Consider the following 129,753-nt stretch of genomic DNA (forward strand, 5'->3'; position numbering starts at 1 on the left):
TAATTACATCGTCGTAACCGATTTTAGCATATAATGCATCCGGCCAGCAAGAACATCGACGCACTTGATTAAAGGGTTCATTAGAGGACTTTTTTGACACGGGTCACAAAAGTTTATGGCAATGCAATGAATCACTATAACATAAGGAGTCAAATACGTTATTTGGCAGGACGAAACGGGAAAATTTGTTTTACATTTTTGTAATCACCTCCGCTGATCACCATAAATTGGCGAACCTAGTTATTTTTCAAACACACAACAGAAAGTATTCAATGGTCAACAATGACAGTGAATATATTCGACAGAGGAGAGACAGTAATGTGCGAAATCCAAAACAGCCTGGTTTATATCTAGAAGACATTAACAATATATATTTCTTCGCAGTAAGAGGTTACGTATATCTGAATACCGATTAACATTTTCATTTCATATAGTTGCTTTCACTACTGCGGTTCAGAACAAACTGCCGTGTTTATATTTCATCCAAAAAGCATTGTGGCGTAAGTCAGTTTGGAAGCGACAAACGTCCTCTTGCAAGAAACCTCTACCCCCAGGGTAAAATGTGTTCGGATGAACATTGCGGGGAAACAACTTTTTGAAATGAGGAATTGTAAGAAATGCTTCGGCATTTCGTTTAAATGTTTATTGTAGCTTGTAATATAGTCAGAAAAAAGATGAACCAATAAATTAGTTTTCTGAACTTGTTATGTGCAGATGATTGCTGACTGCAATAGCACAACAACTAATATGTGTGGTTTGATTTTATTTCGTGGCATAATAAGATATTTATATACAGTTACGCACTCATTGCATTATGCACGGTTATGATTGTTTTCGCGATCCCAATATCGCCACGCGCATTGATTGACGCAACTATTCCGACGCATTAGCGATTGAACATTTTTTTTTTTGAAATATTTGTGTTGTGGTCTTCGAAAGTATCTTGCTCGATCTTGCGTTGCTGGGGCGAGCTATAATTAGATATAAGGATAATTAACGTTTTTTTTATATTTAATTTTACTATTTTGTAGCTAATCTTAATATTGTCCCACCCAACGTTAAGAAAGCGGTAATAATTTTATCGGCCTTACAGTGTCATACTTGAATACATAGAATCCATCGAAATCAGGTGTGTATTATATGCTGCATATAAAGTTATAGACAGTTACAGACAAATAAATCTGTATTATTTTAGTTGTGACTAAACTTAAAAATATTCTACATGCAAATCAGATGACAAGTCTTAAGATTTCGGAGAATTCAACTCCCACTCATTACTATTTTTGCCTGGTACGGCAATAAACACACCAAGTCACAATGGTCAAATTATTTTAAATTGTTCATTTCAATAGCACAGCAGTAATGTTCCCGGAACTTAAGTATTGCTGACTCGCACAAGTAATCTTAGAAGCTCCCGCCATACAAGAACCTATCACTTAAAACAGTGAGCGTGCTTGATCTCGTGAACATGAATCACCATCTCTTATGACTCGGTCATTCAAAGCAGTATTAGTGTCTGGTATAGAAAAGTGAACGAAATTGCTTTATTTACTCCAATGAATGAGCCGCAAAAAGAACAGATGTCCTAGGGATATTTTTCAATGAAAGAATATTTTTACATAATGACTAAAATAGAAAATGTTGTCGCAAAAGAAAGGAATAGAAGTTTTATATTCATGTATTTATATTTACAAACATTGTTCTTGCTTATATGATGTCATTGGTAATTTTGTATAATAATAGCATTCCAATGTACAGATTTTACAGCTTCGACAATGTGTTTATGGAAAATACAAAAGTTGGATTTCCCCTACTGGGTAGATGGTCTTTATATCATGCCTTTTTATCCGGTCAATGTTAGCGATTTAAAATAGAAATGAATATAAGTTACAGACAGAAAAAAACAAACGAGAACTGTTTGATGCTTTTCTCCGATTCTATTATCGACTGTATCGCTTCAGTAATTTTGTCAAAACGTATGTAAAAACAAGTTTCGTCTTTTGAAATATTCATGAACAATCACGATGTTAAAAATAGGTTCTTTTTGAAGGAATTGTGATATCGTCATGACATATTATACATAATTTGTTGACGAGAGGTTTCACTGATACCCCTACTTTGGTGTTGAGTTACGGGCGGATTATATATAGAACAAGCAATGACATCGGCACTAAAATTTATATTGGGTAACATTGTGGCCTTACATATGGCAAAATGTAATCTCACGGCACGACCGAAAATACTTGAATATTTATTTTATTTATCAGATAATGCTACGGAACTGCTGAAGATTTTTTAAGACTTAGCGCACAGAATTTATACTTTTCAAGAACAACAATCAGAACAAACTAATATTTATTAAAAGTTAGAATAATACAGATCTAGAAAAAATCAGGTATCATAATTTCTTTTAGCAGATATGTACGCGGTACGTATTTGATGACTATTTTTTTTTTGGAATTAGTTGCACAGTTAAGTATTAGTAAGCAGACTATTGTCTATAACGGGAATGAACAATCACACGATAAATACTTTTGATGCCTGTACAAAGTCATCACCAAGTTATAGTTCAATAAAGTTCACGAGATATGGTGAGGAAGTGGCTGTAAATACGAAAAGACAATTCACGGATGATATTATGAAGTTGACTGAAATAGGATTTGTGAAATGCCTTTCAGAGTCATTCTACTCTTGACTCCATATAACAACGGAGGCAGCAGTGGATAAATAGACTTTTGATTTTGTACCAAAACTGCGGCGATATCTTCATATTTTATTATTTTTAGATTATTTTTAGATAGAGTTGTGGATCACATCCTATCATACTAACCTAAATGATCTGACCATAGTTTACTGTAAAACTCATTTACATATTTACAAATTGTTTAGGTTTAATATCTGCCAAATCCTTTTTAAATTTCCGCATTTTATCATAGTGCAAATTTTGAATTTCCAATTTCATAAGCATAACAAAGTATACGGGACTGCGCATATTATTTATAGATCATATATGATTTCCTTGGCTAGTTTCTAGTCGGGTTATTTTGCATGGCTGACGTGAATCATAGTCGATAAAACTCCAAACAATGGCAATAGTGAAAATTGTAATTTCCTCATGTCGTCTTAGATTGAAGATGAGTAATCGCAGCAGTTTATAATATATTGTTGATGCATTATATTTAGTAAATGATGAATATTACTTTCCCTGTTCTGTTGCTAAAAAGGAGCATTTAATGTCAGAATGGTATATTGCCCAGGTTATTGCGTCATAAACAAGGTTGTTAGTTGTAGTAATGCTTCAGATAAAAATAACTCCGAGAGAACAGTTCCTTCGACAGTTGCGTGAATTTTCGAGCAAGGTTGTAATGTATACTATCTAACTGCTCACAAATACGAGTAAATCAGTTGCCATTCAAGCCTAAATGAAACGAAAAATATAACAAAGCGACTAAATACAAAGTGAATTGCGTAGTAAAAGGAGATTAAGAACTAGATTGTGTAATTTAGTAAGATGATGAAGACCCAACATATGAAATATATTTTGCCACTTGGTAGACTACTTGCTCACAAAAGTATTACTGCACGTTTATGCCTAAACATGTGAGGCACTCGAGATTTTGAATTGTGTACAGTCAGCCTCTCAGTGTTGTGAGTTTCACGGTCATCATTCCCGTGGTCAAATTAACCACCTTATACTTTTTTTATAAGAATTACAGTTTGTATTAACCAGAGTAACATTTCAAAATGGATACAACTCCATTAAGCACCGGTCTTTTTACTGCAAATGAAACTACGACTCAAGCACCGCTGCCAGATTATTCCACTTTTCTTGTGGTATGCGAAGTTGTAAATGCTTTTGTATTTGTTTCAATGCTTTGGATCATGATATCCATGATCATGCATGGATCAAGGACAAATAAGTGGAAAAAAAGTGGACCTTCAAGCATGAATAGTGGTATGATTTATACTGCATGTATCTGTGTTGCTGCTCTATCACTGCCGAGGTTAATTTTGAACGGAGTGATTTTTCACATCCAAAATATTGAAGGAGGATTAGAATGGTGCGAGTTTGTGTTTGACGCATCAGATGTAACTGGGTACGCAACTCTTTACCCGATATATTTATTTTTATGGTTACGTCACAGAGTCATATACAACCACCCAACCGTGCATGCTTTAACTGGAAGGTTCGTCAAGGCTCTCAGTTGGGTTACGATTGTTGGCCTGACCTTGATGTCAATTGGAGTTCTACTTTTTCTTGTTATACCCAAGTCGTATCTCGCTACCCCGCAAGGATGCATTCTCGACCCCAAAAGTGATGCTTCAATGGGCTATTATGTACTTGCTGGTCTTATGATCCTAGCGCAAGGCTTGCTTCTCGGGCTATTTATTTATCCAATGGTTCGCACCAATGAAGCCCAAAAGCAAAATTCCAAATTGGAGTCGAACGATCGTAAAGCTAGTTCTACATCTGGAGATTTGAGGAATTCGGAAGATAGCTCGAAGTTTGACCGACTAATCTGTTGGAAACGAAACAACAAGAAACCTAAAAAGAAGGCTAATTCAGTAACAAGAACCATCCGTCGTTCCACTATTAGCGCGATTATTACTGTCATAACCGATCTTATAATTGTTGCAATTGCAACATGGATAATGCCTTCCACAACTCCCCTGGCAGCAACAAATGCATTTTACAGCGTGGGAATTTTAATAAACGTATTCTGTGCTTTGGCAACGTTTGGAAGTAACGAGAAAATCCTGACAGAGTGTTGCAGAACATGCAGAAAAGATGCAAGTCCGGACTCAGAGACAATCGATTCGTCGAGTCAGCAGAGATCGCAACCATCTAACAACCAAAATGGAACAAGATTAACTGCTTTGAATAGCTCTAGTGTACCATGAAAACAAACTTTTAGACTTTGTTACTATATAGAGTAGACTGTTCGTTATGATGAATTAAATTGTTCTCCTTTGTGACAACGTGAATTCACCATATATATGCAATATTGCATATTTGATCGGGGTGCAGTCCCTTTGCAGGATGATTTGAAGCACAGTGCTTGCATGTAAATTGGATTCGATAATATGTTTGTTGACAAATGGTTCAAGAAAACTTTAAAAGTCAGATACATGGTAGACTATAAGGTTCGCGCGATGTGTTTCCCACCAGAATACATTACCCCATTCGGTCGACGATACAGCCTTGCACTCTGCCATTCCAAGTCAAAATTCAAAGTGGATATTCATAATGAACCGTGATGTTTCAAAATTTGTTGATATGTTATATTATTTTCTATTTCTAATAACCTACTTTGTTTGTTCTGCTTTATTATGCTATATATACAAGCATCATACTTCGTGGTTTTGAACTCTATTTTATTTTTCCCAAATATATTCATCGTTCTGTATATATATATACGTATATACAAGTTATTTACCAAATCCCAACATATTATTGTTCAAATATCGTTCACTTCTGCGAATGTTTCTCTGTATTTGCATCATTGATACTACTGTAGCTGGGAAATATTAGTAGGCTACGATATGCAAGTGATAAATTGCAATATTTATAGTAATGTCTGTCCTCTGGATGACGTATGAGAGCAGTGTTTTTTATGAATTGGTAGAAAAACCAGTATTAACATATTTTTCGCTTACCAACAACTACAGATTGTGTTACTTTTCATTCAACGATATTTCAAATAAATACTACTTTTTCTGATCGTTTATCTCAAATTCATCGAGGTGTTTATAAACGTGTGGACTTGTTAATAACCCTGGAGATGAGCGCAATCTAATTGGAATATTTTCTATCTCCGATAAAAATTGAAATACAGAAGAAAAAACAGAAATGTCATCAATAGTTGGGTGTATGAGAACGAACCACTTAAAAATCCATAAGAATGCATCAAAGAAAACTAAACATTTCGAGACTTGGTAGAGTTTAAAGAAATTATTACAATATAACAAACGCAAAACCACATGATTCTAAAATGTTGCTTTATATTATTTTGTCACCGACACAACTTGCCGACATATTAAGCAAACATTGTGGTATTTTCCCTCCCATATCCAGTTAAAAATCTGTTCGAATTCGTCAGCGTTCTTTTCAAACTCATGTTTAGAATACAACTTACAAATGAATGCAGATAGATTGATTACGAAATGTGAGGCACATGGAGTTAATTACTATATTTTCTGACATATAGGCTGCAATTTAGGAAATACTGTTCAGGCTGGTTGCAAAAATACTCGACAGAAATTACATTGTTAGGTCATAACAATAATATTGAGTTATCAGGTATAGCCAACCTATGCTAATAGAATCCGCATTCGATATTTAGTCTCCTATGATGCCAAATTTGTTAGCATATTATATTCCCGACAAATAACAATTTATACTGCCAAGCGCATCATTCAACTTCGCTAGTTGCCACAGGCAGCCATAGCACTTGTCAATTCAGTGACATTAGTGATGGAACAATATGTCAAAAGACTTTTCTAGTTAATTTTATGACGAAACAACAGTGAATGCGATTTTTCGATTACTCTCCAAATGCGACGCGGGCCACAGATAACAAAGCTGCGAGCCACATGTGGCCCGCGGGCCTGGGTTTGGACCACCCTGCTCTAGGCATTCTCTAATCTAGAATATATCTATAGACAGCAATATATAATTACGATTGAAAGGATGTATGCCACGCTTGGAGATTTGCTCACTCAAGAAGATTAACACTAATTCTTACACGACTCGATATCAGTAAAATGGATTTTATTAAAGCTTATACTTACAAAACGGAGTTTAATATTTACTCAAACAATCAATATTTAAGTATTAGGTTAAGGCTATTCTTAGGAGGATTAATTCTGAATATATATATATATACTTGGTTCTAACACACATATATGTTTTAAGTTTAGGGAGTTTACACATACAAGCATTGTGCATTTGAGTCTAAATTTATGGATTGAGTCAAACTGTAACATTCGTGTCCGAACATTCGTAGTTGTGACAACAGGCTGGGAAGAATGCCTGACAATAAAAAATGCCGGGCGAAAGATTCGAAGCCACGCCTAGACATTTATCCAGCAAGTCAAGATTTCAAGAAATTCTATTAAATAATTAAATTGTATCGCTAATACACATTACAGTAGTTGGAATATGGTAGAATACATGGAGGTTTTATTTAAATCTACGTTGTTTCGTGCTGACTTTTGACTGAAATTACTTCGTGAAACAATTTCAGTAGACTTGATGAATAATAGCCACCAGTGCGTCAGCATGCAGGTAAATCTTTACTGTATCATTAGACCTTTTAATTGATGCTTTGTTAAACTTGAAAATACTTTGACATTATATTGAACGAGTAGTAGATCTACTGATGTATCATGATATCATACTTTCATTCTCACTTGGTGTCGCTCTTCAGTCGTTTTGATGGGAACTTGTCGCATTTGATATGCGCTTCATATGTTAGTTAGTGTACCTGGAAACTGTAACCACATCTGTTTATCGAAAACTTTTTTGCTTCACTAAGCGCTTCATTATTATGACGAATTGATTTGGAAACTTTTCGTCTGTCATCTTGACCTGTATCGATCGAGTTCGGTTTCGGGTGGCGTCATCTCACTCGACCGCGAGCTCCGCTCGGTTCGGGTGTTCGAGATCCGAATTTCCATTTGAATTCAGCAGCCTTTTTAACTCTAATGTTTTGATCGACTGAAGTATCACCGTACAATCAATTTATATTGTACTATTAAATTGTAGTCTTTGATATTTTATTGCAGATCTAAGGATTTCCTAACGTTGATATCTTGAAAATAATCTAGGGTGGCAGCATTGTGATTAAAGCGGAGTCAGTGTCGAAAGAACTAATCAAATTGTATAATTAGTAACATCGCGAAAATACGAATTAAAAATAAATATAATTGGGCAGTTTAAAACACTTTTTATGACCGTGGATTGCCGTGATATTTCTTAGTAATGTTCACTTGTCGACCCAACCGCAGGTCAATTTAAATTAATAAAGCAAGACATTATAAATAGACTCGGATTAGTAGTCAGTTTAATACATTGCGCAACTTCAAATACATTACGCGACAACATAACACAACAGGAAAAACATAAACCGTCGAAAAAGTGGGCTTTTCTCACAAGTGGCCTGTCTAATTGCGGCGACAGTTTCCAGATTTCTTCCGATTTACCTTTTGGTAATTCTGACGGAGCCCTTGAACGTATTTCAAGTCCTATCGAACCTTCCTTTACGACATTTTGTGTCGGATTTATATGCAAAATTCTAGGTAATTCTTCAGATGAGATAGCGATTATAGACCGTCGACTCATCGATCTAGCGGCGTGTATCCTTCGCTGTGACTCAATAGCGACACCGCGTGTCCCATCACTAATTATTTGATGACTCGCCAATTAAACGACATAATTCATCTAAAATCAATAGTTTCTGGTCCGAGATATGATGAATGCACATGCATGATTTGGAGCAGATTCAACCTCGCTTGCGTGAGATATCGCGTAACATACGAAAGTGTCTAACAGACAGACAGGCAAACAAACAGACAAATACCTATCAACATACTTACCGATCGAGATCGATAAGTATTTCGAGATCTTTGTACAAAGCCCCGGCCCTATAAAACACCACCTCCTTACAAATAATCCAGTTAAGGTTTTATGGTGAGGGCTATGAGTGCAGATTGTGCCGCAAATTCACATTCAAGGCTAAGACAATGATTAATTTGTTAAAGGTATCGATGATCCAACAAAACAAGATGTACTGTAAATAGCGTTGCCTGTAAGAGGATGTATTGGAAATAGTGTTGCCATTTGCCAGTAATAAGATGTATTGAAAATAACGTTGCTAGTAATATGGTCACTTCCGTTTTCTCGGTACAGTCTAAAAGTTTATGACTGCAAGCCAAACAGACACTCAATCGCCTGAATGCTTCGCGGGCCGCACGGAATTTCTTGGCGGGTCACAGGTTCGTCACCTCTGTGTTATAGCTTACGTTGAATACAAATGATGTAGCACCCTTCTTAATATTTGCGCCGGATATGTATATAACGAAACGCGTTCAACCTCAAGAGATGAGCCAATATATCATTATCGAAAATCGTCAAATTGGAAAATCACCCCTAAACCCTATTATATATAAGCTAATGATATGGTATAATACAGGGGGTAATTTCACAGTATCTTACGTTTAGGAATTTTTGGACAAAGCGACGGAATTATTGCAATGGATGCTGAAAGCCGAAAACACATTAGTAAGCGACTCTTCCAGTAGTATTTTAGAAAAGAACTCAGATTTGTTCTGTTAACAAGATCACGTGCATGGTTTGATAGAAAAGGAATATCTTTACTTTAAAATCTATTTGATTGAATTGATTGATTTTGGTAATTTTCGGTTTTATTCAGTAGCTAAGTTTTTGTGTAAATTACAAAAAAAATTGCATTAGAACATATAATTGAATATTCGACCATAATTTTCAGAGCATCGTTGAATTCGGAATGAAACGAGGAGTTAGAAAACAGTTGATAGTAGAAGGTACAAACCTACTGGAAAATGGAGAAAGCGAGGACGATGTTATTCGGAGTGTCCTTCGAAACATATCAGAAAAATGGGATCGCGTCAAACAATTGCACTATCGTACGGAACATCAGCTTGATGTACAAGAGACAGACAAACAAAAATGTTCAGAGAGTAGTGAAACTGAAAATAGAAGTTTTTTATGTTTACCTACGTTGGACAAATTCGGTAAAACGAATTCCAACAATAAATCCGAGTATTTGGTAAGTATTTTAAAAGTATCGGTAAGTTTCTTTGAAAATTAAAAAAAAAATGTATCGAATCAGGTTTCTCGAAAATTTTTAATAGACCCAACTACACGTCCAATATTGTTCATTAATTCCAAACTATAGTAATATCCAAGAGATCGGGAATAATTACATTCTTGGACAGAGAAATAAGAGTATACTTCGTCTGTATTCTACTTTTTAGCAGTTGGTTTCAATACGTATTCGTGTAACCTAATTACATTCTAAACGAGTTAATTTTAATGAAGATTTCCCTATATGAGCGAAAATAATTCACTTATCATTCTCTCATCATTTACTTGTGTAATATAGCAATGTAATACAACGAGATCAATTTTGTGATATTATGTAATGTTTTTCATTTGGGAGCAAGGTCACGACAATTTACGTAAATTAAAAAAAATATGAGAGGCAATCGGACTGAATTTATGTAACATCAATTTTCTGTTTAAGGGTTGCATCGTATTTTGAATTGTAAAAAAAATATAATTAATTAATATGACCGCAGTTTGTAATGAATTCATAAGTATTTAAAACTATTATTATTACGAAATAAATTTACAGTGTGCGTTGTCAAAAAATCAATTGACCTGTAACGAACAAAATATTTCGAATACTGAAAGAATCACTGGACCAAGAGGGACATCTTTGCCACGTTTAATAATATCCGGTAATATTAATATTGTATAAAGTCAAAGATGACAACAATGCATAAGCTTGTGATATTGCACCAAACAACTAGTAACTCATTTATTAAGATGAAGTGCTCTTATATGATATTATATAGTATAAAATTAAATCAAAATATGCTAAAAATAACATAAAGTTTTCAAATATTTTCGATATCTAAGGATATTGCCCTTGTGGGTATCGAATAATGAACAAAAGCTTGAAGGCATTAATAACTTGTTTTGTCACATTTCGCATAAATTAGTTGACAACAGCTTAGGCAATGGAACTTTAACTGTCAAAACAGTTATAATTAACACATTTTTTGAACATCTTTTGAATTTAAAAATTCAGTCAACATTTATGTTCCAATATAAATGCAGATGCGGAAGAAGTTCAAAGCAGTACTTCTAATTTCTCGGAGAGTCCTCCTCCCACATCTCAATTATCACTGTATTTGAATGAAGACAGTCCGTCTCCAAGCTCTACGGTTTCGATAGATTCTTTGGAATGGGATCCAATGTCCGAAACAAGTAAGTGGATGATGCATACATGATTAACAAAATGTCTGCTGCGCAAATGGCTATAACTTGGGATGGAATATAAGAATGAACTAGTTGAACGGGTTTAATTACGCCAACGCTTTCAGACCTGTCCATTGTGATAAAAATTGACGTTTTCTACGAAAATTATAAAAATAAAAGCAAAAAGCCATTGCTATAGGCAATAAAATTTTATGTTTTCAAATTACTGTAATATGAGTTTACAAAATTTAAAATCAAATATTATATTATATATAATAATATTTAATTGCTCAGATACATAATGAAAAAACGTAATTATTTTCTCAAAACAGAAAAGTGAAAATATTTGGATATTTTTATCAGTAAAGATATAATTACATCGTTGTTCATGGTCTAAAAAGAATGATATCGTGACTCAAGATTAAAATAACTTTTTTTGGGCGAGAAATATCAGTCATCACATCGACCGTGAAAAATGTGAAAACATATCCAGACAAAAAAATTTCTATTCTATTTTTATTCAAGCACGGTATATCTGAGTGATTAACGAAAAACCAATTATATCTAACTCGCTATGATTTTCAAAGCTGAGTATTGCTCATACTACGGAATCAATGGGTTAATGTAAATGATTTATAGTTGGCTGAGAAAAATTTTGCTCGAATCATGTTCCTGCGTCATTAATTTTGTGAAAAGCTCGCACATTGAAAAGATGATAAATATTCGTACGGTATGAAGAAATATATTGGGGGAATTTTTTTAAAGAAGGTTACGCGCATTCAACTCAAAAGTGAGATCCATCTTTAAACAAAGTTATGGACGATCAACAAAATACTAAAAGCTACTGAAACTGTATGGATTTGTGATTGTGCAATATCAGCCATCAAATACCAATTCACACGAGACTTACGGCAATTCAATAAGATAAGGAAAATCGTTGAAGTAGTGAATTCCACATAACTTGATAATATCTTGAAATTATTACCTTATTGGGCCAAATTAGAGGTAAAATATAAATAGAGTTTCATGTTTGTCTTCAATCCTCTAGTTTACGCACAGTTATTTAAGTTCCCTGAAAGCTGATACATTCACAGCCATGCTTGTGATGTTTTATTCTTGTTTATACTAATTGTTAATTTTGCAGCAAATGTTTCTGATGAGGACATGAACAGAATTCAGTATTTTGAAGATGGTATGACTGCAAAACAATTGTCAGATAAAATATTCTGCTTTCACTTGTGGCTCAAATGTGAGGAACTTCGGACTTATAAAGAAATAGATGAGAAATTTGGATGGGATGATAAATATTTAGCGAAAATGTTGCATCAGTGTGTGGTAAGCTTTGCTATTTATGTTGGTATACTCAAATAAATATGAGTGCAAGGAAACAATGGTTCTGGCGGGTATACGTTAACTAAACGATTGAAAACTTGCACTTTATGACGAATAGTGTTATTTTTCATTCCTTTCTGTAATATATATACATATAAGGTATCAAATCTGGAATCTATATTGAACAGTCGTAAAAAGTGTACAATCACCAATGCAAGCAGAAATGGCTGTTTATAACCGAATATCGACTTAAAAATAAGTAAATATTATGGCATGATTCTTATATGACCTATCGCACTACGGGCATACTTTCAATCACCTTGGAATGTTTTTATTCTTCCTATTCAATTAAATTTCTCAATAAACGAGGTATTAAACACCTGGAATTAATTCCATCCTACGAACTATCATTTAAACGAGAAAAGTTATTTTTTGAAAGAAATATTCAAGTTAATCGACTTCAATAAACAAAGTAAGGGCGAATATACGAACCACCAAAAAGCTAACTTACATTAAAAAAATTACAAATGATTCGCATCTGCATGGAAATCCTATTTCAGATCGTCGCATTAATTGATAACTTTCAGTGTGATTTACAATTACTACTTTCTTATGAATACTGACTCGACGTTTTCGTTCAGTCTCGAAATGAAGACATTTCTAAAAAATCAGAGGCATTTGACATCATATCATTAACGGCAGAAAGTTTTCTTGACAATTCCAACCAAACATCAAACCTAAACTGGAGCTCCATCAATGAAATCAAACTCAGATGGGCGATAGTCATGTTGAAGCAACGCTTACTCAATCTTCAAATTTTTATCTGTGATCTGCAATGCATTTTAGAAAGAAGATTAGAACTGATTGACAAGGTAAAATGATATTATCTTGGGTTACTAGTAGAAAATAGCTTCGGGGTCATAGTTAATTTCCGGCCAAATTACCAATACCTGTTTGACCACATGCCTTAACCTCGATTGCATTATCTATTGATACAGGGTAATTTTTATCGTAACCTTCAGTGCTGAATGATTGAAAAAACTTGTTAACTTACTGACATTCCAAAGTGAATAAATCAGAACAAAGTCAAAACATACTCTATGTTGTTGGTCGCTCAATATATTCGTCTCTTGTTTGACAGTTTTATTATATATCACAGACGGTAACAGATTAATATTCATGCCCAAATGCGGAGCTATTATTTAGGGCTACTCGCAAATTTCTGATTTCATTTTATAGTATATATCTTTCGCAGCAATACTTCTAATTTTCGTAGACGATGACGATACTTACCATGAAATAACACTGTAAATTATTTTTAGAAATTTCAAACGAAAAATGTGATCAGACATCCCATAAATGATGTTTGGAGTGACTGCGGCACAATAACGAAGATAGAATGTGAATTTTCCGACGAGGATTACATCATAACAATATTAGAAATATAAAAATATATACGCTGTTTCAACTGATCCCAAAAGGTGCGGCGCTGCAGAGACGAGAAAGAAGAGTTGACCTTTTACCTTTATTTTTTAGGCATACATGTTTACGAACTTTAAATAGCATAATATACATATTACCTATCACAAAATTGAGTTTATTTGAAAGCAGCTTTTTTCGTGTAGGAGCGCCGTGAGATTTTTTCCCTAATATGGCGCCGCACGAACAAAAAGTTTAGGAACCGCTGAGGTATGGAGATGAAGATGAAAAAAATTGAATAGCATTGTATATTATCAAAATGAAATTTAATGTTTGCTTTTAAGTATTAAGTATTAAGTATTATTACTAATTAAGTAATTACGCTATGCGAAAAAAGATTGATGGATTTAATAGCTTTTTAATATCAGCACTAAATTGGACCTAATGCCAGTTCAAGCAGAAAATTTGTGTCGTGTGCATAGAGGCGGAGTCAGAAAATTATTCACAAACGCTAGCCTCTTTTATGCCCTTTATTTCAATTATTACAAGGCTTATTTTAGAAGACTTAGAAACTGGATATTGCTTATCTGACGCGCACAACAAAAAGCGATTCATATTACCGTTCCTATCTGATCAATTAACCAAAACGAATAAGATTTAAACAGGGGATTCTTGCTTTACAAGTTTGATCTTGGAACGTTGGAACTCCTGTTACTCACACTGAATTGAAAGAATGTGAATGCTAATAATGTAACAGTAATGTCGTAAAAATAAACACTGTTTTGCCGTATTTTATAAATAAAATATACCAAATCTGCAACGAATTCTTCATACCACGAGTTGTGAACGTAATCTTAAAAGCTGCTTGTTTGTTACAAAGTTAACATTTTTTTAAATATGTTTAAAACTTAATCGATGGCTATCTTTTGGTGTGCGTTATTATCATTATATATTATTATTTGGTATGCTGCCGGAGGCAGCTAATTGCAAAACTTAAATCACGAAAATACTTTTCTGATTTGTGAAAAACAAGTTAGGTCATCGAATTTAATTAGTGTGGTCCACTTCTCCGTAAAATATTAGTAAAATATTGACGACTTCCAGGGATTAATTAACGAGAACGGCTCAAAACACAGGAAAAAATTCCTTTGGTTCATGGAAAAATTAGGTAGATTTGATGGTACTTTCCTTAAAATTGCTTCGAAGTATATCATCGTAAATATGATGGAATGGCGATTGGCACGACGAATGTTTACATGCGGTAAATATAGACTAACAACGTGCAGAGCAACATCACTATATATATCTACCAAAACATACTTTTCACTTTCGCTCGATTTTATTATGCTATACGAATCAATGATCGTAGCGCACGTTTCAGTGCATATATCCAAAACAACTTTGTTTCGGTATTAGGAATTTACGACAGGAATCTATGTTAAAAGTAACACATCGTCGCGCTGATAACCAAATTGCGTAAGTCATATTTAGCAGGACATAAATACCTATTTTATGAAAAACTCAAAACCGCCAAAAATGACTTAGGCTGTTCGGTTATTAGTCTGACGACATGTGTGTTAGTAATAAGGAAAACGAAAATAACACGACAAAGGACTACGTCCCGACATGTTTAGTCCAACCGGCCCGCTGATTCATAATCGAGTTCTCGAATAATCACACCATCAACGCACGCAATTACAATCCACCTGTAAGACAACGATGATTTCTGACTCCATCAAGACCTTGGGAGTGAGTAGGCGCTAATTTTGCAAAATTCGATGACATACGACGGGTCGAAAATCATTGCGATTGAGAAAATGAATCAATGCGATTGTAGCGTAGTAATGACTAACTAGTTTCACGGGTTAGTTTTTTATCTCCAATTCTATAGAAATAAATTTTTGAAGAAGTTCAATAGCTCGACTTGAAGTTAGTCGAAAACATCTCCGTTTCGATACACAGAAAAAATGTCTATTTCTCTAATTTTGAAATTATATCTGAGAAACAACAGTTTTTCTTCCGGGAAGTCACAAAATTAGATTGTAATTAGAAACACGCACGTCATAGGTAAGTAACCGAAAATCAAAGAAACTGAGAGTCAACTTTCGATGTAAAATATTTTCAACTTCAGCGCATCATTGAATCGTCTAATTCTTAATCAGTGAAATAGTACCCTTGGCGACACTCATGTGATTTTAATATGAAATAATGTGCAGTAGATTGATTATCGTGAATGAAAAACAATACCACATTTAAGGAAACAAGAAATGCTCAAGTATATGGTCTACAATTTCAGCCAAATATAAAAAGGATTGTGCCAAATGTTGAATTATAACTCGTTGCCAGATTATTCGTATTTTTGTACATATTTTGTGTTAGAATTAAAAATTATTTCGATTTTTTAAAATGATAGCAATACTTTTTAATGAGGATCCCAGTCGATTCCATCAATTCCGGCGCCTTACGTAACTATAGGATGCGTCTGGGGCCCCCCATGTCATTTATTCGAGGATAAGATGGTTTTTATTTTTCTGTAAATATGAAAATATGAATAAAAAATTTATTATAATCGAGCAGTTTATCACACATTTCATGTCCGTGGTATTTTAGCTAAAATGAGTTACGTTGAACAAAATTAATATACGGTTTAAAAAGCTGGTATCGGTCATGAATTTGAATATTTTACGCAATAGAAAATCGTCCCCATAGAAGTTGATACGTTTAGCTATCATTATCGAAATTATATGCCAAAAACCGGAAAACAGAATAAACTATTTCTGGTATAGTAATAACTACGGCTTTACATAATTTTCACTTTTTCGGCGTACTGGAAATCAATGCGTAAACAGGAAGCCTTGCAAGGAAATGGGGACAATGCGCACACGCAATCATGCAAGATTGTCGCAACAATATGCGCGCACGCTCGCACAGAAGATAACAAACAATCAAAGTGGCGATTCTGTTTTATCGTCATTACAATATACGTGAAAACGCAGAAAATAGTTTGAAGATTTCCAGGCTTGTCAATGGGACATAATTTTCTGTCCCACTCTATCGAAATAGCAATTTATGCTTTTCCCGTTCCATCCCATGATATTCCCAAGGTACTAATGTATGTATATATATTAGTACCGAGATGCAAAAACTCGAAAATACTTCGACGAGGTTATTTTGCCTTTGTGACGTCACAATAGTCCTGCGGTAACAGTGATTCATTCATTATGACGAAAAAATTGCACAAATGTGCATGTCATACTAAATGACTTATGCTATTCGGTTATTAGTGTGACGATTATAGTCGTGTTTAACTCAATTCTTTTAAATTTCGCGCCGCACTTGACAACTCGTTAGGGCGCACTTTTTGGGAACAGCTGGTCCATTAAATAGAACTACATGTAAGAGAAGGCATGCAAAACAACAAGATTTACTGACTTTGTTAACTTTAAATTCAGATTTAATATACATGTGTCTATTAGCTCTTCACAAAGTATATTGTTAATGCTGAATATATTTTGCTCTTAACAGGAGAGCTATTAATACGGTATTTCGTGTCCCACGGGTCTTATGTGTGCTGTCCAATACCACCCAATAAGACGTCTCCCATGGACAAGCTTGGAGATTTCCCTCGAATACGAAACACCTAACTGACGGCGAGAAGTGACTGTTATTTGAAAAGTTGCCGATAATATATTCGAACTTGCTTTGATATTCGAATATATTCAAATATTCGATTCGTTTTAGACAACCCTGTCTCGAATTATTTTAGCCTCTGAAAAAAATCCTTAATAAAGGTGGACCGCGAAGTAAAACTCTCCGTGAAAGTGGGCCGCGATATGAAAAAGGTTGAGAAGCCCTGACCTATATCATCTACCTTGGGTTGGTACCAAGAAAATAGCAACTACATTTCTATAAGTAAACACGTTTAGTTCAAATGGTAAAATCAACATTCCTAACCATTTGTAAAACCGAGTCCAATCGACTGACTCGAGATATAAATCAAATTCATTTAATGGAATCAATTACCGAAAACAATAATGTACACGCTTGGTTTATCGGATCGCTCCGGGTAAACACGAATTTCTCATTTTCTAATCCAATGTTTACGGTATAACAGTCACCGATATGAGGGTTACCTCTAATTCTTGGTTATGGTTATGGTTTTATAGTTTATGCTTCATTCTCTGATCAGATTAGATACTAGAAATAAATTGAACAATAACATTTTTAGAATCAGTTACCTAGTATTCTGACACATTTCGTATAATTGATGATTGATACATACGAATACAATTAGTTCGTTGTTCTCTTATTGGGGCGACTATCGGGTCTTGAATCGTTTATCAACGCTTATCAACAAGAAGATCATCTTGTAGTGAATAATAAACTCATATTTAATATTAATATGGCATAATGATTGTGATGGACAGTAATTAGAAAGAAATATTACAAATAAAACGTTTGGTTGGATAAGATCCTAATAGTTCTTTTTTATATTAGAAACCTTTGTTTTATCCTGATTTAAATTGAAGATAAGTTCCACTAATACATATCAAACGTTCTGTTGCGAAATTACATCTCAATAATACATTTTTATTCAGGGCAAAAACATTGACTCGTATAAAACAATTAGATCGTAATTTGAAACTGGTTGTTAGACTAAATTATTTTGCTTATGTTTTCAAAAACCATAATTGGTTTAAAATCGTGTTCTGTGGTTTATATTACAGATAAAAATCGGTACACATTTGCGTGTATATTTATTGTAAAATTGTTTTTAATGCCTATTAATTCATTCCAATTGCTCACGAGCGAAAGTCCCTTGAAGCACCGTTTCACAATTACATGGAATACACACGTTCGTCAACTTGAACCGCTCATAATTCATCCTATCTAAAAGGATAATTAGGTATTAGGTCAAACATTCCGTGAAGAATATTAATATTATATAGACATATCCATTTGATTAATCGCAAAATTTGATTTTTGAGAACATAAGAAAATGGTCAAGTAACCTGATCAATTAATTCACTTGCATGTCACGGCACTATTATTAAAAAACCTGAAGTATTGTGCTCACTGTTCTATGTGCAGTGTGAGTCAAAACGTCTATAAATTTAATCAATATATAAATTGATACCTGTTCCTGGTTATATAATAGGTATTGTGTGAATATTAATTGTATGTATTATCTTGGCATTGCATTCCTCGTTATGAAAGTAAAACTCTGACGCATTTGTGATAGGACTGCAGCCTGATTGATTAGTGACATTATTCATTCAATTATTTTTTGCTCTCTGTTACATCACATTAATTGTCACGGAGCGGACCGGACTGGTTTTTCCTACAATTTCTCATACTGCTAAATGTCAAAGTCATTTTTTTTGATAAAGATGACGTTTGCAAAACGTATTCTTGCGGTCAATCATTGCACGATAAGCCATTTGAGGTTCTCAAATGCCACACGTATCGTATATCAAAAGTTCATTAAATTTAATTTGTTTTAAGATTTGATGTCCGAGACCGGAAATTAATTGAATCTAATGTGTGAAAATTTGTTAAAACTTCTATTTATTTAACAAGAAATCTTAAAGGGACATTGATAGGAATCTTATGGTAGATATATAAAATCCCGGAGTACAATAACACAAATCAAATTTTTATAATATTAACATTTCTAGGCTATATCAATCCTTTACATGAAACTTCATTCTTGAAAATAAATGAGATCCGATGGCATAGTGTGTTAGGTCATGAGTTTACGAAAGATTTTCTTACATGTAAAATAAAATCATAACCAAAAAATTACGTGTATTTCATCTACTGAAAAATAACTCTATGCTGCACTTTTACATAAATTATAATTAACTGTGCAGATTTGTTAATTATATGCTATGATAAAATCTTACAATTCATACCACGCATTATTCATACCACATAATTATTGAAGTAACAATTATTCCATCGTTTCAAGACGCATTTTCGGATTAGTCGGTGCAAAAAATCTATTTTATATTCAAATCCGGACTATCTCACCAAAATCTATGGTTTAGTGTTTTATATTTTGTATAGTATCAACGACCTATTTTGGCTGTTCAAGTATGTAGATATTGGAATATTTTTATCAGGAACCAGAATCGACTAAAAAACTCAAAATTCCTGCGAATTGTTGTAATGGATAACGACATTTTAATTTAGCGCACGTTTGGCAAAGTGGGTTTTTTTCAACTTGGCATGGACGAAAATATATATCATGCAATGAATTCAGTCTAAATTCACATCGACTCCAACCTATTTTAAACTCTGCCAAAGACGCATATATAATGTGTTTAAAAAGATGATAGTACCTCCTGGTGCCTTGCCCTACGTGCCGAAATAACTCGAAAATAGATAAGGTGTGACGCAAAACATATACGCGATTGGCCATTTGTTATTTTCTAGTTGTCAATTTTATTATATAAAATGTATGGTATAGGTATTTGGCAGTATGTTTTGCCGTGTTTAGTTGCTTCAGGCGTGTACAGTTATGAAAGCAATGAAGCTATTTACCGCAAAAGAACAATTTTTAAACTCAAATCCGAGTTTATTTTACGATTTTGTCACATGCGAACACAAACTCACACTCCAGACCTCATGAAGGATATTAAGAATATCTACATTCTAAAAAATTCTATGACTGTTTATGTCTTCTTGAACGTTATAAAATAAAAAGGCGAATAATCACCCGCGATTGCACACAATCTTCCATGCAGCAGTACATTGCTCAATGTTTCAGATTTTTAAGTGATCAGAAATTTTTGAATCAACGAATAATCGGATTTGGTTTGGTGTATGTGCAAACGATATTATATAAGTGAATTAATTGTTCTTTGATGAGTTCCTTAATGATGTTTTCGTAGTTGCGGCTTAAAAAATTATCTTCACCCGTTTTAACTCCCGACCATATAAATCCTTTTAGGCTAAAATTTGACAATATAATGTGACATAAAAGCTTTATGATCGCAGGATTAATATAATGTTACGCAAGTAAATAGCAAAAGGATCTATTATCGAGCCTTACGTGTCAAATACAAACAATCTACCTCAGAACAATATTCAAAATTAAAGTTACATGCGATATCACGAGAAGGTTATCAGATACTTAGCGGTTTATCTTGCTGAACTTTATAGAGTAGCAATAACTCGCCATGTGGGTGAATATATCAAAACCGTAACGTCACGTTTCTATCATTATTTATTTCGGTGGTAGGCTGAAAAGTCGAAACATTTTCATAATTACCAGATTATTTATATTTATCATAATTCGACCAGAAAAATGGTAGAAGTGAATCAGTCGAAGGAACCTAATTTAAAAAATTGCTTTTATTATTGTCTGGGAAAATTTGCATCACAATTAAAGTATTTTGGAAAATTTTGGTTCAATTTTCAAAGAAGATCTTGAAAATTCGAATATTTAGGTCTATTATTTGTCCTTAGAGGACAATTTTCAAAATCTTGACGTAAAAGAAAACCACCAAAACTTGTGGTCGGAAACCTATATTTAAATCCGATTTAGCTTTTAAATACAGGTGAATAGTTGGTACATGTTTATTTTTCTTGCTTTGGATTTGTTTTCAGTCTAGATAAATTTGGTTAGACTGTTGGAATTACAAACGAAATAGAATGAATGATTGTTGAAAAAGTTTTTAATACTATTTTCAAATCTTATAGTCGTGAGTCATTTTCAAAAATGACCTATATGTTTACCTCGATATCAACAAAGTACCAATAAATGCATGTTTTATAATTAGATACTAACCAGCACATAATGGCAAACTTACATAAAGTTTGGGAACAATAAAGTATGATATAAAATCTGTATAGAAATCAAAAAGACGAGCTCAAGCATTTTATATCGTTTTACCGCGAAAATCAGTGATATTTTAGGAAGTGAATTTTCAAAATTATATTTCTGAAATGTGTCGTGTTTACAAGAAAAAACAAATTCTTGTAAGCACACAGAACAATGATCCAAAAAAAATTAGAAAATCCGAAACATTTTATATTAGACTTTGAAGTATAATTCTGGAAGCTGAAAAAAAATCATTTCGCTGTTACACGTGACTACTTCAATTTCGGGCCAAATCTTGACAAAAGATTCACCTCAGTGACGAGAACCTAATATTATATTTCTGAATTCATCGAGTATGGCCCACAGTTAAAACACCCTAGTTATATACCCCTATATGCTTGATCTGTACTAGATAATGTTTAATTTCATAAAACGCTACTATGAATTCATGCCCTATTATTAGCTGAGAGTTTTTCAATCAAATCCCCCTTTGGTCGATATATGTGAAAAGAAAAGTCCTATTTTTCATAATTTTTTAATTTTGTGATTTGAATTAGTATATGAAAGCTAACCCCTCATCTCTCAGAAGCATAATATCACATAAATATGCAAATGAAATATCATTTATTTAATGATAATTTTTGAAATAAAAGCGTAATATAGCATATTATAAATAAGCCATCTATAAAACAAACACCGGAAATTTTTGCCAAAAAACGTAAACAATAACTCAGATAGATATTGATATATAATTATAAAAATTTAGTTCAAAAATGATCTACAATAAAGGAACCGGAAATAAATATAATCTCAATAAAATTCAAGTTCCATTTGTCGGTCGAAGAGACCCGTGATCGTATCAATCTTATTTGTTGTAATATGAGAACGTGGGAGTGTAAATACAATGTATCAATTTATTTCATATTTTTAGTTCATTTTTCAAGTTACAAAAGTCATAGATTTGAAAAAAAATCAAAATTATACTTGTTTGGGCGGACTTAGGTGGAAAAAAGAAATGATCTGTTTAAGATAGTTTGTGTTTACTTTGCTTTGAATTTGCTACCAAATGGCAATAGTTTCAAATTGCATTCACAATCACTCGAAAATGCATATTAAATATTTTGAATAATTAATCTGCATAAGGAAATTAAGAATCACAGCATATATTATAAGTTGCGCACAAATGGTTGGAATACGATGACACAGCTGATGGAACTTTTCTAAATGTATATACATTCATAGCTTGAGGACAACAAATGTTGTAATAATTACAATAAGTCTCAGCCGTTTCTCTGACATCATCTGGTATGTGAGACAATGGAGGATTGTATATTTCTTCTTGGGGATTGTATATTTCTTCTAGAGGATCGTATATTTCTTCTTGGGGTTTGAAATAATGAGGGTATGGAGGTGTCGATTTAGTAACGGGCTTATAGGGCTGAGTGGGATAAGGTTGGTATGAATCTTTTTCCTGTTTCCCAGAACAGAGGGCCCGAATTTTATATCTTTGACATCGTCCTCTTAGCTGATCTTCATCCCGACAGGTGAACCCATCGTTGGCACTGAATTTATAAAAAACGTCACCGGTTTCTGATGCAAATTTACTACCAGACATCGCTTGAATTGCAACGATCTTTTTACAATTAAATGCACGTTCGTGTACAGATTGTGTTTGGTAGTTCAACTCAGGTGTGACCCATGACGACCAATAAACATCTTGTGAAACTTGGAACGGAAAATCTGTCATTTTTAAAGATCCAACTGGGCATAAGAATCGTATTTGTATCACACCCCTACCACCACGAGGAGTTCGTGTTTCATAATCCGAGTAATCTGAGCACATTTCGTCCGTCCTTTCCCTTAGTAATGTCGCTTTAATGTTTCTTAGGTCTATTCTCCACTCATTGCTGTGAGTGGTAACAAACCACGGAGTCCACACAGATTCGAAAAAAGATGGAGATTTTTTATTGAAATACGAATAGTCATCCCTCCACAAAGATAAATCCAGAGAATAGACGTTGGAACAGCTCACCATGCGGTTCGGTTTTCCTCTTTTCATTGTTAAAGGTGAGTTCATTACATATTTCATATCTTCTCCTGATTGGCATAGAATGCTAGAAAATGTTGTTTTCCTAATAGCTTCCAATTGTTGCCCAGTAAAAGCTGAAGGAGAGTCTTCATTTTCGTGCCAGAAACGATCTCCTTTTCTTATTCCTCGGAACCCATAAGCTAAAATACAAGCAAATGTAGGACCAACTTCCCCACCACTTACGTGGTTTTCTGCTATCGCTCCGGGGTATAAATCAATGTCGTCAACAACATCATATATCTTTTCTAACTTTCTTATTGTCTGAAGGGGGATTTCCGTTGAAAGATCAGAAAACGATTTTGCGCGAGACAGGCCGCACAATTCTCTGTATTTGTTATATCCAGGTAAACCGTGATCCCGTCCTCTCTGTGTATTGATTGCAAAAAGATCTCCGCCAAAGGATTTTCCAAACTGAGTAAAAAGTTGGTTGCGTAGTGCGTCAACAAGGGTACCATCAGTTTTTTCCGCGTTGTCAATCATGAAACCACGCAATATTGCGCCTGAACCACCGCCAAACCTGTCCAAAAGTGCATCTGATGTAAAAAATGTGCCTTCCGACTTTAAGTCAGGTATGTTTCCCTTGAAAAAACTGTTAACACGACTCAATTTTTCAGCTACCTGACTGTGGCCAAATCTAAATGCAGCAGTTGTAAATTCATTAGTAATACCCAGGTTATATCTTGCATCGTACCCGCCCCAAAATCCAACATCTGGTAGAATCAAATCAAATCTTTTTGACCATACTGGTCCCAGTAGTGGGGGAACGTACTCCCGGTAAGTAATTGATTGAAATATGGCAGAATAGATGTGACGGGCAACTTTGAAAACTTTGTCCGTATTCCAATGTCTGTTGATGGATTTCAGTTCTCTGCCAATATGATTGTGATAACGGGTCATAAGAGTCTGTATCGACTGCAAACCGGGATTTTCATTGACTCTAACGTCACCTGCGACAAAACAAGGAATGTTTACCGGGGTGTGAACTTTCTCTCGGCAGTCAATAGATTTTGAAATGGATGTGCGTTTCAGGTCGTCTTGGTTGGGAAGGTTTCGGTGGGGTCCTCCCACAGGATTTGTTACCATTAGCATTTCTCCTGCGTTGGATTTAGGATCACGAAGATCTCTTGTCTCTTCTTCTGACTTTCCATATATAAATGTAAGATCGATACAACTGGACATGGTGCTAATTTGCTCTCGATGAGAAAATTTACATCTGTTCAAACCAGTTGCACCTTTGGATCGAGAAACTCCCATGCACATCTTGTTTTCTAGTTCACGTTGTTCATCTCCGGGTGGAATCTTGATATTAAAGCAATCTTTGTGTGGATTTGCACAGTTGCAATCTAATCTTGATTTATCCTTGTTCTTTATAACTGGTGTATGGACAATATCATGGGCGAGCAACTGGCCAAACAGAACATGTAAATGCGATACGCCACTAGATATTTGTTTTCTGGATTCTTTCAACATATTAGACACTGTCCTGGTTGATGGTAACTCTCTAAACTCTCCCTGAGTTCTTGGTGAATCTTCCCCGTCATCGTACTCTGGAGGCAATAATCTCGGCATTACTGTATTGGAAGCTCCCCATGTTGGGTTTTCAACATTGTTACAGGAACCGTCAATATGCGGAAACTCATCTCTTGAACGACAAACTACATTTCTTATTAAACAAGATTTAGTATTTTTCTTATATTCTCTAGTATTTTTAGAACGTCGAGGTTCATTTGCTGATGGCACAAACTTGTATATTTCGCATACTGCCACACCGACCACGACAGCTAAAATAATACCGTGTACATATAGAAGCTTCATTGTGGCTGTTTCCTATGATATGATATTTAGGAATATTGGCCGCAGAATTTATATGCTATCGTGATCTGAGAAATATGAAAAAAGAAAAAAAATTATCAAATATATCTTTGTACCGTTATTCCGACGTAGCCTGTTGCTCGGAACAATTTTGCCCTAGGCTTTCTTAATAAAAATTAAAAAGGTTTCTTGTCAAGCGTGGGCCAATAAATATTGCAAGTTTAAATGGACGGTCTGTCTATGACAGAACTAGCTACAAAGATCAGCTATAAATAAAAATGTTCGACGTAATTAATAAAATAGGTTCACATAAGAAGAAAGTCGTTTTACAGCGTAAACACTCATTTTATAGCTTAATTTAAGAGTTAACGTATTGGACGTGTAACTTGGAATTGTAATGATCATTTACGAGAGAAATGAAACCGCAGCTGATAAAAAATTTGTAAATAGAAATACTATATATATATATATACGTCAATATGTCCACAAGCTGAAATCTGAAAATAGAGGAAGTATCTGACTGGACACTGACTTTGTCGGTTTTTATCTCACATTGTGACTATTCTAGTTGTTTGCATTCTGCTATGTGCAATACTTGACAATTTATAATGTTGATTTTTTCATTCATTAATATGCACTATATATATATATGTTAGAACCAGGACTATAAAATAAAACACTTAAACAATGCTACGGCAAAACGTGTATTGGCATTCTGGAAAGTTTGGCAAATTGTTTATCGTATAGTAAATACCGAAATATTTCGCATATATTGATTATTGTACACCCCAAAACATGGCACGAAACGATTTCTCCTATTTTACCATAATTGAAATATCAACATTTGCATTCTTTACAAAAATCCAAGTTTTAATAAAACATAAATTATGTCGATAAACCAACACGATATCACTCTGTAATTTTATTTAATACATAAACTTGTCATCCGATATTTATTTTGCTAACAAATACAAACTTGACACTTAATACGAATATCAATATCAGTGTAATTTTGTCTGAAATTTGAAACATTATTCAACCGTTATCTGTACCAATAGTGTATTTGAGAAAAACAACACGATACGCTGGCGTCAGGTTTGGCATTGTGACGTCCAAATTTTCCTAGATATTCTGTACTATACTGTCATCAAATAATAATAAAATATACATCAAGAATAAGTTCGACTATGTGGAAAAGAAAATCCATACAATACTACAATGACACACACATTCAACGGAATCGTTGGTTTCAGAGTAAAGTATGGTCATTTCAATCTGCTCTTTATTACCACATAGTGGTTATTATGGACAGTTTGAAAGTCCAAATGAAACACACTTGAAAACCTGTTGAACGCACACGAGAGACTTTTACAAAGTGTTGTCATGCAGAATATTCATTAATGATTAAACTTCAGTTTGATAATAAGGTATGCATATGAGTATAAATTGCAAATGAGTTGTGGAAAACAAAAGTTATATACTGACAAAATTCCCAAAGTCACATTCAAGAAAACATGCAAAGGCTAAATAAAATGCTTTTTTTACATTACTCGCGTGCTCTCATTGTGTTTTTAAAATATTTTCCCTCTGATCTCATAAAACTGCACTAAACGAACAACACTGAATACATTGATATTTAAAGACAGTCAAATCTCTCTCTAATAGAAAAACTTCACAATTCTAATATATTAGAATATCACCAAAATAAAATACTTTATCTATAATATAGACCGAGACCAACAATCGCCCAAACCTGTTCTTAGTAGTTTGTTCTGCATAGATATATTAGCACAAGTCTTCCACAAATAAATATTGCCCAAAGGCGAATCAGCCCTTTGCACCTTTCAAGTCGGAACCATAATTTTGATTACGACTTATTTATGTTTTAAAATTAATGTAGATCGTAAATGTCCACTGCACGAGTAACATGAGTAACGAGTGATTTTTTACACACAATTCAAAGCAGTTTCAACCCGCACGTCATTCTATTTGGTACTTCCGCAGTATGTGTCCGAGATGGTGGACACCAGGACGTAGTATGTGTACCTGGTTAGGGTTAGGCCATAATTCCAAGTACATATACTACGAGAGTCACCTGGCTAGTCCCCGTAACTCGTAATAAAACTAAAATAAGGAAAAATTGGACTAAAATTATGGCCTCACTCTAACCTTGTACATATACTACGTTCCGGTGTCCGCCATTTAGGTTCACATACTTTGGGAGTAGCCTACCTTCTATTTATTATAGGCTTTGAAAGCGCCGGTTTCAGAAGCTGTCCTACAAACTATTTCATGGATTCCGTGTATCTTAGTAGACATCACCCTTTAAAAATATTTCAATTTGTTTTGATTCTCAAGTATTCTTTATATTTTGAAACTCGACCATCTGAGCCATCTATATATTGTAATTTCATACGAAATATTTCATTTCTTTTTATCAATGTACACTTGCAAGAATGTAGTCATATCACCTTTCTAATTCCATAATTGCAACTAAGTGATTCAGTACCAGTAACAAAATGATACTGGTATCGAAAATATCGCATGGATACGGAACTGTTTGACTAGATACTTGGGATTAACTTATTCAGAGATCAAATTTTTTTTTTTTCGAAAAGATATATTATATCGTGTTATAAATTGAGTAATTCAGTCATGTTTGGGTTTTTTAGCGTTTGAAATTGTTTATTTTTTAACCAAGTCTTTGCAGTGATATAGGCTTTTTTACATTTCTGAGTAATTTTTTTTTCCAGGAAGGCCACCCATCACTTGTTATACCAATTGGTATTGGTCTCATGTTTCAATATTAATTTGATTTTCAACCAGATATGGAAAAAATACAGCAAAGTGACAAGAACGGATAATAAAATTACAACGGTTTATCACGTTTTTTTTTCGTTCTCCATCGGAAAATGCTGGTCAAAAAAGAAATTTTATAAATATTGTTATCGAGCTTGTGTTTGGAATAAATGTAAAACATCATTTTTTCTCAGTTTCTAAGATCGGTATTCTTCGGGACACCATTTGAATATGTCGAGTTCTGGTAATGGTGATTTCGACAGAGTTTCGACCTTACCTGGTATGTAGATCTGCGTTTGCGTTCAGTCATTATATATCCCTTGTAATATTATAGAAACAAAGCGTACCAGATGTGTCTCGTTTATCAATACAGTTTACGCCACCTTTATTACATACTTGCTACAAGCTGTTTGGGCTACAACTGAGGGGTCATGAACAAAATGTGACGTCATAATTCGACTCGACAATGGATTTGTTACATTTGCATGATATACAAATAAGCTACTGTATATGTAACATGCTAATGTAAATCAAGTAAGAATATTTGAAAAGATTAGAGATTTATTATGAGAAATACGATTTGGTGATAGAGAGTTGCAAAAGTTATTTGAATTACTAGGTGAGGAACACTAGGCCCCTGATTTGATTGGCTGAATGAATATATATATATTTATATATTATATATATATACTTTATAGCAGGGCTTCGCAACTACTTTTCAGCGCGACCCAAAAAAATTTTTCCTAATTTCTCGCGACCCAAGCATTTGGAAAACATGTAATTAGTTATCGGTTTTAAGACTATTATTGACACTAGCAATTTTCTTGTACAAAGTTATATGGAACTTATCACATAAAATCGTGAATAATAGCGTTTATTAGGACTAATGCAAATTATTAGCTTTGTGTTTTGAACACAACATATAAATTCGACGTTTAATTTGGGAGACAGCAACTCGAAGATCTTCTTCTACTTTTAGCCTTGATCTGTATTTGTTTTTTACCTATGAAAACGCAGAAAAGGTCTTTTCACATAAGTAGGTAGTTCCAAATGACAACAGAACATTCATTGTAGCAGCTGATAACTCCGGATATTCCTTTGCAACTGAAATCCAAAATTCAGCCAAACTTCTTTTGCCATCAAATGCGATCTTCAAACCGCGATCACTTGACAAGTCATCCAATGCTTCAATCAAATCTGATGATAGATGTTGTATATTTGATACTGTGGAACGTGATAATATCCAGTCGTGTTGCAGTGGTGTTGTGTTTTCGGGAAAATATATATTAAACCACTTCGAAATATCATGAAGATGACTGAATATGGACTGTTTCACAATGTTTTGACTGAACTCGTTTTCTTCGAGTAAATCGTTCAGCTCAGAAAACATATATATCCATTCTTCCATTTTCGACTCGGGCAGTCCAGTGTTGAATTTTCTTTTTGAAAGCTTCGATCTTAGTATTCGCTTATTATATATTTTGTCATTGTTTTCTTTTCGCTTAACAATCCTTTTTCTAGTCGACGGAAAAAATGTATTGGTTTTTTAAATGAATTTTGGATGCTTTGCTGTAAGACGGCGTTTCAATTTCACTGCTTTCACGCTCTCGTTGGCAAGAACATCGGAACAAACAACACATTGAGGACGTGACTCATCATTTATAAGAATACACGTGAAACCAAGCTTTATAAATTCTTCGATGTACTTCCGCTTATAGAGATGGTTTTAGTGATGTATTTCTATCCGATGAGGGTGAGAAGATGAGTCTTTTGTCGGGCGTTGATCCCCACTGCTTGAAGACGCAAAGATGTTTGAAGGTGCATGCGGTGTTCTGTTCTCACTTTATTTCTCCTTTGTATCTTCCGCTCGCGGCTTTTTTTAGAGTATTCTTCAGTAACCAGTTTGTCTGTCAACATTATTTGTGACTAAAACTACCTTTAAAATTCTTAACCCCGCTAAATTTTGAATTTAATGCCTTACAATATCAAATGTAACAGCACCCTAACTATTCAATTTAGAATGGAAAAATCTCATCATCTGTCTCAATCAAGCAATTCCACACGACTACTACTAACCTCGCATTGCTACCAAACAACACAATTGTCTACGTAGTAGGATAACACCAACTAACAATGCAAACGAGAATATCGGTCGGAGACCGAAGACTTATCGATCGAAGGTTAGGGGATCCCCCAAAACAGCGCTATTACTCCATAGTGTCACCGTGTGTCACTACTTAATTAATACCTCGCTAATTATACGATATAATTCATCGAAAATCAATAGGCTTCTGATCCGAGCTAGGGTGAATGCACATGCTAAATTTGGAGCAGATTCAATCTCGCTCTCGTGAGATATCGCGTGCATCTAACAGACAGACAAACAAACAACTAAACAAACAGACAAATACCTATCAACATACTTACCGAACTCAATATCGATAAGTAACAACTACGTAATGAATGTTTCCCCGACTTTCGATCCCAGCAAAATTCTTCCGCTTTATACTTCTACATTGCAAAATTATTGGCACTTATTTCAAGAATGGTTTTGCGAGTTGGCACCTATATAAACCGGTTTATATTATGTTTCAAACTATCATTTTAATTCAATACATCCAACAACCTTACATATAAATGTGCCGTATGGAAGTTTGGCTTAGTCTATCACAGCTATTTCTAAAATAATTTTTGATTACCGCATTCGGAATAAAACTCCGACAAAGCAAAATGAATATTGAGGTATTTGATTAGGACTTTTTATTTACCAAAACACCACTAAAAACTAACAAATAGCCCGCGAAAACCGCCAAAACGAGGTAATATTTACAACCACGAAAGACTGTCTAAATGGCAATAAGTATCTGAGCGCTCCTGAAATGTCTATTGTACGTCAAACCTTGCACTTATGCTAATTGGCCAATGTTACGGCAGTAAATAAGGAAGTGTATACTCGGGGAAACATCCATATATAATTATAATTAGAGATTTATAAATTGTTATACATAAATACGCTACACTGACGCGATGCTCACATTTATGGCACATTTAAATTGTTTTGCGACCCAGAACGGAGGGCTTCGCGACCCAAATTTGACCCCTACTCTAGGTCATATCCATGAATCTCGCAAAGGTAAGACCTTATTCTTGATTAACGTATATATTGTTACGTTGTAAACGTACGTTGTTTACAATTTTATCGTACATTTTATCGTACTTGCATCTGTATTCAGTGCATCGTGCGCTGCCTTGTAGCCAATCATTGTAGACCCATTATTACCCTTTTTCCCTTTGCTTGTAATTGTATTAGCCACCCGGATCGGAAAACGTTTGGTGAGAAATTTGCCTTTTGTTGTTGTTATATGCTTTGTGACTTATGTTAATTAATGGTGTTTCATTCATTTAAGAAAACCGCTGTTCTTTGCCAAGTGTATAAAAAGAAGCTGATCCATGCATGTGTCTTGTTTGTGGACAAATGGGCTGAGAGTGGCGCGTTCGATACGTTTTCATTGTGTCTCGTCTATGTAGATCCCGGGCTATCAAAAGACGTGACATATATATATAAGTCAACACCCACAACATTTGTTTTGGAGAGTTTTACTTCAATAATGTTAAAGAGCGTCAGTCGTTAAAAGTCAAATATTGTCTCTACATTCTGCCCTGCAAACCCAGTAAAGACCGCGTCCCAACCACGCGTACGAATAGTATAGCACTTAGCCTATACTTTCCTTTATCGGCGGTATAGTCTTCACACCACTGGTTGAAAGAATATCGCTTTATAACATCATAATTGTCTTTTGTATCATCTTGTATCAAACTCAATATCAAAGGTTAGTTCACTATCAAAGTTATTGATGTTACAGTCATGCTTGAAAATCTGTTTTTATGAAAAAGTGCTTGAGATGTTGCGCCATTAATCTATCGCTGTTTGGTTGATTCTGCGGAAATGAACTAGGATGTTGTCACTCATTGAAGTCCAACAACGAGAATATCGGTCAGATACCGAAGATTTATCGATCGAAAGTTAGGGTTTCCCCAAAACAGCGCTCTTACTCCATAGTGACACCTTGTGTCCCATCACTAATTAATTAATAACTCGCTAATTATATGACATAACTCATCCAAAATTAATACGCTTCTGGTACGACATATGATGAATGCACATGCAAAATTTGAAGCAGATTCAATCTCGCTTTCGTGAGATATCGCGAGCATCTAACAGACAGACAAACAAACAGACAGACAAATACCTATCAACATACTTATCGAGATCGATAAGTAATGACAACGTACCGGAAGAATATATGGAATGTATGCAACATACTTACCGATTAAAATCGATAAGTAACAACGAGAATGTCGGTCGAAAGTTATAGTTACTCCATAGCGACACCGTGTCCATCACTGATAAAATAATAACTCGCTAATTATACGAGATAATTCATCCAAACTCGCTTTCGGGAAATATCGCGTGCATCTAACAGACAAACATACAGACAAATACCTATCAACATACTTATCGAGATCGATAAGTAATGACAACGTACCGGAGGAAAATATGCGTCCAGGCATTCCCTCGAATGCAAGACAACAATAGTTAACAATAAGAGGCCCAATCAAAGTTCCAGGGTGTCTGATAAAGACCTATTTCATAGTTCCGGATCTTCTCGCACTAAGGATTTCAAACAGTCGCGATAATACCGATCGCATAAAATTTTGTCGAAATCTTTAGGTATGTTTGAAAACAGGTAGCGCTGTTGAATCATTCATCACGCTTAGCGAAGTGATAAACGAGAATATCGGTCGGAGACCGAAGACTTATCGATCGAAACTGCGGTTTCGATTCATGACTCTATAGTGACACCGCGTGTCCCATCACTAATTAACTAATAACTCGCTAATTATACAACATAATTCATCCAAAATCAATAAGCTTCTGGTCCGAGATATGATGAATGCACATGCAAAAGTTGGAGCAGATTCAACCTCGCCTTCGTGAGATATCGCGTTCATCTAACAGACAAACAGACAGACAGACAAATATCTATCAACATACTTACCGATCTTAAGATCGATAAGTAATAATACCATCACGCAACCCATGCAATGTTACTCTACTGGGCGAACTTTGGTGAATCTTGTCAACTGTTTGCAGAACCAACGTTCGTAATGTTCGATTAACACAAAGTCTAATCATCAGCAATTCTTGTCGTCGGCCTGTATTTATCTGGAGAAATTGGTTAAATATTACGAATAGAAACGAGATTAATGTTAATGCAATGTTATGATACTTAATTTTGATTTAAAGGAGAAAATTGCTGCAAATTATACATTTAAACTAATAGTTCATAGTTTCAATTAATTACGATTTGGCATTCAAAGTATACCATCATAAAAAACGGCTCATTATTTTCTCATTGTTGTCTATTCATGATTGTCGATGCTTATATATACAATTTCATAATCAACACATCACATTTTTACATCAAACCAGGCCGGCATGTTTTTTTTTCTTCTGCAGCTTCTTATCCTTGGCAGTTTCAACTTTCATTAAAACATGACAAACATAACATACATAAACAAGGGTTGGGGGTTCTGGGAATTGGTTGGGCCCTGGAAGGAAAGGAAAACACATCATCGAAATCATTATTAGGCAATATTTGTTTGGCTAATACTGGTATAAAATCTAGTGACAGAATCCGGTAATGATATGATCAATTAAAAACATCCTTCCATTTTTAACTAGATAAATTTTACATTATACTGGATGTCGGTGCCTTCTATTATAATTTTGAATCTGAATGACAAATGAAGCGTTTTCCAAATTTAAATTTGCAAAAAATTTTCCAAAATTTTCCAATTTGCTTCCTGTGCAATTTGCAACTGTGCTTCGCTCCCTACATCTCACGCGACCAAATTTTTTTCATAGCGAGCACTGATTTTATTTTTATTGCTAATATTTCTTAACGTATGTTGTAGTGAATATTTCGTATTTTTCACCCGATGTCTGATGTCTCTTAAAGTAGATCATTCGTATTTGAAAGTGACTAATGGCTGGTTGCATTCTTCCATCTGATTTGTTAAATCTCCTAATTTTTTCGTGTAACAACAAATTCAAATGTATTAAAATTTATAGGGTGCATGTGAAAAATATTTGGTGACAACATTCTAGCATTATTGATGAAGTCCCATTTCATTGCCTAAAATAGTTACAATTCATTCAAAAATGAAGAAATATTTTGTAATAAACTATCTATAAACTATAATGGGTCATGCCTTTTGCCAATTTTTGCATCAATCGCTCTTCGTACTTCCCATGACAGACTATTTTCTGATAATATCATACCCAAAGCTTTACTAAACTGTACACGGTGTTCATGTTCCCAATTTATTTGGCACTAAAAATTAAACATTACCATGTAGTATACTTGTTTGTCCAATTTGTGAAAATCACGATGAATGATAACAGTAAATATTGATGTAATTACAGAAATCATGTTGCAAATTGCCCTCCATAGTCTAGGAACAAGACATTTTCTGATGACATTATTGCTAAAATATCATTTATAATGCACGCTATTTTTTATGTTTGCACTGAAGTTGTAAAAAATGTTTTATTTTCCCATCTAATGTGCTATATCTGTTTTTATTCATTCTTTGATATACACTTTACTATAGGGGCATAATGCGTTTCAAGAATTTTCTGGGGCGCAATAGGACCCATTGTCCCAACGTGTGGGTGGATCGACACCTTCTGGGTCCACATGTAAGCTCGATAAAACATTTGGACAAAAAGTTGTGAAAGAAAGCAATTTCACTTTCGAATTCGTGTTGGGTATTTTAATATGAATTGTTTATTTTACAGTGTATTACATCACTTAATAAATATTATATCACTTCTGTTTTTGAAGGTAGAGCCCTCCCTATATCAGTTGAAGCAAAATTGCTTATTTACATCGTATTTATCGTATGTCATCGTGCTTCGAACTCGCTATTTTTCAGGTTTGAAAATTACCAAATTTATTGCTATAGTCTCTTGCATTGTGATGTGGATTGTCAGACTCGACGAAATATTTTATGATTTTCCATACTTCAATATATGGCTATTTATATTTAAAAGTCCGTTCAGAGCAATCACAAAAAGTGTACATATTATTATTGCCTATGAAAGTCTTCTTCAACGCCGAAAACTCGGCATAATTCACTTTTATCTAAATTCTGCGCTTCCGATTCACAATGTAGCTGTCCACTTGTGTACACGTTGAAATGATTGTATCGAGATACTTATATAGATGTTGTCATGCGTTTAGTGATTTATGTTATGTGGTTTTTAAAAATTCTTTCTTGTTTTTCAAAAATTTCGAGTGTTGTGAATATCGAATCGGTTGGAAATATTCGTCTATTGAATCTAGCAGTTTGATTTATCACGGAACCGAACCGGATGCCCGTTGGGCGCCCTGAGCACGTGAGACCATGATGTCCTATATTTATATATATATGTCTTCAATCAGAGGTCTACCACACTTTAGTACCACTCTCTTACTCCTCCATCGCTCGAAATCAACGCGAAGATGTTTTTTTAAATACCTTATTTTTCATAATAAACACCTCGCATTATATATAACCGCACGGTGGAGCCTACGTTTGTTTAATTGTGTCGTTGCTATGGATACTTCAAGCAAAATGTATGAGGCAGACTGAATCAATAGGTATATGATTATGAGAGAGTAAATACAGGTAATGACCAAGAAAAGATGAAATCGTTGATGCGCGATACACCGGCCCAGTATGAATTATTGGTTTGACGAATTGCGTCTAGTATATAGACCAAGTTCCACACTGAGTCATACAGTATACTTTTTCGTGCTTGGTTTACTTACTATTATTCTCTACTGGAAAAGTGTCCTGGTTTGTTTGTCTTGAACCATCGTAACGGTTCAATTGTTTTTGAGTTACAATGTTTTACAGTGGACCAAACACGCAAATATTGTCTTGAATATTGCCTTTAATCATCAATGAGCACAGTATCCACAGGTCTGACAATATCCATCTAATAAGAAATACCAAGTATTAAAAGACTTTATTTTTAAACGCATGTTTAATGCAAACAAAAAGTCAATGATTCACCAAAGGTGGCGTTAATAGTATTTGCAGCATTACCAGTTACTGAGTAGTAGGGAATCAGATTATATAGGGAATTTATTTAGGAGTTTTCAATTTTAATTGTGTCTTATTGAGGCGGTCCGTCTAAATTCCTGCAAATATGATATGAAGTTGAAAAAGCTGGCCTTTACAAAATATGGATGCCGTATTGACTCTGATGTTATTAGTCTTTGAATAGTATTTGAGTATCTATGATATAAAACAAGGATGGCGAACCTTTTTCAATGAATGGGTCAAAAATTATAATTTTATTACGGAACAGAAGAGAGTGGGTCACAGGTATTTAATTCACGTTTGTATCTATAAGAAACTTCTGAAACGAACCTTATAAGCTGGTGTTGGTGTAGTTTTGGGCTTTACTTATGCAGCACTTCTATCAGGGACTTTTATGGCACTCGGTTTTATGATATTAGAGTACGAAAATAACGCACATGAATTACCAAAAACGTTTAGGATAATGCGTTTCTAGTGTTTGGAGGTAATTCCGCTTTGATAGTGTTATAATTTTCGATCAGCTTCCAACCACATTAAGCCACGTTTACACTGCCCCATTGTTATATCAGATTTCTAGATTTTTATTTCAAGTCTGAAAGTTTTTGTTTTCACAAGGGCATTTATAGGCGAGAAACTAATAAAATGCAAAGTAGCATCTAGTTCTCGTATAACCCCTAAAACAGTTTGCAGATGCACTTCCAAAAAAAGACAGGCGTTGCGAGAAATGGACAGATCAATTGCACTGTTATGTCATAAACGATGTCAGGCCCAATAGCTGAATAACGGTACACAGCGGTGCATACATGCGTACAAGATTAGGGGTTTTGAAAATCACCATACCGGCCCGAAAATCAACATTTTGAACATGAGAGATCGCAGCCCTCGCTGACTGTCCAACTGACGGTACATTATAATAGCTTAGTTATTGTTAGATTAATTTAAAGCCGGTTTTATCAATTTTTATCGCTTGGCGGGTCACAAATAAAACGCGGTGGGTCACTTTGTGACCCACGGGTCAGTGGTTCGCCATCCCTGATATAGAATCAACTACGATTGTTTTGCTCGGTGACTCGGTCATAAAGATCAACGCTTGCGATGTGATAGGACACTTGTATTCAGAAGCTGGAAAATCCATCATTTTTTGCTCTACACTTCTTTGAAAATTTGCACCAACGGCTAACGAACATTTGTACCTATGACGAGTGATATAAACGTAAAACCTAACTAAGGGTGGTTTTGAGCTGTTATCAGGCTGGTTTCGCCTGACTGGTGGCGTGAACATAAAAATCCACTTTGACATTCGTATATGTGTAGTGTTTGAGTACATGATTCGGTACTCATGTAGTATATGAACCTAGATGGTGGACACCGAAACGTAGTATATGTACCAGATTAGGGTTAGGCAACTATTTCAAGTGTACAAATACTATGGGGTCATTTGGCTGGTCCCCAAACTCGGAATAGAACTAAAATAAGGAGAATTATAATAAAATTATGTCCTGACTCTAACCTGGTACACATACTACATTCTGGTGTCTGCCATCTTGGTGCACACACTACGGGATCGTCCATGATTCTGGTATAAATTCACAAAAATTGATGATAACAATTGAGATTAAACAAAATAATTTTGTTTGCACCGAAAGAGATGAATCGACACCTATCACGCCATTCTATTCATGCGTTCTATGATCGTTCAAGCGTTCTATGATCATTCGCGCTCAATGGCAATGGGCGTAAATGCTCCTGGGATTCAACTGTATGACTGTGCAAATATATTTAGATACAATTGTCCTTACGGACACAGGAGCGTGGCGGTATATGTAGTTAGATTCAATGTCAATATTTTCCAAAGTATAGATGCTACAGTTATGTTTGATGCAGATGATTATCTATGATTCAGATTTGTTGTATTCATTATATTTTTATGACCATATTCAATATCCTCAAGCGTTAAGAATCATTAGTGACATCAATGGATTCATCAAAAGACACCGCTGTCGATAATTTGAAAATAACAACATGTGAAATGCATACATATGGTACTCCAATCAAAATAGTTGAAGATGGTGTGCCAGATATACCTGGCAGAACTATTTTGGATAAAATGAATAATTTGGAGAACAAATTTTCTCATATTATAAAGTGAGTATGATATAAACCAAATTGTTGTATCGTCGACAATTGAGTACTCTGCCCATTACTGTATAAAATCAAGTTTATTTAGAAGTAACTAGTTATTTCATTCTATATATATATAGTGATCAAGACAAATATACTGATATTACAAAGTATCATTTATTCTAATAATACTTCTTTGAAACAAATATGTTAGTTCCTTACCAAGAGAAGTTTAATACGAGAAAAAACAGTAGCAATAGACTGCGCAAATTCGCGTTTGACATGAGGTATATTTCCTTGTGCGCCAACTTATTAGTCTATATAATGAACAAACTACAGCCCGTGGGCCAAATCCGGCCCGTTGGGTAATTCAGTCTGACCACCTGATGCTACCACAACCATACTAAAACCAAATTTTTATGTTTTAGCTAAAAGGAAAGGCTCAAGGAATTTGTTGAGATTGCAATTAAATTTAGTTTTGGCTCGAGGCTTATTGTTTTTCACTTTTGCTTTCTTAACACTGTAAATATTGTTAATAAAATGTAACTTTTTACGGCACGCTTACATGGCCCGCCAGTCTAGGCGTACACATTTTTTGGACTCTGGTCCGAAAACCGTGCCCAACCCTGGTCTATATTGTAAATCGTCAGTTCGGCGCACCTAGGTACCAATTTTCATATAACTGACTTGACTAGCGTCATGACAATCGACTCGGCCCTCGTTTTGGCAAGTTAAAATAGAGGCTGTCTCGGTCAATTTTTGTCTGATGCCTGTCCAGATAATTCGATTGATGCTTGAATTGATCACAAGTTATTAATGTTAAAATGTGACTCGATTTTCCTCAAGAAAATAACCCTCCCCTACCCCAAAAGTGTTTGATTGTAACCAAAACAAAATCAAACGGCTACCACTTGTTGTGATACGTTTTCTTTTGTTTTATAGGTTTATGTCATATGAGCCTCGTGGACATCACGCTGTTTCTGTGTTGCGGGTAAAACCTGACAATCCAAAAGCGGACGTAGCAATTTTATTTTATGAAAAAGAAGGATGTTTAACCATGTGTGGCGAAGCAACTCTGGCTTTTGGAAGGTTTAAATATGTTATGTAATTCTGCTCCAACTCTATTTAAAATAGTATTGCTTACAATCAATCAAATTAGAAAAGAAGGAAACGTATGTGCGTACATCTTTTCATCAATGCCTTTGAAAACTATCCTTTTTTACACCAATTATTTTCTACAAAAATTCAGGTATTGTATTGATAATGGTCTTGTAAAACCAACAGAACCAGAAACCTCTATAGCGATACAATGCCCATGTGGCTTGGTACCAATATCTGTCAAATACAAAAATGGAATATCAGGAAATGCAACCTTGCGAAGCGTTCCATCCTTTGTATTCGGAACAGGTTAGTTTCTGAATACTACTGGACATATTTTTAGTAGTGGCAGAGCAGACGTTTGATTTATTTATGGTTACGAAAGTACGGTATGGTGCAAGCTGAGTGAAAACGCAGTAATAAAGCCATGTCTGGATAATATACACTCCTTTGTTTCACATTTATGTCCCAATGCATCCTATAAAATAAAAAGCTTGCGTGTTGAAGAGTTGAATACAACAACCTTAATAATAAAGGTTGTATTATAAATTTACTGTTGCAAAAGAAGTTTACACCATACGTGAAGTAACTGAGAACTCATTAAGTTATCACATTATCATTGAGATATTGAAATAAATTTGGACGAAATTGGAGTTATAAACGTGGATGTCGCTTTTGGAGGAGGCTTCTATGCCATCGTATCAGCAGAGGATATTGGTGTAAATTTTTGTGATATAAAATCGTTGAGATTGGCGTCTAGGATCGGGCATATGCTCAATGAAGCGATTGTAAAAAAGGTAATTTGATACTGCGTTCTTACCGTAAAGATGATTCTAATTCGAATCTCTTTTTCCTGCATATAATTTCACACATTTATTCTGTAGGTGAAGCTGAGCCACCCGGACAATGATGGCTTAGCTCTCTTCATTGGAACTCTGATTGTCGATACTTCTGATTTGTCAACGAATCGTGTGGTAAAACAAATGCCCGTATTCAGAGACAGCGAGGTAAATCTATTATAACAATACTTGAAAGAACAGTTTTCTCTTGAAAAAATATTTCTACCATTACAGTTGCTCTGACTATTATGAAGTTGAATGCACTTGAGTTAGCTGCAACAACAGACATATGGGACCAAAAACAACACGTTTGATTCTGCTGTTTATTTCACGTACCCATTTTCTATAATCCAAATTCACTTCTTTCCATATTTCAACACGTATTACCACAATACTAATAATTTGAGCCAATGGGGAGAGCTTATTTTATAATTTAATACAGGGAAGAGGGCCGTGTGGATCAGGTACGTCAGCACATATCGTCACGCTTCTGGCAAAAGAGAAATTGGCATTAGGAGAATCCGTAGTGTTCAACAGTGCCATGAGTGGAGTTGGGTAAGCTTTAAAAAAATTCTAACTATACTGAAGTGTTTTACTATTTTGCACTCTATAAAAATAACTCACGGAATCTAAGTAAATGGGAATTGGGGTGGAAGGTCGGTTCATAATATTCAGATTTTATTTCATCAGATTCACTGCTAAAGTTATTGAGGAAACAAAATGTGGAAAACACCGAGCCTTCACTGTTGAAATATCAGGAAAGGGGCATTATATTGGAAAACAAGTAATGACACTGGAACAAGACGATGCTCTAAAAAGAGGATTTATCGGAATTTCCTAATTTGGGAAAATTATGGATAGTTCATAGAAAAGTTGTAAACACAGTTATAAAATGATTAAATGGTAAGCGGTGTAATAAAATTGCTTTAATCTTTACTTAGAAGTTTACTGAATTATATTGATATATTTTTGATTACAAAATGCGTCTTTGAGAGATATTCGGGATTTTCAAAGGTTTCAATTTTATTGATTGATTTTATTCCAAAACTCATATTTAATTTTCTATTCATCAATTCATATTAATTATTGTGTGCGAATTTATATTATGCATTCTGATTACTTCACAGTCTTGTTTCTGTCTGGAAATTTTCTTTTAATTTTCTTTTGCAATACATCTACAAAATATACTGTTCGGGAAAAATAGTCAAACATGCGCATAATAGTGATGTTTATAGGCGAAGTATATTCATCTAGCGATTTACAATTACGCAAAACAGGTGAACGTAATCGCGACGGTTCATTTAAGTCTTAAGACATGGTATATAACGAACCCAGATCAGTACTAAGTCATGCAGCAACAACAGTAATCAAAACGGCCTTTTATAATCAACGTGAGGCTTTCATCGAGATTACGCTCAGATGACTCTTTCTTAGATTGTGGTTGATTAGTTTTTTGATTAACATTTTTGATTTTTCTGTACAATCTCTTGAAATTGCTCAGTACACAATAGATGAATAGACAATCATTTATTTCTACAAAATATCATTCGTGCAAAAAATCACAACACAAATTCACAACAGATGAAAAAAATTATGTATTATAGTAACGGATTTCATTGCAATTGACAGAAACTCGCGAAGGACCAGAAATGGTCATCATAAGTCTGCGACACCCAGATTTAGGACGAGTCAAAAGTAAAAATTGCGATAAAAGAAGGCAATGGATACAATGAAAAACTTAGTTATTCAAAAAATTACCCACAAAACAGGGAATGGTATAAATCTTTATATACGATAGCATTTGAAAGAGAGAGAAAATAAATACAAGTCGGAAAAATTCAATTAATTCACTTAGGTTTTAAAATTAGTTCACCATGTCATTGAGCTGTCCTGCTGTACAATTGCAGCGATTAATTTTATTTATCTTTTGACAATACTCTTATTTCGTCATGCAGGAAATCATACACAAATTCAAGGCACAACTTATTATACAATACAGCAACGGATTTCATCCCAATTGCCAGCAGGTGGCTTTCATACTAAGGACCAGAAGTGGTCATCATGAGTCTGCGACATCAACATTTGAAATGAGTCCAAAATTGAAATAATAAAAAAAGCAACTGAATAAGGAATATAAGTCATTCAAAAAAAAAAAAAATTGTCCAACAAGGGGAGGGGGAGGGGGGATTTATGAATCTTCACATAAAATATCAGAATGAGAAAAAGTCGGGGAAATACAATTAGACACAGTAGTTCTGGAAAAAAATTTTTTTACCATATCAATTTGCTGAATTTCTGTACAATGACAGCTATTAAATTTTAATATATTGGTACTTGCAACTTCGAATCGAGCGATAATTTTTATTTGAGAAGAATAAATAAATAAAATTACACAACTGCCATCCATAATTAAAGAGTCGATATGTTTGAAAGATTGGAGATTGGAACGCAAAACTATAACCTGCGATACCACCTTAGACAAACCCAACGCCCCAAGTCTTTTTTGTATCACGAACTATTGTAGTAGAAAGTGGACAAGCAAAACATTTTATTTCCACCAGAATAATGGCATTTCAATGCCTCGAAGGATACTTTTATTATCTCGAAGAATAACTTCAAAATAGTACCAGGAAGAAAAATCCAAAAAATAACGAAGTAAAAATCAATTGAAATCAGATCATACCTTGAAATTATCTTACAATTAGCATCGGGGGTATGAAATCAGAATTTTGTTATACCCGATTTGTTGGACAAGTAGTTATTTGTTTGAAATGAATTGTTTCAAAACGACTATTTTAAATCAAGTTTTTTTTGCTTCTTAAAATTTCTGTAATATTTTTATTTTTTTTTGTATTAGATGGTTGAAACTAAAACAAGATTAAGGGATGTAAAAACTTGTCAATTTCTTCTTATATGCAACAAGCCCTTCGAAACGCCCCAAATATCGATGACTTGCCGATACGCGTTTTCTCAAGCTGTAGCGCAATGCGTCCGCAAACCACTCTGCGATGGCGAGGAGTTCAGAAATCCTCTTGCACAACGTCACCTCACTTCACATGGGATTCAAAAGTGGGTCGGATATACCATTAGGCAAGATAGACTACAGCCTAGGAGCATCAAACCGAAGGAGCCTTGAGAATCAATTTTGAACTAATATTAATTTTAAATCGTTTTTTAATTGAAACGCTTGTTCCAGAACAATGTCAGTTTAAAACTTCATAGATCTCATATTTTTTATTCAGGTTTATAATTCCCAATATTTACCGTTCGAAAGATTAAAAACTTGGAATACGGCCGAATAAATGAATTTCTATAACTTTGAAAAACTCTATATACTCGTATATCATTCACCTTAAAAACAAAGCATGCTAATTTAAATTAACTGAACAGTTTTCACCGTAATGATGCTTTTATTTTATGAAAAAAATATCGATATATAATAGGTATTTGTATTGAATGTAAGCATTATAATATTTTTTACTATGTTAGATCTCACAGAAAGCGAGTATTCAGATGTCGGGCCTGTAGCGAGAGTTTTGTAATTCACGCAATTTGAAAATGCACTTGTGATGTCATAACACATAAATTTGAAATTTATATTATGACGTTAAACAGATTAGTTGTGACGTCATTGTTACGGAGGGGCCTCACAATTAGCATAGCCTGGGCACCAATTTACTTTTCATCGTCTAAATCCGGCCCTGATTCGAACCTATCTAGATTTTCGCCAATCTAGGTATATTCTCTATTATTGTATTTAAGCACTTGTTCTATCGAATTTAGACAGTGAGCTGGCCCCTGATATATTGCTTTGTAATTGTAGTAGTAGCCCGTGAGCTATGTTTCGTGATTTTTAATGCCCTTTTAGCTCAAAACGTCTCTCTGATATATTGGTCAAACATTCATATTGAAATATTATGACTTTGGTGTAGGTAGGTACTAACCTGACGATAAAGTTACACGATGAAAGTGAAAGCAAGAATTTTTTCTGACGTTCCTGAAATTATCATTTTGGAAGCGTGTGTACCTTCCAGAACGCAACATTTTGACGTAGTTCCGCAGCGATGCCAGGGGTATTTCAGTAAATAATGAGAAGATACAAATAAAAAATTGATTTCAAAACAAGGTTGCATAAATTTCCCAACGTGCCTAAAATTGTAGACGATCAGGCAAACACTAATTTATTTCAACAGGAAATCAAATCAAGAGAAGTACATTTGGATAGAATTGCCGTTGAGATATCATAACCAATAATCGTGCTCCGCCATTGGAAGCCGTTTGAATATTAGACCGCAAAAAAGCATCATAGTCCTTTAAAATTAATAATTGAATAGCGTATTAAACAAAAGAGATACGCTCAAATAAACGGACACCCAGAGCTAAACAAAGTATTTCATAACCAGTTCCCCCAAAATCATATGCGGTAACTTACCAGTACCTGTATCGGGGTACCGTGCACAGAGACTGTCATAGCTTTTTCAGGTCCTGTGACGATCAATTCTTTATAATTCAGTTTCAACGTAAATTGAATTACTAAGTGATTCGAGTCGCTTCTGTATTACTTGATCAGTTACTGCAAATGGGGGTACCAATGGGAGGACGGTACAAGGACTGTCATATCTTTTCCAAGTGCTGTGGACGTGGTGGTGATCTATTCTTGTTGTTTCAGTTTCAATGTGAATTGAAATACCAACTGATCCGAGTCACTTCTGTATAACCAGATCAGGTCACACAGTCTACCGTTCCCCATATAATAACTTCCAAAATTCGCTAAGCGGCGTACCATCGACTTTCGCCGAGCAACACAGGATCGACTGATATGCGTTCGCGGAACCGCCACAAGGTGGCACATTTTGGTGACGTCATTGCAAACGAAAAACAAATCTCATAGAGCTCACAGAGATAAAAAAAAAAAGGTAATAGCTATATAGCATGATATACATTCTTTACCCAATTGAAAATTCAAAGCAATTGGTCCAGTAGTCATCGATAAGAGTGATTTTTCCATAACGATAGGAAGAAGAACTATGCTAATATGTGGGCACGTAGGTATGTGAACCAAGAAGGCGGACACCGGAACGTAATATGTGTACCAGGATAGAGTTAGGCCATCATTTCGGGTACAAATACTACAGGAGTCACTTGGCTAGTCCCCGAACTCGTAATATAACTAAATTAAGGAACATTGGAATAAAATGGCCTAACCCTAACATGTTACACATATTACGTTCCGGTGTCCGCCTTCTTGGTTCACATACTTCGGGAGTACCCAATCAGATACCGCAGTCAACCATTTCCCATAAAAAACGTCCCATATGCGGTAACTTATCAGCAAATGACGATACAGAGACTGTCATAGCTTGTCCTGTGGCGATGATCTATTCTCCTTCATTCAATTTCAACGTGAATTATAACACCAAGTGATCCGAGTTACTTCTCTGTGGGGGCCCATCGTTGTCACTAGTAAAATTGAAATAAAGTTGAAAAAGTAAAATAAAAAACTAAGAAAAAGAATAAATTGGGGAAAAAAAATAAAATAAAAACGGAATAAAAAAATAAAATTGCAAAAGAAAAAATGAAAAAAAAAAACACAATACCATCAATTCCCCGTAAATCATATGCGTACCTGTAGCTGTAGGCCTAATATTTGATAACGGAAAGGTTCTATCTTGGCAGATAAAAACTTAATTCATTTGCTCTCAAGAAAATAAACATATACGGTAGGCTACAAAATTTAGGCTGTTTACAGCAGAACTGTAACAAAAAGCAAAAGACAAAGTGACAAATTTTGGGGATGTCATAGCAAACAAAAAACGAATTCTACAGAACTCCCTGAAATATGTGAGATAAATGAAAGTAATAGCCTTCTAAAGAAAAATTCCATCTTTAGCCACTGAAAATTTCAAAATTTCAGGTGTCCCAATAGATGTCCAAGAAAAAGCATGCAAGCCATAGGTCCACTACGTATCCAAAAACTAAACAGTCCTGGGGCAGCCCTACCTACCATTACAGCCGAAATGCCGTCGTTACGGCAGCAAAATTTCATCCGCCATTGGTTTTTAATTTGCTACCGTGGTACCGGCATCTCGCCACTTGTTTGTGGCAGCTAAAAAGTCAGTCGCCGTGGTTTGGCCATAGCAGCTATGGTTTGAAAATACGGCCATGGTTGTGCGGGAGCTCCAGACGCCAATAAATACTTGAAACTGCACTTGCCAACAGAAGCCGAGACTCGACTATATTATCGTAAACAAATTCACACAACCACGGTTCACGTAATCAAGCACACGCCCATACCGTGTTTCCCCGAATATAAGACTGGGTCTTATTTTAATTCCTTTCCAAGAAATAAAACTAGGGCTTATTTTCGGGTGATGTCTTATATTTTCATTTATTAAAAACAAAATTAGAAAGTGGAGAATTACGAGATTTTCAAATATACAAAACATAAAAACCGATATCCATTTACTTATAAATACCACGTTTTTATTCAAAATACCTGCAAAACATAGAGATTTCTTGCTATTGTCACGGACTATGATGTTGCTACCGCATCGCGTGACGTCAAAGTTACAAGAGGGATATGGACAATGCTTAAAGATTACCGGTAATCACGAGATGCGATCTAGCGGTGTGTATCCTTCGCTAGCGTGCAAACTTGCGCATCGCACACACACACAGCGCGTCTCAAAAATCTCTCGCTTTGCAAAAGTCGTTCTCTCGATTTGCAAAAATCCAGATCTTTTCATCACTAATTAATTGATAACTCGCTAATTATACGACATAATTCATCCAAAATCAATAGGCTTCTGATCCGAGCTATGATGAATGCACATGCAAAATTTGGAGCAGATTCATCCTCGCTTTCGTGAGATATCGCGTGCATCTAACAGACAGACAAATACCTATCAACATATTTACCGATCTTAAGATCGATAATAGTTATGTTTGCTACTCGTTCTCTTCACAGCACGATAAGATGGCTCCATATTGCTTGTTTTCATCGCGAATTCCCAAATTTGTTATTCGAAGAGAAAACCACGTTTGCCAAGAATTATATCATTATGTCACCTTTGATTTCAAATAGAAAGAATTGGACAGGTAAACTCTACTCTGTTTCCGTATGTAGTTATCACGATAATAGGATAAAGGTATAGTTAGTCACAGATCACATATATAGGATTATACAGTTACGTATTTACTTTTAGTACTATGGTATGAGCTATCAATAACAAGAGCAGACTACATGGTGACTAAAACTGCTGAAGGAATCCAACTTTCTGAACTTCTGGAATGGGGTGTTTCAGGATGGGGATATGATGTAGCAAGTTTTCTCAAGCAGATTTACAAACGCTCTTCACTGGAAGCGAGAATTAAATTTGGGCAAAGTTTTGCTGACACGGATATGACGCTTGGTTAGGCTGAAATATTCATCAAAACATGGAAATTGTAGAAAGCCGAGTTTAAACACCGGGATATTGATATTTAGCGTTAAATTTGCGTTGCGTTGTTTGAACAGAAAGTAAATGATTGACGTGAACTTCCGCGATTTTTTAAACAATACTGATCTCGTATAATCACGAATGTGTTTTGGAAATGCTTTACTTTGATTGCATGATCATAACATTTTTTTTCAATTCGTCACATTCCATGATGCACAAACTCATGACGTTTCTGTAAACATTGTAACACTGCAGGAAGTGAGCAAGACCGTGACACTTCACGGTCATTATGCTGAGAGATGTTTCTTCTGTAGAGAACTAGGCCTATTGGTAATTTTTAAAGGATTAAGAGCGATATAGTAGTGATCATCTTCAGTTTCTGGAGTTCGTTAGAGCTTTGCGTGTATATATATATAAATATATATAAAAAAATTGATACTATAAACTATGTCACATTTCATTAAAATAACTAACCAGAAAAAATACAAATTGCCCATAATTTGTAGCACATCGCAAATGTGCCCATTTTTGTTTTGTTATACAGATTATGAAAAAAGTGATATTTTTATAAATGGGACAGAGTATGGAGTTGTTACTTATCGATTTCAATCGGTAAGTATGTTGATAGGTATTTGTCTGTCTGTCTGTATGTCTGTTTGTCTGTTAGATGCACGCGATATCTCACGAAAGAGAGATTGAATCTGCTCCAGATTTTGCATGTGCATTCATCTTATCTTGGACCAGAAGCCTATTGATTTTGGATGAATTATGTCGTATAATTAGCTAGTTATTAATTAATTAGTGATGGGACACAAGGTGTCACTATGGAGTAAGAGCGCTGTTTTGGGGGATAACCTAAATTTCGATCGATAAGTCTTCGGTCTCTGACCGATATTTTCGTTTGTTACTAATCGATTTTAATCGGTAAGTATGTTGATAGGTATTTGTCTGTATGTCTGTATGTTTGTCTGTTAGATGCACGCGATATCTCACGAAAGCGAGATTGAATCTGCTCCAGATTTTGCATGTGCATTCATCTTATCTCGGACCAGAAGCCTATTGATTTTGGGCGAATTATGTCGTATAATTAGCGAGTTATCAATCAATTATTATTGATATAGTGATCTAGATTTTTGTAAAGCGAGAGAATTTTGAGACCCACCGAGTGTGTGTGTGCGATGCGCAGTGCGCAAGTTACAAGAGCGGATGAATCGAAACTGCAGTTTCTGTTTTGGGGGATCCCCTAACTATCGATCGATAAGTCTTCGGTTTCCAACCGATATTCTCGTTTTTCTTTTTACGGGATTTAGGCATTTTAGAATATATTTCTTTAAAATAATACGATCAGGTACGACAGTTTTGCATTGTAACTCGCTCATAAAGAACAACGCTCGCAATGTGATAGGGCATTGGCAGTCTAAAGATAGAAAATGTGTAACTTTGAACCATTAACTCTTTTGAACATTTGAGCTAACGAACATTTGTACAAATGATAACTGATAAAAACATAAAATTTAACTCAAGGTAGTTTTGAGCTAACTGGCTGGCTGGTTTATCAAGACATTCATGATAATTAATTGCTAATAACAATTGAGATTGAATAAAATAATTTTTTTTGCATCGGAAGATATATAGCAATACCTATTGTTCGTTTGTGGGTGAACACACAACCGTTCAGAATGCTTGGGTATATTTATGAATATAACACAGACATCATGGATCACAGCACTTAGCAGCATGCAGTACAAGCAAGAGAGAGTGTAAGCAAGCAAGGTCAAAGATGACAAGTATAGCACTAATAATGACATCATAAATATCATCTTACACCTATGACGTCATCTGTTCATGCGGTGTATGATCTTCATCGCAAATGCTTCCGGATTCAACTATATGAATGTGTAGATATATTTGGGTGCTATTGTCGTTACGGACACATGAGCATACAGGGGCAAGTTTAGCCATATTCAATATTCATGTGTACTAATGCACAGATGCTACAGATACCATTCCCTTAGTTACAAACAGATTCTAAATAAGCATTTTCATTCAACTCTCGAATTGATTATATTCATGTTTCAGATTTGTTGTATTCATCGTGTTTCTATGAAAGTATTCGATATCATCAAGTATTATGGTTTTTTTGAAAGATGCCACTATCGATAATTTAAAAATAACAACATGTGAAATGCATACATATGGTACGCCAATCAAAATAATTGAAAATGGTGCACCAGATATACCCGGCGGAACAATTTTGGATAAGATGAATAATTTAGAGACAAAATTTTCTTATATTATAAAGTAAGTATGATATAAACCAGAATGCTGTACTCCGCCCATTACTGTAAAAATTTCGGTTCATTTACAAATACCCAGTTCATTCATTCATCTATATATATATATATACATAAATATTGATCAAGATAGATAAAATTTACTGATTTGATAGAGTATCATTTAGTCTAATTATACCTCTATCTGAAACAAATTGGTTAGTTCATTTTTAACAGAAGCTGAATATGAGAAAAATTCAGTAGCAATAGACTACTCAAATTTGCGTTTGACAAGAGATCTATTTCCTTGTGCGCCAACCTATTGGCCTATATATATTGTAAATCATCATTCCGGCGTTTTTAAGTAACAATTTTCATAGAACTGACTTCACAGGCGTGATGTCAATAGTTTTGAAGTTCGAACCTGAAGTTTTGACTTAAAGTTAAAAGAAAGGCTGTCTCGGTCAATTTGTGCATGATGCCGATTTTCCTCAAGGAAATCCCCCTCCTTTACCCTAAAAGTGTTCAATTGTAACCACAAATAAACAACCGGCTACCACTTGTGGTGATATATGATACGTAATCTTTTGTTTTATAGGTTTATGTCATATGAGCCTCGTGGGCATCACGCTGTTTCTGTTTTGCGGGTAAAACCTGACAATCCAAAAGCGGACCTAGCAATTTTATTTTATGAAAAAGAAGGATGCTTAACCATGTGTGGCGAAGCAACTCTGGCTTTTGGGAGGTTCAAATATGTTATTCGTTCTTTGTCAACTCTATTTAAACTAGTATTGAATACAATCAATCAAATTAGAATTAAACGAAATGTATGTACGCACATCTGTTCGGTTATGCCTTTGAAAGCTATTCTTTTTTACATCAATTAATGTCTACAAAAATTCAGGTACTGTCTTGATAATGGCCTTGTGAAAGCAACAGAACCAGAGACCTCTATCGCGATACAATGCCCATGTGGCTTGGTACCAATATCTGTCAAATACAAAAACGGAATATCAGGGAATACAAGCTTGCGAAGCGTTCCATCGTTTGTATTCGAAACAGGTTAGTTTCTAATGACTACTGGACATATTTTCAGTTGTGGCAGAGCATACATTTGATTCCTTTATGGCTGCGGAAGTACGGTGTGGTGCAAGCTGAGTGAAAACGCAATATTAAATCCATGTCTGGATAATATACACCCCTTTGTTTTACATTTATGTCACAATGCATCCTTTAAAAAAAAAAGCTTGCGTGATGAAGAGTTAAAAAGAACAACCGTAATAATGATTGTATTAGAAATTTACTGTTGCAAAAGGAACACCAACTAATAAATGCGAGTTTACATCATACGCGAAGTAACTGAGAACTCATTAATTTTGAGATATTGAAATACATTTGGACGACATTGGAGTTATAAATGTAGATGTCGCTTTCGGAGGAGGCTTCTATACCATTGTATCAGCAGAGGATATTGGGGTGAATTTTGGTGAGATAAAATCGTTGAAATTGGCGTCTAGGATCGGGCATATGATCAATGAAGCTATTGTGAAAAAGGTAATTTCCATACTATGCTTGTACTGTAAAGATGATTTGAATTCAAATTTTTTTTTCCTGCATATAATTTTACACATTTCTTCTATAGGTAAAGCTGAGTCACCCGGACAATGATGACTTGGCTATTTTTAACGGAACTCTGGTTGTTGATACTTCGGATTTGTCAACGGATCGTGTGGTAAAACAAATGGCCGTATTCAGAGACAGTGAGGTGAATCTATTTATAACAATACTTGAAAAAACAGTTATTTCTTTCACCTAAAAAGGTATTTTTGTCATTGGAGTTACTTCGACTATTATAAAGTTAAATGCACTTTTGTTAGCTGTAACAACATACATTTGGCTCGAGAAGTTATGTAGTGGTGTTTTGGTGGCCAAAAACAACACGTTTAAATATTCTGGGTATTTCACGTACCCCCTTTCTATAATCCAAATTCACTTCTTTCCCGATTTCAACAAGTACTCCCATAATACTAATAATTTGTGCCAATGGGGAGAGTAATGGAGAGCTTATTATATAATTTAATACAGGGAAGAGGGCCGTGTGGATCAGGTACGTCAGCACATATCGTCACGCTTCTGGCAAAAGGAAAATTGGCATTAGGAGAATCCGCAGTGTTCAAGAGTGCCATGAGTGGCGTTGGGTGAGCTTTAAAAAAATTCTAAATATTCTGAAGTGTTTTACCATTTTGCACTCTATAAAAACAAACTAACGGAATCTAAGTTGATGGGAATTGGGGTAGAAGGTCGGTTTATAGCATATTCTTTATTGAACACGTTAGTGTACATAACGATCGTTTTAATATTATGTTGTTATTCTTGTTTTTCTTCTCCTTTATCCTGATAAAATCTCTTTTGTCTTCGAATTTTCAGTGGTTAAAGATCGATTTTTTTGCCAGAAGCATATTATTTTTACCTATTCCAAAAATTTCTTTGGACCTTGCGGCATGCCCATATATTTGAGCATAGCTCTCTTGTTATTAGATTCACTGCTAAAGTTATTGAAAAAACAAAATGTGGAAAACACCGAGCCTTCACTGTTGAAATATCAGGAAAGGGGCATTATATTGGAAAACAAGTAATGACAATGGAACAAGACGATGCGCTAAAAACAGGATTTATCGGAATTTCCTAACTTTGGGGAAGTTATGGACAAAAACGTGATAAAAATAAGCAGTGCAATATAAAAATTGCCTCATTTTATTCTCAGTTAGAAGTCTAGAAGTAAATATTCTGAATAATATACTTGGTTACATATTTGAACAAGTGCACTTTTGGCCGTTTTGTTGGATTTTCAAAGGTCTTGATTTTATTGACTAATTTCATTTTAAAACTCGTATATTATTTGCTACTCAATAATATTCGATAAATATAATTGTTGTGTAGAAATTTATATATATATATATATAATATTTCTAATTAATTTCATGAGACGACCATGTCTATAAGTGTGATTTATTTATGTGCGCCCTATTCATTCATACCACTTGAGTTGTTATTGAGCAACTTCCGTGTTAGATGGTTTGTCATACCACAGGTTCTGGTCATACTGCCGGCAGTGTAGAATTTCCTTGTGTATTATGTCATTATTTTAGTGTTTTGTTGCCGTAAACCTAAGTTATTCTTGTAAAATATAATAGTACTACAGGTATATTGTTTCCCCAGTTTGGCATAGATCTATTCACCAGTTATGTTGTATTTAACATTTCTGTAACTAGTCTACGTTCACAGTTAGTTTCCTGTGTGATTTTCGGATCTAATTTGGTATTTATCATAGTTTATTGTATTTTTCATTAGAGTGTTTGGTTGTATAAAGCTCTTGCAGGTGCATAATAAATATGGTTGATTTAAGATATGTACTCTGTTGCAATCGGAACCGGAAGAAGGTTATTTGTAGGGTTTTTTATCAATTCCAAAATCAGCCTGCTTTTTCAAACAAGGACCTGTTTCAAATCAAATTTTTTCTGTAACTTTTGTATTTTTTTGAAATACTCCTTACATCGCCGAAAAACTACGCCGGAATGTTGCGTTTTGGCAGCTGCACACGCTGCCGGAATAATAATTTTAAAAATGTAATGAAAATTTTTGCTTTGACTTTCACTTTCATCGCTTAATTAACTTCATCGCCAAGTTAGTACATATACGCTAATGTCATGAGATTTCAACAGCAATGTTTATCCGGGATATCAGGGAGACGTTTTGAGTGAAAAATGCAAGAAAAATCATGAAACGTAGTCCACGGCAAATTCGGCAAAACAAGTGGGCCTATCCAAAAGCAGTTGGATCAGGGGTGCGCCCATCGCCTAAATTCGGCAAAACAAGTGGGCCTATCCAAAAGCAGTTGAATCAGGGGTGCGCCCATCGCCTAAATTCGGCAAAACAAGTGGGCCTATCCAAAAGCAGTTGGATCAGGGGTGCGCCCATCGCCTAAATTCGGCAAAACAAGTGGGCCTATCCAAAAGCAGTTGGATCGGTGGTGCGCCCACCTCCTAAATTCGGAAAAACAAGTGACCTAATACAATAATGAAGAATATACTTATATTGGCGGCAACATACGTAGGTTCGAATCATGGCCGGATTAGACGATGAAACACCCCAGGCTTTACTAATCGCGAGGCCCCTCTGTAACAATGGCGTCACAGCTAATCAGTTAAAACGTCATAATAGGGATTTCGAGTTTATGTGTTATGGCATCATAAGTACTGTTATTAATTGCATGAATAATAAAACTTTAGCTACAGGCAAGATACATACGTACAAAATGCCATGCCATCAGAAAATCCGACATCATAATAGTCGTTTTTAGTGAGATCTGACATAGTAAAAATTATATATAATAATCCACACATTCTATGTTGCTTAGATTAATTAGTATATCGACATTTTTTTTTATAAAATAAAGACTTTGTTACAGTGAAAATTGTCTAATTAATTTAAATTATCACACTTTGTTTTTGAGGTTGGATAGATAAAGTTTTGCAAGGTTAATCAAACAAATTCATTAATTCCGCCTTATCTATAAAGCCTTTTTTACAATTTAAAAAATATTTAAAATTAATTATAGTTCAAAATTGATTGTCAAGGTTCAAGTTTGAAGATCCTAGGCTGTATCCTACCTTTTCTTATGGTATATCCGATCCTGGTTCGAATTCCATGAGTTATGTGACGATGTGCAAGAGGATTGCTGGAATCCTCGCCGCTACATGGTGGCTCACGTGGCATATCGGTTGCGTCAACCACGTTTGCAGACACATTGCGCTACAGCTTGAGAAGGCGTGCATGGAAAAGTCGTCAATATTTGTGGCCTTTCGAAGGGTTCATTGCGAATAAGAAGCAATTGTCAGGTTCTTTCATCGATTTTTCTTGTTCTAGTTTATTCTAATTATTTATTAAAAAAAATAAATAATACAGCCTTTTAAAAATAAATCAGGCAACAAAACTTGATTTAAAACAATTATTCAAAAACAATTCTTTTTGTACAAATGCCTAGTTATTTGTGATAGACATCTATTGCAACTTCAGTGTCCAAGAAAGAACCTGAGTGGTGATATCAAACGGGTACTTCACATTCACTCCACTGTATGGTTTCTATCTGTGAATTTGATTTCAATTATTTTGCAATAGTCTACATCGACATAATATACTATACATATTAGTGGTGTTTATAGAAGAAGTTTTTTTTATCCAGTCGAACTACAATTACAAGCAAAACAGGAGAACGCTATCGCGACTGGTTCATTTAAAACTTGGTATATAAATATAACAAACCATAAATAATACGAAGCCATGAACAGCAATCAATACGGCCTTTGATATATAATCAGCGTAAGGTTATCATCGAGATTACGGTCATATGCTATATCTCTTTTGTTCACTCAAAATAAACCTATTGGAGTGTTTGATTTAAAAAAGAGAGCAGACGCTGTTTTAGGTTGTGGTTGATTAGATGCGTCTTGATTTTTCTGTGCATTCTTCTAAAATTGCTTAGTGGACAAGCAGCTATTTATAATTTAAAGGGTCAATATCTCTAAAAGATGGTAGTGTTTCCGATTCTCTATTGCCTATACGGTGGACTTGGTCAACCTGCGATGCCAAATTACAAACTCGTTTGTAGCACAAAGTGGGCAAGCAAAACAGTTCATTTCCACCAGAGTAATGACACTTCAAATTCTTTTTATTATCTCAAAGTGCAAGTTAAAAATAGTATCAGTATGACAAATATGAATAGTAACAAAGTAGAAAATTATTCGAGATCAGATTTTACCTTCAAATTATATTTTACATATGGCATTGGCATTGGAATATGGCATGAGACCTTTTTTATACCTGATTTGGTGGACAAGTAACTTATGTACTACCAATTCACTTCTGTGTTCGACGATCGAGAAAATGTCAACTTTTATTAAAAAAAAATTAAAAGAAGTAAATTTGGATAGACTTGCTATTTAAATAGCATAACCGTTAATAGGGCGGAAGTCGTTTGCATATCAAACTGCAAAATAGTATTATGTCCTTTGAGCTGAATATGGATAACAGCCTATCCCGAAAATGCTCTCTGAAGCAGATGCATTTCCCAGCATGTATGTTCAAAGAACTTGAGTCGTTGGCTAAACAGACGAAATACAATATTTTTTTTGGGGGGGGGGGGGGGGGTAAATGGAACAATTGGAAATTTTAACAAATGGATTTTTAATATATGTTAAATCATATTCATTAGTCTAACAACAAAATAATTGACATTAGAATAGTACAAATCTTGATAATCTGTGTGAAGACACGAGTGAATAGCAGGAAATGATTTATCGAAGCGTCGTCTGTTTGCTATTTCGACATCACGACAGGAAATAAACACGGGAAGATCAATTACAGCAGAAGGAAAAGATGTCAAAAAAATATATGTAAATTGAGAAATCGCAACTCGTTAAAGTGTACTGATTATTTAGGATACTCGCAGGTTAAAACTGAAGACTCTCGCTCAGATTGATGTGTTTATTATAGATACAAAAAGATTGAAGAATATTCATCTCTCAAACAAGCAGCGATTCAATTGTACGTTTTTTAAAAAGTCGGTAATTGGAAGTAGTGCAACATTAAATTTCCAGCACTGAGTTGTTAAAGAAGGAAGTAAGGTTTAATACAACATTGAATACGCAAATTTGGTGGGTGAAATGAAATTAATTTAAGTCATTATACATTTTGGATTCATGTATATAAATATATATTTTATGGTGCAAATAAATAAATAGAAATAACATTAATATTAAGGAAATGTCTGCTAATAACGGTTTTATCGAACAAGAATTTGAAAAAATATTCAAATCGGAAGAATTGTTGAAAAAATGCGCAAACTCATCTATCGAAGTAGCCAAGAAGCAGAGCTTTTTCTTTCAGTGGTATGACAAGTCAAGAAAACCTGTAAGTATTTGGCGTGTGCTTAGCACAGTAAAATAAGTTAATGTTTTAGAACAAAATTAGGTAACAATTTAATTACTTGGAAATTCGCTGCATCCTAATTGTACCAGATAACATTCTTTTAAACCTTTATAAAATTTCCTGGTAAGCACCATCTTTTATACAGTAGCATTTTATTGAGACACCCATATTCAGCATCAGGCAGGTCAATACATGAATAATGTTTGCTGCTGGTTCTCTTCACAGCACAATAAGATGGCTCCATTTTGTTTGTTTCCATCGCGAATACCCAGAAATGTTATTCGAAGAGTAAACCAAGTTTGCCCAGAATTTCATAAACTTCATCATAATGTCAGCTTTGATTTCGATTTCGTAAAGAAAGGATTGGACAGGTAAATTCTACTCTGTTTGCGTTTGTATAAATCACGGTAATATGATAAAGTTATGTTTAGTCATAAATTACATATATATTGTTATAGAGTTAAATATTTACTTTTAGTGTTACAAAAGCGGACTGGTTCGTTGAAAAAATGTTTGGCATATACGAAAGAGTGTCTAAATCAGTCAATCGTGAGGTAAGTCAAATGGTTATTCTGGTCCTCCAAGATGTACGGTAAGTGTCGAATGTCCGTATCAGGTGCGGGTAGTTCTACTTGACAGCAAGTATCTATCATGACAAGTTTGTTTGTGATTCATCCCTTTATGTGTAAAAAGTGATGCGTTGCAATGGTATTTTTTCAACTTCTGTACCCAAAAAAGAATTTAGTTATAGCACTTTTTACGATGTGATGATTTAAATAAATATACGCATGTGTTGTTGTTAACAATTCCTACAAATTTATCGTGTAATTGAACAACTCATTATGATTAATCTGGTATTTAATACATATGGTAAATAATTTACATTCCAGGAACGATATGAGCTATCAATAACGAGAGCAGATTACATGGTGACTAAAACTGCTGAAGGAATCCAACTTCCCAAACTTTTGGAATGGGGTGTTTCAGGATGGGGATTTGGTGTAGAAAGTTTTCTCAAGCAAATTTACAAACGCTCCTTACTGGAAGCGAGAATTCAATTTGAACAAGGTTTTACTGGCAGGAATATGACGCTTGGATTGGCTGAAACGTTTATCAAAAGTTGGAAAATATACAACAAGTCAAACACCGGAATATTGATTGTTGTCAGCGAAGAATATTTTTGCCTCATGGAATGTCACAAATTGAAAGAAAAAATATTAGAAATTGACCATGATATTTTTGTAGACATTTTAACACTACAGGAAGTGAGCAAGAATCTTACACTTGGAGGTCAGAAAGAGTTGTTAGTGTAAGTAATGTATCAATATACATGTTATTATGCTGAGAAATGCTTCTTTTGTACAAAAAAATATTGGTAATTTATGAAGGATTAATTAATAGCGATATAGTGATCATCTTTAGTTTCAGAAGTCTGTTATGGGCTTTGAATTTATATGTCATATAAAAAATTAATACTATCAACCTAAGTCGCATTTTAATAAAAAACACAATTACAAAAACCGACTTTGTCTATAATTTGTGGTACATTGCAAATACTGTATGCTCATTTGAATATAGTCTATAAATGTTATCAATAAAGTGATTTTATATAGTCTAAAAGAGGCGACATTTTTAGAAATGGAACAGAGTATGGAGTTGTTTTTCTTCTCACGGGATTTGAAGAATTTGAATATCAAACTGAACAGGTATGTTGCTTTTATAACTATACATTTACGTTCGATGGTATTTTTTATGTACGATTTTTGCTCAGAAATGCATGTTGGTAATAAAGCTATATAAAGTTGAAAGAATGTTTGCAAGCGTCTATTTCACATATTTATGAATTTTTTCAACTGTTTTTTTAAACTCAGGATTGGATCGCCCGTGAGCTGATGGAATATAGCACTGCTATTTTGTGTCCAAATATTTGCCATTCGATCGTGGAGCTAAATAAAATTATGGAAATTATGTCAAGACCCAAACATATGGAAAAATACGTTGACGATTCGGAGGCTGGTCTCATCAGGAATACTCTTGTTGAATATCGAACTCTAGAACAGGTAAATATCTTAATGTTCAAAATATGTGACAAAACGCAGATGGAGTAATTTTCATGTGATACATTGATATTCAATTTATTCTGTTTGAACTGTTGCTCATTCAAAAAGGCAAATTGCAACCACGCAGTTATTACTTATCGATCTTAAGATCGATAAGTATGTTGATAGGTATTTGTCTGTTTGTTTGTTTGTTTGTCGGTTAGATACACGCAATATCTCACGAAAGCGAGGTTGATTCTGCTCCGGTTGATTTTGCATGTGCATTCATCATTGTTCGGAGCAGAAGCCTATCGATTTTAGATGGATTATGTCGTATAATTAGCAAGTTAATTAGCAATTAATTAATTAGTGATGGGACACACGGTGTCACTATGGAGTAAGACCACTGTTTTGGGACATCCCCTAACCTCCGATCGATAAGTCCTCGGTTTCCAACCGAATTCTAGTTGAAACGTTGCATCGTTCATAATATCTTTTATTTGATTGCGTTATATTTTCAGGGCATGGTAGGCGACATGAATGCAAAACTGGGAATCACGAATCCCCACGAATACGTGTTAAAAGATCAGAGAGAGGGCGGAGGTGAAACTTTTTGTTTAAAACAAAGCAAGTGAATAAAATAAAAATGGAATAAACCTTTGACTGCTCATTGAAGTGAAGCATTGCAAAAAGAACGTGAATCCTCCATTGGCTCAATTATTTATAGAACCTAAAATTCTGTGAAGTCTAGTTATTTTCATATACGACGAAAGGACAACACGTGCCTGTTGACAATGTGGGTGATATAATAAGTTATTACAAAGCAAATTGCATTCATGAATTTAGTTCTTTAATCTTGTTTTCAGTAAAATACTTTCGTGAAGAAGTTAAGAATATGCTGAAGAAATATCAAGGCACGCAACAAAGGTATTTTTAGTATAACTAGATTTGAACATTACTCTTGTCTTGACTATTTTACCAGAATGTCTCTTTGGGGGTCCACGATGACTGCACAGGGGGTCCGCAACGAAATGCAAAGGCTCTGATCGATCCCTAATGATTGATATTAATCAAAAGGCCATTGCATCTTATTGGTTGAGTGTTGCGGACTAATATCCATTGTTGTCCGAAAAGGCATTTACAATGTTATTGACTTTTGCAACGATCTACATATGTGAAGAAGCATTTTCAGCTTTACCCATATGATGACAAAATACAGGTCGAGACTTGCCGTGGACTCGGAACTACGAGTTTGCTTGTCACAATGTCGTTTGTGTTGTAAATGAAATATTATCCTTCCTCGTTGGTTTGGCACAGAAATTGATACGGCTTATTATTGGGGTCCCCGTAGCCTAATAAGTTTGGAAAACTCTGTATTTGACAATAACATTTAACAGATTATAATGTATATCAGCAGCACTTAGTAAAATAACAAAAAGATTGTGTTTTATTTGAGGGGCCAATATATTCTCGTGGATCATATCAAACCAGTTATTGGAAAAAACGTTATGATTTTTTCGGATGAAAATCCAGATCTTACTGTTGTAAACACCGTCACAGAAATTTCTTCATTCGGAGCCTTCCTCACGTAAGTTACATCATATATCGTTTTTAATATTTAGAAAAAAAACTTTTAATGTTCCCATGATATGTTATGTCCACGTGTGAAAAAGCTTTAGCTATGGAAAATATGCGGCATACATCGAAATATATAAATTTTCCGATCGTGTTATGGTCATAAATAGGACTTTTTTTCAGTATATAGAGCATAGATAGGTCGTGGAGCTCACTAATTTGTACTTGATTTTTTTCTTTTGCAGTAAAGGAAGAAATATCATAATAAACGAATGCTTTGGGAACATTTCCAGGACGAAGCAATATGGAGTTGACGCAATCAGCACATCTAAAGGCAATTTTGCTTTGGATCTCATATTAACTACATGATCGATTTATCTCGGAATTCAAGACCTACCGATTGACGTCGGCGACTGCATAATAATTATACAACCTCAAATACACATTACACCATGGATGAAGTATACCTACTTTTTAAATTACTTTAGGCGAGAATTTCGTATACATCAACAGTTTTTATGAATTCGGAAAGATTTTTGTGAAGTCAATCATTTGCCAAATTTTGACACTTTTAAAACAGTCATATATAGACATGGAACAGCGCTGCAGAGTCGGAATATAAATTACATTTTTGACGTGATCTATCGCTTCTTTAGCATTCGGTGTTGAGTCGTGAAAATCATCAACATAAAAAACATCATAAAACAGCATTGATTGGCTGTTTTCCCTTACCAGTGTGCGCGTGCAACAATGACAGTTGCCCCGCTTCCAATATTAGTAATCATTATCGACATTCGTAGGTGAATCATTATACCGACCCCATTCTTTAATTTTTACCCCAAAAATAACGGTATATCAAAACATGAATAACAATAAGCTGAGTAATCTGAGTGCTTGGAATCCGAATATGTGTACTTGTTCATTAACAAAACCTAGAATTGTGTTGGCATCATTTACGTTCGACTTCTTGAAAATTTCCCCGTCAAATTTGCCGTACAAGCCACTAGATTTACACACAAAAATCTGAATTCTTGATTGACATTCTTCATTACACGTTTTGTCGTTGTTTAGTATGAAGAAATGATTTGATCTGACTATCGTTACAGTTTGTATGAGGAGGAGGTTACGCGTTTCACTACAACTAATGCACTAATCAATTTTCATTACTCATATATGGGAGGAGTCGCCAAACGGGTTCTACTTTTTTTTTTCAAATCAGCTATGGGCCCGATATTTCACTTTAAACTTTATCATTTTCGGTCAAACGAGACCGCCGCTTCGCTTGGTAAAATCAGTGCTACCTGTACCGATGTACTTGCGGGAAAGCGTGTCCGTTAACATCATTTGTCAAAATTTATAAAATTTACATGCATATTGAGGAAACAGGAATTTGACAACGAAAAAGGAAGGCAGTAAGCAATTTCGTCTCATATTACCGTCACATCGAATCATTTCAGACGCTTCCTAACTTGTTGTGGAAGTCAGTATTTCTTGACTGAAATATGGCAGATTGTACTTATTTCAATTTCTTTAGCAAGAACAAAAAATGGTTAGGTACATAATAAATGTCTCACTAAGTAAATTTGATGTTGCATGGTTAAGATAAATGCCACACAGCATTATACCTTTTTCCTACAACAAGACTTTCATAAATATGAAACAAACATAATATTTGTCTCTGTGGAACAAGGACATTACTGAGAACGGCGTTGAAAACAAGGTGATTTCATTCTGAGTTAGTATCTTTGGCGTAGTGATTTGACTTTCCTGCCTATATGTATTTGAGCATTGCTTCTTTGTTTAGTTGATTTGCAAATACAAGAATTAATATAGAAAGGGAAAAACATCATTCTGACTTGATTATACATTTATTAGTTACACATGGTAAATATTTACAAATGCATAAATCGACACTGAAACTAGCCTTAGTAGGATATATATATATAACAAAATTGAAAATAAGATTCTCCTGATAGTTACTAATAATGAAAAATGATTTTTAAAAATTCTAATTTAAATTCTAACAACTTTATCGAGTTTACTTTCTGATATAATGACTTAGGTAAAAATGTTGATTCTTGATTAATATAATGGGAAAAGCAAGTATTATTCATCTATGGCAGTGGTTCCTGACCGTTCGACTAAATTGAAAAATTTTGTTGTTTGTTTTATCTTTCTGTCAGTGTAACCGATTGAATGCAAAACAGATGGAGTAACATAGGTTTACGATTTGCCGTCCGCCGTTAAAATTGATGTTCGACAAGCAACATATTGATTGCTCGGCGTTGTGTTGGCCGACGAGAAATCACAATTTTCAAGTTCAATCTGTAACGAAATCACTTTGTTAATTAGTTTACATTGTCCCACATTTAAGTAAACAATGTCACAGAGCATTATATATGTATTTCGATAATAAAATAAACAGAATGTTACTCGCTTCAAAATTTATACTTCCAATGAATATTGCTTAAAATTTACATCGGAAAATACTGTCAAATTATTTAAGATTAAATGTTCAACCCAGATTTGTGTTTGGTCGCAATAAACTGTATCGCATGATGGTTCTTCTCACACCAAAATACGTGGAAAATGTCATGTAAATGTATAATAAGAATACTTTACAAGTTAATGGGTAAATAACGCGGAACGACACAAATTTAAAAAAGCGATGACAGCTCCTACAAAGCCTAGAAAGAAAAGAATGAATTATTCACTTCGTGTGTTGCGGTAATGCGTGAAAGATTTTTTGCGTTAAAACAAAAGTGTATATTTGCGTTTAATTGATCGTTTGTTGTTCTATTATATTTTGTTGTAGTATGTGCCAAAATATTGTTACTCAACTACAGTTACTCAAACACAGGTGATTATGTCATGTTTCATTCATTAGTCGGTCTGTAAGGACAAATCTACCGTGGGGGTAGAAAGATTGGGAACCACTGAAATATTGTATCCTATATATTCTAATGATAATAAATAATAGCAATATAATGTATTATGCAGCTGCCAACGTCAATCGGTAGTCATTGACTTCCAAGATAAACTGATACGCGGATTTCATGTCGTCAATATGAGATCTAAGGCAAAATTGCCTTTAGATGTACTGATTGCGTCAACTCCATAGTTCTTCGTTCTGGAAATGTTTCCAAAGCATTCGTTTGCTAAGATATTTCTTCCTTTACTGCAAAAGCAAAATCAAATACAAAATAGTGAACCCCATAACTAATCTATGATCTACAATGAAATAAAAAAAAGAAAGGGATTTCAATACATGATTGGGAAATGTATAAATTTCGAAGTATGCGACATATAATCGCTCTTCCACGTAGCTCAAGCAATTTTACAGATTTCTCTACAGATTTATTCATATCAAATATCATGAGATCATTCAAACCTAAATATTCTGTCATATTTTAATTTCACTAAGCTCAGTAGTTTAATACAAATTAAGAATTCAAATCCCAAAAACGATATATGATGTTACTCACGTAAGGAATGCTCCGAATGTTGCAATTTCTGTGACGGTATTCACAACAGTAAGATCTGGATTTTCATCCGAAAAAATCATAACGTTTTTCCCAACAACTGGTTTGATATAATCCACGAGAATATATTGGCCCCTCAAATATAATGTAAAGCATCAATTATTTTAAGATATTACGTATGTGGTTCGGATACACACACAATAATATCTTCAGACATTTATCTATTAAATGTCATTGTATAAATGATTTTATTTATGATCGATGTGTTTCCGATACCGGGCGAGTTAAGGACTCATTATGATGGCATTTTTATAGCAGGGTCATAAAAGAGACATTTGTAAAAATACTCAAGAATAGAATCAGATTGGCTGAGGATACCTTTCATGTGTGCCTTGCAAATTTTCCAAAATTTCCTTAACGTCTTCGCGAAAGTATTTCACTGAAAATAAGATTAATTGAATGAATTTTTGAATGCATTTTTTTTCGTAATACCCTATTTTATCACCTAAATTTTTTATGAAAATACACAAGCATATGTTTATCTTTTAATTAAGTTTTTTTCATATATATAGAAATAGCACTGCTTCACAGAATTTTATTATTAACATCAATAAATTGTGTGAAAAGAAATTTGTTGTTTTTTATTTACAATTTTTAAAATTTATTTTTAAATTCAATTTCAAACAAACACACTCCACCTCCACCCTCTCTCTGATCTTTCAACACGTATTCGTGGGGATTCGTGATTCCTAATTTTGCATTCATGTCACCCGCATTGCCCTGAAAATTAAAAGCAATCATATGCGAGATTACATGAACGATGAAACGTTGCGATGCAGCATGCACTAAGTTGCTTCGTTTTTCATAAAATATAACTTTGTTGTTGAAATTAGTACAAATACAAAGAGTAGCACCTAAATATTACTCCGATATCTGCACCTCGTCATATTTTATGAACATTTATTTACCTGTTCTAGAGTTCGCTATTTGACCAGGGCATTCCTGATAAGACGTGCCTCCGCATCATCAACGTACTTTTCCATATGTTTGGGTCTGGACATAACTTCCATAATCTTATTCAGTTCGACAATCGAATGAAAAATATTTGGACACAAAATAGCAGTGCTATATTCCATCAGTTCACGGGCGAACCAATCCTAAGTTTAAAGAAACAGATGATTCAAATTTGAAAAAAAAAACAGTGAAATGAACCCTTGCAAACATTCTTTAAACTTGCTTTGTTAGACGCACTAGGGGTAATATTAAATATCCACCTAACAATTTGTCGTTTGAAATCATAGAAATAATTCAACATGATGTTCCGAAGCCGTTCGAGAAACTGTGCGTTGCATAATTCTAAATAATTTATATAACGATAAATAACAAAAATACCATCGACGGTAAATGTACAATTATAAGAGCAACATACCTGTTCAGTTTGATATTCATGTTCTTCAAAACCGGTGAGAAGAAAAACAACTCCATACTCTCTTCCATTGCTGAAAATATTACCTTGTTAGCTTATATAAAATGACTTTATTGTAAACATTTTAGACCACATTTCTTTAAATGCCATTAAACTAGAAACAACGTTTTTCTGAATTATTAAAATACAATTCTTATGCATTAGGTTATATGAAATATACATGCAAAGCTAGACCCAAGAAGCTAAACATGATTACTATATCGAATTTAAACCTTTATATAATATCAATATTTCGGTACAGAAAAACCATTTCTCTCGACATAAAACCATGTATGTTGATACATTACTTACACTAACAATTCCTTCTGACCTCCAAGTGTAACATTCTTGCTCACTTCCTGCAGTGTTAAAATGTCTACAAAAATGTCATGGTCAATTTTAAATATTTTGTCTTTTAAATCGTAACATTCAATGAGACCAAAATATTGCTCGCAAACAACGATTAATATCCCAGCGTTTGAATTGTTGTGCAATTTCAAAGTTTTGATAAACATTTTTGCCAGACGAAGCGTCATATCTGTGCCACCAAAACCTTGCTCAAATCGAATTTTCGCTTCCTGTAAAGAGCGTTTGTAAATTTGCTCAAGAAAACTTGCTACACCAAATCCCCATCCTGAAACACTCCATTCCAAAAGTTTAGGAAGTTGAATTCCTTCAGCAGTTTTAGTCACCATGTAATCAGCTCTTGTTATGGATAGCTCATACCGGTCCTGGAACGTATCAAATCAATTACCATGTGATTTTAATGATAAATTTATCACGATGAGTCGTTTAAAACACGATAAATTAATATGAATTCATGAAATTGTCAACAACATCACATTCACATGTATGGCTGATTTTTCACAGCATGAAGGGCGTTATAACTAGACATATTTTTGATTTCCCATTGCAATGCATTACTTCCTACCCATTTAGTCATGAGCCACACGAGGTGGTCTTGGTTTATCTGTTTAAAAATTTGTTGACAAGAATTCTACACACACCTGCAATCGACATTCGACACTTACATCTCGAACCAGAATTAACTAGTTAACTTACCTCACGATTGACTGCTTTAGACGCTCTTTCGTAAATGCCAAACAGTTTTTCAATAAACCAGTCAGCTTTAGTAACACTAAAAGTAAATATATAACTCTATATTCATATATATAAACGTATACAGGGAGCGTATTAGGAAGAACTTGAGACGGAAGTCTTGTTGGCGGAAATCTTTTTTTTTCGCTTCCCTAAAGATCACAGACTAATCAAGCAAGAAACGGTATGAGACTTACAAAACTGTCTAAAGACTAATATATTTGCCTGTACTTAGTTCCTATTTATGTGATCACAGACTAGATATAAGTTTGCTGAATAAGTTGTTCTATAATTATGATTGCTACATACGCAAACAGAGTAGGATTTACCTGTCCAATCCTTTCTTTACAAAATCGAAATCAAAACTGACATTATGATGAAGTTTGTGAAATTCTGGGCAAACCTGGTTTACTCTGCGCATAACATCAACGGGAATTCTCGAAGGAAACAAACAAAATGGAGCCATCTTGTCATACTGCAAAACCAACCATTAGTAAATTTCATTCGCTTAGATCCAATATTTTTAACGCTTGGTATCTGGATAAATTGCAAGTGCTTATTAGAAAAGAACAAAAGTCTAAAAAGTGAAAACGACTTCAATCGTATACGTCCGTGTGTAACTGATAAGCATTTTACTATCAGCGCAACGAATTTTGCTTGAATGTCATTCTGTGTGGACGAATTTCAGTTGACAAGTATATAGTTCATGAAAATAGTCGGTCTTATTTTTTGGAATTTACTTTCTAGAAATTGAATATTTTGACGGAAAAGATAGTTTTTTATTTTCAAACATGACATAGCGAGGGTACAACCAATTTTCAATAATTTTAAATTTTATAGAAAAAACCTAAAACTAGTTTATTCTTCTACAATGCAGATATTTACGTACTGGTTTTCTTGACTCATCATCGTCATACCACTGGAAGAAAAAATTTTGCTTCTTGGCCTCTTCGATCGCTGATGTTGAGCATTTTTTCAACAATTCTTCCGATTGAAATACATTTTCAAAATGATGTTCAGTAATACTATTACCAGAAGACATTTTCTATGTATTTAGTATATTTTTTTTTTGAACCGGAAAATATATTCTATGATATATGTATCTGAAATAAAATAAATATCTTTCTTTTCATGTGATATGTGAATCTCTTCTAAAACATACCCCATACAAAAATACCATATATATATGGAAAATATATAGTTATAAAAGCAACAAGATTGTTCAATTTGATATTCACGTTCATCAAATTCCGTAACAAGAAAAACATCTCCATACTCCATGTTCCATTTCTAAAAATATTACTTGTTTTCGATTTTATAAAATGACTTTATTAGTAACATTTTAAACAATATGAACAATATAAACTTCAGTTCCACAAAGTAAAAACAAAAGCTTGTTTTGATGAAGGATATTTTTATCCAAATCCAACTTTTATGAATTCGGGTATATGACATAAACATTCAATGCCGGACTACAGAAACTAAACATAATTACCATACCGCTTTTAATCATTTAGAACAGGATTTTCCAAACTTTTTGGGTCGCGGACATCTATTTGTGAATTTCAGTTTTGACGGACCTCCATCTCAGGACGCATCAATTTTTGTGACTATCCAACGAAGAAAGATAATGTTTTAATTACAACACGAAAGACGTTAATGTGATGAATGAGGTTGTTTTTCACTTATCAATTTTCAGACCAAACGTGATCAGCAAACACATTGACCGGACGCTACGTCAAGTTTAGACCTTCTTTTATCATCGTATTGATAAAAGCTGAAAATGCTGCCTCACACGTGTGGGTCGTTGCCAAAGGCAATTAAATTGTAATTGCCTTTTCTGACAGAAATGTATATTCATCCATAGCGCTCAAACAAAAAGATGAAATGGCTTTTTGATTTGATTGAAATCAAACAATAAAGATCGATCAGATTATTTTCATATTGATGAGGATACCCCGCGCAGTCATTACAGACCACCAGGGGCAACCTAGTTTGGGAAACCGTGCTTTAGAAATTAATTACCAACATTTCTGTACAGAAAAAATCTTCTCACTTACATCAAACCAAGTATGGTGAGACACTACTTACACTAACAATTCCTTCTTATCGTCCAAGTGCAACCATACTATAGTGTTAAAATGTCTACAAAACGTTGTGGTCAATTTCAAATCGTAACAATATATAAGGCAAATATATTGATCACACACAACCATCAATATCCCATTGTTCAACTCATTGTTCCTATTTGAAATGTTTGATAAATATTTCTGCCAGACGAGGCGTCATATCTGTGGCAGCAAAACCGTGCTCATGTTGAACTCTCGCTTCCAGTAAAGAGCCTATGTTAATCTACTTGGGAAAACTTGCTACACCAAATGTATGTTATCTGGATAAATTTCAAGTGCTTACTAGTTAAGAACAGAACTCTTAATGCGTCTTCAATTGTACGCCCATGTGTAACTGATAAGCATTTTACTATCAGCGCAACGAATAGTAATTCTGTGTGGACAAATTTCAGTTGACAAGGATACATTTCATAAAAATAGTCTTATCGTGTTTTGGAATTGATTTAATATATATATATATATATATGTATATTTCGACAAAAGAATTGTTTTTTTTTATTGATCATAAAGCTTTATAAGTTTATTATTATTCTACAATACAGATAGATGATACACGTACTGGTTTTAATGACGTTTTGCTCCTTGATCTAATATGTCTGTGACAATGGTGTTATTGAACAGTAATTTAAGAATGTATTTTAATCGGATGAATTGTTAAAAAAATGCTCAACATCAGCGACTAAAGAGGCTAAGAAGCAAAAAAAATTCTTCTAGTGGTCTGGTATGATGATGATGAGTCAAGAAAACCAGTACCCATCTATCTGCATTGTATAAGAATAAACTAGTTTTAGGTTTTTCTATAAAATTTAAGATTATTGAAAATTGGTTGTACCCTAGCTATGCCATGTTTGATCACTATTCCGTAGAACTATCTCTTTCTACAAAGTATTTAATTTCTAGAGAGTAGATTCCAAAAAATGTTAGGACTAACTATTTTCTTAAATTATATCCTTGTCAACTAACATTTGTCCACACAGTGTCCACACAGTGCCACAAAGTAAAAACAAAAGCTTGTTTTGCTGAAGGAGATATTTTACCCAAATCCAACTCACATTAACATTCAATGCCGGACTACAGAAACTAAACATAATTACTATACCGCTTTTAATCCTTTAAAACAGGATTTTCCAAACTTTTTGGGTCGCGGACATCTATTTGTGAATCTCAGTTTTGACGGACCTCCATCTCAGGACGCATCAATTTTTGTGACTAACCAACGAGAAAAGATAATGTTTGAATTACAATACGAAAGACATGAATGTAATGGATGAGGTTGTTTTTCACTTATCAATTTTCAGATCAAACGTGATAAGCAAACACATTGACCAGACGCTACGTCAAGTTTACCCTTTATTTTATCATAGTATTGATAAAAGCTGAAAATGCTGCCTCACACGTGTGGGTCGTTGCCAAAGGCAATAAAATCTTAATTGCCTTTTCTGACAGCAATGGATATTCATCCATGACGCTCAAACACAAAGATGAAATCGATTTTTGATTTGATTGAAATCAATTATTAAAGATTGATCAGATTATTTTCCTATTGATGAGGATCCCCCGCGCAGTCATCGCGGACCACCAGGGGCAGCCTAGTTGGAGAAACCTTGCTTTAGAAATTAATTATCAATATTTCTGTACAGAAAAAAACTTCTCACTTGCATCAAACAATGTAGGGCGAGACATTACTTACACTAACAATTTATTCTTAACCTCCAAATGCAAGACATACTGTGGTGTTAAAATGTTCACAAAACGTCATGGTCAATTTCAAATTGTAACATTCTATAAGGCAAATATATTAATAACACACAACCATCAATATCCCATCGTTTGAACAATTGCTCCCTTTTCAAAGTTTTGTAAATATTTCTGCCAGACCAGGTGTCATATCTGTGCCAGCAAAACCGTGCTCATGTTGAATTCTCGCTTCCAGTAAAAAGCTTTTGTAAATCGGCTTGAAAAAACTTGCTACACCAAATGTTTGTTATCGTGAAATTGGGGGGAGACGTCTGGTGCTATGCCGCGATATTTCGAGAAAAGCGCAAATTTGAATTGAAACACTTACATCGATATTTGGCTCGGACCAGTTGTAGGGCCCCATTTGATGTTACTTTTACTTTTGTAAACGACTCTATTGGGTATGAAAAGTTCATAAGCATCGTATTGCAAAGTCGTCGTCGTTGTTAGTCTTGATATTGAAACGACCTTTTGTTGAAGGGGATATTCGCGTTTCTCCACAACCAAGTTTAGAATTTTCAGTGCTTAAGAAAGAAGTGACAAAAGGCTATTTTATTTTCAAATCAACTCTGGGTATTACGGGACCCGATATTAAATCCCAAATTTTGCTGTTTTATTTCAATTCATTGTGATATTTTTTCTTCTGTCAAAAGTTACCGCCGCCGTTGCGAATGTCCGCCGTTTGGCTGAGGGAATTTGCTGCTATGGTTAACATTTTTATTGGAAACGAAGTGGACCTATCGATCGTTATGTTGTTAGTTCAGCTTGATAGAAATATAAATATATTGTTGCAGAAGCTACCAATATCAAAAGCTCAAGTGCCCAACGTGTTGTCACAGAAAAACCACCACAACCAGTGGCCACGTCTGCTCGGATTTTTGCCTGGATATAAACAGAACAGGTTCTGATAACTATTGTAACATTAGCGTGACAGCAACCCGACCTGATGTTTAATTGCGAGTACCAGCATTTGTTGGTAATTGTCATTACAACAATTGATGCTGTTTGACAGAAATTACTCGTAGGAACCATCGTACTCCTGCAGGCCTTAATCGGGTTAAAAATTGGCCGCTACTTCTATCATAGTAGTAATTACTACTGTAAATAATAGTGACATAAAAACATCCTGGTCAGGATTTCTGACATTCAATTGCAGGTACCATTAGTCAGCGTGCAAATGATCTGGCGTCTATTTCGCCGTCGTCTGGACTTCTCCAGAGCATGCGGTCTAATTCTTATCGAATCTGTTTTTTGTTGTTAAAATGTTAAAAGGTAACATGCATAATGTATTTTTGTATTTTTTGAGAAAGCAATCATTAACAAGGTATATGCATGTGTAATCAACAAGGTACATATATATACAAGCTTTTTAGACACGGTTCAGGTCTGACCTAATATCTTTGCAGAAAAAAATCAAAATTTATATATTTGTCGTTAAAGAACACAGATGATAGTCATTGTATAGTAAGTCAAATATCTAATTCTGAAAACAGTTGGAAGAATTGAATACGATGAATGAGCCACAAATTGCTGTTATAACTAAATTTAGTTGGATTCGTTCTAAACTATTTTTTGTAACCTTTTTACCCAGATTTTAACAACAATGGTTTGCTTTCATCAATGATGCTCCTTCGTTGACTCGGAGTGTCTGTTTCATGAACCATCTCTGCAGAGAGTCGTCTATAGTCTGGCTTAACAAGGACAACAAGGAAGCACTGCATAAAACATGCAATCAATGGAACTATGATAGCCATGGTTGCCCCATGCATGTCCATAATTTTCCTAATCACAGCACCAAAAACGAACGCTGCCACCTCGGAAGGAAAATAATATATTGACATAAGTGTCGTATTGTCGAACGGGTAGATGACTTCAGTGAGAAATTCCGTAAAAATGACGTTGGAGCATATGCGCAAGGCCGCAAGCGCGGGATAGAGAACGATTAACACTGGGAAATATTTACATAAATGCCCAAAATATATTCCTCCAGTTACCAGCAACATTCCGACAACGACTGAAAAATAATAATTTTTGGGCTTGTCACAAAAAACTGAATTAACGTTTTCTACATGTATTACAGTATTCGCAATAAAATTCCAAGTCTACAGGACAGTTTGCGAAAAATACACACCTGTACATAAGTATATATAATGTTTCAGAAAGTATGTATTTTTGTATGGTTACAGGGTAATGCAAAGTTTGCACATGCGGTATGCTAGAATAGCATATATATGATATGTTTTAGGAGATGTCTGGATCGTATAAATTGTGCAATATTAACTGTGAATAGAGCAATTCAAGTGATAAATGAATAGCATATACTAACACCTAGATGACTTACTTGCCATAGCGAATTTTTTGAATTTCTTCAATCTGTCTAAATAGTATCCAACAGCAAGACCAGCAATTATCGATGCAAGAGTACCAGCTATTCTAATCCACCCAATTTCACGGTATGTTACTTCGGGAAATGTCATTGAGATCAACGAAGGAGCAAGCACTTTTGCTAATATCAAGGCTGACAATCCAAGTGAGTTAGCACTAGCAAGAAGTAGAAATTGACGATTTACCAACAAATTCAAAACTAATTCCAAGAAAGATGTGTCTACTTCAAGAGAAGCCCTCTCGTTTTTATCCGCTTTCAACGAAGTAAGTATGTTAGCCTGTGCTGCTCCCGGCGGTGTTGGTGGTTGATTTTTCAACATAAAAACGAAAAACAATGCTGATATCGTAAGAATGAGAGCAGAAGTTCCTTTTGTGCTCATGAAAATAAGCCTAATATCATGGGAATTGTTCTCTATTTGTGTAGCGTTCCTGTAAGGAAGACACATAGGGTAGACTAATGCTGCTGTCGCCTCTCCCAAACTCACAGCTGACCATGTTACGCCGATGGCGGTCGCCGTTTCTTGTGCAGGAAACCAGCTAGCAGCAAGCGTAACCGGTAATATAAAATTGATTCCGTTGGATAATCCAGTAAATAGTACTGCAGATAGAATCATCGGATACAGTTTTCTGCAAAAGAATAGGAGGCATAATATGCAGTTAAAGTGTGTCATACGTACCTTGTACATTTAATTATTGTGAAAAACATCAACCGTGCGGCAGGTTATTTGGTACATGAAAAAAAATACAACTATACAAGAATTACATAACTTGCCTGTTATTAAATGCAAAAGTTCCTATGCCGATTCCGATACCAGCCGACAGCGCCATTATTGTTGCTTGAAATCGTAATCCAATTTTATTTTTAAAAATTGGTATCAACACCGTACATACTCCAGCCACCAAGAAGTTCAACAGCGTCAAAATGTCTATTTGAAATGGGGTGACATTGAAGTAATTCGCGACGACGTCATTTACAAAACTGTACGAATAAATTTCACAGAGAATGATCGCCATGCAAATTGATAAAACTGCTAGAAACACCCAACGAATTGGATAAACTTTGTATTCCATCTCTTCTATCTGAGAACAATAGAAAATATATTCTATTTTCAAAAGGCCATCAACGTCGAAAACCACCGTTACATCAGCAATGCATTGGCGTTACATCAGAGCTTATGATATTACAATAATCGCAAAAATTTGTGTGAGGGTGGGGATTGGGTAAAACAAAACGTTTAAAAATGATTTCGCGAAACAACGCAGTTTACGAAGTCAAGAAACATACAGTTCTTTGAGGATAGCATTTCTTCTCAGATGCAAAATTATCTTGTAGTTGAAAATTTAGGAATATTTTTAATTTTAGCCGTTTAACATGGCTCGTTTTGAGCAACTTTCGTTTGATGATTTCAAAATCTCTAGGCTAGGCTCGATGATGAGCCGTGCAAATTTGAAACTCTGTATCTAAAAGAACATGCGATGTGCAGAGGATTGAAATAATGGAAAATGGAATTAACAATGAACAAAGTACTCTCTTTAACATCTGACAATCTGCATCTTCTTAACGAGTTCTTTCACTTATAATTTTTTTTTATTATAGTGGAGATTTGCAGAAGAAAATTCTTGAAGTTCAGATTATTTCCGGATGGAATATTACGAAATATTTGATTCGTATACTTATTTGAATTTTTCTGAAAAGTTCGAACCAAAAGTTGTAATTTAAGTGTGCTGCAAACGATTTCATCTATCGTTCTTACCTTAGCTTTGACTTGGCCGATAGGGAGAACTGCACATTTACGCTACTAATCGATGTTGATATCGTCCTTGAGTTTCTAATTCACCTTCTGCTTAGAGAAACAATTTTCAATGGAACTGATTAGAAAGCAAATTCTATTCGCCGCTTCTTACAGCAATAAATTCTAAAAAAATCTATTCTAGCCAACGATAAACAAGACTATGATAACACTACAAAATCTCGTTTCAATAAGTTTGAAAAGCAAACAACAAAAAAACACGATGTATTTTTGACTGACGCTGAATCGGGTGCAAGGAAAATAAGGACAAACCTTGACTAACTGGTATAAACGATAAACGAGGCGTACATTTGCCTCTTCGAAGGTTGTTTGTTTTCCGCAAAGAAACTCGACAAACGTTCAGGAAATAACACATCATGCGCTTTTTTTTTATGTCATATTGATCAAGCATATCCCACTGATAAAGTTTCAGATATGCTTCGTTTGTGCGTTTGGTATGAAATGTTTCCTGAAATGTGCGTATCCGATTTTATGATACTATTCCACTCACAGGAAGCTAAACTCCTCTGTACCGGAACATTAATTTTTCAGGAAATGTGAAAACAAAGTAAAATTGAAGCTTGATAATTTGAGTAAATCTCATGATATTAACCGCGTATTATATTTTGCTATGTATATGATGGCCTATCTTATATCCGTACTATCCGACCGCAGTTTATTATAGAATATCTCATATTTATTCCATAAGCTTAAGTTTTCTTAATTTGGTGATCAAAAACATAAAAAATCTGTTCGATGAGTTTCTTTTCGTCGGTTATGAGCTTGGCTGGATTTACCATTGGCCATGGTATGCTAAAGCCTAGTTGCCTCGAAATTCAATTAACTATTCATGTTTAGTCGTTTTTGAATTATAAAGGCTTGTTTCAGAATAAATCAAGTTTAAAATTTTCTGAAAAATGATAATTTTTCAATTAGATTGAGATTTCTTGTTCCAAATATTATATTATATATAAATACGGTTGAATAAACGAATTTGTCGAATTACCCTACCCATCAAACCTTGGGAACAAAATATGCTAGGTTAAACTAATTAATCAGTTGATACTGTAATAATGTTTTTATTTTTTTAAATAAGAGGAAAATATCGATATATCACTATACTGATTCATTCAAGCAGAACGGGCTTGACAACGCCTAAATCCGACCCAGGCTATGAGACACGATACGCAGCAACAATGTTTTACCTGTATTATATATATTTTTCTGTTATAGCTGCAGATACGGAATTTGTTGTTTGGGGCGACTTTCTGCACCCCTAGATTTGGGGGAGGGGTCAGTTCACAATTCGAAAGTTGAGTTCTTAATCATACCTTGAAATGTTCTTTCGCGACATATAGAAAACAAAAATCACTTTCATACTGAGATGTCAGGAGATGCAACAAAACAATTTAGTGAAAACTTACGCATTTTATTAAAAAGGTGCTAGAAATAAAGTGCGTTGGAAAAGCGAAAATACGGATAGTTCTGGCAATCCTTGTTTAGCCGATCCCCGATGTTAGAATAGGACATTTGTTAATGCAGCGGTTTGCAGCAGTGTATTTAAGTATTGATAGCCGTAATTATATGACGTCATAGTTAGAATTGTTTTGATAGGAGGTTCACGAATATATGCCATTTCCTGTTGACTGCTTAGGGCACGAGTTTAGGGCGTTAGTGTTGTTCCTGTACATATTCTAGGCTTGGCTTGATTAAGATTATTTTAATGCCTAATTTGCTGTTTTGAATTAATATGTAGAATTATAAAGTTAGGATATGTACTGGTATTGAGCTTAGTTGTATATTGTCTCGATGAAAATGTAGTTGTGATTTCTATTTGAACGGTTCTTTTTCTGTATTAATATAATAATCTGGCAAAGAAGCACTGAATTCAATTCAGCAATTCAGTTACCGCAGTTTCGAAAGTATGATTGTCACTTTAATTGGAAGACAATACATATCGTTATGTTTTTATTAATTTCATGAACTCGTCCTGTGTATAGGGCTATGATCGTTATTTCCTGCATATTGGGTTTCTTTAAATTATTAAAACTTTCGAGTATTAACTGCATTGAATTGGAACACAATATTATATCAGTCTATTACAATTCAAACAAAAGAGAAAGCTGCATGCCTGCAGCAACAGCATTAGTACTAAAGTAGACCAGACCCTCTGATTTGAAGATAACTACGAATTTAGTCGTTCACACAAGTTATTTTTACTGTGTGACGGGGATTAATTTTAACAAAAACTATTCAGGGCTGCATTCATAATCCACTCGAGCTTGCAATTCTCATTTATTGGCTAGCAAAAATTATAGCTCATTTCTTTTATATGAATAGTTGTTTCATGCATTGAATATTGTAATAAATAAGTATATGTTATTACAGTAGCTATAATATTTCGAAATCCCACATAGCCATACTAAATAACAAACTCTCCTGATAGAATTTCGAACATAGATGTCTTAAGTAGCGTTTTGAAATGATCGATATCAAATCGCAATTCTGTTTGATGTGTTACTCATGTCTTACTCTACTTGGTGTGTAGATATCATCTTAGGAAATTTGCTCATGACTTGACTGAATTTATTATATATATACATGCTATGTAATGCTTAGCATTATTCAAGTTTTGTGTATCGATCCTAAATAGGCAAATATGTTAAAATGTCAAAAACGAAAAAATGACAGAGCTTCAATAGATTCGAATACACTTGAATACAATGACAGCAAATGTATTCAATGCATGGCCCATCGGTCGGATCCGGTCGGTAAGGCTGCCTCAGATAGAATTTAATTTTCAAAATGAAAATGACATCCAAGTAAATCATGACCATTTATATTTTTCGATTTGATTTATTGGCAGTTCTTATTCAATTCGGTAAAAACAATAGTGGTTTTATGATGCCCAGTATAGAAGCTATCTTAAAATAAATGCATAAAATAAAAACACAGAAATACCACAAGAAATCAAAATTACAGAACTCAGGTTCAAAGGTTAGAAACTAGTTAAGATGAAAAAATTTGAGGAGATTTCTCAAGTGTTTGCACCCAGGGCTGCCGCAATCTGCAAAGTTTGAAATCAAAACTTTCTGATTTTCAAGTCGTTTTAGGTTGGTTCTGTGTGCTGAAATAGTAGAAATTTAACAAGTGATACTGATTAGAATCAGACCATGCATATTACTACCTGCGAGATGCACACATGCGGCGAGCAGTTGAGAATCATTGAAACTGGATTTCCAAATATCTCGGGGGAAACAATCTTGGAAAAGATCGCTTACATACGAGAAAATTGCGATGATATAAGGAAGTATGTATTTCTGAAATTGCAAAGTTTGCCATATAACTTTTGCCCTCAATGTTAAACTACCAGAGAAACATAAAAAACATCACAATGAGACTAGAATCCCATAGTCAAATAATCATATCTCCCTTCCCTTGTATAGAATATCATCTTGTGGTACTCCTGAAGTATGCGCACCAAGATGTCGCATAAGCTGAACCCTAACGTGGTACACAATCTGAATTCGGGTTATGTGTCATCTTGGTGCGCATACTTCAGGAGGTCTCATCTTGTTTTATACTGAATAAACATTTAGTACTGCCAGATTGTAGTTGGTATATTTGGCCCTGGTGGAGTTTGAAGTTGTAGTTAAACTTAATGCAAAAACTGTCATACTTCTGGAATTTATTTAAGGTTTTTGATGCATGAGCCTCGTGGACATCATGATATGTTTGGAACATTGAGAGTTGAACCAGATTTACCAAATGCAGATGCAGCATTTATATTTATACACAATGAAGGATATGGTACAATGTGTGAACATGCCATCATCGCCTTGGGAAGGTAGAATGTTATGATTAACAGTTTTGTATATTTTTAAAATACACACATATGCTTGTTTCATGCATATTTTTGTTCATTTTCACACCTGATAATTTTGGTAGAAATAGTAGTTCAGCTTGCGTGTGTGACAAAATAAATTAGTATTTTTGGAATTGGCTTATGAGATGGGTTTTTCATCTTTTCTCTGTTTGCTGAGATAATAACCAATGTTTTCAGATACTGCGTTGATTACAATATAGTTGAAGCAAAAGAGCCAGAAACCTTGGTCAATATTCAATGTCCATGCGGGCTTATTCCAACCTATGTTTCGTATGGTAATGGTTTATCTGGGAGACTGAGGTTTCAAAGTGTGCCATCATTTGTTTTGAAAATGGGTAAGAAGAAAATGCTGGTGTGATTTTTTTTTGTTATTCAATATGTTACTGTATACAATGTTGGGTAGACCATAGAGTCTCAGCTCAAGTCTCTCAAACGCTCGTCTGTACATACCAAGGACGAACACAATGCTATACAACACATTACATTGTACACATACCTAGATGTTAGAATATGTAATATATATAAATGGAAATCTCAATATAAAGCAGTTTTTGTGCATACCTATTTAAACAACAACATTGTCATTTTCAGATGTCAATGTGAATGTACCAAACATTGGTATGATCACTGTATACATATCTTATGGAGGAGTATTCTATGCCTTTGTTTCTACTGACGTACTCGGTTTGACAGTCAAGGCTGGTGATGCATTGAAGGCCGTGGAAATTGGGCAAGCTGTAATGAATGCCACTAAAAAGATTGTAAGACATACCCGTAACTGTTTTGAAGCATTTAAAAATTACCAAACTTAGATATGAAGGTATTACCTCAAATTAAACTCATATTCACAAAAAAGCCTGTAAATCGGTATTTAGGAAGGACAAGTTTTACGGAACAGGGTAACAGTATAATTATCAATACAAAAAAGTTTCCGCCATCTTCGTACATTATTTCACATCTTAGTTTTGTAAAACTGCTAATAATGCACAAACATCATAGGTTAAGGTTGAACACCCGGAAAATGAAGATCTTGGATTCTTATATGGCACTATAATATATGATAGAACAGAATTAAAATCAAAGGATTTGATTCGACAAATGATAGTGTTTGCGGATCGTGAGGTAGGTGAAATTACACCTTGAATATATATATATATATATATATATATATATTACTATCAACAACTATTGTCTGGTCTCTTTTATTTAGTAGTTACATTGAAATTGGTGATTTTTTTAAGTTGGATAGAAGCCCATGTGGTTCAGGAACAGCAGCTCATATTGCTCTGATACACGCCAAAGGTCTACTGGATGGTAATTGTCAAAAAACATTCCAAAGTATCTTCAATGATTCAAAGTAAGTACTCTGATGTCTAAAAAGTTATTTAGTGTCCAATTGGTTCTCAATAACTCTTACAATCACTAGCTCATATACGTTTAAATTTTTCCAAGGTTTACTGGAAAGGTTGTCAAAAAAGCCAAATGCGGAAACTTCGGTCCAGTATTCGAAGAGAAAAGCGACTTTTTAAAAACGTGTCGAACAACAAGAACAAGAACAACAACATAATATTGAAACGATCGTTATGTCCACTTCGTGTCCAATAAATTGGAATTTAGTCGTCCGGACAATTTATTTGAACTGTGTGACGTGGATTAATTTTATTAAAATCTATTCATAGCTGCACACAAAATTCATTTGAGCTCGAGAATCTCATTCGCTGGCCAGCAAAATTTCAAAGTGAACCATCTTTCATATATTATCATAAGCTATTGTGAATAAGTCTACCAGACAGTTTTAAAAGACTATTATAGTACTGCTTACAGTTAACTTGTGAAGACACTGTCAATGATACAGTGCGTATATATCTAGAAAAGATAAAATGTGCTCATTGTAGCTCATTTCTTTTATATAAATAGTTGTTTCATGCGTTAAATATTGTAATAAATAAGTCTATGCTATTACATTAGCTATAATACTTCGAAATCCCACATACTAAATAACAAACGCTCCAGATAGAATTTCGAACATAGATTAACTTCTTAAGTAGCGTTTTATGATCATTATGAATGATCATTATCAAGTCGCGATTCTGTTTTATGTCGTATTCTTAAAATTACTTGGTGTGAAGATATCATCTGAAGCAAATTTGCTCATGACTTGACTGAATTTTACCGCTACCTTACTTTGTACAGGTTATGCAATCGAATGTTGTGTTGAGTAAAAATCAATGAAACAAGAAATATCAAACCATCTATATGGGTTCTCATTGTAACCTTCTTTAAAATATTACTAGTTTTGATGATCAAGCCATAGCTTTTGAGTTTGAATTATAACAAATTTGTTGGCAGTACTGTATAATAAGCGATATGTATATATATATATATATACAAATTATCACCAAGTCTAGTATACTGTTTTATGCTCAATATTTGTATTTAAATGACGTTAGATGATTTATTATCCAAATTCACAACAAAGTGCCAAGACAAAAATTTTGTTAAATGCTTTACATTTAGTATTTGGTATTAATTTGTTTCGAAAAATTTTGACAAAATATATATTTACAATCAAACATTACATTAACAATTATACATGCGCCCATCGCCTAAATTTGGCAAAACAAGTGGGCCTATCCAAAATCAGTTGGACCAGGGGTGCGCCCATCGCCTAAATTCGGCAAAACAAGTGGGCTTATCCAAAAGCAGTTGGATCAGGGGTGCGCCCTTCGCCTAAATTCGGCAAAACAAGTGGACCTATCCAAAGTCAGTTGGATCAGGGGTGCGCCCATCGCCTAAATTCGGCAAAACAAGTGGGCCTATCCAAAAGCAGTTGGATCAGGGGTGCGCCCATTGGCTAAATTCGGCAAAATAAGTGGGCCTATCCAAAAGCAGTTGGATCAGGGGTGCGCCCATCGCCTAAATTCGGCAAAACAAGTGGGCCTATCCAAAAGCAGTTGGATCAGCGGTGCGCCCATCACCTAAATTCGGCAAAACAATGCACTGATACAATAATGAAGTATATACTTATATCGGCGGCAACATACGTAGGTTCGAATCATGGCTGGATTAGACGATGAGACACCCCAGGCTTTACTAATTGTAAGACCGCTCTGTAATAATGGTGTCACAGCAAATCTGGTAAAACAACATAATGGGGATTTTGAGTTTATGTATTATGGCATCACAAGTACTGTCATTAATTGCATGAATAATAAAACTTAAGCTACAGGCAAGATACATACGTACAAAATGCCATCAGAAAATCCGACATCATAATAGTCGTTTTTAGTGAGATCTGACATAGTAAAAATTATATATAATAATCCACACATTCTATGTTGCTTAGATTAATTAGTATATCGACATTTTTTTTATAAAATAAAGACTTTTAATATAAATAAAAATATGAGATCTATAAAGCATTTTTTACAATTTAAAAAATATATAAAATTAATAATAGTTCAAAATTGATTGTCAAGGCCCAAGTTTGAAGATCCTAGGCTTTATCCTACTTTTTCTTATGGTATATCCGATCCTGGTTCGAATTCCATGAGTTATGTGACGATGTGCAAGAGGATTGCTGGAATCCTCGCCGCTACATGGTGGCTCACGTGGCATATCGGTTGCGTCTTCCTCCGCCAACCTCGTTTGCAGACACATTGCGCTACAGCTTGAGAAGGCGTGCATGGAAAAGTCGTCAATATTTGTGGCCTTTCGAAGGGTTCATTGCGAATAAGAAACAATTGTCAGGTTCTTTCATCGATTTTTCTTGTTCTAGTTTATTCTAATTATTTATTACAAAAAAATCAAATAATACAGCCATTAAAAAAAATCAGGCAACAAAACTTGATTTAAAACAATTATTCAAAAACAATTCTTTTTGCACAAATGCCCAGTTATTTGTGATCGACATCTATTGCAACTTCAGTGTCCAAGAAAGAACCTGAGTGGTGATATCAAACGGGTACTTCACATTCACTCCACTGTATGGTTTCTATCTGCGAATTTGATTTCAATTATTTTGCAATAGTCTACATCTACATAATATACTACACATACTAGTGGTGATTATAGAAGAATTTTTTTTTATCCATCCGAACTACAATTACAAGCAAAACAGGAGAACGCTATCGCGACTGGTTCATTTAAAACTTGGTATATAAATATAACAAACCATAAATAATACGAAGCCATGAACAGCAATCAATACGGCCTTTGATAAATAATCAGCGTAAGATTATCATCGAGATTACGGTCATATGCTACGTTTCTTTTGTTCACTCAAAATAAACCTATTGGAGTGTTTAATTTTAAAAAAGAGAGTAAACGCTGTTCTAGGTTGTGGTTGATTAGATGTGTCTTGATTTTTCTATGCATTCTTCTAAAATTGCTCAGTGGACAAGCAGCTATTCATAATTTAAAGGTCAATATCTCTAAAAGATGGTAGTGTTTCCGATTCTCTATTGCCTATACGGTGGACTTGGTCAACCTGCGATGCTAAATTACAAACTCGTTTGTAGCACAAAGTGGGCAAGCAAAACTGATCATTTCCACCAGAGTAATGGAGTAAGATTTTACCTTCAAAATATATTTTTTGCAATTGGCATTGGGAATATGGCATCAGACCTTTTTTATACCTGATTTGGTGGACAAGTAACTTATGTACTACCAATTCATTTCTGTGTTCGACGATCGAGAAAATGTCAACTTTTATTAAAAGAAGTAAATTTGGATAGACTTGCTATTGGAACATCATAACCGTTAATAGGGCGGAAGTCGTTCGCATATCAAACAGCAAAATAGTATTATGTCCTTTGAGCTGAATATGGATAGCAGCCTATCCCGAAAATGCTCTCTGAAGCCGATGCATTTCCCAGCATGTATGTTCAAAGAACTTGAGTCGTTGGCTAAACAAACGAAATACAAGTTAGGCACCTTTTTTTTTGGGGGGGGGGGGGGTTAATATAACAAATGGAAAATTTAACAAAAGGATTTTTAATATATGTTGAATCATATTCAATAGTCTAACAACAAAATAATTGACATTAGAATAGTACAAATCTTGATAATCTGTGTGAAGGTGTGAAGACACGAGTGAATAGCAGGAAATGATTTATCAAAGCGTCGTCTGTTTGCAATTTCGACATCACGACAGGAAATAAACACGGGAAGATCAATTACAGCAGAAGGAAAAGATGTCAAAAAAATATATGTAAATTGAGAAATCGCAACTCGTTAACGTGTACTGATTATTTAGGATACTTGCAGGTTAAAACTGAAGACACTCGCTCAGATTGATGTGTTTATTATATATACAAAAAGGTTGAAGAATATTCATCTTTCAAACAAGCAGCGATTCAATTGTACGTTTTTTAAAAAGTCGGTAATTGGAAGTAGTGCAACATTACATTTCCAGCACTGAGTTGTTAAAGAAGGAAGTAAGGTTTAATATAACATTGAATACGCAAATTTTGTGGGTGAAATGAAATTAATTTAAGTCATTATACATTTTGGATTCATGTATATAAATATATATTTTATGGTGCAAATAAATAAATAGAAATAACATATATATTAAAGAAATGTCTGCTAATAACGGTTTTATCGAACAAGAATTTGAAAAAATATTCAAATCGGAAGAATTGTTGAAAAAATGCGCAAACTCATCCATCGAAGTAGCCAAGAAGCAGAGCTTTTTCTTTCAGTGGTATGACAAGTCAAGAAAACCTGTAAGTATTTGGCGTGTGCTTAGCACAGTAAAATAAGTTAATGTTTTAGAATAAAATTAGGTAACAATTTAATTACTTGGAAATTCGCTGCATCCTAATTGTACCAGATAACATTATTTTAAACCTTTATAAAATTTCCTGGTAAGCACCAGCTTATATAGGCCTACAGTAGCATTTTATTGAGACACCCATATTCAGCATCAGGCAGGTCAATACATGAATAATGTTTGCTGCTGGTTCTCTTCACAGCACAATAAGATGGCTCCATTTTGTTTGTTTCCATCGCGAATACCCAGAAATGTTATTCGAAGAGTAAACCAAGTTTGCCCAGAATTTCATAAACTTCATCATAATGTCAGCTTTGATTTCGATTTCGTAAAGAAAGGATTGGACAGGTAAATTCTACTCTGTTTGCGTTTGTATAAATCACGGTAATATGATAAAGTTATGTTTAGTCATAAATTACATATATATTGTTATAGAGTTAAATATTTACTTTTAGTGTTACGAAAGCGGACTGGTTCGTTGAAAAAATGTTTGGCATATACGAAAGAGTGTCTAAATCAGTCAATCGTGAGGTAAGTCAAATGGTTATTCTGGTCCTCCAAGATGTACGGTAAGTGTCGAATGTCCGTATCAGGTGTGGGTAGTTCTACTTGACAGCAAGTATCTATCATGACAAGTTTGTTTGTGATTCATCCCTTTATGTGTAAAAAGTGATGCGTTGCAATGGTATTTTTTCAACTTCTGTACCCAAAAAAAGAATTTAGTTATAGCACTTTTTACGATGTGATGATTTAAATAAATATACGCATGTGTTGTTGTTAACAATTTCTACAAATTTATCGTGTAATTGAACAACTCATTATGATTTATCTGTTATTTAATACATATGGTAAATAATTTACATTCCAGGAACGGTATGAGCTATCAATAACAAGAGCAGATTACATGGTGACAAAGACTGCTGAAGGAATCCAACTTCCCAAACTTCTGGAATGGGGTGTTTCAGGATGGGGATTTGGTGTAGAAAGTTTTCTCAAGCAAATTTACAAACGCTCCTTACTGGAAGCGAGAATTCAATTTGAACAAGGTTTTACTGGCAGGAATATGACGCTTGGATTGGCTGAAACGTTTATCAAAAGTTGGAAAATATACAACAAGTCAAACACCGGAATATTGATTGTTGTCAGCGAAGAATATTTTTGCCTCATGGAATGTCACAAATTGAAAGAAAAAATATTAGAAATTGACCAGGATGTTTTTGTAGACATTTTAACACTACAGGAAGTGAGCAAGAATCTTACACTTGGAGGTCAGAAAGAGTTGTTAGTGTAAGTAATGTATCAACATACATGTTATTATGCTGAGAAATGCTTCTTCTGTACAAAAATATTGGTAATTTTTGAAGGATTAATTAATAGCGATATAGTGATCATCTTTAGTTTCAGAAGTCTGTTATGGGCTTTGAATTTATATGTCATATAAAAAATTAATACTATCAACCTAAGTCGCATTTTAATAAAAAACACAATTACAAAAACCGACTTTGTCTATAATTTGTGGTACATTGCAAATACTGTATGCTCATTTGAATATAGTCTATAAATGTTATCAATAAAGTGATTTTATATAGTCTAAAAGAGGCGACATTTTTAGAAATGGAACAGAGTATGGAGTTGTTTTTCTTCTCACGGGATTTGAAGAATTTGAATATCAAACTGAACAGGTATGTTGCTTTTATAACTATACATTTACCATCGATGGTATTTTTATGTACGATTTTTTCTCAGAAATGCATGTTGGTAATAAAGCTATATAAAGTTGAGAGAATGTTTGCAAGCGTCTATTTCACATATTTATGAATTTTTTCAACTGTTTTTTTAAACTCAGGATTGGATCGCCCGTGAGCTGATGGAATATAGCACTGCTATTTTGTGTCCAAATATTTGCCATTCGATTGTGGAGCTAAATAAAATTATGGAAATTATGTCAAGACCCAAACATATGGAAAAATACGTTGACGATTCGGAGGCTGGTCTCATCAGGAATACTCTTGTTGAATATCGAACTCTAGAACAGGTAAATATCTTAATGTTCAAAATATGTGACAAAACGCAGATGGAGTAATTTTCATGTGATACATTGATATTCAATTTATTCTGTTTGAACTGTTGCTCATTCAAAAAGGCAAATTGCAACCACGAAGTTATTCTTAAGATCGATAAGTATGTTGATAGGTATTTGTCTGTTTGTTTGTTTGTTTGTCGGTTAGATACACGCAATATCTCACGAAAGCGAGGTTGATTCTGCTCCAAATTTTGCATGTGCATTCATCATTGTTCGGAACAGAAGCCTATCGATTTTAGATGGATTATGTCGTATAATTAGCAAGTTAATTAGCAATTAATTAATTAGTGATGGGACACACGGTGTCACTATGGAGTAAGACCACTGTTTTGGGACATCCCCTAACCTCCGATCGATAAGTCCTCGGTTTCCAACCGAATTCTAGTTGAAACGTTGCATCGTTCATAATATCTTTTATTTGATTGCGTTATATTTTCAGGGCATGGTAGGCGACATGAATGCAAAACTGGGAATCACGAATCCCCACGAATACGTGTTAAAAGATCAGAGAGAGGGCGGAGGTGAAATTTTTGTTTAAAACAAAGCAAGTGAATAAAATAAAAATGGAATAAACCTTTGACTGCTCATTGAAGTGAAGCATTGCAAAAAGAACGTGAATCCTCCATTGGCTCAATTATTTATAGAACCTAAAATTCTGTGAAGTCTAGTTATTTTCATATACGACGAAAGGACAACACGTGCCTGTTGACAATGTGGGTGATATAATAAGTTATTACAAAGCAAATTGCATTCATGAATTTAGTTCTTTAATCTTGTTTTCAGTAAAATACTTTCGTGAAGACGTTAAGAATATGCTGAAGAAATATCAAGGCACGCAACAAAGGTATTTTTAGTATAACTAGATTTGAACATTACTCTTGTCTTGACTATTTTACCAGAATGTCTCTTTGGGGGTCCACGATGACTGCACAGGGGGTCCGCAACGAAATGCAAAGGCTCTGATCGATCCCTAATGATTGATATTAATCAAAAGGCCATTGCATCTTATTGGTTGAGTGTTGCGGACTAATATCCATTGTTGTCCGAAAAGGCATTTACAATTTTATTGACTTTTGCAACGATCTACATATGTGAAGAAGCATTTTCAGCTTTACCCATATAATGACAAAATACAGGTCGAGACTTGCCGTGGACTCGGACCTACGAGTTTGCTTGTCACAATGTCGTTTGTGTTGTAAATGAAATATTATCCTTCCTCGTTGGTTTGGCACAGAAATTGATACGGCTTATTATTGGGGTCCCCGTAGCCTAATAAGTTTGGAAAACTCTGTATTTGACAATAACATTTAACAGATTATAATGTATATCAGCAGCACTTAGTAAAATAACAAAAAGATTGTGTTTTATTTGAGGGGCCAATATATTCTCGTGGATCATATCAAACCAGTTATTGGAAAAAACGTTATGATTTTTTCGGATGAAAATCCAGATCTTACTGTTGTAAATACCGTCACAGAAATTTCTTCATTCGGAGCCTTCCTCACGTAAGTTACATCATATATCGTTTTTAATATTTAGAAAAAAAACTTTTAATGTTCCCATGATATGTTATGTCCACGTGTGAAAAAGCTTTAGCTATGGAAAATATGCGGCATACATCGAAATATATAAATTTTCCGATCGTGTTATGGTCATAAATAGGACTTTTTTTCAGTATATAGAGCATAGATAGGTCGTGGAGCTCACTAATTTGTACTTGATTTTTTTCTTTTGCAGTAAAGGAAGAAATATCAGAATAAACGAATGCTTTGGGAACATTTCCAGGACGAAGCAATATGGAGTTGACGCAATCAGCACATCTAAAGGCAATTTTGCTTTGGATCTCATATTAACTACATGATCGATTTATCTCGGAATTCAAGACCTACCGATTGACGTCGGCGACTGCATAATAATTATACAACCTCAAATACACATTACACCATGGATGAAGTATACCTACTTTTTAAATTACTTTAGGCGAGAATTTCGTATACATCAACAGTTTTTATAAATTCGGAAAGATTTTTGTGAAGTCAATCATTTGCCAAATTTTGACACTTTTAAAACAGTCATATATAGACATGGAACAGCGCTGCAGAGTCGGAATATAAATTACATTTTTGACGTGATCTATCGCTTCTTTAGCATTCGGTGTTGAGTCGTGAAAATCATCAACATAAAAAACATCATAAAACAGCATTGATTGGCTGTTTTCCCTTACCAGTGTGCGCGTGCAACAATGACAGTTGCCCCGCTTCCAATATCAGTAATCATTATCGACATTCGTAGGTGAATCATTATACCGACCCCATTCTATAATTTTTACCCCAAAAATAACGGTATATCAAAACATGAATAACAATAAGCTGAGTAATCTGAGTGCTTGGAATCCGAATATGTGTACCTGTTCATTAACAAAACCTAGAACTGTGTTGGCATCATTTACGTTCGGCTTCTTGAAAATTTCCCCGTCAAATTTGCCGTACAAGCCACTAGATTGACACACAAAAATCTGAATTCTTGATTGCCATTCTTCATTACACGTTTTGTCGTTGTTTAGTATGAAGAAATGATTTGATCTGACTATCGTTACAGTTTGTATGAGGAGGAGGTTACGCGTTTCACTACAACTAATGCACCAATCAATTTTCATTACTCATATATGGGAGGAGTCGCCAAACGGGTTCTACTTTTTTTTTCAAATCAGCTATGGGCCCGATATTTCACTTTAAACTTTATCATTTTCGGTCAGACGAGACCGCCGCTTCGCTTGGTAAAATCAGTGCTACCTGTACCGATGTACTTGCGGGAAAGCGTGTCCGTTAACATCATTTGTCAAAATTTATAAAATTTACATGCATATTGAGGAAACAGGAATTTGACAACGAAAAGGGAAGGCAGTAAGCAATTTCGTCTCATATTACCGTCACATCGAATCATTTCAGACGCTTCCTAACTTGTTGTGGAAGTCAGTATTTCTTGACTGAAATATGGCAGATTGTACTTATTTCAATTTCTTTAGCAAGAACAAAAAATGGTTAGGTACATAATAAATGTCTCACTAAGTAAATTTGATGTTGCATGGTTAAGATAAATGCCACACAGCATTATACCTTTTTCCTACAACAAGACTTTCATAAATATGAAACAAACATAATATTTGTCTCTGTGGAACAAGGACATTACTGAGAACGGCGTTGAAAACAAGGTGATTTCATTCTGAGTTAGTATCTTTGGCGTAGTGATTTGACTTTCCTGCCTATATGTATTTGAGCATTGCTTCTTTGTTTAGTTGATTTGCAAATACAAGAATTAATATAGAAAGGGAAAAACATCATTCTGACTTGATTATACATTTATTAGTTACACATGGTAAATATTTACAAATGCATAAATCGACACTGAAACTAGCCTTAGTAGGATATATATATATAACAAAATTGAAAATAAGATTCTCCTGATAGTTACTAATAATGAAAAATGATTTATAAAAATTCTAATTTAAATTCTAACAACTTTATCGAGTTTACTTTCTGATATAATGACTTAGGTAAAAATGTTGATTCTTGATTAATATAATGGGAAAAGCAAGTATTATTCATCTATGGCAGTGGTTCCTGACCGTTCGACTAAATTGAAAAATTTTGTTGTTTGTTTTATCTTTCTGTCAGTGTAACCGATTGAATGCAAAACAGATGGAGTAACATAGGTTTACGATTTGCCGTCCGCCGTTAAAATTGATGTTCGACAAGCAACATATTGATTGCTCGGCGTTGTGTTTGCCGACGAGAAATCACAATTTTCAAGTTCAATCTGTAACGAAATCACTTTGTTAATTAGTTTACATTGTCCCACATTTAAGTAAACAATGTCACAGAGTATTATATATGTATTTCGATAATAAAATAAACAGAATGTTACTCGCTTCAAAATTTATACTTCCAATGAATATTGCTTAAAATTTACATCGGAAAATACTGTCAAATTATTTAAGATTAAATGTTCAACCCAGATTTGTGTTTGGTCGCAATAAACTGTATCGCATGATGGTTCTTCTCACACCAAAATACGTGGAAAATGTCATGTAAATGTATAATAAGAATACTTTACAAGTTAATGGGTAAATAACGCGGAACGACACAAATTTAAAAAAGCGATGACAGCTCCTACAAAGCCTAGAAAGAAAAGAATGAATTATTCACTTCGTGTGTTGCGGTAATGCGTGAAAGATTTTTTGCGTTAAAACAAAAGTGTATATTTGCGTTTAATTGATCGTTTGTTGTTCTATTATATTTTGTTGTAGTATGTGCCAAAATATTGTTACTCAACTACAGTTACTCAAACACAGGTGATTATGTCATGTTTCATTCATTAGTCGGTCTGTAAGGACAAATCTACCGTGGGGGTAGAAAGATTGGGAACCACTGAAATATTGTATCCTATATATTCTAATGATAATTAATAATAGCAATATAATGTATTATGCAGCTGCCAACGTCAATCGGTAGTCATTGACTTCCAAGATAAACTGATACGCGGATTTCATGTCGTCAATATGAGATCTAAGGCAAAATTGCCTTTAGATGTACTGATTGCGTCAACTCCATAGTTCTTCGTTCTGGAAATGTTTCCAAAGCATTCGTTTGCTAAGATATTTCTTCCTTTACTGCAAAAGCAAAATCAAATACAAAATAGTGAACCCCATAACTAATCTATGATCTACAATGAAATAAAAAAAAGAAAGGGATTTCAATACATGATTGGGAGATGTATAAATTTCGAAGTATGCGACATATAATCGCTCTTCCACGTAGCTCAAGCAATTTTACAGATTTCTGTACAGATTTATTCATATCAAATATCATGAGATCATTCAAACCTAAATATTCTGTCATATTTTAATTTCACTAAGCTCAGTAGTTTAATACAAATTAAGAATTCAAATCTCAAAAACGATATATGATGTAACTCACGTAAGGAATGCTCCGAATGTTGCAATTTCTGTGACGGTATTCACAACAGTAAGATCTGGATTTTCATCCGAAAAAATCATAACGTTTTTCCCAACAACTGGTTTGATATAATCCACGAGAATATATTGGCCCCTCAAATATAATGTAAAGCATCAATTATTTTAAGATATTACGTATGTGGTTCGGATACACACACAATAATATCTTCAGACATTTATCTATTAAATGTCATTGTATAAATGATTTTATTTATGATCGATGTGTTTCCGATACCGGGCGAGTTAAGGACTCATTATGATGGCATTTTTATAGCAGGGTCATAAAAGAGACATTTGTAAAAATACTCAAGAATAGAATCAGATTGGCTGAGGATACCTTTCATGTGTGCCTTGCAAATTTTCCAAAATTTCCTTAACGTCTTCGCGAAAGTATTTCACTAAAATTAAGATTAATTGAATGAATTTTTGAATGCATTTTTTTTCGTAATACCCTATTTTATCACCTAAATTTTTTATGAAAATACACAAGCATATGTTTATCTTTTAATTAAGTTTTTTTCATATATATAGAAATAGCACTGCTTCACAGAATTTTATTAATAACATCAATAAATTGTGTGAAAAGAAATTTGTTGTTTTTTATTTACAATTTTTAAAATTTATTTTTAAATTCAATTTCAAACAAACACACTCCACCTCCACCCTCTCTCTGATCTTTCAACACGTATTCGTGGGGATTCGTGATTCCTAATTTTGCATTCATGTCACCCGCATTGCCCTGAAAATTAAAAGCAATCATATGCGAGATTACATGAACGATGAAACGTTGCGATGCAGCATGCACTAAGTTGCTTCGTTTTTCATAAAATATAACTTTGTTGTTGAAATTAGTACAAATACAAAGAGTAGCACCTAAATATTACTCCGATATCTGCACCTCGTCATATTTTATGAACATTTATTTACCTGTTCTAGAGTTCGATATTTGACCAGGGCATTCCTGATAAGACGTGCCTCCGCATCGTCAACGTACTTTTCCATATGTTTGGGTCTGGACATAACTTCCATAATCTTATTCAGTTCGACAATCGAATGAAAAATATTTGGACACAAAATAGCAGTGCTATATTCCATCAGTTCACGGGCGAACCAATCCTAAGTTTAAAGAAACAGATGATTCAAATTTGAAAAAAAAAACAGTGAAATGAACCCTTGCAAACATTCTTTAAACTTGCTTTGTTAGACGCACTAGGGGTAATATTAAATATCCACCTAACAATTTGTCGTTTGAAATCATAGAAATAATTCAACATGATGTTCCGAAGCCGTTCGAGAAACTGTGCGTTGCATAATTCTAAATAATTTATATAACGATAAATAACAAAAATACCATCGACGGTAAATGTACAATTATAAAAGCAACATACCTGTTCAGTTTGATATTCATGTTCTTCAAAACCAGTGAGAAGAAAAACAACTCCATACTCTCTTCCATTGCTGAAAATATTACCTTGTTAAAATGACTTTATTGTAAACATTTTAGACCACATTTCTTTAAATGCCATTAAACTAGAAACAACGTTTTTCTGAATTATTAAAATACAATTCTTATGCATTAGGTTATATGAAATATACATGCAAAGCTGGACCCAAGAAGCTAAACATGATTACTATATCGAATTTAAACCTTTATATATTATCAATATTTCGGTACAGAAAAACCATTTCTCTCGACATAAAACCATGTATGTTGATACATTACTTACACTAACAATTCCTTCTGACCTCCAAGTGTAACATTCTTGCTCACTTCCTGCAGTGTTAAAATGTCTACAAAAACGTCATGGTCAATTTTAAATATTTTGTCTTTTAAATCGTAACATTCAATGAGACCAAAATAATGCTCGCAAACAACGATTAATATCCCAGCGTTTGAATTGTTGTGCAATTTCAAAGTTTTGATAAACATTTTGGCCAGACGAAGCGTCATATCTGTGCCACCAAAACCTTGCTCAAATCGAATTTTCGCTTCCTGTAAAGAGCGTTTGTAAATTTGCTCAAGAAAACTTGCTACACCAAATCCCCATCCTGAAACACTCCATTCCAAAAGTTTAGGAAGTTGAATTCCTTCAGCAGTTTTAGTCACCATGTAATCAGCTCTTGTTATGGATAGCTCATACCGGTCCTGGAACGTATCAAATCAATTACCATGTGATTTTAATGATAAATTTATCACGATGAGTCGTTTAATAACACGATAAATTGATATGAATTCATGAAATTGTCAACAACATCACATTCACATGTATGGCTGATTTTTCACAGCATGAAGGGCGTTATAACTAGACATATTTTTGATTTCCCATTGCAATGCATTACTTCCTACCCATTTAGTCATGAGCCACACGAGGTGGTCTTGGTTTATCTGTTTAAAAATTTGTTGACAAGAATTCTACACGCACCTGCAATCGACATTCGACACTTACATCTCGAACCAGAATTAACTAGTTAACTTACCTCACGATTGACTGCTTTAGACGCTCTTTCGTAAATGCCAAACAGTTTTTCAATAAACCAGTCAGCTTTAGTAACACTAAAAGTAAATATATAACTCTATATTCATATATATAAACGTATACAGGGGGCGTATTAGGAAGAACTTGAGACGGAAGTCTTGTTGGCGGAAATCTTTTTTTTTCGCTTCCCTAAAGATCACAGACTAATCAAGCAAGAAACGGTATGAGACTTACAAAACTGTCTAAAGACTAATATATTTGCCTGTACTTAGTTCCTATTTATGTGATCACAGACTAGATATAAGTTTGCTGAATAAGTTGTTCTATAATTATGATTGCTACATACGCAAACAGAGTAGGATTTACCTGTCCAATCCTTTCTTTACAAAATCGAAATCAAAACTGACATTATGATGAAGTTTGTGAAATTCTGGGCAAACCTGGTTTACTCTGCGCATAACATCAACGGGAATTCTCGAAGGAAACAAACAAAATGGAGCCATCTTGTCATACTGCAAAACCAACCATTAGTAAATTTCATTCGCTTAGATCCAATATTTTTAACGCTTGGTATCTGGATAAATTGCAAGTGCTTATTAGAAAAGAACAAAAGTCTAAAAAGTGAAAACGACTTCAATCGTATACGTCCGTGTGTAACTGATAAGCATTTTACTATCAGCGCAACGAATTTTGCTTGAATGTCATTCTGTGTGGACGAATTTCAGTTGACAAGTATATAGTTCATGAAAATAGTTGGTCTTATTTTTTGGAATTTACTTTCTAGAAATTGAATATTTTGACGGAAAAGATAGTTTTTTATTTTCAAACATGACATAGCGAGGGTACAACCAATTTTCAATAATTTTAAATTTTATAGAAAAAACCTAAAACTAGTTTATTCTTCTACAATGCAGATAGATACGTACTGGTTTTCTTGACTCATCATCGTCATACCACTGGAAGAAAAAATTTTGCTTCTTGGCCTCTTCGATCGCTGATGTTGAGCATTTTTTCAACAATTCTTCCGATTGAAATACATTTTCAAAATGATGTTCAGTAATACTATTACCAGAAGACATTTTCTATGTATTTAGTATATTTTTTTTTTGAACCGGAAAATATATTCTATGATATATGTATCTGAAATAAAATAAATATCTTTCTTTTCATGTGATATGTGAATCTCTTCTAAAACATACCCCATACAAAAATACCATATATATATGGAAAATATATAGTTATAAAAGCAACAAGATTGTTCAATTTGATATTCACGTTCATCAAATTCCGTAACAAGAAAAACATCTCCATACTCCATGTTCCATTTCTAAAAATATTACTTGTTTTCGATTTTATAAAATGACTTTATTAGTAACATTTTAAACAATATGAACAATATAAACTTCAGTTCCACAAAGTAAAAACAAAAGCTTGTTTTGATGAAGGATATTTTTATCCAGATCCAACTTTTATGAATTCGGGTATATGACATAAACATTCAATGCCGGACTACAGAAACTAAACATAATTACCATACCGCTTTTAATCATTTAGAACAGGATTTTCCAAACTTTTTGGGTCGCGGACATCTATTTGTGAATCTCAGTTTTGACGGACCTCCATCTCAGGACGCATCAATTTTTGTGACTAACCAACGAGAAAAGATAATGTTTGAATTACAACACGAAAGACATTAATGTAATGGATGAGGTTGTTTTTCACTTCACATCAATTTTCAGATCAAACGTGATAAGCAAACACATTGACCAGACGCTACGTCAAGTTTACCCTTTATTTTATCATAGTATTGATAAAAGCTGAAAATGCTGCCTCACACGTGTGGGTCGTTGCCAAAGGCAATAAAATCTTAATTGCCTTTTCTGACAGCAATGGATATTCATCCATGACGCTCAAACACAAAGATGAAATCGATTTTTGATTTGATTGAAATCAATTATTAAAGATTGATCAGATTATTTTCCTATTGATGAGGATCCCCCGCGCAGTCATCGCGGACCACCAGGGGCAGCCTAGTTTGAGAAACCTTGCTTTAGAAATTAATTATCAATATTTCTGTACAGAAAAAAAATTCTCACTTGCATCAAACAATGTAGGGCGAGACATTACTTACACTAACAATTTATTCTTAACCTCCAAATGCAAGACATACTGTGGTGTTAAAATGTTCACAAAACGTCATGGTCAATTTCAAATTGTAACATTCTATAAGGCAAATATATTAATAACACACAACCATCAATATCCCATCGTTTGAACTATTGCTCCCTTTTCAAAGTTTTGTAAATATTTCTGCCAGACCAGGTGTCATATCTGTGTCAGCAAAACCGTGCTCATGTTGAATTCTCGCTTCCAGTAAAAAGCTTTTGTAAATCGGCTTGAAAAAACTTGCTACACCAAATGTTTGTTATCGTGAAATTGGGGGGAGACGTCTGGTGCTATGCCGCGATATTTCGAGAAAAGCGCAAATTTGAATTGAAACACTTACATCGATATTTGGCTCGGACCAGTTGTAGGGCCCCATTTGATGTTACTTTTACTTTTGTAAACGACTCTATTGGGTATGAAAAGTTCATAAGCATCGTATTGCAAAGTCGTCGTCGTTGTTAGTCTTGATATTGAAACGACCTTTTGTTGAAGGGGATATTCGCATTTCTCCACAACCAAGTTTAGAATTTTCAGTGCTTAAGAAAGAAGTGGCAAAAGGCTATTTTATTTTCAAATCAACTCTGGGTATTACGGGACCCGATATTAAATCCCAAATTTTGCTGTTTTATTTCAATTCATTGTGATATTTTTTCTTCTGTCAAAAGTTACCGCCGCCGTTGCGAATGTCCGCCGTTTGGCTGAGGGAATTTGCTGCTATGGTTAACATTTTTATTGGAAACGAAGTGGACCTATCGATCGTTATGTTGTTAGTTCAGCTTGAAATATAAATATATTGTTGCAGAAGCTACCAATATCAAAAGCTCAAGTGCCCAACGTGTTGTCACAGAAAAACCACCACAACCAGTGGCCACGTCTGCTCGGATTTTTGCCTGGATATAAACAGAAGAGGTTCTGATAACTATTGTAACATTAGCGTGACAGCAACCCGACCTGATGTTTAATTGCGAGTACCAGCATTTGTTGGTAATTGTCATTACAACAATTGATGCTGTTTGACAGAAATTACTCGTAGGAACCATCGTACTCCTGCAGGCCTTAATCGGGTTAAAAATTGGCCGCTACTTCTATCATAGTAGTAATTACTACTGTTAATAATAGTGACATAAAAACATCCTGGTCAGGATTTCTGACATTCAATTACAGGTACCATTAGTCAGCGTGCAAATGATCTGGCGTCTATTTCGCCGTCGTCTGGACTTCTCCAGAGCATGCGGTCTAATTCTTATCGAATCTGTTTTTTGTTGTTAAAATGTTAAAAGGTAACATGCATAATGTATTTTTGTATTTTTTGAGAAAGCAATCATTAACAAGGTATATGCATGTGTAATCAACAAGGTACATATATATACAAGCTTTTTAGACACGGTTCAGGTCTGACCTAATATCTTTGCAGAAAAAAATCAAAATTTATATATTTATCGTTAAAGAACACAGATGATAGTCATTGTATAGTAAGTCAAATATCTAATTCTGAAAACAGTTGGAAGAATTGAATACGATGAATGAGCCACAAATTGCTGTTATAACTAAATTTAGTTGGATTCGTTCTAAACTATTTTTTGTAACCTTTTTACCCAGATTTTAACAACAATGGTTTGCTTTCATCAATGATGCTCCTTCGTTGACTCGGAGTGTCTGTTTCATGAACCATCTCTGCAGAGAGTCGTCTATAGTCTGGTTTAACAAGGGCAACAAGGCACCACTGCATAAAACATGCAATCAAAGGAACTATGATAGCCATGGTTGCCCCATGCATGTCCATAATTTTTCTAATCACAGCACCGAAAATGAACGCTGCCACCTCGGAAGGAAAATAATATATTGACATAAGAATCGTATTGTCGAACGGGTAGATGACTTCAGTGAGAAATTCCGTAAAAATGACGTTGGAGCATATGCGCAAGGCCGCAATCGCGGGATAGAGAACGATTAACACTGGAAAATATTTACACAAATGCCCAAAATATATTCCTCCAGTTACCAGCAACATTCCGACAACGACTGAAAAATAATAATTTTTGAGCTAGTCACAAAATACTGAATTAACGTTTTCTACATGAATTACAGTATTTGCAATAAAATTCCAAGTCTACAGGTAAGTTTGCGAAAAATACACACCTGTACATATGTAGGCCTATATATAATGTTTCAGAAAGTATGTATTTTTGTCTGGTTACAGGGTAATGCAAAGTTTGCATGTGCAGTATGCAAGAAAATAGCATATGATATGTATTAGAAGATGTCTGGATCGTAGATAAATAAATTTTGCAATATTAACTGTGAATAGAGTAATTCAAGCGATAAAAGAATAACATATATACTAACACCTAGATGACTTACTTGCCATAGCGAATTCTTTGAATTTCTTTAATCTGTCCAAATAGTATCCAACAGCAAGACCAGCAATTATCGATGCAAGAGTACCAGCTATTCTAATCCACCCAATTTCACGGTATGTTACTTCGGGAAATGTCATTGAGATCAACGAAGGAGCAAGCACTTTTGCTAATATCAAGGCTGACAATCCAAGTGAGTTAGCACTAGCAAGAAGTAGAAATTGACAATTTACCAACAAATTCAAAACTAATTTCAAGAAAGATGTGTCTACTTCATGGGAAGCACTCTCGTTTTTATCCGCTTTTAACAAAGTAAGTATGTTAGCCTGCGCTGCTCCCGGCGGTGTTGGTGGTTGATTTTTCAACATAAAAACGAAAAACAATGCTGATATCGTAAGAATGAGAGCAGAAGTTCCTTTTGTGCTCATGAAAATAAGCCTAATATCATGGGAATTGTTCTCTATTTGAGTAGCGTTTCTGTAAGGAAGACACATAGGGTAGACTAATGCTGCTGTCGCCTCTCCCAAACTCACAGTGGACCATGTTACGCCGATGGCGGTCGCCGTTTCCTGTGCAGGAAACCAGCTAGCAGCAAGCGTAACCGGTAATATAAAATTGATTCCGTTGGATAATCCAGTAAATAGTACTGCAGATAGAATCATCGGATACAGTTTTCTGCAAAAGAATAGGAAGCATATGCGGTTAAAGTGTGTCATACGTACACTGTACATTTAATTATTGTGAAAAACATCAACCGTGGGGCAGGTTATTTGGTACATGAAAAATAAAACTATACAAGAATTACATAACTTGCCTGTTTTTAAATGCAAAAGTTCCTACGCCGATTCCGATACCTGCCGACAGCGCCATTATTGTTGCTTGAAATCGTGACCCAATTTTATTTTTGAAAATTGGTATCAACACCGTACATACTCCAGCCACCAAGAAGTTCAACAGCGTCAAAATATCTATTTGAAATGAGGTGACGTTGAAGTAATTCGCGACGACGTCATTTCCAAAGATGTACGAATAAATTTCACAGAGAATGATCGCCATGCAAATTGATAAAACTGCTAGAAACACCCAACGAATTGGATAAACTTTGTATTCCATCTCTTCTATCTGAGAACAATAGAAAATATATTCTATTTTCAAAGGACATTCAAAGTCGAAAACTACCGTTGCATCAGCAATGCATTGGCGTTACATCAGACCTTATAATATCACAATAATCACAAAAATTTGTGTGAGGGTGGGGAGTGGGTAAAACAAAACGTTCAAAAATGATTTCGCGAAACAACGCAGTTTACGAAGTCAAGAAACATACAGTTCTTTGAGGATAGCATTTCTTCTCAGATGCAAAATTATCTTGTGGTTAAAATTTTTTAATTTTAGTCGTTTGTCGTTAGTCGGCTGGTTTTGGGCAACTTTCGTTTGAGAATTTTAAAATCTCTAATAGTACCTTTAAATGCCTTAATAAGACGTATAAAAAACCATCTCCTTCAATATGCCCGTTATACCTTTTATCACTTGCACTTCCTTTGTTGTTTATTCCGGCCTTTTATTATTGGTAATTTTGATATTCAAGGTGACTTATAAGGAGAATAGTTGCAGAATTTATGTACTAATTTCACAAATTGTTTATTAGATAAGAATAAAAAATCTAGACAAACGACATGTGCAAAATGTAGCTAAGCTCGATGATGAACCGTGCAAATTTGAAACTCTGTATCTAAAAGAACATGCGATGTGCACAGGATTAAAATAATGGAAAATGGAATTAACAATGAACGAAGTACTCTGTTTAATATCTGACAATCTGCATCTTAATAACGAGTTCTTTCACTTTAATTTTTTTGAGAATTGCAGAAGAAAATTCTTGAAGTTTTGAATATTTCGGGATGGAATATTACGAAATATTTGATTCGTGGACTTATTTGAATCATCCAACTCAATTTTTCTAAAAAGTTCGAACCAAAAGTTGTAATTTAAGTGTGCTGCAAACGATTTCATCTATCGTTCTTAGCTGAGCTTTGACTTGGCTGATAGGGAGAACTGCACATTCACGCTACTAATCGATGTTGATATCGTCCTTGAGTTTCTAATTCAACTTCTGCTTAGAGAAACAATTTTCAATGGAACTAATAAGAAAGCAAATTCTATTCGCCGCTTCTTACAGCAATAAATTCTAAAAAAATCTATTCTAGCCAACGATTAACAAGGCTATGATAATTGCGTATTTGATAACAATACAAAATCTCGTTTCAATAAGTTTGAAAAGCGAACAACAAAATAACACGGTGTATTTTTGACTGACGCTGAAACGGGTGCAAGGAAAATAATGAAAACCTTGACTAACTGGTATGTACGAGAAACGTACGAGACGTACATTTGCCTCTTGGAAAGTTATTTGTTTTCCGCAAAGAAACTCGACAAAAGTTTAGAAAATAACATATCATGCGCTTGTTTTAATGTCCTATTGATCAAGCATATCCCACTGATAAAATTTCAGATATGCTTCGTTTGTGCGTTTGGTATGAAATGTTTCCTGAAATGCGCGTATCCGATTTTATGATACTATTCCACTCACAGGAAGCTAAACTCCTCAGTACCGGAACTTCAATTTTTCAGGAAATGTGAAAATCTAGTAAAATTGAAGCTCGGTAATTTGAGTAAATGAGTTTGAGTAAATATTAACCGCGTATTATATTTCGCTATGTATATGATGGCCTATCATTTATTTATTTTATTTCATCAGCTTAAGTTTTCTGAAAAATATAATTAAATAAATCTTTTCGATAAGTTTCTTTTCGTCGGTTATGAGCTGAGCTGGATTTACCATTGGTCATGGTATGCTAAAGCCTAGTTGCCTCGAAATTCAATTAACTATTCATGTTTAGTCGTTTTTTAATTATAAAGGCTTGTTTCAGAATAAATCAAGTTTAAAATTTTCTGAAAAATGATAATTTTTCAATTAGATTGAGATTTCTTGTTCCAAATATTATATTATATATAAATACGGTCGAATAAACGAATTTGTCAAAGTACTCTACCCATCAAACCTTGAGAACAAAGTATGCTAGTTTAAATTAATTAATCAGTTGATACTGTAATAATGTCTTCATTTTTTTAAATAAAAAGAAAATATCGATATATCACTATACTGATTCATTCAAGCAGAACGGGCTTGACAAAGCCTAAATCCGACCCAGGCTATGAGACACGATACGCAGCAACAATGTTTTACCTGTATTATATATTTTTTTCTGTTATAGCTGCAGATACGGAATTTGTTGTTTGGGGCGACTTTCTGCACCCCTAGAGGGGGAGGGGTCAGTTCACAATTCAAAAGCGGAGTTCCTAATCATACTTTGAAATGTTCTTCCGCGACATATAGAAAACAAAAATCACTTTCATTCTGAGATGTCAGGAGATGTAACAAAACAATTTAGTGAAAACTTACGCATTTTATTAAAAGGGTGCTAGAAATAAAGTGCGTTGAAAAAGCGAAAATACGAATAGTTCTGGCAATCCTTGTTTAGCCGATCCCCGATGTTAGAATAGGACATTTGTTAATGCAGCGGTTTGCAGCAGTGTATTTAAGTATTGATAGCCGTAATTATATGACGTAATAGTTAGAATTGTTTTGGTAGAAAGTTCAAGGATATCTGTCATTTCCTGTTGTCTGCTTAGGGCACGAGTTTAGAGCGTTAGTGTTGTTCCTGTGCATATTTTAGGCTTGGCTTGATTAAGATTATTTTAGAGCCTAATTTGCTGTTTTGAATTAATATGTAGAATTATAAAGGTAGGATATGTGCTGGTATTGAGCTTGGTTGTATATTGTTTCGATGAAAATGTAATTGTGATTTCTATTTAAACGGTTTCTTTTTCTGTATTAATATAATATTCTGACAAAGAAGCACTGAATTCAATTCAGTTACCGCAGTTTCGAAAGTATGATTATCACTTTAATTGGAAGGCAATACATATATATCGTTATGTTATTTATTAATTTCATGGACTCGTCCTGTGTACAGGTGTATGATTGTTATTTCATGCATTTTTTTTTTTTTTGAATTATTAAAAGTTTCGGAACACGAGTATTAACTGCATTGAATTGGAACATAATACTATATCAGTCTGAAGATTTGAAGATAACTCCGAATTTAGTCGTTCACACAATTTCTTTTTACTGTGTGACGGGGATTAATTTTAACAAAAACTATTCAGGGCTGCTTACATAATCCATTTGAGCTTGCAATTCTCATTTATTGGCTAGCAAAAATTATAGCTCATTTTTTTTATAAAAATAGTTGTTTCGTGCATTGAATATTGTAATAAATAAGTCTATGCTATTACAGTAGCTATACTATTTCAAAATCCCACATAGCCATACTAAACAACAAATCTTCTGATAGAATTCCGAACATAGATGTCTTAAGTAGCGTTTTAAAATGATCAATATCAAATCGCAATATGTCAAAAACAAACAAAAAATGACAGAGCTTAAATAGATTCGAATACACTTATTGACTGCAAGTGTAACCAACGCATGGCCCATTGGTCGGATCCGGTCGGTAAGGCTGCCTCTGATAGAATTTAATTTTCTACATGAGAATGACATCCAAATTTTGGCTGTTGTCTTGTGACACAAAAAACACAGTGAATCATGACCATTTATATTTTTCGATTTGATTTATTAGCAGTTCTTATTCAATTCGGTAAAAACAATAGTGGTTTTATGATGACCAGTATAGAAGCTATCTTAAAATAAAAACACAGAATCACCACACGAAATCGAAATTACAAAGGTTAGAAACTGGTTAATGTGAAAAAATTTGAGGAGATTTCCCAAGTTAAGTGTTTGCACCCAGGGCTGCCGCAATCTGCAAAGTTTGAAAACAAAACTTTCTAATATTTAGGTCGTTTTAGGTTGTTGGTTCTGTGTGCTGAAATAGTAGAAATTTAACAAGTGATACTTATTAGAATCAGACCATGCATATCACTACCTGCGAAATGCACACATGCGGCGAGCCGTTGAGAATCATTGAAACTGGATTTCCAAATATCTCGGGGGAAACAATCTTGGAAAAGATCGCTTACATACGAGAAAATTGCGATGATATAAGGAAGTATGTATTTCTGAAATTGCAAAGTTTTTCATATAACTTTTTCTCACAAGGTTAAACTACTAGAGAAACATAAGAACATTACAATGAGGCTAGAATCCAATAGTCATGTATTCATTTCTCCCTTCCCTTCTATAGGATATCATCTTGTGGAGTATGCGCACCAAGATGTCGCATAGCCTGAACCCTAACTTGGTACACAATCTGAATTCAGGTTGTGTGTCATCTTGGTGCGCATACTCCAGGAGGTCCCATCTTGTTTTATACTAAATAAACATTTAGTACTGCCAGATTGTAGTTGGTATATTTGGCTTTGGTGGAATTTAAAGTTGTAGTTAAACCTAATGCAAAAAATGTCATATTTCTGGAATTTATTTAAGGTTTTTGATGCATGAGCCTCGTGGACATCATGATATGTTTGGAACATTAAGAGTTGAACCAGATTTACCAAATGCAGATGCAGCATTTATATTTATGCACAATGAAGGATATGGTACAATGTGTGGACATGCCATCATCGCCTTGGGAAGGTAGAATGTTATGATTAACAGTTTTGTATATTTTTAAAGTACACACATATGCTTGTTTCATGTATATTTTTGTTCATTTTCACACCTGATAATTTTGGTAGAAATAGTAGTTCAGCTTGCGTGTGTGACAAAATAAATTAGTATTTTTGGAATTGGCTTATGAGGTAGGTTTTTCATCTTTTCTGTGTTTGCTGAGATAATAACCAATGTTTTCAGATACTGCGTTGATTACAATATAGTTGAAGCAAAAGAGCCAGAAACCTTGGTCAATATTCAATGTCCATGCGGGCTTATTCCAACCTATGTTTCGTATGGTAATGGTTTATCTGGGAGAGTGAGGTTTCAAAGTGTGCCATCATTTGTTTTGAAAATGGGTAAGAAGAAAATGCTGGTGTGATTTTTTTTTGTTATTCAATATGTTACTGTATACAATGTTGGGTAGACCATAGAGTCTCAGCTCAAGTCTCTTAAACGCTCGTCTGTACATACCAAGGACGAGCACAATGCTATACAACACATTACATTGTACACATACCTAGATGTTAGAATATGTAATATATATAAATGGAAATCTCAATATAAAGCAGTTTTTGTGCATACCTATTTGAACAACAACATTGTCATTTTCAGATGTCAATGTGAATGTACCAAACATTGGTATGATCACTGTAGACATATCTTATGGAGGAGTATTCTATGCCTTTGTTTCTACTGACGCACTCGGTTTGACACTCAAGGCTGGTGATGCATTGAAGGCCGTGGAAATTGGGCAAGCTGTATTGAATGCCACTAAAAAGATTGTAAGACATACCGGTAACTGTTTGAAGCATTTAAAAATTGCCAAACTTAGATATGAAGGGATTACCTCAAATCAAACTCATATTCACAAAAAAGCCTGTAAATCGGTATTTAGGAAGGACAAGTTTTACGGAACAGGGTAACAGTATAATTAATTACCAATACAAAAAAGTTTCCGCCATCGTCCTACATTATTTCACATCTTAGTTTTGTAAAACTGCTAATAATGCACAAACATCATAGGTTAAGGTTGAACACCCGGAAAATGAAGATCTTGGTTTCCTATATGGCACTATAATATATGACAGAACAGAATTAAAATCAAATGATTTGATTCGACAAATGATAGTGTTTGCGGATCGTGAGGTATGTAAAATTACACCTTGAATATATATTACTATCAACAACTATTTTCTGGTCTCTTTTATTTAGCAGTTACATTGAAATTGGTGATTTATTTTTTTAAGTTGGATAGAAGCCCATGTGGTTCAGGAACAGCAGCTCATATTGCTCTGATACACGCAAAAGGTCTACTGGATGTTAATTGTCAAAAAACATTTCAGAGTATCGTCAATGATTCAAAGTAAGTACTCTGATGTCTAAAAAGTTATGGAGTGTCCAATTGGTTCTCAATAACTCTTACAATCACTAGCTCATATACGTTTAAATTTTTCCAAGGTTTACTGGAAAGGTTGTCAAAAAAGCCAAATGCGGAAACTTCAAAGCTGTCATAGCAGAAGTGTCTGGGAATGCCTATTACACAGGCAAAAATTTGTTTACATCAGAGGATAAAGACCCCTTAAAGGCTGGTTTCACCGTCCGATGATCAGTTGCAAAATTACCTTCAGCAAAAGTGAAAAAATGTATCCGTCAGACAAGGGTTCTGCACCTCACATATATATCTCTCACGAAGAAAATTGCTGCTTCTCATTACAGCTGCTAAAATTTACATTTCAATATACATGAAAATATCTTGTGTATTCTATCATCGAAGTTACAATATAGAATTAAGACTAAAATAAGGTGACTGCTTAGTTGCTACTTTTTGTATCCTCGATTTGGCGTGGGGGCTGTTCACGCTTAGGGCTGGGCATTTCGAATCGAATATTCGAATCGAATAGTAAATTATTCGAATCGGTTCAGAGCTAAATTTCGAGTCGCCGCCATCTTGTTTTTATCTTTCCGCTAATGGTCGAGGTGAATTCATAATTTTTTTTTTCATTGGAGTCATATTTTTTCAACGAAATTCTAACATATGACTATTTTCTGTAGTGAGTTATTGATAAAACGTGTTTGTTATTCTGTGTGAACGCTCAGTAATCTATCTGAGTGATTTATTCTATGTCTTCAGTAATTCATTTGTTGAGAGAACCAATTACTATAATAAAGTCGCTCACAATTATATATTTTCAAGTATTCAAGATTCGATTAGAAAAAATTATTCGATTCGATTCTGAAATCACAAGGTATTCTAAAATGCCCAGCTCTGTTCACGAGAGCAGAGCAGAGTTCTTTATCATACCTTGGAATGTTCTTTCGAAACATATAAAAAGTAAAAATCGCTTTTATTCCGAGAAGTCATGAAATGGAATAAAATAATTTTAATGAAAATTTACACATATACTTATATATAAATTAAAAAGATGCTAGAAATAAAAGCGCATTAAAAAAAGCCAAGCCTTGTCTAGCCAATACCGGGTGTTAGATCAGACCCTCTGATTGAAGATAACTGGGAATTAAGTCGTCCGGACAATTTATTTGAATTTTTGCCTCGTGGAATGTCACAAATTGAAAGAAAAAATATTAAAAATTGACCCTGATGTTTTTGTAGACATTTTAACATTACAGGAAGTGAGCAAGAATCTTACACTTGGAGGTCAGAAAGAGTTGTTAGTGTAAGTAATGTATAAAGTAAATAACATACATGTTATTATGCTGAGAAATGCTTCTTCTGTACAGAAATATTGATAATTTAAGAAGGATTAATTAATAGCGATATAGTGATCATCTTTGGTTTCAGAAGTCTGTTATGGGCTTTGAATTTATATGTCATATAAAAAATTAATACTATCAACCTAAGTCGCATTTTAATAAAAAACACAATTACAAAAACCGACTTTGTCTATAATTTGTGGTACATTGCAAATAATGTATGCTCATTTGAATATAGTCCATGAATGTTATCAATAAAGTGATTTTATATAGTCTCAGAGAGGCGACATTTTTAGAAATGGAACAGAGTATGGAGTGGTTTTTCTTCTCACGGGATTTGAGGAATTTGAATATCAAACTGAACAGGTATGTTGCTTATATAACTATATATGTACCATCGATGGTACTTTTTGTATACGATTTTTGCTTAGAAATGCATGTTGTTAATAAAGCTATATAAAGTTGAAAGAATGTTTGCAAGCGTCTATTCCACATATTTATAACTTTTTTTCAACTGTTTCTTTAAACTCAGAATTGGATCGCCCGTGAACTGATGGAATATAGCACTGCCATTTTGTGTCCAAATATTTGTCATTCGATCGTGGAACTAAATAAAGTTATGGAAATTATGTCAAGGCCCAAACATATGGAAAAATACGTTGACGATTCGGATGCTGGTCTCATCAGGAATGCTCTGATTAAATATCGAACTCTAGAACAGGCAAATATCTCAATGTTCAAAATATATGACGAAACTCAGTCTTCGGAGTTATTTTCATGTGATGCGTTGATGTATTATATATTCAATGTTTAAATTGTTGATCATTTATTAATAGGGCCAATTCCAACAACGCAGTTATTGAAACGTTGCATCGTTCATAATATCTTTTAATTGATTACATTTTATTTTCAGGGCAATGTAGGAGACATGACTGCAAAACTGCGAATCACGAATCCCCACGAAAACGTGTTAAAAGATCAGAGAGAGGGCGGAGGTGAAACTTTTTGTTTAAAACAATGCAAATGAATTTTGAAAAAATTGTATAAACCTTTGACTGCTCATTGAAGTAAAGCATTGCAAAAAAACGGGAATTTTCCATTGGCTCAATTGTTTATAGAACCTAAAATTCTGTGAAGTCTAGTTATTTCCATATATGAAGAATGGTCAACATGTGCATGTTGACAATGTGAGTGATATAATAAGTTATTACATAGCAAATTGCATTCAAGAATTTAGTTCTTTAATCTGGTTTTCAGTAAAATACTTTCGCGAAGACGTTAAGAATATGCTGAAGAAATTGCAAGGCACGCAACAAAGGTATTTTTAGTATAACTAGATTTGAACATTACTCTTGTCTTGAATATTTTACCAGAATGTCTCTTTGGGGGTCCATGATGACTGCACAGGGGCTCCGCAACGAAATGCAAAGGCTCTGATCGATCCCTAATGATTGATATCAATCAAAAGGCCGTTGCATCTTATTGGTTGAGTGTTGACTAATATCCATTGCTGTCAGAAAAGGCAATTACAATTTTATTGACTTATGCAACGATCTACATGTGGGAATATTCATTTTCAGCTTTACCCATATGATGACAAAATACAGGTCAAGACTTGCCGTGGACTCGGACCTACGAGTTTGCTTGTCACAATGTCGTTTGTGTTGTAAATGAAATATTATCCTTCCCCGTTGGTGTGGCACAGAAATTGATACGGCTTAGGATTGGGGTCCCCGCGGCCTAATAAGTTTGGGAAGCCCTGTATTTGACAATAACATTTAACAGATTATAATGCAGCAGCACTTAGTGAAATAACAAAAAGATTGTGTTTTATTCGAGGGGCCAATATATTCTCGTGGATCATATCAAACCAGTTATTGGAAAAAACGTTATGATTTTTTCGGATGAAAATCCAGATCTTACTGTTGTAAACACCGTCACAGAAATTTCTTCATTCGGAGCCTTCCTCACGTAAGTTTTTAATATTTAAAAAAAACTTTTAATGTTTCCATGATATGTTATGTTTACCTGTAAAAAAGCTCTAGCTATGGAAGCTGTGCGGCATACTTATACGAAATATATAAATTTTCCGATCATATTATGGTCATAAAGGGGACTTATTTCAGTATATAGAGCAGAGGTGGGCACAATTTTTTAGTATAGGAGCCGCATGCTGCAAGTCAGAACTTTAAAAGAGCCGCAAAATTGGGGAATTTATTATTATTATCAAAATTCCATGAACAGATAAAAAATTAACACGAGAGTCTAATAACAATAAATAGATAAACAAGGCAACTATGCTCAAATATATGCACAATTTGAGCTCATTTAATTTGTGTTTCCTTATAGCTGATTTACAAGGGTAGTCTCGTAAGAAGTTTTCATGATTCGTTTCATGGTGCCGTTTAACATTGCTGACTTTATTCTGACTTAGTAGCTTATGGCAGATTAAGCACAATGGTTTATTCTCCTGACTGGTAAATGAGTATTCTTCTTTCCATTCTGACTTGACAACTCTGTTTTCCTCTTCGTACTTTCGTTTCTTAATTTAGGATATGCACAGTAACTTAGAGTTAGACTAACTAACTGCAATCAAGCTGCAATACCACCGACGCATCAATAAACATTGACCATCGTGACGAAAGATTTGCTGACTTGCCTGACTTAAATTCAACGCTACAGCGATTTTCATACTGAAACATAATTTGTCTTAATCATTCACAAAAACTTCTTTACAATAAATTAAAAGAGTTTACATTAAAGCCGCCGCGAGCCGCGGTGTGCCCACCACTGATATAGAGCATAGATAGGTCGTGGAGCTCACTAATTTGTATTTGATTTTTTTCTTTTGCAGTAAAGGAAAAAATATCATAATAAACGAATGCTTTGGAAACATTTCCAGGACGAAGAACTATGGAATTGACGCAATCAGCACATCTAAAGGCAATTTTGCCTTAGATCTCATATTGACGACATGAAATCCGCGTATCAGTTTATATTGGAAGTCAATAACTACCGATTGACGTTGGCAGCTGCATAATACATTACTAATATTAATTATTATTAGAATATATAGGACACAATATTTCAGTGGTTCCCAACCTTTCTACCTCCACGGCAGATTTGTCCTTGCAGACCGGCAAATAAATGAAACATAACATAATCACCTGTGTTTGAGTAACTGTAGTTGAGTAACAATATTTTGGCACATAATACAACAAAATATAATAGAACACCAAAATCATCTCAAACAACAAACGACCAATTAAACGCATATAAACACTTTTATTTTAACGCAAAAAATCTTTCACGCATTAACGCAACACACGAAGTGAATAATTCATTCTTTTCTTTGGAGCACTCATCGCTTTTTTAAATTTGTGAAGTTTCGCGTTATTCACCCATTAACTTGTTAGGTATTCTTATTTTACATTTACATGGCATTTTCCACGTATTTTGGTGTGAAAAGAACCATCATGCGATACAGTTTATTGCGACCAAACACAAATCTGGGTCGAACATTTATCCTTAAATAATTTGACAGTATTTTCCGATGTCAATTTTAAGCAATATTCATTGGAAGTATAAACTTTGTAGCGAGTAACATTCTGTCTATTTTATTATTGAAATACTATTATACTCTGTGACATTGTTTACTTTTGTGTGGGACGATGTAAACTATTGCTTATTGTAAACTATATGTGAAAATTTAAGTATGTATTTTGCGAATTTGTGAAAATTAACAAAACGATTTCGCGACGGATTGAACCTTAAAATTGTGATTCCACGTTGGCCAATACAACACCGAGCAATCAATACCATGCTTGTCAAACATCCATTTTAACGGCGGACGACAAATCGCCAAATAAACCGATGTTACTCCATCTGTTTTGCATTCAATCGGTTACACTGACAGAAAAATAAAACAAACAACAACATTTCTCAATTTAGCCGAACGGTCGGGAACCACCGCCATATATGAATATTACTTACTTTTCACATTATATTAATCGAGAATCAACAGTTTTTACCTAAGTCATTATATCAGAAAGTAAACTCGATAAAGTTGTTTGTGAAGATAAATTAGAATTTTGTTATATATATATCCTACTAAGGCTAGTTTCAGTGTCGATTTATGCATTTGTAAATATTTACCATACAAAATGTATAACTAATAAATGTCTAATCAAGTCAGAATGATGTTTTTCCTTTTCTATATTAATTCTTGTATTTGCAAATCAACTAAACAAAAAAGCAATGCTCAAATACATATAGGCACAAAAGTCAAATCACTACGCCAAAAATACTATCTTAGAATGAAATTATCTTGTTTTCAACGCCGTTCTCAGTAATGTCCTTGTTCCACAGAGACAAATATTACATTTGTTTCATATTTCTGAATGTCGCTACAGTCTTGTTGTAGGAAAAAGATATAATTCCGCGTGACATTTATCTTAACCATGCAACATCAAATTTACTTAGTGAGACATTTATTACGTACCTAACCATTTTTTGTTCTTGCTAAAGAAATTGAAATAAGTACAATCTGCCATATTTCAGTCAAGAAATACTGACTTCCACAACAAGTTAGGAAGCGTCTGAAATGATTCGATGTGACGATAGTATAAGGCGAAATTGCTTACTGTCCTTCCTTTCTTTTTTGTTGTCATATTCCTGTTTCCCCAATATGCATGTAAATTCAATAACCTTTGACAAATAATGACGGAAAATGACAAAGTTTATTGTGAAATATATAGTTAATTTGAAAATAAAATAAAATTAGAATACTTTTGGCGACTTCTTACGTCTATGACCACTGAAAATGTAAAATTGATTGGTTCATTAGCTGTGGTGAAACCCGCAACCTTCTCGTCATTCAAAATGTCGCTCCAGCAGCAAAACTGTACACTTTTACAAAAACATACATATGAACTTTCGTGTCCAATAAATGCATGAAGAATAGGAAAAATCAAAATATGATTGTTTCTGATGGTACCAATAGCCAGATCAAGCATTTCGTATTTATGATACTCAACCACGACAAAACGTGTAATAAAGAATGACAATGGCAATCGAAAATTGAATTTTTGTTTGTAAATCTTGTGGTTTTTGGGTTATATAATTATTATGCAGTCGCCAACGTCAATCGATAGGTCCTAAATCGATCATGTAATTAATATGAGATCTAAAGCAAAATTGCCTTTAGATGTGCTGATTCCGTCAACTCCATATTGCTTCGTCCTAGAAATGTTTCCAAAGCATTCATCCATTATGATATTTCTTCCTTTTCTGCAAAAGAAAAAAATCGAATACAAATTAGTGATCTTCTTAGCTACTCCATGCTTCATATACTGAAATAAGAAAACCTTTTTTATGACCATGACACAATCGAAAAATTTATTTGTTTTGAAGTATGCCGCATATTTCCATAGCTAGAGCTTTTTTACAGGATAACATAACATATCATGGGAACATTAAAAGTTTTTTCAAATATGAAAAACGATATAGGATGTTACCCACGCGAGGAAGGCTCCGAATGATGAAATTTCTGTGACAGTGTTTACAACAGTAAGATCTGGATTTTCATCGGAAAAAATCATAACGTTTCTTCCAATAACTGGTTTGATATGATCCACGAGAATATATTGGCCCCTCAAATAAAATACAATCCTCTTGTTATTCCACTAAGTGTTGCTGATACACATTATAATCTGTTAAATGTTATTGTCTAATTCTAATACATTTATTTCATGTGCGATCGATGTGTTCCGGCGCTATGAGGTCTAAGGGTTTATAGTGTTGATAGTTTTTTGCAGCATGAGAGACATTCTGTTAAAATAATCAAGAACCGAGTAATGTTTGAATCTAGTTATACTAAAAATACCTTTGTTGTGTGCCTTGTAGTTTTTCCAGCATTTCTTTAACGTCTTTGCAAAAGTATTTTACTGAAAACAAGATTAATTAACTAAATTCATGAATGCAATTTGCTTTGTAATAACCTATTATATCACGTACATTTTGTTAAAGTCGACAGACACTTGTTGACCCATTTGTTTTTTTGCAATACTTTATTTCAATAACCAGCCAAAGGTTTATACAATTTTTTTTTTAATTCACTTGCATTATTTCAAACAAAAATATTCCACCTCCGCCCTCTCTCTGATCTTTTAACACGTATTCGTGGGGATTCGTGATTCCCAGTTTTGCATTCATGTCACCTACATTACCCTGAAAATACAAAGCAATTGTAGAAGATATCATGAGCGATGCAACGTTTCAATAACTACGTTGTTGCAATTGCCCTTTTTTGAATGAGCAACAGTTCGAACATAGAATTAATTGAATATCAATGCATCTACATCAATGCATCACAAAGATAACTCCCAAGTCTGCGTTTTGTCATATATTTTGAACATTGACATATTTACCTGTTCTAAAGTTCGATATTCGACCAGTGCATTCCTGATAAGACCAGCATCCAAATTGTCAACGTATTTCTCTATATGTTTGGGTCTTGACATAACTTCCATAACCTTATTTAGTTCCACGATCGAATGACAAATATTTGGACACAAAATGGCAGTACTATATTCCATCAGTTCACGGGCGATCCAATCCTAAGTTAAAATAAAACAGTTGATTCGAATTTTAAAATTTGTGAAATAGAAGCATGCAAATATTCTTCCAGCTCTATATTGCTTTATTAAACGTCTTAAATAGCGACAACATTTAAACGAATCTTAAATATTTTAACATCATGTTCATCCGAAAATCTGAAGACGCTCGAAAAAATGAGAGTTTCATAAAACGATAAATAACATTTATGAGGACATTGCAAATTGAAATGATTTTTACGTAAGTACGGATCCTAACAGCATGCTCAAAACAAACGGGAGATCTGAAATATTTCTGAGGAAAAATCGTATACATTTATACCATCGATGGTTATGGCTGGTCATTTTTGAATACCTGATGATTTCAGAATCGAATCAAATAACTTTTTCAAATCGAATCGAATCTCTAATACTTGGAACATTTATAATTGTATGTAACTTTCCTATTGTATTGGGTCCTCCAGACACATAAATTACTGGAAACGAAAAATACATCACTCAGACAGATTGCTGAGCGTTCACACACCATGAAAAACACGTTTTCATCAATACCTCACTGCAGAAAAGAGTCTCATGTCAGGATTCCGTTGAAAAAATATGGCTTCAATAAAAAAAAATGAGAAATTTACCTCGACCATTGACGGCAAGGAAAAAAACAAGATGGCGGCGATTTGAAATTTCTCTCTGAACCGATTTGAATATTTTACTATTCGATTCGAAATGCCCAGCCCTATCGATGGTATAAATGTATAGTTATAAAATCAACATACTTGTTCAGTTTGATATTTTTGTTCTTCAAATCCCATGAGAAGAAATACAACTCCATACTCTATTTCATTTCTAAAAACATCGCCTTTTTAGAATATATAAAATCACTTTATTGATAACAATTTAGAAACTATATGCAAATGGGCACATTTGCAATGTGCCACAAATTATACGCAAATCAGGTTTTTCTGATTGGGATATTAAGGAAATGTGACTAAGGTTAATAGTATGAATTTTTTATGTGACATATACATGCGATACGAATAACAACCCCAGAAACTAAAGATCTCTATATTCCTTCTAATCCTTTATAAATCAATCAATCAATCAAATCGTTTTTATCAGCCATCTCGGCAAAGCTGAACATAAATGAAAACAATTGAGATCACAAAAATAAGCAGGATATCCGCGAAATGACTATTCGGTCTACCCGTCAGCGGCAACCTTAAAATAGCTTAAAACTTGAATACAAAATTTGCACAGCGCGAAAATTTTTTATGCGAGAACAGCATCGCCCAAGATGACGCTGAAAAGCAATAATAACCTTATTATTTATAGAATCAGGGAATTCCCCCTATATTATTTCGGAGCAGTGCTGTTCCGGCACTTTTAGGTTAACGTTTCTGGAAAAAAGTTAGACAATACATATTAGGTTTAGTAATAGGACGATACCAAAGAAATGCCAGTACTGAAACTGGTAGCTAACGAGAAAAGATATCTTCATGACAGTAAAAATACCTCAATGAACATGTAATGTGCATGCCAATGTACATGTAATTGTATTGTAACATGAAAAAAAGTACAGATCAACAATCATGTCTAGCAGACACTGAACACTGAAATAAAACTACTATGATATTGGGGAATGCAATACACATTTATGAAGAATATAAGGATAGTAAATGGTTGAGTAACTGAGTTTTAAAATTTGGATTTGTTGAGTCTTTAAATAACCAATATTTATGTACAGAAACTTTCTGTACTTTTCTATCAGAACAACAACATGTGTGTTGCAAATTACTTACACTAACAATTCTTTCTGAAAGCCAAGTGTAAGATTCTTGCTCACTTCCTGCAGTGTTAGAATGTCTACGAAAACATCCTGGTCAATTTCTAATATTTCTCCTTTCAATTTGTGACATTCCATGAGGCAAAAATATTCTTCGCTGACAACAATCAATATTCCGGTGTTTGACTTGTTGTATAATTTCCAAGTCTTGATAAACATTTCAGCCAAACCAATTGTCATATCCGTGCTATCAAAATCTTGCTCAAATGGAATTCTTGCTTTCAGTAAAGAGCGTTTGTAAACATGCTTGAGAAAACTTGCTACACCAAATCCCCATCCTGAAACACCCCATTCCAAAAGTTTAGGAAGTTGGATTCCTTCATCAGTTTTATTCACCATGTAATCTGCTCTCGTTATTGATAGCTCATACCGGTCCTGGAACATGACTCATTTACCATATGTATTTTAAATAACAGATTATTCATAAAGAGTCGTTCAATTACACGATAAATCGGTAGGAAGTGTTAAAAACAACACATGTGAATCTGTAGTTAATTTATTACATCGTGAAGACGTGAAGAGTGTTATAATTATATTCATTTTCAGGTCCAGCAGTTGGAAAAATACCATTGCAACGTATCAATTTCTACACATGCAGTCATGAATCAAGAACTTGCCATGATATATTTTCTGTCAAGTAGAACCCTACCCGCACCTGCAACCGACCTTCGACACTTACATCTCGGACAAGAATAAACAGTTTACTTACCTCACGATTGACTGATTTCGACACTCTTTCGTATACGCCGAACATTTTTTTAATGAGCCAGTCCGCTTTCGCAACACTAAAAGTAAATATATAACTCCATATTCATTCCGCATACCTAAAGATCACAGACAAGCATGAAACGGTATGAGACTTACAAAACTGTCTAAAGACTGATATTTTTTCCTGTACTAAGTTCCTATTTATGTGATCTCAGACTAGATATGAGTTTGTTGAATAAGTTGTTATATATTTATGATCACTACATTCGCAAACTGAGTAGGATTTACCTGTCCAATCCTTTCTTCACAAAATCGAAATCAAAACTGACATTATGATGAAGTTTGTGAAATTCTGGGCAAACTTGGTTTACTCTGCGCATAACATCAACGGGCATTCTCGAGGGAAACAAACAAAATGGAGCCATCTTGTCATGCTGCAAAACCAACCATTAGTAAATTTTATTCGACATAGATCACCTATTTTTAACGCATGGTATCTGGATAAATTGCGAGTGCTTACTAAAAGAGAACAAAACTCTTAATGCGGCTTCAATCGTACGCCCATGTGTATAACTGATAACATTTTACTATCAGCGCAACGAATTTTACTTGAATGTAATTATTCTGTGTGGACAAATTTCGGTTGACAAGGATACAGTGAATGAAAATAGTTAGTCTTATCATTTTTTGGAATTTACTTTCTAAAAATTAAATATTTTGACGGAAGAGATGTTTTTTTTATTTTTCATAAAGGTGTATAGTGATCAAACCTGGCAGAGCGAGGGACAATACAACCAATTTTCGAGAATTTTAATTTTTATAGAAAAACCTAAAACTAGTTTAATCTTCCACAATAATGATAGATACGTACTGGTTTTCTTGACTCGTCATACCACTGAAAGAAAAATTTTTGCTTCTTGGCCTCTTCGATCGCTGATGTTGAGCATTTTTTCAACCATTCTTTCGATTGAAATACATTTTCAAATTGATGTTCAATAACAAAATTATCAGAAGACATTTTCAATGTATTTAGTATATCTTTATGAACCGGGTAATATATTTTATTATATATGTATCTGAAATAAAATAAATATCCTTCTTTTCATGTGATATGCGAATCACTTCTAAACAAAAGACTATACAAAAATACCATCTATGGCAAGTGTATAGTCAATTTTTGTGCCTGACCAACGAGGAAAGATCGTGTTTCTTTTAGAACACGAAAACCGTTAATGTGATGAATGAACTTATCAATTTATCGATTTTCAGAGCAAACGTGATAAGCAAACACATTATCATCATATAGGTAAAAGCTGAAAATGCTGCCTCACACGTGTGGGTCGTTGCCAAAGGCAATAAAATCTTAATTGCCTTTTCTGACAGCAATGGATACTCATCCATAACGCTCAAACAAAAAGATGAAATGGCTTTTGGTTTGATTGAAATCAAATATTAAAGATCGATCAGATTATTTTCATATTGATGAGGATCCCCCGTGCAGTCATCACGGACCACCAGGGGCACCGTAGTTTGGGAAACCTTGCTTTAGAAATTAATTATCAATATTTCTGTACAGAAAAAAAACTTCTCACTTACATCAAACCATATAGGGTGAGACATTACTTACACTAACAATTTATTCTTAACCTTCAAGTGCATGACATACTGTAGTGTTAAAATGTCCACAAAACGTCATGGTCAATTTCAAATCGTAACATTCTATAAGGCAAATTTATTAATCGCACACAACCATCAATATCCCATCGTTTGAACTCTTGCTCCCTTTTCAAAGTTTGGTAAATATTTCTGCCAGACCAGGCGTCATATCTGTGCCAGCAAAACCGTGCTCATGTTGAATTCTCGCTTCCAGTAAAAAGCTTTTGTAAATCTGCTTGAGAAAACTTGCTACACCAAATGTTTGTTATCGTGAAATTGGGGGGAGACGTCTGGTGCTATGCCGCGATATCACGAGAAAAGCGCAAATTTGAATTGAAACACTTACATCGATATTTGGCTCGGACCAGTTGTAGGGCCCATTTGATGTTACTTTTACTTTTGTAAACGACTCTATTGGGTATGAAAAGTTCATAAGCATCGTATTGCAAAGTCGTCGTCGTTGTTAGTCTTGATATTGAAACGACCTTTTGTTGAAGGGGATATTCGCGTTTCTCCACAACCAAGTTTAGAATTTTCAGTGCTTAAGAAAGAAGTGGCAAAAGGCTATTTTATTTTCAAATCAACTCTGGGTATTACGGGACCCGATATTAAATCCCAAATTTTGCTGTTTTATTTCAATTCATTGTGATATTTTTTTCTTCTGTCAAAAGTTACCGCCGCCGTTGCGAATGTCCGCCGTTTGGCTGAGGGAATTCGCTGCTATGGTTAACATTTTTATTGGAAACGAAGTGGACCTATCGATCGTTATGTTGTTAGTTCAGCTTGATAGAAATATAAATATATTGTTGCAGAAGCTACCAATAGCAAAAGCTCAAGTGCCCAACGTGTTGTCACAGAAAAACCACCACAACCAGTGGCCACGTCTGCTCGGAGTTTTGCCTGGATTTAAACAGAACAGGTTCTGATAACTATTGTAACATTAGCGTGACAGCAACCCGACCTGATGTTTAATTGTGAGTACCAGCATTTGTTGGTAATTGTCATTACAACAATTGATGCTGTTTGACAGAAATTACTCGTAGGAACCATCGTACTCATGCAAGCCTTAATCAGGTTAAAAAATTGGCCGCTACTTCTATCATAGTAGTAATTACTACTGTTAATACTAGTAACATAAAAACATCCTGGTCAGGATTTCTGACATTCAATTCAATTCAATCAAAACATTCAATTGCAGGTACCATTCTTTGATAATACAACAAAGTCAGCGTGCAAATGATCCGGCGTCTATTTCGCCGTCGCCTGGACCTCTCCAGAGCATGCGGTCTAATTAGGCTTCCCGCTGCTTGTCAACAGGGAACCTATTGTATTCCTGTGTTTTATTATTAATATTTATTTATTATTATTTATTATTTTTATTATTTTTTTTTCAAATTGGTCCTACAAACTTGAAATTCACCTCAAAAGTTCTCTTATGCAGACTCTGCTATAGCCAAAAACAGTTATTCAGTGCAATTGTGGGCATCTGAAAATACAACACACAAAAAACAGAGTACATTAAAATATAGAAAAAGAAACAAAATTCTCAGTTGTTCTCTGCACATATGTATTCCTCCTGTTGCAATGTGCATTGTCTCATTCAAAAAAATGTAACTTGTTAATTTTATACCCATTGAAAAGCGTTTTTTCACCCTCATTGTGCAAACGCCTTGAAGCGTACATTCATCTAAACTTTCATTATCGCTGCCAGATCTCTCGGACAAAGTTATAGCCATCTTCAAAACGAAATAAATATTTTTATTTTGAAGTTTGCATGTAAATGGATCCATGAAAAGAGAATTCGCAAAATGCTAAATATTACATCGCCTGTATATTTTCATGTGTATCTACAATGCTTAATCACCAAAAATTTTTGGCGAAACTATCAAAACTAATTAATACTGAACTAATCGTAAAATATAAAACGGTAACATGCATAATGTATTTTTGTATTTTTTGAGAAAGCAATTATTAACAAGGTATGTGCATGTGTAATAAACAAGGTACATATATATACAAAATTTCTAGACACGGTTCAGGTTCAGGTGATCTTTCCAGAGAAAAATCAAAATTTATGTATTTGTCGTTAGAGAACACAGATGATAGTCATTGTATAGTAAGTCAAATATCCAATTCTGAAAACAGTTGGAAGAATTGAATACGATGGATGAGCCACGGATTGCGGTTATAACTAAATTTAGTTGGATTTGTTGTAAATTATTTTTTGTAACCTATTTACCCAGCTTTTAACAACAATGGTTTGCTTTCATCAATGATGCTTCTTCGTTGACTCGGAGTGTCTGTTTCATGAACCATCTCTGCAGAGAGTCGTCTATAGTCTGGTTTAACAAGGGCAACAAGGCAGCGCTGCATAAAACATGCAATCAAAGGAACTATGATAGCCATGGTTGCCCCATGCATGTCCATAATTTTTCTAATCACAGCACCAAAAATGAACGCTGCCACCTCGGAAGGAAAATAATATATTGACATAAGTATCGTATTGTCGAACGGGTAGATGACTTCAGTGAGAAATTCCGTAAAAATGACGTTGGAGCATATGCGCAAGGCCGCAAGCGCGGGATAGAGAACGATTAACACTGGAAAATATTTACATAAATGCCCAAAATATATTCCTCCAGTTACCAGCAACATTCCGACAACGACTGAAAAATAATAATTTTTGAGCTAGTCACAAAATACTGAATTAACGTTTTCTACATGAATTACAGTATTTGCAATAAAATTCCAAGTCTACAGGTAAGTTTGCGAAAAATACACACCTGTACATATGTAGGCCTATATATAATGTTTCAGAAAGTATGTATTTTTGTCTGGTTACAGGGTAATGCAAAGTTTGCATGTGCGGTATGCAAGAAAATAGCATATGATATGTATTAGAAGATGTATGGATCGTAGATAAATAAATTGTGCAATATTAACTGTGAATAGAGTAATTCAAGTGATAAAAGAATAACATATATACTAACACCTAGATGACTTACTTGCCATAGCGAATTCTTTGAATTTCTTTAATCTGTCCAAATAGTATCCAACAGCAAGACCAGCAATTATCGATGCAAGAGTACCAGCTATTCTAATCCACCCAATTTCACGGTATGTTACTTCGGGAAATGTCATTGAGATCAACGAAGGAGCAAGCACTTTTGCTAATATCAAGGCTGACAATCCAAGTGAGTTAGCACAAGCAAGAAGTAGAAATTGACGATTTACCAACAAATTCAAAACTAATTTCAAGAAAGATGTGTCTACTTCATGGGAAGCCCTCTCGTTTTTATCCGCTTTTAACGAAGTAAGTATGTTAGCCTGCGCTGCTCCCGGCGGTGTTGGTGGTTGATTTTTCAACATAAAAACGAAAAACAATGCTGATATCGTAAGAATGAGAGCAGAAGTTCCTTTTGTGCTCATGAAAATAAGCCTAATATCATGGGAATTGTTCTCTATTTGAGTAGCGTTTCTGTAAGGAAGACACATAGGGTAGACTAATGCTGCTGTCGCCTCTCCCAAACTCACAGCGGACCATGTTACGCCGATGGCGGTCGCCGTTTCCTGTGCAGGAAACCAGCTAGCAGCAAGCGTAACCGGTAATATAAAATTGATTCCGTTGGATAATCCAGTAAATAGTACTGCAGATAGAATCATCGGATACAGTTTTCTGCAAAAAAATAAGAAGCATATGCGGTTAAAGTGTGTCATACGTACACTGTACATTTAAATATTGTGAAAAACATCAACCGTGCGGCAGGTTATTTGGTACATGAAAAATAAAACTATACAAGAATTACATAACTTGCCTGTTTTTAAATGCAAAAGTTCCTACGCCGATTCCGATACCAGCCGACAGCGTCATTATTGTTGCTTGAAATCGTAACCCAATTTTATTTTTGAAAATTGGTATCAACACCGTACATACTCCAGCCACCAAGAAGTTCAACAGCGTCAAAATATCTATTTGAAATGGGGTGACGTTGAAGTAATTCGCGACGACGTCATTTACAAAACTGTACGAATAAATTTCACAGAGAATGATCGCCATGCAAATTGATAAAACTGCTAGAAACACCCAACGAATTGGATAAACTTTGTATTCCATCTCTTCTATCTGAGAACAATAGAAAATATATTCTATTTTCAAAGAACATTCAAAGTCAAAAACTACCGTTGCATCAGCAATGCATTGGCGTTAATCAGACCTTATAATATTACAATGATCACAAAAATTTGTGTGAGGGTGGGGAGTGGGTAAAACAAAACGTTCAAAAATGATTTCGCGAAACAACGCAGTTTACGAAGTCAAGAAACATACAGTTCTTTGAGGATAGCATTTCTTCTCAGATGCAAAATTATCTTGTGGTTAAAATTTTTTAATTTTAGTCGTTTAACACGGCTGGTTTTGGGCAACTTTCGTTTGAGAATTTCAAAATCTCTAATAGTACCTTTAAATGCCTTAATAAGACGTATAAAAAACCATCTCTTTCAATATGCCCGTTATACCTTTTATCACTTGCACTTCCTTTGTTGTTTATTCCGGCCTTTTATTATTGGTAATTTTGATATTCAAGGTGACTTATAAGGAGAATAGTTGCAGAATTTATGTACTAATTTCACAGATTGTTTATTAGATAAGAATAAAAAATCTAGACAAACGACATGTGCAAAATGTAGCTAAGCTCGATGATGAGCCGTGCAAATTTGAAACTCTGTATCTAAAAGAACATGCGATGTGCAGAGGATTAAAATAATGGAAAATGGAATTAACAATGAACGAAGTACTCTCTTTAATATCTGACAATATGCATCTTAATAACGAGTTCTTTCACTTATAATTTTTTCGAAAAAAGTTCGAACCAAAAGTTGTAATTTAAGTGTGCTGCAAACGATTTCATCTATCGTTCTTAGCTGAGCTTTGACTTGGCTGATAGGGAGAACTGCACATTCACGCTACTAATCAATGTTGATATCGTCCTTGAGTTTCTAATTCAACTTCTGCTTAGAGAAACAATTTTCAATGGAACTAATAAGAAAGCAAATTCTATTCGCCGCTTCTTACAGCAATAAATGCTAAAAAAATCTATTCTAGCCAACGATTAACAAGGCTATGATAATTGCGTATTTGATAACAATACAAAATCTCGTTTCAATAAGTTTGAAAAGCGAACAACAAAATAACACGGTGTATTTTTGACTGACGCTGAATCGGGTGCAAGGAAAATAATGAAAACCTTGACTAACTGGTATGTACGAGAAACGTACGAGACGTACATTTGCCTCTTGGAAAGTTGTTTGTTTTCCGCAAAGAAACTCGACAAACGTTTAGGAAATAACATATCATGCGCTTGTTTTAATATCATATTGATCAAGCATATCCCACTGATAAAGTTTCAGATATGCTTCGTTTGTGCGTTTGGTATGAAATGTTTCCTGAAATGTGCGCATCCGATTTTATGATACTATTCCACTCACAGGAAGCTAAACTCCTCTGTACCGGAACATTAATTTTTCAGGAAATGTGAAAATCTAGTAAAATTGAAGCTTGATAATTTGAGTAAATCTCATGATATTAACCTCGTATTATATTTCGCTATGTATATGATGGCCTATCTTATATCCGTACTATCCGACCGCAGTTTATTATAGAATATCTCACATTTATTCCATCAGCTTAAGTTTTCTTTATTTGGTGATCAAAAACATAAAAAATCTTTTCGATAAGTTTCTTTTCGTCGGTTATGAGCTTGGCTGGATTTACCATTTGTCATGGTATGCTAAAGCCTAGTTGCCTCGAAATTCAATTAACTATTCATGTTTAATCGTTTTTTAATTATAAAGGCTTGTTTCAGAATAAATCAAAATTAAAATTTTCTGAAAAATGATAATTTTTCAATTAGATTGAGATTTCTTGTTCCAAATATTATATTATATATAAATACGGTCGAATAAACGAATTTGTCAAAGTACTCTGCCCATCAAACCTTGGGAACAAAATATGCTAGTTTAAACTGATTGATCAGTTGATACTGTAATAATGTTTTTATTTTTTTAAATAAGAGGAAAATATCGATATATCACTATACTGATTCATTCAAGCAGAACGGGCTTGACAACGCCTAAATCCGACCCAGGTTATGAGAAACATTACGCAGCAACAATGTTTTACCTGTATTATATATTTTATCTGTTATAGCTGCAGATACGAAATTTGTTGTTTGGGGCGACTTTCTGCACCCCTAGATTTGGGGGAGGGGTCAGTTCACAATTCGAAAGTTGAGTTCTTAATCATACCTTGAAATGTTCTTTCGCGACATATAGAAAACAAAAATCACTTTCATACTGAGATGTCAGGAGATGCAACAAAACAATTTAGTGAAAACTTACGCATTTTATTAAAAAGGTGCTAGAAATAAAGTGCGTTGGAAAAGCGAAAATACGAATAGTTCTGGCAATCCTTGTTTAGCCGATCCCCGATGTTAGAATAGGACATTTGTTAATGCAGCGGTTTGCAGCAGTGTATTTAAGTATTGACAGCCGTAATTATATGACGTCATAGTTAGAATTGTTTTGGTAGAAAGTTCAAGAATATCTGTCATTTCCTGTTGTCTGCTTAGGGCACGAGTTTAGAGCGTTAGTGTTGTTCCTATGCATATTTTAGGCTTGGCTTGATTAAGATTATTTTAGAGCCTAATTTGCTGTTTTGAATTAATATGTAGAATTATAAAGGTAGGATATGTGCTGGTATTGAGCTTGGTTGTATATTGTTTCGATGAAAATGTAATTGTGATTTCTATTTAAACGGCTTCTTTTTCTGTATTCATATAATATTCTGACAAAGAAGCACTGAATTCAATTCAGTTACCGCAGTTTCGAAAGTATGATTATCACTTTAATTGGAAGTCAATACATATATATCGTTATGTTATTTATTAATTTCATGGACTCGTCCTGTGTACAGGTGTATGATTGTTATTTCATGCATTTTTTTTTTGAATTATTAAAAGTTTCGGAACACGAGTATTAACTGCATTGAATTGGAACATAATATTATATCAGTCTGAAGATTTGAAGATAACTCCGAATTTAGTCGTTCACACAATTTCTTTTTACTGTGTGACGGGGATTAATTTTAACAAAAACTATTCAGGGCTGCTTACATAATCCATTTGAGCTTGCAATTCTCATTTATTGGCTAGCAAAAATTATAGCTCATTTTTTTTATATAAATAGTTGTTTCGTGCATTGAATATTGTAATAAATAAGTCTATGCTATTACAGTAGCTATACTATTTCAAAATCCCACATAGCCATACTAAACAACAAATCTTCTGATAGAATTCCGAACATAGATGTCTTAAGTAGCGTTTTAAAATGATCAATATCAAATCGCAATATGTCAAAAACAAACAAAAAATGACAGAGCCCAAATAGATTCGAATACACTTATTGACTGCAAGTGTAACCAACGCATGGCCCATTGGTCGGATCCGGTCGGTAAGGCTGCCTCTGATAGAATTTAATTTTCTACATGAGAATGACATCCAAATTTTGGCTGTTGTCTTGTGACACAAAAAACACAGTGAATCATGACCATTTATATTTTTCGATTTGATTTATTAGCAGTTCTTATTCAATTCGGTAAAAACAATAGTGGTTTTATGATGGCCAGTATAGAAGCTATCTTAAAATAAAAACACAGAATCACCACACGAAATCGAAATTACAAAGGTTAGAAACTGGTTAATGTGAGAAAATTTGAGGAGATTTACCAAGTTAAGTGTTTGCACCCAGGGCTGCCGCAATCTGCAAAGTTTGAAAACAAAACTTTCTAATATTTAGGTCGTTTTAGGTTGTTGGTTCTGTGTGCTGAAATAGTAGAAATTTAACAAGTGATACTTATTAGAATCAGACCATGCATATCACTACCTGCGAAATGCACACATGCGGCGAGCCGTTGATCATCATTAAACTGGATTTCCAAATATCTCGGGGGAAACAATCTTGGAAAAGATCGCTTACATACGAGAAAATTGCGATGATATAAGGAAGTATGTATTTCTGAAATTGCAAAGTTTTTCATATAACTTTTTCTCACAAGGTTAAACTACTAGAGAAACATAAGAACATTACAATGAGGCTAGAATCCAATAGTCATGTATTCATTTCTCCCTTCCCTTCTATAGGATATCATCTTGTGGAGTATGCGCACCAAGATGTCGCATAGCCTGAACCCTAACTTGGTACACAATCTGAATTCAGGTTGTGTGTCATCTTGGTGCGCATACTCCAGGAGGTCCCATCTTGTTTTATACTAAATAAACATTTAGTACTGCCAGATTGTAGTTGGTATATTTGGCTTTGGTGGAATTTAAAGTTGTAGTTAAACCTAATGCAAAAATTGTCATATTTCTGGAATTTATTTAAGGTTTTTGATGCATGAGCCTCGTGGACATCATGATATGTTTGGAACATTAAGAGTTGAACCAGATTTACCAAATGCTGATGCAGCATTTATATTTATGCACAATGAAGGATATGGTACAATGTGTGGACATGCCATCATCGCCTTGGGAAGGTAGAATGTTATGATTAACAGTTTTGTATATTTTTAAAATACACACATATGCTTGTTTCATGTATATTTTTGTTCATTTTCACACCTGATAATTTTGGTAGAAATAGTAGTTCAGCTTGCGTGTGTGACAAAATAAATTAGTATTTTTGGAATTGGCTTATGAGGTGGGTTTTTCATCTTTTCTGTGTTTGCTGAGATAATAACCAATGTTTTCAGATACTGCGTTGATTACAATATAGTTGAAGCAAAAGAGCCAGAAACCTTGGTCAATATTCAATGTCCATGCGGGCTTATTCCAACCTATGTTTCGTATGGTAATGGTTTATCTGGGAGAGTGAGGTTTCAAAGTGTGCCATCATTTGTTTTGAAAATGGGTAAGAAGAAAATGCTGGTGTGATTTTTTTTTGTTATTCAATATGTTACTGTATACAATGTTGGGTAGACCATAGAGTCTCAGCTCAAGTCTCTTAAACGCTCGTCTGTACATACCAAGGACGAACACAATGCTATACAACACATTACATTGTACACATACCTAGATGTTAGAATATGTAATATATATAAATGGAAATCTCAATATAAAGCAGTTTTTGTGCATACCTATTTGAACAACAACATTGCCATTTTCAGATGTCAATGTGAATGTACCAAACATTGGTATGATCACTGTAGACATATCTTATGGAGGAGTATTCTATGCCTTTGTTTCTACTGACGCACTCGGTTTGACACTCAAGGCTGGTGATGCATTGAAGGCCGTGGAAATTGGGCAAGCTGTATTGAATGCCACTAAAAAGGTTGTAAGACATACCGGTAACTGTTTGAAGCATTTAAAAATTGCCAAACTTAGATATGAAGGGATTACCTCAAATCAAACTCATATTCACAAAAAAGCCTGTAAATCGGTATTTAGGAAGGACAAGTTTTACGGAACAGGGTAACAGTATAATTAATTACCAATACAAAAAAGTTTCCGCCATCTTCGTACATTATTTCACATCTTAGTTTTGTAAAACTGCTAATAATGCACAAACATCATAGGTTAAGGTTGAACACCCGGAAAATGAAGATCTTGGTTTCCTATATGGCACTATAATATATGACAGAACAGAATTAAAATCAAATGATTTGATTCGACAAATGATAGTGTTTGCGGATCGTGAGGTATGTAAAATTACACCTTGAATATATATTACTATCAACAACTATTTTCTGGTCTCTTTTATTTAGCAGTTACATTGAAATTGGTGATTTATTTTTTTAAGTTGGATAGAAGCCCATGTGGTTCAGGAACAGCAGCTCATATTGCTCTGATACACGCAAAAGGTCTACTGGATGTTAATTGTCAAAAAACATTTCAGAGTATCGTCAATGATTCAAAGTAAGTACTCTGATGTCTAAAAAGTTATGGAGTGTCCAATTGGTTCTCAATAACTCTTACAATCACTAGCTCATATACGTTTAAATTTTTCCAAGGTTTACTGGAAAGGTTGTCAAAAAAGCCAAATGCGGAAACTTCAAAGCTGTCATAGCAGAAGTGTCTGGGAATGCCTATTACACAGGCAAAAATTTGTTTACATCAGAGGATAAAGACCCCTTAAAGGCTGGTTTCACCGTCCGATGATCAGTTGCAAAATTACCTTCAGCAAAAGTGAAAAAATGTATCCGTCAGACAAGGGTTCTGCACCTCACATATATATCTCTCACAAAGAAAATTGCTGCTTCTCATTACAGCTGCTAAAATTTACATTTCAATATACATGAAAATATCTTGTGTATTCTATCATCAAAGTTACAATATAGAATTAAGACTAAAATAAGGTGACTGCTTAGTTGCTACTTTTTGTATCCTCGATTTGGCGTGGGGGGCTGTTCACGATTAGGGCTGGGCATTTCGAATCGAATATTCGAATCGAACAGTAAATTATTCGAATCGGTTCAGAGCTAAATTTCGAGTCGCCGCCATCTTGTTTTTATCTTTCCGCTAATGGTCGAGGTGAATTCATAATTTTTTTTTTCATTGGAGTCATATTTTTTCAACGAAATTCTAACATATGACTATTTTCTGTAGTGAGTTATTGATAAAACGTGTTTGTTATTCTGTGTGAACGCTCAGTAATCTATCTGAGTGATTTATTCTATGTCTTCAGTAATTCATTTGTTGAGAGAACCAATTACTATAATAAAGTCGCTTACAATTATATATTTTCAAGTATTCAAGATTCGATTAGAAAAAATTATTCGATTCGATTCTGAAATCACAAGGTATTCTAAAATGCCCAGCTCTGTTCACGAGAGCAGAGCAGAGTTCTTTATCATACCTTGAAATGTTCTTTCGAAAAATATAAAAAGTAAAAATCGCTTTTATTCCGAGACGTCATGAAATGGAATAAAACAATTTTAATGAAAATTTACACATATACTTATATATAAATTAAAAAGATGCTAGAAATAAAAGCGCATTAAAAAAAGCCAAGACTTGTCTAGCCAATACCGGGTGTTAGATCAGACCCTCTGATTGAAGATAACTGGGAATTAAGTCGTCCGGACAATTTATTTGAATTTTTGCCTCATGGAATGTCACAAATTGAAAGAAAAAATATTAAAAATTAACCCTGATGTTTTTGTAGACATTTTAACATTACAGGAAGTGAGCAAGAATCTTACACTTGGAGGTCAGAAAGAGTTGTTAGTGTAAGTAATGTTTAAAGTAAATAACATACATGTTATTATGCTGAGAAATGCTTCTTCTGTATAGAAATATTGATAATTTAAAAAGGATTAATTAATAGCGATATAGTGATCATCTTTGGTTTCAGAAGTCTGTTATGGGCTTTGAATTTATATGTCATATAAAAAATTAATACTATCAACCTAAGTCGCATTTTAATAAAAAACACAATTACAAAAACCGACTTTGTCTATAGTTTGTGGTACATTGCAAATACTGTATGCTCATTTGAATATAGTCCATGAATGTTATCAATAAAGTGATTTTATATAGTCTCAGAGAGGCGACATTTTTAGAAATGGAACAGAGTATGGAGTGGTTTTTCTTCTCACGGGATTTGAAGAATTTGAATATCAAACTGAACAGGTATGTTGCCTATATAACTATATATGTACCATCGATGGTACTTTTTGTATACGATTTTTGCTTAGAAATGCATGTTGTTAATAAAGCTATATAAAGTTGAAAGAATGTTTGCAAGCGTCTATTCCACATATTTATACCTTTTTTTCAACTGTTTCTTTAAACTCAGAATTGGATCGCCCGTGAACTG

At 34.3% G+C, this 129,753-nt stretch overlaps 14 protein-coding genes and 1 pseudogene across 19 annotated transcripts; 8 read left to right on the top strand and 7 right to left on the bottom strand.

Moving 5' to 3' along the window:
- Window positions 1-7,157: 7,157 nt before the first annotated feature.
- Window positions 7,158-14,007, top strand: LOC120327091 (uncharacterized). 2 transcript variants are annotated; one of them, XM_039393486.2, is made up of 8 exons: window positions 7,158-7,288; window positions 9,224-9,283; window positions 9,510-9,809; window positions 10,398-10,503; window positions 10,886-11,035; window positions 12,171-12,361; window positions 13,000-13,230; window positions 13,681-14,006. In XM_039393486.2, the coding sequence occupies exons 1-8, from the start codon at window positions 7,256-7,258 to the stop codon at window positions 13,804-13,806; spliced, it is 1,197 nt and encodes a 398-aa protein (XP_039249420.2). In that variant the 5' UTR covers window positions 7,158-7,255; the 3' UTR covers window positions 13,807-14,006. The 2 variants fall into 2 exon arrangements, with proteins under 2 accessions (XP_039249420.2, XP_039249421.2); XM_039393487.2 differs by lacking the exon at window positions 9,224-9,283 and having other exon boundaries at window positions 7,163-7,288; window positions 13,681-14,007.
- An 8,203-nt stretch (window positions 14,008-22,210) lies between these two features.
- On the bottom strand, window positions 22,211-25,551 carry LOC120327076 (peroxidase skpo-1-like). The gene has a single exon (XM_039393468.2). The coding sequence runs from the start codon at window positions 25,507-25,509 to the stop codon at window positions 22,753-22,755; it is 2,757 nt and encodes a 918-aa protein (XP_039249402.2). The 5' UTR covers window positions 25,510-25,551; the 3' UTR covers window positions 22,211-22,752.
- A 10,896-nt stretch (window positions 25,552-36,447) lies between these two features.
- LOC120327094 (trans-L-3-hydroxyproline dehydratase-like) lies at window positions 36,448-41,613 on the top strand. 2 transcript variants are annotated; one of them, XM_039393491.2, is made up of 7 exons: window positions 36,448-36,747; window positions 39,526-39,672; window positions 39,833-39,990; window positions 40,306-40,478; window positions 40,566-40,688; window positions 40,963-41,075; window positions 41,211-41,613. In XM_039393491.2, exons 2-7 carry the CDS (start codon window positions 39,530-39,532, stop codon window positions 41,359-41,361), a joined length of 861 nt encoding a protein of 286 aa, XP_039249425.2. In that variant the 5' UTR covers window positions 36,448-36,747; window positions 39,526-39,529; the 3' UTR covers window positions 41,362-41,613. The 2 variants fall into 2 exon arrangements, with proteins under 2 accessions (XP_039249425.2, XP_039249424.2); XM_039393490.2 differs by lacking the exon at window positions 36,448-36,747 and adding an exon at window positions 38,343-38,607.
- A 6,787-nt stretch (window positions 41,614-48,400) lies between these two features.
- Window positions 48,401-53,805, top strand: LOC120327095 (trans-L-3-hydroxyproline dehydratase-like). The gene is made up of 8 exons (XM_078111894.1): window positions 48,401-48,571; window positions 50,039-50,260; window positions 50,831-50,977; window positions 51,137-51,294; window positions 51,614-51,786; window positions 51,875-51,997; window positions 52,318-52,430; window positions 52,771-53,805. Exons 2-8 carry the CDS (start codon window positions 50,091-50,093, stop codon window positions 52,919-52,921), a joined length of 1,035 nt encoding a protein of 344 aa, XP_077968020.1. The 5' UTR covers window positions 48,401-48,571; window positions 50,039-50,090; the 3' UTR covers window positions 52,922-53,805.
- A 2,943-nt stretch (window positions 53,806-56,748) lies between these two features.
- On the top strand, window positions 56,749-62,534 carry LOC144422024 (glutathione synthetase-like). The gene is made up of 11 exons (XM_078111740.1): window positions 56,749-56,945; window positions 57,052-57,201; window positions 57,445-57,590; window positions 57,698-57,773; window positions 58,110-58,528; window positions 58,856-58,925; window positions 59,091-59,279; window positions 59,780-59,861; window positions 60,125-60,185; window positions 60,715-60,846; window positions 61,079-62,534. Exons 2-11 carry the CDS (start codon window positions 57,055-57,057, stop codon window positions 61,200-61,202), a joined length of 1,446 nt encoding a protein of 481 aa, XP_077967866.1. The 5' UTR covers window positions 56,749-56,945; window positions 57,052-57,054; the 3' UTR covers window positions 61,203-62,534.
- A 150-nt stretch (window positions 62,535-62,684) lies between these two features.
- LOC144422025 (glutathione synthetase-like) lies at window positions 62,685-65,211 on the bottom strand. The gene is made up of 5 exons (XM_078111742.1): window positions 65,014-65,211; window positions 64,694-64,754; window positions 64,319-64,450; window positions 63,842-64,011; window positions 62,685-63,158 (listed from the first exon to the last, which is right to left on the bottom strand). The coding sequence occupies exons 1-4, from the start codon at window positions 65,114-65,116 to the stop codon at window positions 63,888-63,890; spliced, it is 420 nt and encodes a 139-aa protein (XP_077967868.1). The 5' UTR covers window positions 65,117-65,211; the 3' UTR covers window positions 62,685-63,158; window positions 63,842-63,887.
- An 87-nt stretch (window positions 65,212-65,298) lies between these two features.
- On the bottom strand, window positions 65,299-67,344 carry LOC144422113 (glutathione synthetase-like). Its single transcript, XM_078111937.1, has 5 exons — window positions 67,208-67,344; window positions 66,843-66,918; window positions 66,093-66,511; window positions 65,745-65,814; window positions 65,299-65,472 (listed from the first exon to the last, which is right to left on the bottom strand). Exons 1-5 carry the CDS (start codon window positions 67,342-67,344, stop codon window positions 65,299-65,301), a joined length of 876 nt encoding a protein of 291 aa, XP_077968063.1.
- Window positions 67,345-72,327: 4,983 nt separating this feature from the next.
- LOC144422114 (choline/ethanolamine transporter FLVCR2-like) lies at window positions 72,328-73,957 on the bottom strand. The gene is made up of 4 exons (XM_078111938.1): window positions 73,902-73,957; window positions 73,086-73,756; window positions 72,739-72,758; window positions 72,328-72,459 (listed from the first exon to the last, which is right to left on the bottom strand). Exons 1-4 carry the CDS (start codon window positions 73,955-73,957, stop codon window positions 72,328-72,330), a joined length of 879 nt encoding a protein of 292 aa, XP_077968064.1.
- A 3,706-nt stretch (window positions 73,958-77,663) lies between these two features.
- On the top strand, window positions 77,664-80,500 carry LOC144422235 (trans-L-3-hydroxyproline dehydratase-like). The gene is made up of 7 exons (XM_078112223.1): window positions 77,664-78,229; window positions 78,617-78,766; window positions 78,983-79,140; window positions 79,397-79,566; window positions 79,805-79,927; window positions 80,047-80,162; window positions 80,258-80,500. Exons 1-7 carry the CDS (start codon window positions 78,093-78,095, stop codon window positions 80,370-80,372), a joined length of 969 nt encoding a protein of 322 aa, XP_077968349.1. The 5' UTR covers window positions 77,664-78,092; the 3' UTR covers window positions 80,373-80,500.
- Window positions 80,501-84,398: 3,898 nt separating this feature from the next.
- LOC120327101 (glutathione synthetase-like) lies at window positions 84,399-88,613 on the top strand. The gene is made up of 10 exons (XM_078111741.1): window positions 84,399-84,534; window positions 84,784-84,929; window positions 85,037-85,112; window positions 85,450-85,868; window positions 86,194-86,263; window positions 86,428-86,616; window positions 87,104-87,185; window positions 87,448-87,508; window positions 88,038-88,169; window positions 88,402-88,613. Exons 2-10 carry the CDS (start codon window positions 84,793-84,795, stop codon window positions 88,523-88,525), a joined length of 1,290 nt encoding a protein of 429 aa, XP_077967867.1. The 5' UTR covers window positions 84,399-84,534; window positions 84,784-84,792; the 3' UTR covers window positions 88,526-88,613.
- A 1,391-nt stretch (window positions 88,614-90,004) lies between these two features.
- Window positions 90,005-116,593, bottom strand: LOC120327084 (glutathione synthetase-like). 3 transcript variants are annotated; one of them, XM_078111739.1, is made up of 12 exons: window positions 116,515-116,593; window positions 95,082-95,295; window positions 94,522-94,667; window positions 94,157-94,232; window positions 93,406-93,824; window positions 93,067-93,136; window positions 92,606-92,794; window positions 92,336-92,417; window positions 92,016-92,076; window positions 91,641-91,772; window positions 91,164-91,333; window positions 90,005-90,480 (listed from the first exon to the last, which is right to left on the bottom strand). In XM_078111739.1, the coding sequence occupies exons 2-11, from the start codon at window positions 95,232-95,234 to the stop codon at window positions 91,210-91,212; spliced, it is 1,452 nt and encodes a 483-aa protein (XP_077967865.1). In that variant the 5' UTR covers window positions 95,235-95,295; window positions 116,515-116,593; the 3' UTR covers window positions 90,005-90,480; window positions 91,164-91,209. The 3 variants fall into 3 exon arrangements, with proteins under 3 accessions (XP_077967865.1, XP_077967862.1, XP_077967864.1); XM_078111736.1 differs by lacking the exon at window positions 90,005-90,480 and having other exon boundaries at window positions 90,539-91,333; XM_078111738.1 differs by lacking the exons at window positions 90,005-90,480; window positions 116,515-116,593 and having other exon boundaries at window positions 90,539-91,333; window positions 95,082-95,307.
- On the top strand, window positions 103,351-106,596 carry LOC144422174 (trans-L-3-hydroxyproline dehydratase-like). Its single transcript, XM_078112065.1, has 7 exons — window positions 103,351-103,810; window positions 104,188-104,337; window positions 104,554-104,711; window positions 104,968-105,137; window positions 105,379-105,501; window positions 105,603-105,718; window positions 105,814-106,596. The coding sequence occupies exons 1-7, from the start codon at window positions 103,674-103,676 to the stop codon at window positions 105,959-105,961; spliced, it is 1,002 nt and encodes a 333-aa protein (XP_077968191.1). The 5' UTR covers window positions 103,351-103,673; the 3' UTR covers window positions 105,962-106,596.
- Window positions 112,223-113,006, bottom strand: LOC144421997 (glutathione synthetase-like). Its single transcript, XM_078111649.1, has 3 exons — window positions 112,952-113,006; window positions 112,588-112,719; window positions 112,223-112,356 (listed from the first exon to the last, which is right to left on the bottom strand). Exons 1-3 carry the CDS (start codon window positions 112,981-112,983, stop codon window positions 112,233-112,235), a joined length of 288 nt encoding a protein of 95 aa, XP_077967775.1. The 5' UTR covers window positions 112,984-113,006; the 3' UTR covers window positions 112,223-112,232.
- LOC144422115 (glutathione synthetase-like) lies at window positions 113,176-115,857 on the bottom strand. Its single transcript, XM_078111939.1, has 4 exons — window positions 115,475-115,857; window positions 114,452-114,521; window positions 113,496-113,684; window positions 113,176-113,295 (listed from the first exon to the last, which is right to left on the bottom strand). The coding sequence occupies exons 1-4, from the start codon at window positions 115,855-115,857 to the stop codon at window positions 113,176-113,178; spliced, it is 762 nt and encodes a 253-aa protein (XP_077968065.1).
- A 9,234-nt stretch (window positions 116,594-125,827) lies between the features above and the next one.
- Window positions 125,828-128,939, top strand: LOC144422116 (trans-L-3-hydroxyproline dehydratase-like; annotated as a pseudogene). Its single transcript, XR_013475153.1, has 7 exons — window positions 125,828-125,942; window positions 126,320-126,469; window positions 126,686-126,843; window positions 127,100-127,269; window positions 127,511-127,633; window positions 127,735-127,850; window positions 127,946-128,939. The product of XR_013475153.1 is annotated as a trans-L-3-hydroxyproline dehydratase-like (transcript).
- Window positions 128,940-129,753: the final 814 nt, after the last annotated feature.

The sequence above is a fragment of the Styela clava genome, chromosome 4, assembly GCF_964204865.1.
Source record: "Styela clava chromosome 4, kaStyClav1.hap1.2, whole genome shotgun sequence".
Lineage (NCBI taxonomy): Eukaryota > Metazoa > Chordata > Ascidiacea > Stolidobranchia > Styelidae > Styela > Styela clava.

Coding starts and splice junctions, on each gene's coding strand:
- LOC120327091 (XM_039393486.2), top strand. CDS start 7,256: ATGAATAATAGCCACCAGTGCGTCAGCATGCAG. Junction 9,284..9,509: donor TGAAAGCCGAAAACACATTA/GTAAGCGACTCT, acceptor CATAATTTTCAG/AGCATCGTTGAATTCGGAAT. Junction 9,810..10,397: donor ACAATAAATCCGAGTATTTG/GTAAGTATTTTA, acceptor ATAAATTTACAG/TGTGCGTTGTCAAAAAATCA.
- LOC120327076 (XM_039393468.2), bottom strand. CDS start 25,509: ATGAAGCTTCTATATGTACACGGTATTATTTTAGCTGTCGTGGTCGGT.
- LOC120327094 (XM_039393490.2), top strand. CDS start 38,438: ATGGATTCATCAAAAGACACCGCTGTCGATAATTTGAAAATAACAACA. Junction 38,608..39,525: donor AAATTTTCTCATATTATAAA/GTGAGTATGATA, acceptor TTTGTTTTATAG/GTTTATGTCATATGAGCCTC. Junction 41,076..41,210: donor AGTGCCATGAGTGGAGTTGG/GTAAGCTTTAAA, acceptor TTATTTCATCAG/ATTCACTGCTAAAGTTATTG.
- LOC120327095 (XM_078111894.1), top strand. CDS start 50,091: ATGGTTTTTTTGAAAGATGCCACTATCGATAATTTAAAAATAACAACA. Junction 50,261..50,830: donor AAATTTTCTTATATTATAAA/GTAAGTATGATA, acceptor TTTGTTTTATAG/GTTTATGTCATATGAGCCTC. Junction 51,295..51,613: donor ATCGTTTGTATTCGAAACAG/GTTAGTTTCTAA, acceptor ATTAATTTTGAG/ATATTGAAATACATTTGGAC.
- LOC144422024 (XM_078111740.1), top strand. CDS start 57,055: ATGTCTGCTAATAACGGTTTTATCGAACAAGAATTTGAAAAAATATTC. Junction 59,280..59,779: donor AATATCGAACTCTAGAACAG/GTAAATATCTTA, acceptor TTATATTTTCAG/GGCATGGTAGGCGACATGAA. Junction 60,186..60,714: donor TATCAAGGCACGCAACAAAG/GTATTTTTAGTA, acceptor GTTTTATTTGAG/GGGCCAATATATTCTCGTGG.
- LOC144422025 (XM_078111742.1), bottom strand. CDS start 65,116: ATGATTGCTTTTAATTTTCAGGGCAATGCGGGTGACATGAATGCAAAA. Junction 64,451..64,693: donor TTGCAAGGCACACATGAAAG/GTATCCTCAGCC, acceptor ATTATATTTGAG/GGGCCAATATATTCTCGTGG. Junction 64,012..64,318: donor ACATTCGGAGCATTCCTTAC/GTGAGTAACATC, acceptor TTGCTTTTGCAG/TAAAGGAAGAAATATCTTAG.
- LOC144422113 (XM_078111937.1), bottom strand. CDS start 67,344: ATGGCTCCATTTTGTTTGTTTCCTTCGAGAATTCCCGTTGATGTTATG. Junction 66,512..66,842: donor CTAAAGCAGTCAATCGTGAG/GTAAGTTAACTA, acceptor GATACGTTCCAG/GACCGGTATGAGCTATCCAT. Junction 65,815..66,092: donor GGTCAGAAGGAATTGTTAGT/GTAAGTAATGTA, acceptor TAATATTTTCAG/CAATGGAAGAGAGTATGGAG.
- LOC144422114 (XM_078111938.1), bottom strand. CDS start 73,957: ATGGCGCTGTCGGCTGGTATCGGAATCGGCATAGGAACTTTTGCATTT. Junction 73,757..73,901: donor ACTTTTGCATTTAATAACAG/GCAAGTTATGTA, acceptor ATTCTTTTGCAG/AAAACTGTATCCGATGATTC. Junction 72,460..72,738: donor TCGTTGTCGGAATGTTGCTG/GTAACTGGAGGA, acceptor TGTTTTATGCAG/TGCTTCCTTGTTGTCCTTGT.
- LOC144422235 (XM_078112223.1), top strand. CDS start 78,093: ATGCATATTACTACCTGCGAGATGCACACATGCGGCGAGCAGTTGAGA. Junction 78,767..78,982: donor GCCATCATCGCCTTGGGAAG/GTAGAATGTTAT, acceptor CAATGTTTTCAG/ATACTGCGTTGATTACAATA. Junction 79,567..79,804: donor TGAATGCCACTAAAAAGATT/GTAAGACATACC, acceptor CAAACATCATAG/GTTAAGGTTGAACACCCGGA.
- LOC120327101 (XM_078111741.1), top strand. CDS start 84,793: ATGGCTCCATTTTGTTTGTTTCCATCGCGAATACCCAGAAATGTTATT. Junction 86,264..86,427: donor TTGAATATCAAACTGAACAG/GTATGTTGCTTT, acceptor TTTTAAACTCAG/GATTGGATCGCCCGTGAGCT. Junction 88,170..88,401: donor TCATTCGGAGCCTTCCTCAC/GTAAGTTACATC, acceptor TTTCTTTTGCAG/TAAAGGAAGAAATATCAGAA.
- LOC120327084 (XM_078111739.1), bottom strand. CDS start 95,234: ATGTCTTCTGGTAATAGTATTACTGAACATCATTTTGAAAATGTATTT. Junction 92,418..92,605: donor AATATCGAACTCTAGAACAG/GTAAATAAATGT, acceptor TTTAATTTTCAG/GGCAATGCGGGTGACATGAA. Junction 91,773..92,015: donor TTGCAAGGCACACATGAAAG/GTATCCTCAGCC, acceptor ATTATATTTGAG/GGGCCAATATATTCTCGTGG.
- LOC144422174 (XM_078112065.1), top strand. CDS start 103,674: ATGCATATCACTACCTGCGAAATGCACACATGCGGCGAGCCGTTGAGA. Junction 103,811..104,187: donor AATTGCGATGATATAAGGAA/GTATGTATTTCT, acceptor AATTTATTTAAG/GTTTTTGATGCATGAGCCTC. Junction 105,719..105,813: donor AGTATCGTCAATGATTCAAA/GTAAGTACTCTG, acceptor AATTTTTCCAAG/GTTTACTGGAAAGGTTGTCA.
- LOC144421997 (XM_078111649.1), bottom strand. CDS start 112,983: ATGCTGGAAAAACTACAAGGCACACAACAAAG. Junction 112,720..112,951: donor CTACAAGGCACACAACAAAG/GTATTTTTAGTA, acceptor ATTTTATTTGAG/GGGCCAATATATTCTCGTGG. Junction 112,357..112,587: donor TCATTCGGAGCCTTCCTCGC/GTGGGTAACATC, acceptor TTTCTTTTGCAG/AAAAGGAAGAAATATCATAA.
- LOC144422115 (XM_078111939.1), bottom strand. CDS start 115,857: ATGGTGAATAAAACTGATGAAGGAATCCAACTTCCTAAACTTTTGGAA. Junction 114,522..115,474: donor TTTCAGAAAGAATTGTTAGT/GTAAGTAATTTG, acceptor CGATGTTTTTAG/AAATGAAATAGAGTATGGAG. Junction 113,296..113,495: donor AATATCGAACTTTAGAACAG/GTAAATATGTCA, acceptor TTGTATTTTCAG/GGTAATGTAGGTGACATGAA.